This window comes from Eschscholzia californica, unplaced genomic scaffold, assembly GCF_041429995.1.
Source record: "Eschscholzia californica isolate CP2 unplaced genomic scaffold, dmEscCali1.0.p SCAF_1, whole genome shotgun sequence".
NCBI lineage: Eukaryota > Viridiplantae > Streptophyta > Magnoliopsida > Ranunculales > Papaveraceae > Eschscholzia > Eschscholzia californica.
The window spans coordinates 40,644,970-40,766,865 of NW_028238198.1; the positions used below are offsets into that span (position 1 = coordinate 40,644,970).

The 121,896-nt window shown below is 36.3% G+C and overlaps 7 protein-coding genes and 3 long non-coding RNA genes across 14 annotated transcripts; 7 read left to right on the forward strand and 3 right to left on the reverse strand.

Annotated features, from left to right (window-relative positions):
- Positions 1 to 18,884: 18,884 nt before the first annotated feature.
- Positions 18,885 to 21,271, reverse strand: LOC147566828 (10 kDa chaperonin-like). The gene is made up of 3 exons (XM_086668662.1): positions 21,121 to 21,271; positions 19,836 to 19,975; positions 18,885 to 19,152 (listed from the first exon to the last, which is right to left on the reverse strand). The coding sequence occupies exons 1-3, from the start codon at positions 21,223 to 21,225 to the stop codon at positions 19,104 to 19,106; spliced, it is 294 nt and encodes a 97-aa protein (XP_086524788.1). The 5' UTR covers positions 21,226 to 21,271; the 3' UTR covers positions 18,885 to 19,103.
- A 22,266-nt stretch (positions 21,272 to 43,537) lies between these two features.
- LOC147566829 (uncharacterized) lies at positions 43,538 to 44,381 on the forward strand. The gene is made up of 2 exons (XR_015237489.1): positions 43,538 to 43,642; positions 44,022 to 44,381. It is a non-coding gene; the product is annotated as an uncharacterized LOC147566829 (long non-coding RNA).
- Positions 44,382 to 55,083: 10,702 nt separating this feature from the next.
- On the forward strand, positions 55,084 to 64,079 carry LOC147566830 (bystin-like). 4 transcript variants are annotated; one of them, XM_086653407.1, is made up of 13 exons: positions 58,528 to 58,617; positions 59,067 to 59,543; positions 60,195 to 60,334; positions 60,423 to 60,629; positions 60,711 to 60,837; positions 60,959 to 61,010; positions 61,109 to 61,436; positions 61,508 to 61,587; positions 61,683 to 61,730; positions 62,545 to 62,691; positions 63,219 to 63,291; positions 63,388 to 63,460; positions 63,610 to 64,079. In XM_086653407.1, the coding sequence occupies exons 3-13, from the start codon at positions 60,218 to 60,220 to the stop codon at positions 63,684 to 63,686; spliced, it is 1,329 nt and encodes a 442-aa protein (XP_086509533.1). In that variant the 5' UTR covers positions 58,528 to 58,617; positions 59,067 to 59,543; positions 60,195 to 60,217; the 3' UTR covers positions 63,687 to 64,079. The 4 variants fall into 4 exon arrangements, with proteins under 4 accessions (XP_086509535.1, XP_086509533.1, XP_086509534.1 ...); XM_086653408.1 differs by having other exon boundaries at positions 58,529 to 58,617; positions 59,075 to 59,543; XM_086653409.1 differs by lacking the exons at positions 58,528 to 58,617; positions 59,067 to 59,543 and adding an exon at positions 55,084 to 55,226 and having other exon boundaries at positions 60,065 to 60,334.
- A 685-nt stretch (positions 64,080 to 64,764) lies between these two features.
- Positions 64,765 to 71,834, forward strand: LOC147566831 (uncharacterized). Its single transcript, XM_086655761.1, has 6 exons — positions 64,765 to 64,894; positions 69,730 to 70,007; positions 70,075 to 70,249; positions 70,348 to 70,646; positions 70,746 to 70,905; positions 71,717 to 71,834. Exons 1-4 carry the CDS (start codon positions 64,765 to 64,767, stop codon positions 70,545 to 70,547), a joined length of 783 nt encoding a protein of 260 aa, XP_086511887.1. The 3' UTR covers positions 70,548 to 70,646; positions 70,746 to 70,905; positions 71,717 to 71,834.
- On the forward strand, positions 71,100 to 72,379 carry LOC147566832 (uncharacterized). Its single transcript, XM_086655772.1, has 3 exons — positions 71,100 to 71,350; positions 71,723 to 71,834; positions 71,927 to 72,379. Exons 1-3 carry the CDS (start codon positions 71,124 to 71,126, stop codon positions 72,377 to 72,379), a joined length of 792 nt encoding a protein of 263 aa, XP_086511898.1. The 5' UTR covers positions 71,100 to 71,123.
- Positions 72,380 to 73,429: 1,050 nt separating this feature from the next.
- On the forward strand, positions 73,430 to 73,855 carry LOC147566833 (uncharacterized). The gene has a single exon (XM_086655785.1). The coding sequence runs from the start codon at positions 73,430 to 73,432 to the stop codon at positions 73,853 to 73,855; it is 426 nt and encodes a 141-aa protein (XP_086511911.1).
- A 2,717-nt stretch (positions 73,856 to 76,572) lies between these two features.
- LOC147566834 (uncharacterized) lies at positions 76,573 to 77,262 on the forward strand. The gene is made up of 3 exons (XR_015237490.1): positions 76,573 to 76,832; positions 76,935 to 77,086; positions 77,161 to 77,262. It is a non-coding gene; the product is annotated as an uncharacterized LOC147566834 (long non-coding RNA).
- A 16,606-nt stretch (positions 77,263 to 93,868) lies between these two features.
- On the forward strand, positions 93,869 to 97,191 carry LOC147566835 (uncharacterized). The gene is made up of 2 exons (XR_015230576.1): positions 93,869 to 94,274; positions 96,122 to 97,191. It is a non-coding gene; the product is annotated as an uncharacterized LOC147566835 (long non-coding RNA).
- On the reverse strand, positions 96,877 to 99,316 carry LOC147566836 (10 kDa chaperonin-like). 2 transcript variants are annotated; one of them, XM_086653384.1, is made up of 3 exons: positions 99,115 to 99,310; positions 97,830 to 97,969; positions 96,877 to 97,146 (listed from the first exon to the last, which is right to left on the reverse strand). In XM_086653384.1, exons 1-3 carry the CDS (start codon positions 99,217 to 99,219, stop codon positions 97,098 to 97,100), a joined length of 294 nt encoding a protein of 97 aa, XP_086509510.1. In that variant the 5' UTR covers positions 99,220 to 99,310; the 3' UTR covers positions 96,877 to 97,097. The 2 variants fall into 2 exon arrangements, with proteins under 2 accessions (XP_086509510.1, XP_086509511.1); XM_086653385.1 differs by lacking the exon at positions 96,877 to 97,146 and having other exon boundaries at positions 97,826 to 97,969; positions 99,115 to 99,316.
- A 4,340-nt stretch (positions 99,317 to 103,656) lies between these two features.
- LOC147566837 (uncharacterized) lies at positions 103,657 to 104,190 on the reverse strand. The gene has a single exon (XM_086655805.1). The coding sequence runs from the start codon at positions 104,188 to 104,190 to the stop codon at positions 103,657 to 103,659; it is 534 nt and encodes a 177-aa protein (XP_086511931.1).
- Between the last annotated feature and the right edge of the window lie 17,706 nt (positions 104,191 to 121,896).

Sequence of the window (121,896 nt, forward strand, 5' to 3'; positions counted from 1 at the left end):
ACATTGCTGATAACCCCGTCTTCCACGAACGTACAAAACACATTGAGATAGATTGCCACATCGTTCGTGAAAAGATTAAAGACAACGTCATTGCCACACGCTTCACCAGTACAGAAAATCAGTTAGCGGATATCTTCACAAAGCCACTTGGGGCAGAACCGTTCAAGAACATTATTGGCAAGTTAGGCGTTACTTCCATTCCCGCTCTAACTTGAGGGGGAGTGTTGGAAGGTCCACTCCACTCGGCCAAACCGAGTGGACTTGGTCCAAATAGGAATCCTACTACAACTAGGATTCCTTAGGTATTAGGATTGTAATTTAGATTAGTTTAGGATTAGTTTTAGATAAGTTTTGATAACCTTAAACTCTTCTCATGTAAACCTATATAAAGAGGTTCATATCATATGTAATGTACAAGTTGTAAGTGAATAATATAACCAAGGTATTTACCTAAACTATTATCTCTCATCACCATCAACCATTCTCCTTCTCGGGTCTTACACGAAGCTCTCTTCATCAACTCGATTATCCATTCAAGATCATCATCACTCTCTCTCGGTCTCTCGGCTAATCATCAACCGAGACATTGTCTTCTTCACTCGGTCATCAACCGAGCTTCACTACTCTCGGGTATCACCAAGAGTCCTCACATATCTCTCGGTTATAACCGAGACATAGTCTCTCTCTCGGTTATCAACCGAGAGCATCATCTTCTTCATCTCCACTCGTTACATTCGAGTGCGCTTTATTATTCAAAGGTGCAAACCTTTTCACACATTGCAAATGGATTTCGAAGAAAACTCTAAAAAGTCCTACATGGCACTCTAAAATTTAGAGTTTGAGTCTTGCATTGGAGATGCTCTAAGAATGATATTAGAATGTTTATTTTTTTGTCCGATTCATACGTCTTATTCCGAACGGTTGACTCATACTCATTTTAAGTCTATTAGATTTAGATACAAAATCAATCTAAATTAATAGCCATTATCAAAACTGCCCAAACGTGAGTGGGGGGTTTACGAGAGAAAGGGGGGAGGGAAAAAAACGCATTCCCTCTAAAAAGTCACAAATTGAGTATGCATATTATACATTAATCTTTTTTCCTTAGTGGCCACCTCATAGTGGGAGCTTATTCCTTTCAACATAATTTGAAATCCACATGCTTCAGACTGAGACTGTGATCATGAGAAAACTAACACCATCTTATTTGAGGGTTTTCTCTTATTTTAGTTTGTGTACTCATCTATATAAGGGTGACTTCCATAGAATAGAAATAAAAACTTGCTATACATACAAATTGCCCGTCAGAATAATGTTCATGAGATAAAAGTTGGTTTCGAAGATTATTATATACAAAATCAGGTATATGGATAATTTTGATCATGAAACTCAAATCTCTCTAACCAGCTCGATTAAATTTCATATCGATAATTGGTAGAAACCAATAAAGAACAATAAGAATGGTAAAACTGGGTGGTGCTACTACCAAACCCTTCACGTATGTTTATATTGAGTGTGTTTACAAAATAGAGAAGAATTTTTGGGTGTATGGCCCAAAAAAGTGGCCCTAATAGGACTTTTAGTCCTCCCTAATCCCATAAAGGGTATAAAAACCAAAATAATATTAGAAATAGATATCTAATCCTTTTGGTTCAATCTAGAGAGCAATCACAAATCCCTAGAATATTTATACTTTATTAATACCCAGACTAACCTTTAGTCCTATATCTAAACAGTTATAAGATCAAAATCCGTTAAGATATTTTCCATTTTTATCTCACTGTTTCTCTCTCCAATCACGTTTTATATTAAGCAACCGTGATCTTCATTAGCTTTCTATAACCGAAACCTTCTGGTTTTGTCTCTCTCTCTACATCTTAACCGAAACCTTCTAGTTTCTCTCTCTCTCTCTCTCTACATCTTAATCGAAAAATCCTCCATTAAATCAGAAACCTTGTTTCATATTCATGTTAAGTTGCTGAAATCATCTTCATCATTGTTAATCAGGTAAAACAAAAATCAATTTAAAAGTTTTCTGATCCTGTTTCAGTTTATTATAGTTGATTCTCTCTCTCTCTACATCTTAATCGATTGAAAATCTTCCATTAAAACAGAAAACTTGTTTCATATTCATTGGAGCTTCTGAAAATCATCTTCTTAATTGTTAATCAGGTAAACAAAATTCTTCTTTACTGATTCTGTTTCAAATCGAGTATGTTATTATTGTCTTTCTCTCTCTCTTAAAGTTTCATTAATGTTTTTGATATTGATGAGATAATCCTTCATTACTGATTCCTACAAATCGAGTATACTTATTGTTGCAATCAATCATCATATCAGATAACTTTAGATTTGCAATTTAAGCCTAATGATATTCACACTTTTCTTTAGATCTGGTTTTCAATCTGTACGGATTTATGAAACGTGCGTTTTTCGTACGGTTCCTAATAACAGAATTAACATTACATGTACTTTACCATAAATTATCATACTTTACAGTAAACTATGCAAACATCCCCCGTACGAGGTTTTTGAAAATGAGAACATGATATATGTATTTTCTAACAAATTATATATACTTTATCAGGAATATCATGAAACTTATATTATTGTCCATAAATTATGCGTAATTTATAGAACATTACGCATGTTTTAATCTCAAAACAGTACTCGTTTCATTATTAGAACAACTTCGCTTTATTTATGCAAATCTAGTGTACTTTGAAATAAATTATATATAATTTACATAAACGTTCATGTCATTTATTGTAAAAAATATGCTTTTCTATAAAATTTATATGTATTAATCTCTCTCCATTTGTTATCACAGATGGAGTTTCAAGTAGAATCATCAAATCAAAAAAAGCAAATCACACTGAAATCAGAGGGGTTGGATAAGATATTTACAGATGGAGTTTCAGGCAATATAGAATCAACACAGGGCATGATTTCAAATTCTTAAAAAATGATTTGAACCGTGTTACTGATGTGTGTCATGTTGAAGATAGCAAATGAAGCGTGCATGTGGGCACCATTGAAATGCGAATCCATGTTCATAACTGATTTTATTTCTTCGGTTACCGCATCTACTATGTACTTCCGGTTCTATTTTTGACAATCTAATGAATAAAATTTTATTATTTTTGATAAATGTATCATTATGTTTCGTAAAGTTTGCATAATTTATTCTAAATTAGTCAAGTGTTTTATTTTGTTTTCCCTTTCTTGGTGGCTGAGCTTGCTCCGACCTGTAATAAATATAAATGTTGCATAAAGCATAATCACTTAGATACAATATATATAACATTATACATAAATTATGCATTCTTTATCATAAATTACAAAAAGTAAGATTTTCAAATAAAACCCCAAACCCCAAAAATTACATTACATGTTTAATAAAGTTTGCGTACTTTGTTACTGAAATTTGTCTAAATCTCAAACAAAAGTAAGATTTTCAAATAAAAATTAGGTTTTTACCGATTATAAACCATTACCAAAACGATGAAATACATTGTTTTCTGATCTATTCAAATTCGATTATTTAGGGTTTCGGTTTTCAAAAGATTTGAATCTGGATTTTGATTCCGAAACAGTTGAGAAAAGAGAGAAATGATTGATTCAATACACAGATTTAATAAAAGATGGAGACAAAGGATAGTATTTCATCGTTTTGATTCGAATTCGATGTGCGTACGATTGTTTAGGGTTTCGGTTTTGAAAAGATTTGAATCTGGATTTTGATTCCGAAACGGTTGAGAAGAGAGAGAAAGTATTGATTCGTTGCTTTTATCAAATCCCATAAATCACGCTGGAAAAAGATGGAAAATACGCTTTAACCCCCGACTTCATTAACACCCGCGTGTTTTGAACGAGGGACATGGACGGTATGTATTTTGTAAAGTATGGATAATTTCGTCCATTAAGCAAAAGGACTAAATATCCATGTTTTGAGAAGATTGGATCATAAATCTTTTTAGAAGATTATTTTGGACCTTATACCCACGGACCCAATAGAGAATTACTTTACATATTTAATAGGTGAAAATATAGAAGGAATAAATATGAACAAGGGAAGAGAATATATGTCATAATCTTGAGACTTGAGGATCAAGTTAACCCGGCTCCACCGTTTCTGTGGGGTCATCGCAGTGCCGGGCCCAAGTAGTTGGGAGGCCTAAAGCAAAGAAAAATTTGGGGCCCTTTTAACACTAGCTATAAAAAAGTTTGTTTTTTCTCCTCATAAATAAATTATTATGAAAGCGCAACTAAAATTCATAAACCTGACTTACTTACTATATAAGAAGATTCAGTTTACATTGTTTCGAAAAAAATCTTCTTGCCTTTTGACATGTAAAATAACTAATCATGATTTCATTGTACAATTCTTCCGCTTCTTCCGCCACATCTTGTTCAACCTATAACATGGCTAATCCGTTACAAATATTAAAGAGTAAATGAGATCTCAAGAAAAGAAAATCGGCCTATTAGTGTTTGTTAAATGTAATTTTAAAAAGCAATAAAATCAACACTTATTCTTCGGTAATAAGATACAAATTAACTCTTTCCTAAAAAGAGATAACTCAAATATGATAAATTCAAAAAGTAGAAAAAAAAAGAGAATTACAAAAACTAGTCGTAAAAATAAAGGTAAAAAAGCGAGAACTATCACGTGGTAGTAGCTTCAACAAAAAAATCACGTGATAGTAAAGTTGGGAGGAACATTGTTGGACATTTTAGCACAATACAAGAAAAAACACAAAATTTCTTACAAAAAAGTAGTGGTGGCCAACGGGTTGTGTTGGCACGGAAACGGACCGGCACAACCCGTTTATAAGGCAACACGACACGGCACGGAACGTCGCGTGCCGTGTCGTGCCGACCTGTCACGGGTCAAGCGGGTCTGGGATTTTAAGCTCCCAGACCCGTCAACCACAGCACGTTTGGAACGGAAACACGACACGCCACGGCCCGTGGCGTTCCTAACCCGCCACGGCACGCTAACCCGTTAGAAACGGGTACTTAATTTACAAAACATTACTGTTATTTTGTTGAAAGTAGTTGTTAATTGATAAAATTAATAGTTAATAAAATTATTAATTAATAAAATAAACATAGATTCTACAATTTAAACAAAGATCACAACGTTTGACTTAAATTATTTAGTGTTTTCTTTTGTTACGTTTGGCAACAACTGGCCCATTAGTCACGACCCGGCACAAAAACGATTGGGACCGCCACAGAAACGGCACGACAACGGCTGGGTCGTTGCCATGGGGAGTTTCTGTGCCAAGACCTTGTAGTCTAGGCACGACACGGCACGGCTCAAAGCCGTGCCTAGCGTGGTTGTGGCGTGTCCAACACGCCACGGCTGTCAAACGGGCCGGTAGAAATAGAGAGTCAGGGTAGATTAGGTTTGTAAGTTTGCAACAAAAAGAATTAAGTTTTTAGTTTTTTTATTGTGGGCCCCCCAATATAATGGTTGTTATTAAGTGACCTTCCAAATAGGTAAAGTAACGAGCACCCATCCTCGGAGGGTTTTGAAAAGGCTTTAGTGGGCTTTTCTTATGAATGGGTTTGTATTTTGATTGGTCTTTGTTTTTTAAGCTTTGGCATGGAGGTGCTTTTAATTGATTGGAATTTTGAGGCCCTTTCACAAAGTGAGGCCCAAAGCAGCCGCTTTGGCTGCTTTGGGCCTGGGCCGCCCCTGGGTCATCGGGCTCACCGTTATTACCATCCCTCAAATTGAGCGGAGTGGTTGAACATAGATTCAATTTGGGACACAACTCCAAGAAACACCAAGAGGAGAGACTCTTCGTTAAGATATATGCAAGTTGAGATTGAGAAGGAACAAACTTAATAAGAAGTGACCCATCAACCACCTTTTCTGTGACAAAGTGGTAATCTAATGCAATATGCTTAGATCGCCCATGGAAGATAGTATTAGTTGTCATAAGGATGGTGCTCTTGTTGTCACAAAATATCTGGGCAGGTTCAGATAGATGAATACCAAGATCCTTCAATACAAACCCTACCCAAGTAAGATCTGCCACCGTAGTAGCAACAACTCTATATTCAACCTCACTGCTGGAGCGAGATACCGTGGGTTGTTTCTTCGCACTCCACGCAATTAAATTAGAACCCAAGAATATAGAATAACCTGTTGTAGAACGTCTAGTCTGGCCAACCAGCCCAGTCTACATCAAAGTAGGCAAGAAGAGACGTGTTCACCGAATCCTTATGAATTTGAAGCCCCAAACGAATCGTCCCCTTAATATACCGAAAAATTCGCTTAGCAACCTGAAAATGTTCTTGAGTACGAGAGTGCATAAATTGACATGCTACATTAACAGAATATGCAAGATCCAGACGAGTTAATGTTAAATACTGTAAAGACCCCACGATTTTCCGGTATAGTGTAGGGCCTCCAAACCTAACACCATCTGTCGAGAGGTGTTAACCAGGCACCATAGGGGTTGTTGATGGCTTGACCACCTCCATGTTTAGATACTGAAGAACATCGGATGCATACTTAGACTGTGTAAGAAGAAGACCCTTTTCATTTCTAGTTGCCTCAATACCAAGGAAATAATGAAGAGGCCCCATATTTTTCATATCAAATTCAGAGTCCAATGAGGAATCAATAGATTGAATATCTAAAGAGTTTTGTCCAGTTAAGATGATATCATCAACATACAATAAGAGATAAACATATCCCTTGTCAGTAGATAAGATAAATAAAGAAGTATCGGATTTGCTAGCAGTAAAACCAATGCTAAAGAGGAAATTACTGAACCAGTCATACTAAGCACGAGGGGCCTGTTTAAGGCCATATAACGCTTTCTGTAAACGACAAATAGAAGAAGGCTGGTGAGGATCCACAAAACCAGATAGCTGAGCCATATAAACTTCCTCCTGAAGGTCACCATGAAGAAACACATTCTTGACAACTAACTGAAACATAACCCAACCATGTGAGACTGCCAAAGAAAGTATAACACGAATTGTGGTTAGTTTAACTACCGGGCTAAAGGTTTCATCAAAATCGAGACCAGGTTTTTGATTGAAACCTTGAGCCACTAAACGTGCCTTATACCTGTCAATAGAACCATCAGATTTTAACTTTTGTTCGATATATCCACTTTCAACCCACCACATTCATATTACAAGTGCGAGGTACCAACCTCCAAGTTTCTTGCTTTCTAAGGGCAGTCATTTCTTCTTCCATGGCTCGTTGTCAATGAGGAGGCAGAGATGTGACCTTAACCCACGAGGATCATGAATCACAGACATTCCATCATAAAATTATGAACCTTGCTCGCCAAATGTATCAGGGTCCCGCCTAGGCAATGGATACCGAGACCCAACCTTTACAGACGGATAAGTGGAGTCGGTTATAGGTGAGGTCTCATCATATAGTTGCGAAAGCATTCTGAACCTTTGGCAAGGATTAGGCGGAGTGGACTCTCGTGTTGACATTTCTTCTGACTGTGACGGCATTGACATGGATCGAGAACCCGAGGCCGACTCAATAGGGGACGAGACCGATAAAAGACGTAAAGGGCCTGGAGTGGTTGAGGATGAAGGGTCAGGTAGATGGTTAGGCGAAATCGGACACGAGGAGGTTGCAGACATTGGGGGAGTGGTCTCAGGGTCAGGTAGTAGTTGATGATGATGAAGAGGTACCGGGGGACTAATAGGCTGAACTGGTTTTCAAATAGAACGGGTAAGGGTTGAGAGTCTGAATCCAACGAGGAGGGGCTCGCAGGAGAAACATGCGGGTAAGTATGTCTACATGGTACCGATGAATCATCAAGAAACTGATAGAGATCATTGGAGGGGGATGAAATATTACCCTCACGGAATGGAAAGATAGATTCATCGAAAACCACATAATGTGAGATATAGATGCGACCAGATGAGCGATCCAGACACTTAAATCCATTATGATGTGGACTGTATCCTATAAAGACACATGGTAAACTACGTGGAGAGAGTGTATTAGGTGCATAAAGTCGAAGATATGGAAAAAATAAGCAACCAAAACTACGTAACATAGAATAGGTGGGGGACTTACCAAAAAGAATGGAGAACGAGGAAGCATCCTAGAGAACCGTCGTTGGCATGAGGTTAATGAGATAAACTACAGTTTGAAAAGATTCAATCCAAAAGGAAGATGGCATACGACTAAAACAAAGAAGACTAAACCCTGTTTCTGTTATATGAAGATGTTTTCTTTCAACCCGAGCATTTTGTGCTGGAGTATAAGGACACGAAAGTCGTGGAGAAATACCAGATTTATTTAAAAGATCCAAAAATTGAGAGCTCTGAAATTCAATTCCACCATCTAACTGAAGGGATTTGATAGTGGTACCGAAGATTTCCTGCAAACGACTTAAAGGTGGTAAAGACCGAGTAAAAATCTGATTTAAGACGAAGAGGATAGAATCAACAAAAACGACTATAATCATCCACAAAAATAACATAATACTTAAATCCATTAGAATGCAAAATAGGGGATGGGCCCCATACATTGATATGAATAAGTTCTAAGGGAGCGGAAGCTCTTTTATTATTTAAAGGAAAAGCAAGTTCGTACTTTTACTCATATTACATGGAGTACAAGTCACTAACGAATTACTAGAAGAAAACTGAATTAAACTTTGTTTTTGTAGAGATTCTAAAACCCTGGACAAAACATGCCCTAATCTTAAGTGCCAAAATCCTAAGGTGCTTTAAAAGAAATGATAGTAGAGATAAATAACGAGGAATGAGAGGAAGCATCCAAAATGTATAAGTTCCCGCATCTACTACCGGTTCCCAGTATCTTTCCGGTCACCTGAAAGATGACAAAACAAGTTTTAGATAAGAGGACTAACTAATCCAAATCATCAGTTAAACGACTGTTGAAAGTAAATGTTTTGTAACTAACGGAACTAAAAGAGAATTGGGTAACGAAAGAGGGCCCTTAGATGTGGGAATAGGGAGAGTGCCTTTATGAGTGATTGGGAGCGGGTGACCATCACCAATTTGAATATTACCTAATCCATGATAAGGATGAATGGAAGAAAACATACAAGAAGTGCAGGTCATATGAGCGGAAGCGCCACTATCAACATACCAAGCTGGGTCAGTCGGGTCCAAAACAGTCAATGCAGTCAAAGCAGCAGCAATGTTCATCATGGTGAGTCTCAGCTAGCTTAGCATGATGGGTGGGAGCAGGTCGTTGAACAGTTTCCAGACCAGGTGCAAGAGACCGATTTTGTGTACAATTCTGATCTCGAGTCTGCTCACGAGGTGGACGACTCACTAGGTTATAACAACGATCTACGGTGTGACCAGTCCTACCACACCATTGACAGGAAAATGGTGGTTGGTTTCGAGAAACAATACGCTCCCCACGGTCCGGACGGGAAGGAGACCGAGACCGAGGAGGTGGTCGACGATCACGTGAAGCTGGTGGTGGTCGACGATCACTATCATTGGAACGTGATGCTTGAGTTTAAAAAGTACCTTTAAGAATTTGAGGAGTAGGGTGAAAGGTGGAGCGAAGTGCTTCTTGAGAGGTAATCATAAGAACTAGAGTCTGAAAAGATGACAATTTCTTCTTCGACATTATAGATTCAGCTAGGGTAGTATAAGAAGGACCCAAACCTTTCAAGAAATAAAACACTTTTGCCTCTTCACTTAAAGGTTTCCCTATAGAAGCCACAAACTCGAGCAATTCCCGGTACTTACGAATAAATTCACCAAGACTATAATCACCCTTCTTGATGTTTTGAATAGCTTCATGTAATTGAAGTGAGTGAGTAATACTAGGACTTACATAAGTTTGAGCTAACTGAGTCCAAAGCTCAGCTGCAATTGTGAGGCCTATAATTCCTCCCATAGCTTCAATAGATAATGTACTATAAATAATCGAGTAGACAAGTCGATCTATTTTCTTCCATGTTGTATAGTCAGAATTTAAGACCGTACCGTCCAAGGTTTGAATGGTATGAGATGGATGAGAAACATCCCGTTTAATAAAAGCTAATAGTTCCTAACTTTCAAGTAGTGAGAGAAGTTGCGGTTTCCATAGGAGATAATTGTCAGGGGTTAACTTCAGACTGATCATTGAACTTAAGTGAGGATAGGACACCATAGTAGATGAGGATGATGAACCAGTAGATCGGACAGATTCGCTTGGAGTAGTCATAACGATAACACACAATCAATAATAACAAGTAACCGATAGACAGAGTAGTCGATTAGACCAAGAAAATTATAAACTTTCGACTAAGAATACCAATCGAGATACCAAAATAGAATACCAAGATATAAAAACCAAACAATGAATCAAAAAACCACCACGAGACAACGACGACAACGATACGTCCGATATTATCGATTGGAAAAAAAATGATACCAAGACTGTTTAGAGAGATAATAACAATGGCTCTGATACCATGATAGAAACCAATAAAGAACAATAAGAATGGTAAAACTTTGGGTGGTGCTACTACCAAACCCTTCACATATATTTATATTGAGTGTGTTTACAAAATAGAGAATTGCTTTACATATTTAATAGGTGAAAATATAGAAGGAATAAATATGACCAAAGAAAGAGAATATATGCCTCTTGAGACTTGAGGATCACTTTTAACAAAAAAAAAAAAGAGACTTGAGGATCAAGTTAACCCGGCCCCAACGATTCCGTGGGGTCACCGGGCTCACAGTTATTAATAATATTCTAATTTATTTTTTTGTTCATAACGTATTCTAGACAACTGTAGTGTATCTTTCAGAACGTATTATTCGTTGTTCGTAGTTTACTATGAACTAAAAGCATAATCTTTCTTGAGAGAAAATTTTGATTTAGGATCTATAAATTTTGAGGGATGTCCAAGCCTATTATGCCAAAGAGCGGAAAGATATTTCGGATTGAGCTAAAGTATGCTTTCTGAGTTGGGTTCTCATTCATTTGAAAAGTTGTAGGATATAAATTGTTTGTAGTTGGTCCTTTTTGAGAATTTCGTTTTTCCATAGATCCCCTAATTTCATATCCTATAGGAGAGAACTGAAAAATGCAATTATTATCTTTTGTGACCTAGAAATTCAGTTCAGGAACTAACAATACATTCTGTAACTTGAAATTATGAGTGGGTGTTATAAGATTTGAGTTCCTGAAGCATTCATTACCTACACTTGTTAACCATATGTCCCCACCTTCGACAAATGCCACAAGGAATGCTAGTGAAATCGAAACCATTTGTTTCTCACCTAAGGCATTTGATTGCATTTGTTGGTTCACATTATTATTTTGAAATGAAGATGACTTAGATAATCTATTCTGATAATTTCTCATTTGATTGCCACACAGAATACTATAATTGAGCACAAAAGGCAGATTGCCATGCCATTTATTATTCATGAAATTGACATATAAGATTAAACAACATAAACGAGTTGTAATTTTATCCAAGCAAGAAGGGACGAACTATATAGTGTATATATGCCATGACGACAATGATCTCTAGGAGGATTAACGATGGATCTCTACCTATTGACCATATGACAACGAGAATCTAGTTTTTCTTCATGTATTTCTCAAAGTTGAGTTTAGCACCAGGCTGGTAACCCTCTTCAATACACATGTTTTCACAAGCTCCTTCACAATTTCCCGATACTTGTCTTTTACACTGAGGCAAACAGTTACTGTAGCAATGATCGTATTCAGCATTAGCGTCGACTATTTTTGTATTAGTGTTCATCGTTATCACGACCACGACCAACATCATCACCACTATCAACTTTTTGTTGTTGCACCCAATTGCCATTTTTTCGATGAAACTTTTTTTCTAGATTTATTCAAGTATTATTAACTAGAAGGAAAAATGATGGAATGTTTAATTGAAGAAGGAGAGTTGAAATTAATTTATAGGAGTTTGTAGTGGCCTCAAATGCCCATTTCTTGGGTATGGGTGGTCATGGTACATGGGTGATTAGAGGAAAATATGGATCAGGAAGAACTGGTCATTAATTGCTTGGTAAAATAAGATATAAATCGTTTGAGGTCTAACTAATATGTAAAAGATTTTCATGAGATAAGGCAAAATGCTAGGATCTGGATGTATCATTGCAAAAATTTACTGTTTTTTTTTGCTCTAAATGTCACAGATTAACGTTACTATCATTTAATCATTATCATGAAGATACATTATATCACGTCACATAAGGTCGGTATTGTAGGAAAATAAAGAAATTTTCTGAGGTATAAAGATTTGAGTGAAAACAAAAGGAAAATGTAATGTTTTGTTTCCCCCAAACACCAGCCACTCATTCTCAATGTTTTTTCATTTCTTCTGCCTCCATCTCTCCTTCCTACCACCACCGTCGAATCTGGTGACTTCCACCTCTAAATCTGGCAACGACTCTATTAACTCCAACCACACTTCTTCTTCTCTCTCCCTTTTTCTCTTTGTCTTCTCTTCTCTCCCTCCCTCTTTTTCTTCTTTCATCTTTTCTCTTTCTTCTATTCTCTGTCTACTATTCTCTCTTTCTTCTCTTCTCTCTCGCCCTCTTTTTTCCTCTATTTCGCTCTCTTTTTTTTTCTCATCTATGTTCCGACAAAAGAAAGGGGGTCTTTCGATGAAACCCTCGTCTGGTTGTTGGTAGAATCAGACTTCTTCGTCTGGATCAGGACTACAGATCAAGACGAAGGGTTCTGGCTAAGGGGCCTCCCCTTCGCCGGAACTTAGAAAAAGAAAGGAAGGGGTAGAGTTATGGAGAGAGAAAGAAAAGAGAGAGTGAGAGAGAAGATGGAGAGAGAAGATACAGAGAGAAGGTAGAGAGATATGAAGATGATTAATCTAGCGACAACTCCGACCGACGAGCACCCAACAACATAAAAGAAGTGTGCGTTTGGGAGAAAAAATTGGTTTCCCTCCCTATGATATTTTATTCTCCGAAATTTTTTTCTTATTTCCCCAAAACATGGACCGTCACATAATCATGATTAAACCATATGACATTTATAAATCAAAAAGATAAAATAAGCATATAGCTATCCTAAAACAATGAAGCTACAAGTAGGAGAGTGAGAGAGAAAGAGTGAATAGAAAAGAGAGAAATTTATATCCTTCACCTAAATCAATAAATGATGAATTAACTTTTACTGTAAACGTATTTGAGACCTCCGAGTTTTTGGAGTAGTAATTTTAGAAAAGTCGCGGCTTTGGGCCATAAAGAAATATTTACTCGATCAAACTTTGCCCCCTAATCTTCATTTCTCTCTGTTTCATTATCTCTTTGTCTCTCTCTCTCTCTCGACTCCTCATTGTTTCTATCTCACTAGCTCTCTTTTGTTTTCCTACTCTCTGCCAATCTCTTACTGTGTCTCTCTCAGTCTTCTAATGTTCCTCTTTCGATCGCTATCACTCTAATTGATCTCTTAGATGCTGTTACGTCCAAATTAGTAATTCAAAGAACAAACAAAACCAGATCCAGAGTAAATTTTACCAACAATAATACACATGAAGAAGAACTGAAATACAATAACTATTAGTAAATTGAAAGATTACCATTTTGGACAATTTCAAACTTGTTAGAACAAATTAAGAGTACCTATAAGAAACAAATCGATTGGAAAGGATAAAAACCCTAGTTTTTTTTAAAGGATATAACCCGAGTTTGTTTTTGTTAAAAAGGATAAAACCCTAGGTGATCGCTCGACAGAAGATAGAGATGAAAACCCCCAGAAATCGTCGAGTCCTATACTTGCAATTGCATCAGAACTCTCCTTCTCCCATTCGCTCTTTCTCTCTCTCTCTTAAAAATTTTGCCCAAAAACGAAATTGAGGGAAACAAAAAATTTAAACGAAACTCCTGGTAATCGATCTAGGGCCCGACCTATTGTAACGGCCCAAAACAACATAGCCGTTACAATGCTAGCTTCTTGTAACGGGAACCAGGTCGTTATACACGAACGTTCTGAGGATCGCATATTTGTAACAGCTGTATTTTTGTGGAGTCGTTACAAAGGACCCAAATCCAAATGTTAGGTGTCAACCTTGGGGCCAACTTAATTGGACGTGGTGGCAACTTAATTGGTCTTTTATCACGGCTTTCCTCTCGAAGAGCCGTTATAAATAGGTAAACGTTTATAACGGGCCCCTGTAGTCGTTACAACAAATTTAATTGTAACGGTCTCCTAGAAATCCGTTACAAATGGCCGTTACGAATAGTCTGTATCTTTGTAGTGACAGTACTTAACCATCCAGGCATCCATGGATGAAAATGCCAAAGAAAAACTATCTCCGTACTTCTCTAGTTGCGCCACATATGTATGTAAAAGAGCACTTACACACCTACAAGTTTGTACACGTATCTTTTTTTTCGGAAAGTGACTACGAAAGTCACTACAATGGCATTTGATACATCAAAGATGTGTTAAGCACGATAAGTGCCGAAATAAACGGGCCTAAAGCCCAACAAAATAAACGGCAGAAAGCACATCTGACTACATTATTTATACCTTTAATAATCCAAGTTTATAAACCATGGAATTTACCTCCTCTGCAAATCGAACCTGAGACCTCTAGGATTTTAGAGTTTATGTCAACACTATCAACCACTTAAACAACCACGTGTTAGCTATAGATAAATCAGATGGAACTAGAGGCCTGAAAAAAATTCATGATTATTTTGGCCAACTCTCTTATTTTAAGACATTTATTATTTTGGGAGATTTGTTGTTTGGACCTCCTTTCTTATAATTGACTTGCTGTTTGGACTCTCTTTTTTCAATGTTGCATTTTGGACTCCCTTTTTCGAAAAAAGTGTTAAATATAACTGTTGTAAAATACTTTAGACCATTTTACCTTTTTTCTCCTTCTCCTTCATGGTGTTAGTAATGGAGACCAACCCTTCCCACCTAGTCCCAACAAAGTATTCCCCGTGAAACATGAACAAATTCTAGAGAGAGAGTTGATTACCAAGCTTTGCATCCTTTGTTAGTAATTAGTCTATCCACCAAACAACCCTCAATTATCTCCAATAGGAACACAATGTTCAACACCATTAATCAATAAAGGACTAGCAATCACAACAGGAATTTAAATAAATCCAACAGGCATTTCACAACGTGGCCCTAAAACTAATTCATCATCAAACTCATTGCTTCACGGGAGCTTCCACCCGAGCAGCTCGAGCAGCTCGAGCTGCTGCCGGCCTAGCCTTGGCCGGCACTCCTCCTTCTCCTTCTTCTCTTTTTCTCTCTCTCTCTCAAGTTCTACTTAGTTATGAAGAACCCTAGCCTCTCCTCTTGTTCTCCCTTGTTGCTTGGTATTGTTAGAATGAAGAAGGAAGAAGATGAATAGTGTATTTGACTCAAACCCTAGACATAGTCAACCTTGACTTTGACTCAAACTTGAGTCCATTGGGTGCCTCCAAAATCTCTTCCTTCTTTCATCTTCTTTGGGCTTGGGTTTTAGACTTCACTTGGAAATCAAGAGGGTGCCTTTTAGAATTATAACCAAAGGAGGGTGCCTTCATAGAATCCTTGTTTTAAGACCGAACCTCGACTTCTTTCTTTCACAACTTCCCCGTCCGAACTCGGAATTGACTTCCGTTTTCACCGTTGGGCTCGTCTTTGACTCCTCTTCTCATATGATTTGCTTGAAGTCTTTTTCTCTCATTTTGGGCACATGAAATGATAGTGATAATTCGTCCCCTTTATTCCGAATTCCATGTTTAGCTCCAAATATGGTACCTAAACAAGAAAAACACATAAAATATTATTGATAACACTCGAAAATGACTAATTAGTCTAAGTTAGGCTCTCCAAATGTGACATTTTCGTGTCACATCACTCATCTAATTGTAATCCATCAAGAAATTTCTCATTGATTCTTTGTAAAGCTTCACTACCAAATGAAGCAGCTATTTTACAATCCCCAAGTTTAGATTCAAGAGAACATGATGAGGTCTTCCCATTCACAACCAATTCCATGATCACCAGTTTCATCACAATTATTGATTAGAAAATGATTAGGTATTAGATCGATCATCATTTTTTTAGGTTGTGAACATAGATCACCACCACCACTAACACAGAAACGTGAGGATCTACTTTGATAATCAAAGTTTCAATTTTTTTTAGGTTTAATTTGATCATCTTTTTAGGTATTGAACACATCACCACCACCACTAACACAGAAACGAAATCAGGTGATGAATGACTGAACGAAACCAACGCCCAAAGAGTCCAGAAGATAAGCAATGAAGTTGTGGGTGGTTCTATTCTACCAAATTTAGAGAGAAAGCCACCAAGAATGACAATTGCAACCAAGTTAGGGGTCTAAAATGCAATATTAATTACGGTAATGCTACTTTCCCAAGGAGGTCGACAAGGGGTAGAGTTGGAATATTTTCAAGTGTAACTTTAGAGACGGAATATTCTCGCAATATTCCGTCAAAAGTGAGTTCAAAGTGCAACACTGGAAAAAGAGAGTCCAAACAGCAACTCGATTATATCAAAGGGGGTCCAAACAGCAAATCTCTCTTTTATTTCTGTAGTAGCTTCTCATTTATTCTACCCTAATATTACTATATAAATGTAAAATCTCTTTTTTATAATAAAGATAAAGAACCTTACAATGTCACGTGTAATGCACCATTTTTAATTTACAGAGAAACAAAAAAAATCATAGAATTGGTTAATGAACAAAAAAGTTAATTCATCATTATTTTTACTTTTTTTGACATTGACAAAAAAAAACTTATTACAAGAAATGAATACATCATCAAAAAATGACAAAAAATAAATTGAGATTCATTAATAAATAAACACTATAACAATTTGACTTCATGATATCATAGGCCCTTAAAAATCATCCTAAGGGACCTAACGCCCATCTAATATACATTTACTTTATATCCAAATTCAAAAAATTCATCCATCTTCGCTTCTATGAGATGAAATGTAGGACTTCCGAATTGCAAAGTAGGCGTTCAATACTATACCGAAAAGTGATGGACAAATATAGTATTTAGTGTTTAGAAGTGAGATGACAAAATACAAATATTATGTCATACACATAAACCACATACAAAAATCTAGTTCTTGTTCATGTATTTCGACCAGTCGACATTAGAGACAGTACCAACATTGTCAAGGCACATTGTGCGACATGCAGCTCGGCAATCCCCTTTAACTTGCCTCTGGCACTGTGGTATACAATTGTTGACACAATGGTCAAATTCAGCATCAGCATTAACCAATACTAAACTATTAGTACTAATCATAATAACTGCCATGATCAACATCATCACCACCATCAATTTCTTACTGTTGCATACATTTGCCATTTTTGTGGAGAATTTGTATTTTGATTAACAAAGGGGGAAGTGAAAGTGATAGAATGTTTGATTGAAGAGACAGAGGAGAGTTAAGATTAATTTATAGGAGTTTTAATATAAGGTACATGAACATATGCCTTTACTTATTCCCTGAAAAAATGGGTTGTTGTGGTATTTAGTGGATAATATGGCCTATAACCATATTGACCTCCAATTACCTTTGGGTGACTAGTAGGGAGGGATGAATAGGTCAAACCCAAAATTCATTCACTTGGTCACCATTTTTTTTCTGGAAAAAAAAAAATTTAATCCCTGTCCGTCAACTAACAATATCGTCACACATCGAGAGTTGGGGCATTCCTATAACAAGAGTAAGGGTAGCAAAAGTTACTTCAGTCTCAAATGAGATATGTCCAAGACTTTTGATCGTATTGAATGGTCTTTCATTCTGGACATAATGATCAAACTAGGCTTCGTTACCCATTGGGTTAACCTAACTAAATCCTGCATATCCACCTCTTTCATGGTTGTTCTCATCAACGGTCATCCCTGACCCACTTTTATCCCCACTTGCTATTCGTCAAGGTGACCCTCTCTCCCCATTTCTATTTATCTTAGTTATACAAGGGCTGGGTCGCCTGGCAAAACCTACTATTAATCACTGCTCCTTGGAAGGTTTTCCCACACCCACCCCAAATCTAGTTATTAAGCATCTTTTTTTTTACGGACCTCTTTTGCCAGGCCTCAGGCCAAATAATCAACTATACCAAGTCAAATATCTTCTTTTCCAAGAACACTCATCCTGAATTCAAACGTATAAGGGTTAGGAATCTTAAAATCAAGAATGTTTCCCTTTTCAAGAAATATCTTGGTGCCCAACTCTTCATTAGCGCTAAGTTCGTTCTTAACTCTATCAGTGATAGAATTAACTCTAATAAATTATCATGTTGACAAAATAACTTTCTTTCTCAAGTTGTGGTCGCATAGTTGTTTCAACAATTGCCGCAGTCGTTCCCCGATACCAAATGCAATGCTTCATGATTCCCAAATACGTTTGCAGGAGCATCAAGGCCTCTCAGAAGTCCTTTTCGTGGGGAAAATCCGAAGGTATTACTAAATCTTGGGCCAAAATCAGTCTTCCCAAAAAATTTGGAACCTCAAAGTTCATGACCTCGAAAGCTTGAAGTCGAATGTTTTGAAACTTAAAAGTTCTAGAATATTGAAATTTCTAAAAAGTACTATCTAATCTAACGAGGTGGATTTCTAAAAAATATTATCCAAGTCTTAATTTAGTTTCGACAAAAATAAGTCTTAACCTAGGGTTTCTAATGTGTCTTTTAAGTAGTTAGATATTGAGATTCATTTACTCTATAAATGAGTTGTGACTTTATCTAAGAGAGACTCTCTTTGGAGTGACAACTGAATTTTCATCACCACCACTCTTCTTCTCCACCCTTCACCAGTTCCACCACCAATACCCCTCCAGCACTACCACACCACCACCACCATTTTAATGAGCTTCATGTTTGATGGAGCAAGACTTATAAACCTCATACTTTTAAATAAAAAAAAGTTCCTCCTCAATGTGGATCACTGTAATGGCTGATTATAATGTTCTTCGGAAATTAGTTCTTGTGTCAAGAACATCACAGAAACGTTTAGTCCAATCATGCAAACAACTAATCTATTCTACATTCTTAGAATTCCCTAAAACAGAAATTGACCATTCTTCGTCGTTTCTTGACATAAGGAGATAGAAATCAATCGTGCAATGTTCCCAAGATATCGTCATCTCTGTACAAATGGTACCTGAAATAGTTCCAGATGAGTAATCAATCAGTTTCTCTCTTCATTTTATGCTTGATATCAATCAATAGAATCTTACCACTGCAAAAACTCATTGCATGATTAACAACTAAATTATCATTAAAATGCATTACCCAAATAATAAAACAACATAACTTGGATAGTGTTTGTATTTTCTCATTGTTCGAGTCTGAAATTGACTTGTCTGGTTTGTCTAAATCTCAATCATCGAAATCTGGCTAGTTTTAGTAAATGGAACTAATATAGGTTTTTTCATATAACGGACTCTTAATTCCGACTTATTTTCTACCTGATTCAAATGCATATAAAATCAGCCGAAGGAATACTTTTAGACGAATTAGACAAAACAAACATTCTAAAACTTTACTGGCATCAATTCAGAGAATCGGGTCAGATTTCAGATATGGCAGAGAGAAGAAGCAAACACAACCACTGTGTAAGCAACATAATTATGAATCAGCTAACTTAGTTGTGAGCGTTGAGCTTAAAGAGATAAGCTAACAAGTAACAGCTCACTACTAGGACAATAATCAATTTAAAAAATGACACCAACTTCGGCACATATTAGTAGATTTTTTACATGTTCCAAAGCCAAGTAAGAATTTAACACCAATAATGTAAAGAACCAAAAAAAAATATAGATCAAAAAGTAGAGCTAAACTTACTCTTTCTCATCAAGCTTAACTTGAGTTCCTCCATATTCGGGTAAGAGAACAGTGTCTCCTTCTTTCACGCTCACAGGAATAAGTTTACCATCTCTGTCTCGAGATCCGGGACCGACAGCAATAACTTTTCCGGAGTTTAGCTAATACACCAAAAAAAAACGTTTTCACACAGTCATGATCAAAATAAGAGGATGAGAATTGAATGGCAGAGTACACTATCGCTTGGAATCAGTTGTATATTTTATGGTAATTTGCAGTAAGCCAAGATATAAAGAGGTCAACATAGACTACTAATTTTAAAGTAGAAAATTCGGCCAAAGACCTAATTTCCTTTTGATCACGGTTAATAAGACAAGTCAATGTTTTTTAGACCTTGTGTTCCTTTTGCAAACCATATTAATAACACTAAGGGAAAACTTGTGCAAACCAGAGCAAACTATGCATAACATAGGTATGAGTTTCAAAAAATTGAGTAAACCTCACTCTATGCAAATCCATGCAAATTTTACAAAAGGTACATAACGCCTATAAAAATTGATAAATCATTTTCAATAGAAAAAGTTGGTACATAGGGAATTTTCACCAATTTTTCCGTTTTATAAAGTACGAAGAGTAGTGAAGCTCACTTTAGCTGAGTTGTAACATGTCTGTCTCTGGGGAGATCAAAGTTCCAATCTTTACTATTTCTAGTAAAACATGGAAAGTACCAACCAAATATTTAGAGCTATTTACATCCTATTTGAGAGCTTTTTTTTTTAATATTCACTACAAAGGCATTGATGCATCGATAGGATGTGATAAGCACGATAACTGCCTAATTACTACTGGCCTAAAGCCCGACGAATTAAATGGCCTAAAGCCCGACGAGTTAAATGGCCTAAAGCCTACATAAACTACTTTATTTATACCCAAGTTCAATATTCCTGGATTTGCACTTCCATGGGATCGAACAGAATTGAAGAATTTTAGCAAATATTAACGGAATGAGCATATAACAAAGTATGCAAATTATGCATTCATAGTTCATATCAAATATCAAAGGAGGATACAAATATTGATGATTTGAATGTTCCACCATAAAAATTGTATTGAAACTCAATGGCACATAGATGAGTAGAAATAAGGGTAATTTTGTGTATTGAAGTTTACCAGTTCCACCAAAACTCAATCATGAAATCAGAAAATGGTATAGAAGTAAACTAAGATTAGCTTTTTATCCAATTATGAAACAATGGTACATAATGAGATCAAGGAGAAACAGATTGGTCACAGGGTAATCTTTTACCTTGCTGATCTTCTCTGGGAGTAAGATTCCGGCGTTGGTTTTTGATGGTGGAACGATTTTCTCCACCAAAATGCGATTCAGGCAAGGGATCAATCGCTTGGCCATTCTTCCCACAACCCTAGAGAGAAGAGAGTGAGCTTAAAATGATGATGAGTTCCTTCATGGGTAAGGGTTTAAGATGGTATTGAATGGGCTGGGCCAACTTTCTGGTCATCGGGCGGTGTGTGGCCCTTTGGTCCGACCCATTTAAAGGGTAGTCAAGCAAGCCCGCTTTAATTTTTTATTTCATCTTTATTTTTTAACATCCTATATTAGATACAGTTCAGAAAAAGAAACATCCTATATTAGGTATTTGTCTATGTACTAGTGTGCAAGTGACTCCTTTTGGTAGTTAATGATGCATAAAATAGTTACCAGTTGACTTTCGACAATAAGTCAAGAAAAGATCAAAAGTCCAACAGGTCAACCCGTACGAAGACAACATGATCGCTAAGCCCGAAGAGCTATGCCCCCCGTATGAAAGAAACGAGAAGAATAAGTTTTATCATGAGTTTAAATTCATAAACTTTTGGTTGTGGGAACAGAGATTAAGAAGTGAGACTTTTAAAGACTTATCTTAGCAGAAGTGGGACTTATCTTACCAGAAGCATTTAGAAGAGTCAACTCCAAATGTCTTCCTTAAAATACTTCAAAAATATTATTTAAAACAGTAACCTTAAAATGAAATAAAACCTAGATGAAAGCTATCATTAGAATAAAACTCAAAGTAAGAGTATTCAACAAATTGAAATGGAAGTTCTCTGAGCACCAACAACTTACTTGTATTCTTTGTAGTCGTAGCTTGGGTGAACTTAAAAGAGGTCATATCCCCAAACTTGTTCACAAAGACTGAGATTGATTTTTCAACCTTTTGGCACAAGATTGAGAGTGCCTCTTGAAACCAGTAGTACCACTAATGGGCTTGCGGTATCTGTTATCCTCACGCATCTTACATTTAGCCATTTTTTGTTTTTCTAGGATTATCAATATCAAAATAACTATGAAATCATAGTTAATTCAAACCTCAGAAGACCTCAACAACTTAATTATTCTTCTAGCCCTAGCTTGGCTAAACTGAAAAGAGGTCACTTACCCAAACATTCACAAAGACATCAAGTTGACTGAGATTGATTTTCAGCCTTTTGGCACAAGATTGAGAGTGCCTCTCGAAAGAAGTAGTACCACTAGTAGACTTGGGGCCTCTAATCCCCACACATCTTGCATTTACCTTTTTTTTCAAGATTATCGGAATCAGGAAAATATATGAAATCATAGTCAATCCAAACTACAGAAGCCCAATCTCTTTTGTGAGACTTTTTTTCCGCTTCAACTATGGGAGCAGGAGCAGGAGCAGGAGCAGCAGAAATATGGTTGAAGGTTCACCAGAATCTACAATCCCCACGTTAGTAGGAACAACAACATGTGCACAAAGGCATGAATCTATAACTTGAATCCAACCCATATGAAATATTAGTTTCAAGATGAAGTCCCGCCATCACAATGATCGGAGAGATAATAACTAACATCACTGGTTAAAGTCAACAAGTAAGGTTGATGGGTGCATACCCGCCTGATCGCCTACTATGCTAGTATGAACAGTTTTTTGGAATTGTCAATATAATGAAATGGTATGACTAGATCCGAAGAATCCTTCTGGCTTTCATGATTCCATCGAATTTCATTTTTTATTCAAAAATGATGTTGTAGAATTTGTAAATTTGAAATGGGATCAACAAGTAATCGACTTTTTTTCATAAAAATGTGGTTCAAGGTATGTGTCAAATCTCTTCAGCACATGATTCGATGAAATATCTTGGATCTATGTCCCGGTTTAAACAGAACAGAACACTTCCTTCAACTTGTTTTGAGAGTACAAAGAATCTAATGGAATCAAACAAGTAAGCATATATACAAACAAATGAGCATGGACATTAGGAATTTGCACGTTCTAGCTTTCATCTGTGTCATAGATTAATTACACAGTTAAAAAATAACAGTATCGTTCTAAATCCGCTTCCTAATAGAGATGGAAAATGTTTGTATCAAGATTATAACCTCAAAAATATTCAACTAACTAAACTCCCTCGATACCAAAATACATGAACCAACCATACATGATAAATGAAAGATAATCCTTAACAACCAATCTAGTTGTTCACATATATTTCTACATACAACAATATCAAAGTTAGATCAAACAGATTGCATGGTCAGATTTGTTTGATCAAATAGATGCATCGTCAGATCAACTTTAATCAAACAGACTGCATAGTCAGATCTGTTTGATTAAACAGATCACATGGTTCGATTTGTTTGATCAAACAACACCACCCATCGCCTTGACCAAAACCCCACGACTATGTCCATTACCACCTCCACTGTCACAATATCATTGTAATCATCACTAAAATGATGATTTAATTAAAATCACATACTTACATGAGAAAAGTAGAACTAGAAAAATGTTACTCAACTAACTTATAATTTTTGTATGTATAAGTAATTTCTTTTCCATAATCTATTATTTAAAACAGGTTGAAGAGTGTTCACTGGGACAACCAAATTGATAAACCGATAGACAAACATAGCAATAAATCTAGTCGACTATTTTGTTTGGTCTGAAAAGTTAACCTTTAGATCTCTTACCTTCCCATAGACTTATTTATTTATTCACCTTCTTTTAAAACCTACATTACATAGTAAGAGATTTTGTAGCCCAACGGGACAAATCTTGTCGTCTGAATTGCTACATCGGATGAGATTAATTAGGGTGGGAATCAGTCCAGACGGACGGGAAACGGACACTAACTCAACCGATCCTAGCGAATGGGTACAAGTCCTAGGTGTCCACTCGGAGATCCAGACAAAATGGGCGAACATTTCGGATTTTTCTCCAACAAAGTGTCCGTCCGTGACCGTTTTGGTAGTCGGACAAACCGGGTGTCGGTGGGTCGGGCACCGGTCATTAATGAACAAATAAAGAAATTTTTATTCGAAATTAAAACTGTTTCGGAGATGTATACAATTTTCTAAACTCCCAATTTACAATTCCAAAAAAGTAAATGAATACAAAATTAAAAGATAATCATCGAGAGTTCTCATGGATTACAATCGGTTCTATACTTCTTTTCATGGATTATCATCAGTGTATTGTGGATTCTTGGGTTATGAGATATTGAGATTTTGGAGGAGAGAGAGACTAGAGAAATAGAGAGAGAAATACAAGATTAAAAAAAGTGAATTCTAAGATCGGGAATTTGGCCAAAACTCCCTAAGAAATTATGACTTTGGTTAAAAAGGATTCATCAAAGTTTTTTAGGCTTCACCTCCCTAATGGCAATTATGTAATTATCAATTTCAGTAAAAAGACCAACCTAACCTTAGTCTAAGAAAATACCTTGCAAACACCTTGCACTGCCTTGCAAACACTTTGCACTGCCTTGCAAAGCCTTCCAAACACCTAGCATGGTTTTTGCAAACACCTTGGATAGCCTTGCAAATAAATTGCAGAGCCTTGCGAACACCTTGCAGAGCCTTGCAAACACCTTGCATGACTTTTGCAAATACCTTGCAAAACCTTGCAAAGCCTTGCAAAGCTTTGCAAATACCTTGTAGAGCCTTGCAAACACCTTGCAATGTCATGTAAATGGTTTGCAAATTAGTTTTTGAATTGATTTAACATGAAATTTGTTACAAATTATTATATATTGTCTAATAGAATGTTGTATCGAAAAACTAGCTAAAACCACTACAAATTCATAATAGTCATTTTATAAGCTCTAGCACCATCATTTTACATTTCTTCGAAAAACTTCCATAGCTTTCATTAGATTCTCAATTTGAACATAAATACCAATCATGATTGTCCAAGAAAAAATATTTCTCACAGGCATTTCATCTAACAACTTTATAGCTATTTCAACCAACCTAAGTCTTGTATAACCAACTAACGTTGCATTCCAAGCAACAACATCTCTTCCAAGCATTTTATCAAACACATTGCTTGCATCAACTATACTTTCACGACTACCATATAAATCCAACAAATAAGTTTGAACATAAACATTAAAACTAACAAATTGTCATCCATCATTCATAACTCAATAAAAATAAAGCAATGAAGAAGTTGGATTATACCTTGAAACACTATCAAATTCTCTTTCCATTGGAAGTATATAAAACTTTCTCTCTCTAGAATTTAGAATCAAAAACTAAATCAAACCCCTTAAAAGCCTCTTCAAACAACAAGCAAATAGATCAAATCACCAAAACCTAAAAACATCAACCTATCTTATAGCCAAAATCGATTCAAACCCCAGAAATTCTAATCGGCGTCGACAATCCAACTCGGTTCGTTCATGAGAAAAACTCAAGTTCCTGATTTATTAGTTAGATATTACTAGGTATTACTAATTGAATGAAGGGTATTTTTTACTCTTAAAAAGTTGGTGCTTTTAAAAATGTCCTTCAAGCCTATTTTTATAACTTACTTAGGGCCTAGCTAGTTAAAAAGATGGGTTGTCTTTTTAGCAAAAAAAATACAAAAGGCTTAAAATCAATCATATAGGCTGGCGGGTATAACGGTTAGGATAAATGGACAGGTTCGGCCGGGCGGACTATATAAGCGGGCGGACTCGATCGGATCACCGGGTAAGGACCTATGCCCGCGTCCGTCCACTTAAGCTCTGCCGGTCGGGCGGGGATCGATTCGGGCACCGGACGGTCACAGACCCTTTGGACTCAGACGGTCGTGGGCGAATTCCGGGTGTTTCGGGCCAAAATCCCACCCTAGGTGAGATCCCTTCTATCCTCATTAACTTTTCATGTGTATTAGTTTTCTCCTACTAAACTTTCTAGTAAATCTCACTACGTTTTCTAATTTATTTCTCCTTTTTCTCTCCATTTCTTTATCTTTGCCTCTTTCTTCCCTCATTAAAACTCTCCATGGCAGAATCTAACCCTAATGTTGAATGCTTAGCCTGTTACACCTTCATTCTTAGTTTGAACTTATAAACCAAAAATAAAGTTGTTAAGTGCATTTTACTTTCCTTCCAATTTCTTCTTTCTTTTCTTGTTCATCTTTTGTGATTTTCTTAATGGAGTGTTACAAGTTTGATTCGACCTTGATTTGTGTTGTACGTTGTTATTATTTCGAAATTATAATTGTTTCCAGGGTTTCTTTGAGTTTGATTTGTATTGCGGTTGTTCTTTGTTTTTAGGGTTTCCTTGTTAGATTTTTGATTGCCTAAGTAACTTCAACAGTCTCCTTCACGTTCTCTTGAATTTGAGGACTCTTACTTTTACCAATCATTTATTTTTCGGTTTAAATTTGTGTTGAGTTTGAATTTAATGACATGTCTTGCTAACATCTACAGGGGGAGAAGGAAAAGAGTATGTTTCATAAGGATTTACAAGCGTATGATTACATATTTAACATAGTCTTCAATCTTATTTTTCCACATATCGTATAAAGATTTACTTTTAGTGCGGTAAATATGGGGACTTTTACTTATTTCAACATTTACAACTTCGTGAATACGAACTGATCTTTGACTCTTAGAAAACATGATAAGTAGTCGTTTGAAGAAAATGAAATAAGATTGAAAGGTCAAGGGAGAAAGAAAATGGAAGAATCCGAACACTTCACATGGAAAGGTGGCTTTAAAGAGCCCGATGCCCGAGTTGTCACCTATGAGCACAAAGACATACCTTTAGAGTACAATGAGTATGTCGTTTATAATCCGAAGAAAGTACATCCTTTGCCCTTCTGTTTGCCTTTTTTACTTTCTTATCTTTAGGTTGATTGTTCAGAGTTCTGAATGGTTGATGTTTAATGGGCGATGCTTGGTATCTATGTAGGCAAAGTTGTGATGGACACATACAATAGGCGGAGCGAGTCGTGTCACTTTTGCCCTTTGTTTTCCCTTGAAGAGATTTATGTTTTGAGGTGTTCAAGGAAAGAATACCAGCTAGAGGAAAGAGGGGCTGCTACCATCTGATTTCAATGTGGAGTTACAGAGGAGATAGACAAAGATAGGGCAGGGGTTATCAGAATAGGAGTTAACAAATGATATAAATTATACTTCTGTTTTCTTATACTTACGTTGGGATCGCTATTATTCTTGGATCTCTTTAGATATGGGGTTGGGTTATAGCTTATGCTTTCTGTTTGAGAGTTTTGTTTATGTCTTGGTAGACCAGTGTGCTCTTGTGAACCCTTGTACTTTTGATGGGTTCTAGCACCTTTAATCATGCTGATATATGCAACAAAAGAAGACGGTGATAGTTGTATATGTTAACCATGTAATTCTTTGTTTTTTTATACCTGAAGAACAACACCTTCAAGTCTGTTTAATTTCTTTCCAATCTTAGTTTTATCTTTCTATGTGAATTGGTGTGGCATCTAGACAAAAATTAGATCAGATAAATTACATTATAATCAGATAAAACATAAACATCTATTACATCCCTCCGCCTCCAAAACAATTTAAACCCTATCAACACCATATGTGATGGCGGCCATCCCCTTAATGGGCCTTTCGGCCAAGAGATTAGTGGGCCTAACGGCCAGGTTACTACATTAGCGTAGTTTCCAGATTTTTAGTATTTAGGGTTTCTATGTTTTAGTGTCTTAGCAATCAAGGAAAGTATCCTTAGTAGTTATCTTCTTTCTTTATTCGAGTCTTTTTAGGAAAGTACAATCTCTATATAAGAGAAGTCCAGTCTGTCTTTGTTAATTAGATCAGAGAATATTATCAACCAAGTTTATTATTAATCAAGTTTACTGTTTATCGTTATTTTATCAGTTTTATTTCGTTAGTTTAGTTTATTAACAATGGTGGATTCCATTACTTTTACGCTTCCGCAACAATCTACATCAGCTGGTATTCAGAGCTTCAAGAATCTGGGAACAGATAAATTTTTTTTAGATACTTCTCATCTTGAGTGTTGGAAAAAATTTCCGCGTTTAGATTGGGATCCTTTTAGAGATGCACAACAACTCTATGTTGATCGAAAAGATCAAAACAAAATTAATGTCGTTTCCAAAATCCCTATGTTCGATTGTCAATATCATATAGATTTTTGGATTCAACAGATGGAAGATTGGTTTATAAACCAAGAGGTACATGTCGAAGATAAGGTTTTTGTCGTGGAACAACACATGACTGAGAGAGTCTATGAAAAATTTAACGAGATGCAATGGAGACTCGTTAATCAAGGAAGAAATTTCATAGATGATTGGGATCAATTGAAAAGTATTTTCAGGTATGTTTTTCTTCCCTTGAATGAATACTTATCCTGTGTAGAATCTCAAATTGAATCAGGCAAATCATTATCCGAAATTCCTTCAACCACCATGATCGATTTTGTTGAAGGGGAGGTTCTTGTTAACAAAATTACTAGCTTTTCAATGACAGAGGAGAAAAAGTTCAATGAGATGAATAAAGAAGAAAAAATTCAATTGAATAACACAAGCCCGAACAATTTATTTGATCCGTATATAATCCGGGGAGAAGAATTAGTTGTTTCAAATCATAAAATACTTCTTCGTCCATCTTTATCTTCATTGATTTTCAACTCCTGAAATTTGGATAAACCCTATAAATCTAGTTGAGAAGATTTTTAGGAATCTTGTTGGTGGGATCAGACATGAAGAAGGAGTAGGATTTGTTGACAAGAATGGTACACCATTATCTGATAGCAATTTTTTTTTCATCTTACCGAATAAAATTCAGGTTTATCTTGTGGGTCAGATTCCGGCAGTTACGAAGCTTATCGATGATAATGATGTTAATGTTGATGATGATGTCGATGATGATAAGTTCCCGGAGGGTTTACGTGTTTTATTTTTCGACGATGACCCTGTTTGTCTAAAAGTAATTGAGGGTTCTCTTCTTAGGTGTCATTACAAATTAACAACAACGAGAGAAGCCAAAATTGCTCTCCATCTAATGAGAGAGAAAAATAACAACTTCACGGGTCCAACTATTGGTTGTCCAAGAAAACCATGGCATGATATGCACTTTAAGATTGATGGTCGAGAGACATGTGATGTTCTAACCAACTTTGAGGAGGGTTGGATGAAGGCTCCAAAAGATCAACATGGGTGTCAAATATTTCAAAATAAACTTAAAGAAGGAACAGGGGAAGAAATCAATATGATTTTCGTGGAATTGCAAGTTCATGTAGCTCAACTAATGGCATATCAATTTGGGAATTCTTTTGTTCAAGAACTTTTAGCGGTTTGTGACGAACAAAAGATTACTGAAATTATTCACTTTGTTACTCGAGATCGATATGAACTTATTGATATTCGTTGTGATACCATGGAACAAGATGTGTACAGAAAATGTTAACTTATTTGAAGACACCAAAACAGATTTATCAATTTCTTTCGGCTTTGAGGGTGGGTGCTATGATGAATGATGATCGTATGAGTTTGAAGTCAGACTACGGAATTCGTCTCCATTAAATTAAAGAACGAAGGAAAGGAGGTCGAAGCGGAACACCTTAGGTTTGTATGCTTTACACACAGAATTGACAAGCATATTGATGTTGATGCATCAAATTACATAAGTTTGTTCATCGATGTCCCTAACGTGCTCGATAAAACGCTTCTTCGAAAGATAATTGAGATAGATATATTTGCTACGATATATTCTACAAAGGGAAACACTTCGCCCAATAATATTATTTATAGTACTATGTTGGTTTGGAAAGTAACTAATTTTCCACGTAATTACCGAGTTAGAGTCTATAAACTTCATGAAGATGAACGTGGGAAAGTAAATTTTGCGTGCCATATCTACACTACATGGTTCCATATCGATATCTTATTTCGCGTTGGTTATGCTTATACTTTTTCTATTGAGGAAGTATTTTGGAGATTCGTTACAATTACTCTTAATTCGCACTTGATCATGTTACTTCACGCCTTCTTGAAGATTGTTAAGTGGCAGATTTTACTATGGGAAGATGGCAAGATCAACATTGTTTATTCTTCACTCGTTGGTCGAAACCTCGATAGGATAGTTATAGTTGGTATTAAAGGAAAGGAGGTCTGGAACGTGATTGATTGGATGACAATTTTCATAGTTGATTTTTTTAGAGAGAATAATGTGGTGATTATGATCTTCTTCATTGAGTTACTAGATGACGGGAGATGTAGAAATTTGTTAGAAGGTTGTTTCCTACAATTGATTTCGCGGGATCTTTCGCATCATGGCTTTTGGATTTTAGTTGGTGATTTAATCCATAATTGTCTTCTTCAAATTTCCGGCACATCTCGCGCAAAGTGGGAACTAACGATTGCCTTCAAACTCGTCGCTGAAGTTACCTTCCACATCGCTGCTATATATCCGTATTACCTGGACGATCCGTTTTATGACAACACCAACTTGGGGGCAAGTTGTTCCGCAGCGGGGGAGTATGATGGCAGCCATCCCCTTAATGGGCCTTTCGGCCAAGAGATTAGTGGGCCTAACGGCCAGGTTACTACATTAGCGTAGTTTCCAGATTTTTAGTATTTAGGGTTTCTATGTTTTAGTGTCTTAGCAATCAAGGAAAGTATCCTTAGTAGTTATCTTCTTTCTTTATTCGAGTCTATCTAGGAAAGTACAATCTCTATATAAGAGAAGTCCAGTCTCTCTTTGTTAATTAGATCAGAGAATATTATCAACCAAGTTTATTATTAATCAAGTTTACTGTTTATCGTTATTTTATCAGTTTTATTTCGTTAGTTTAGTTTATTAACAATGGTGGATTCCATTACTTTTACGCTTTCGCAACAATCTACATCAGCATGTTTCTAAAGTTTCTTCATTATGTTCTCCTATTTATGGATCTTGCCAACAATCTATCATCCTGGATTTTCCATTAAATATTTTACGATGTATTTGATTTTGTCGTATTTTATTATATTTTGAAAATGGATTGCAACGTGCCGAAGGCACAGGCTATACCTGGTATCTTATTAAAGCAAAAAGACTTCTACTAAAAGTAAGATAACTTCTATTTTACTTGCTAAACGACACTTGAAGATTTTTATACATTAACTATTGAGTTATAGTATTTCATCAAAAAAAACTATTGAGTTACAATTTATTCAATTCACAATGTATCTTCACATTATCTATTCATAGTGTTATAATGGCTCCTCGAGTTCCATGTTAAAAAAAATTTGTTGTCTTCTATATGCCTCTTTTAAGTTTATATACATATATACCACCCCATGTCTCTTCAATTTGAGTAATCAAAGACATCATCATTTTGTCAAAGACAATTGAGGATTACCCACCATTCATTTCTTTTTACCTCTTTATGGGCCATTCTAAAATGTGCCATCATTTGTTTCAGCATAGGTTTCAATTGGAAGAGAAATATACTAATATTGTGCTTTCAACTCAAAAGATGCACAATAATTACCAAGTCATCTACAAAATATCTAAAATCATATTTTGAACTGTTTTGCAATTTCTCTTACTAGAAATATATAGTTGAAGATGCATAAATAACAAATGTCATTTTCTAGACATGGAATCCATAAGAATTTAAAAAACAATGAGATATATAAATCAAAATCCACCCTTTCGAGCTCGTGACTATTCTGGTATACCATTAATGGATCCCATCTGCCACATGATATTCTCCTTAAACCTAGCTGCATAACATTACCTACCAAGATTTTGAAAAACAAAGGGGCTAATCCTATTTTTCCCACTAAAGATAATAACTCACTAAATAGCTCTTTCAAGATAACCGACTTTCAAAATAGCCCTCTAAAACAAATTTCTCTCGAAATTATGATGGCATGTAATTCCGATTCCAGTTTTACTCTTTTAAAAATTCGGTCGGATTTTAAACTTTGTCTTCAATAGAAGAGAGAAATATTAGAGAGAAAAAAAGATAAATCCCGTCTTCATTTCCATTATTTCTTCTTCATCATCATCATCTTCCTTTCGGCCACCATCTCATCTTCATACATCCCCACATTCTCTCTATTTATTGGAATATGGTTTTGGAGAGAACTATCAAATTTATATAAGAAGTGAAATTCGAAACCTTAACTGCTTGAGGATGATGATGATGAGATGGTGGGAATGATTACGACGACGAAGAGATTTTAGAGATGAAAATGATAATGATGGCGATGATGAAGATGGAATCTCTAATACCTCTCGCTCTTCTATTGATGACAAATTATAAAATCTAACAAAAGTTTAGGGTGGTAAAATCAGAGTTGAGATTAAATATCATAAAATATGACAAAAGTGTGATTTTGCCATTTTGGGGACCATTTTGGAAGTTGGTAATATTAAGGAAGTCTTTATGGTGATTTAGTTATAAGGACCAAAATAGATTTAACTCCAAAACAAAAAGAGGAACCCATTGATCCACTAAAATTATACAAGTCAATAGATTTTTCTCTCCCTTTTTCCTCTTTCTAGATCTTGACCCATATACTCACAACAATAAAATATCCTACCTCCCTCCCCCCCTTCTCCCCCACCCCCCTAATTTCATGACTCTCTACCCATTAGAAGTAGAAATTATTTCCATAAACAAAACCATATCATATCTATATCTCTTCTTCCACTTTTTCATTTTTTTTGGGGGGGTTTAACAAGTTTCACAACTTCTTCTTGTTGTAGATTTCTCTCATTAAGTCAAATATTGGATTCTGAAATCAGAATCCAAAGAAGGTTCTAAAGACAATTTCTGCACCAAATTAAATTCTAAACCTAGCATCAAACCCTATGCATCATTTTTATTGACTCTATCTCTCTTCAATCTCTCTCATTGACCCAAAGAAAGAGTTAAACACCTTTCATCTTCATCAGATTCCAATGAAACCCCAAACAAACAAAACAAGACAAAACATCTCCCCAAAAGAAAAGGAATATAAAATTTGTTACCTTTTCACTTAGATTTGAGCTTCTCTAAACTTTCTATTTCTTCTTCTTCTACAACTTTTCTATTTGGAAGACCTTTTAAGGAAGAAAAAGTTCTGATAACATACTTTTTCTTTGACTTGTGTGATTTCATTGGGTTCTGAGATCATGAAGATTTCTGAAACTAGGGTTATGATGATTTTTACCAGAAGACAAATGGGTAGTATGAAAAAGAAATTTTCTTGTTTGTTTCTTGTTCTACTTTTGATAAGATCACAGTTTGAATCTTCATGTATTTCTAAAGTTGAAGCTACTTCAAGATTATTATTATCAGTCATAGATGATCATAATCAACAAGATTCTACAACTACTAGTTTTGATCAATCATCAAAGATGAATGAGTTTGATCTTGAAGGGAAGAGAATTAATGGAACTAGTAGTTTTAGTGAAGATGATAAGAGGAGAATCCATACAGGTCCTAACCCTCTTCATAATAAAAGATAAGTTGAGATCACACTAAATAACATAGATTTTGATTTTGGTTATATAGACTTTTTGTTTTATCTTTAATTTGTTTTCTTTTTTATTGTTTGAAGTTTTATATAAGATGTTAATTATCATATTTTTGATGGATTAATTAAGTGAATATTGTTTTAATCTTGCATTGTAAATGAAATTATCTTCCATCCTGATTTCAGAGTTCATAGATGATCTTTAATGGATCCTCTTCGACGACATAAATGATAGACTGTTTTGTTTATCTTAGGGTTTGAGCCCTCTCTCCGTGTACCCAACTCAATTTTCTTTTTTCACTTTGATTAGTTTTGATGATGATGATAAATTGGTAATGAGGAGAAATTATTTGTAAAATATATCAAGAAAAAAATATGTAGTATCAAGTAATTAATGACAACTAATAAAAAAAGTTATTAATGTAATATGATTGGTATTAATGGGTATTTTGTATTGATCATTAGTCATTTTTTTAATTGAGAGTCTTTCTATCTTGGGCCTTAAGTGGTAAATTATATTAAAGTTTAGTGTCGAAAAAATAGAAAAAGAATTTATATCTTAATACGTATTGGTAGAACAAATGATAAAAAATTATTTTATTTTATTTTATGTGACAGTTTTTGTAGTCTTTTGGAGGAAGTGATGTTGGTGTGGGGACTATTAATTACTCATAGGTTTGGTTAGTTGGTTTCTCTGATAAATCAGTTGTTCATTAACTCAACTGGACAAAACAGTATATGGTGAGTAATTGACTTTTTCTCTCATCTTTCCTTTGTCTTCTTTTAATTGATTTATAGTAACTTACTTCAAGAACTCATGGGCTCTAATTTCATTTACATGTAAAGTAATGTTGAAGAAGTTGGAAGTTATTACCTAAATATGGAGATACTAGGTGAAGCATAAAAATTGAGGTGCATAGGAAAAAACAAAACCCATATTATAGGTTGGAAAGAGGAGATGAATTTAAAAGAAAATATGTTTGAGAATAAAATTTAAGGGGATGGAGATTAGGCCCAAGCCCACACGGGTACGGGGTTTTGTTCTTCGCGAAGGCACCACAAGCCCACCCAAAAGGCCTCGGTACTTACTAAGCTTGAGCTTACACATATAGCCCAGTCTCTGGACACTCTTGTGACCAATGTGGGACTATTACAATCCCCCACCCTCAGCGAAGAGCCACCCTCAGCGAAGAGCCGTCCTCGGCTCTGATACCACTTTGTAACGCCCCAAGCCTTAGCAGTTGCCGATATTGTCCCCGCTTTAACCACCCAGGCCCAAGCCCACACGGGTACGGGGTTTTGTTCTTGGCGAAGGCACCACAAGCCCACCCAAAAAGCCTCGGTACTTACTAAGCTTGAGCTTACACATATAGCCCAGTCTCTGGACACTCTTGTGAGCAATGTGGGACTATTACACCAACTAATCTGTAGATATTTAACGTAAAGAATATTGGAACATATCGATTATGGCAAAGAACTTTGTAACACAACAAATACAAAAGAAATTATATCTTAAAATAAATTTCTACAGCTCCTATTCATAAAAGTAAAAAGACACATTTTCAAAAAAAAAAAAAAACTTTTACATCAAGATATATGATATATCTCTCCAAATATTTTTATCAAAAGATATAACTATTCAACATTAAATTCAAATATAAGAAAACTAATTTCTAATTATATATATATATATATATATATATATATATATGTCAGTGTACTGTGTATGTATATATAGTTGTGTACTTCTCTAAAAATTACCAAGTCTCTATGTGGTTTCATCAAAAAGAAAAGTCTCTATGTGAATCTTGGAAATCATGTGGCATTTAGTTATCATGGTTTTCAATTTCTATGGTATGACTCTTGTGGTTTTTGTAGTGATTTGTGTGTTTATACGTTCGAGTTATATAAAAAATTTGGTTTTACCCCATTTTATTTTGCAGTATAATGAAATTTCATGAAAATCCTACAGGATATGTACACTTTGTGAAGCTTTCTATTTTCATTTGATTACATATAGATAGAAAATGGAAAACTTCCCTCCTTTATCACAATAAAGTAATATGTGTGACGAAAAAAAGTGCTTGTATGCTTCACAAGAAAGAGTTATTATGAAAGTTTAGCCTCCAATCTGGTCCATAAGATGATGGTGATAAGAATTTTTTTTGGAAGGGTTTGTGTTTAGAATTTTATGAGAAGACATAAAGGTGATTTCTTATTTTTAATTCAGCATAAAGTGATTTAGGTAAAGTTTTGGTGAAAATAATGTCTAGTAATTAAGAGAATGCCTTTATAAAATACTAATATTTTGGTGAAATTTGACTTTGAGGCTGAGATAGCATTAGTTGGTTGGTAGAAATTAAGAAACCTCTAAAAATTTCATACTGTAATCTTCTTTCTACTAAAATCTTCTTTCTCAAGTAACTACTCTGCTCTCTAAAAATTTCCTGGTGTAAAAATATAACCGTCTCCTTCTTTTTAGCCGTACTTAGTTCTACGTCTCTTTCTTCCGGCGAAGGGTCCTCCCTTCGTCGGAACTATTTTATGTTTTTTGTAGTTTGTTCTCCATCAATAAATAGTTGTTAGGGTTGTTTTCCTTCTGAGATTGAGTTTATAGGGATTGTTTTCTAGACTCACCACAAATCGATTCTTTCAATTTGATAAAGGATTCGAAAGATTTAGTAACAGATTGATGGAGTGAGAGAGGAAGAAATGAAGAGAGATTTGGGATTTCTATTGTATTGAGATACGTGTGTAAACACGTGCTATAAGAGACGGATCAAGATGAAGAGATCCGACGATCAAGACTATTCCGAGATATTTGAAGATATGTGAAGATCCACAATATTTACTTTCATATGTTTGGAATATCTCTGTATATATCTAATATAAATAGGAGAGGGTTGTAGGGAATCAAATTCATCGAGTTATGTCTGACCAATGTAACCGATCAACTCCCACAATTAAATGTGGTGATTATTAATAAAGAATTATTTCTCCGTGGATGTAGGTCTTGAGTATTCGACCGAACCACGTTAAATTATCGCGTCTTTTATTTCATATTCATATCTCCGATTATTTATATAATCGTGAATTTAACATATTGTTCAACGGGAACTGAAACAACAACATTTGGTTGTTTGAAGCTTCTTGAACCTTTGCATCTATCAAGTAACAAGCCTAAACAGAAGGACTCAAAAACTTTGTTCTCTATTTACACTCATCGGCGGCGGCGGTTATCTCGGTTGGAGCAATTTTAGTATTAATTCTATATTTTTTGTCGACTTTTAGGGTTTTTTCATTCTCGATCTTCAAATCTTTTGTCAACCTTTAAGGGGCTTTTGTTGGAGTCTGTGTCTGGTCAATTTCTTTCCCTTCATGAGGCACTTTACATTCGAAAGTTCAATGAACTTATCGTATGTAACTCTCATGTAGTTCTCAAAGAAATAAAAATTATCGTCCATGTAACTTGTGATTGAATCACTTGTGAATGAAATATGGTTTCGCTTGGTTTCAAAAAAAAAACCTCCATTATCAAATCTAGTAATTTTGCTTAATCACTTCCACAAATTTTTTTGAACCTTCGAAATATTATCATTTCTGTCATGCTATGAACATATTGGAAGTCTTAAAAAAGAAGAATCATAAATGGTGTATTGTGTGTTCTAGGTAATTAAGGAAATTATATTAGTGAATTCACAATTTGATTTAGTTGAGTGGATCACTAGAAGGAGTAACAAAAAATTATTAAGTAAAAACAGAAAGAGCGTCTAGAAAAAATAAGACGAGAAAACTCCATATTATCAATTGTTTACCTTTAAGGATGATCCGAGTCTCAATAAAATCATATTGAGTTTAGCTTTTTCTCCTTTTGAAAGATGAAAATGTAGCTTCTTCAAGACTTCAACTACATACTTTTTTGTGTTTCGACCAAATTAAATTTAAGTGTCAAAAGTTTTATTATACTATTTTATACAAAGTAGTCCAAAGTGGTGTTTTTGTACGATCTAATTTTTACTCATGTTACTCAAACACACTTGACTAATATTGCTTCAATTGAGTCGAGAAGAAATACTCTCAAATCTAACTTGAATTATACTTCATATTTAGTTTGACTTCTTAAGTAAAGAGCAAATCCACCCATAAAAAGGAAATGTGTAACATTTTTCCAAAATGTATCACACATAGAGGATGTGAACAAAGTGCAAGATAATTTGACGTTACTATTGACGCATGTGACGGGCCTGCACCCTGTAGATATACTTTTTTTGTTGAGATCCTATAGATATATTTGGGATTAAGCTTCATAGCCCTTGCATTTTAAATAACTTATAACTTTTGCTTGAAGTGTTTATCCATTAAGAAGGCAAAGAATCGACTGCGTCATTGGTCTTAATGTGGTTGATGTTTTTTTTTTGGGTTTTTTAGAGAATTACCCTCATTTATTTAGCTATATTACGGGGACACCTCTAAAAACATTTTTGTTTAGGCGTTAACCCCCAAATCTCATTTTCCGTTCAAATAGCCGTGAAGTAGTGGTCGTGCGAATCACATGCTCGATCTCTGACCAAAATACCCCCGTCCTAATTTTTAGTATATGACCCCCATTTATTTTGCTATATTAGGACTACACCCCTAACCAAAATACTTTGTCCGTTCGAATAGTTTATCCCGAGCCAATACTTTCTCATCTCACGATCGGTTGAATCACCCTAGTTACATGTCAAACCACTAACTTCGAGGTTCACCCATAGACTGGGTCATGATCACCCCTAAATAGAGGCCAGAGCTAGATCCAATCCACGAGTGACTCCGGTAGGTTCACCCATGTTACATTCTCTGTCTCATAAGTCTTAGGTTCGGCTATAGACTGAGTCATACTCTCCCCGAGCTAGAGCCAATCAGCGAGTGACTCTGGCCGGGTGTCACTTGTACTCCGATGATAGGGTGGATCGTGTCTTTACCAGTCCGAGGTAGTTGTACCCAAAAATTACTTGTATGGGTCAAGTTCAAGCTATAATATCCACTAAACAGAACCCAACAAAGACTGGAAGAACAACTAGTAGTGTTTGTACCGAAAAATGGTGTAATTGGTTTCAAAAGTCTCTGTTTTATTATTGTTTCTCACAAAAATCTGATCTTGAATCTTTTAGTCATGTTTTAAGGAGTTAGTATCCATTTCTTAGAAATGGGTTTTGAAGAAAAGATGAAATCTTAGAAGATTTTGCTAGAGAAGAATTGAAATCTAGAATAGAAGTAGAAGAAATTGAAGAAGAAGGAGAAACAGTCAAAGAAAAAAAACCGAGGAAGAAATTCATCCATGTTAAATCGGTTTTCAGATTGTCCTTCAACAACTAACCAAGATTCAGAGCAAAAAACAGAACCCAAGTTGACAATAAAGCAAAAACAAGAAATTGGTGAACTCTAGATTGAAACCAGAACCTATTTGCTTAGATTCAACAGATCCACAAACTGAAGAAAAATCTGGATTTTATAGCTAAAATTTTAATATTTGAAGCATCACTTATTCTTTCGGAAGAAGAAGATACTACGGGTTGTGAAGTTGATGGTTGAGAGGAAGAAGATACTTGAGAAATAGGTGGTTGTGAAGCTCCAAGTGGTATTTTGGTTGGGGGTGTAGTCCTAATATAGCTAAATAAATGGGGGACATATACTAAAAATTAGAACGGGGGTATTTTGGTCAGTAGGCGAGCATGTGATTCGCACGACCACTACTTCACGGCTATTTGGACGGAAAATGAGCTTTGGGGGTTAACGCCTAAACGAAAATGTTTTTAGGGCTGTCCCCCTAATATAGCTAAATAAATGGGGGTCTTCGCCTAAATAACCCTTTTTTTTTCTGAAGAATGTGGTTGATGTTAAAGAAAGTTTTGTAAACATAAGTATATTGATATTTAGATATTAGGCGGATTCTATTAGGCTTAGGATACTTCAAACGAACACGAATGTGCACAAATGAAGTATGCTTTAACTATGGACAAAAATCACATAATTCCACAACCCATCTAATGATATTTAGATTATGAATGAGTTTTATGATATTAGCTGTTGGAGTAGGACTTCACTTTGAAATAAGAAAACCCCACAACCCTAAGAACCACAAGTGAGCAAATATGTGAAAAACAGGTCTCATTTATGTCACACATGACCCAATGGAGAACAATATTTAAAAATTACTCAAAGTCATTAAATACAACACAGTCTATCTAACAAACCCAAGAACCGACAATATTTTCTTATGCAATTAAAGTAGCTAGCTAGGTCTTCAATGCTTCAGTTATGAAATGTTATCAGTCTCATCATGTCTTTGTGCAAATATTTGTTTACCTACTCTTTCCGACCATACTAACTTCAAATAATGCATATACTAGTAGAACTATATAATATATAGTTTACTATTTTATGGTTCCTCGATCTATTCAAAATGGTCCCAGAGACCTTGGTCAAGATCACCAAAAAGAAAAAAAGAATGAAAAAAGATGAATGGACCAGGGGAAGGGTGTTTGATGAACAACATGCATGGATGAACTATGCAAACAAGTTTGTCAACAAAAAAAAAAGAGAGGGAATGAGCGTTGGGCCCAAAACTGGGCCCAAAACTAAAACCCAGACCACAATTGGTCAAAAATGTAAATGAGGTCCAATGGGTCAGAGAGCCACGCGAAATTACCGTCGCCCCCATCGATCTGCTTCAAATTTACGATAGATGCCACTGAAAATTTGGGCGCGAAAAAGTGAAATTTTCTGAAAAAGCGAGATTTCGAGGGGACGTGCGTCAGGCGAACTGACCTTTGTTTTATCAAATTTACGAAATATGCCACTGAAATTTGCCCGGGAACGCGAAATTTTCAGAAAAATTTGGAAGGTCCGTATTTTACTTTCTCTCTCTACTCCGAATTTTACTTTCTCTCTCTACTGTTTTACTTTCTCTCTCTAATTCTCTTTCCAGATTTATTTCTCTTTATTTATTTAACCAAATCCTACTTTCTCTCCTAATTTAACCAATTTCTAACTAATTTAGATTTTCTCTCTCTCTAATTCCTATTATCTCTCCAATCTCAACAAATTCCTCTCTTTTCAAAATTTTCTCTTCAATCTAAACAAATATTTCCAGATTGGTTCAAAATTCTTTCTTTTTTTTCTAGATTTGTTTCTTATCTCAAATTTCGAAGTTTTCAAGATTGGTTCAAATTTCGAATTTTTTTCTCTAACTTTCCAGATTTATTAATTTAACCAATTCCTAATTTCTCTCAAATTTTAACCAATTTCTAACTAATTTCGAATTTCTTTCTAACTAATTTCTCTCAATTTTTTTTCCAAATTGGTTCTTGTTTACGGAAAGTGTTTAATTTACCGAGGATTTCTTGTGTACTAGACACTTTTGTGTTGGGAAATTTTCTGGTTTACCAGAAACTGTTTAATTTACTGGGGATTTCTTGTGTACTAGACACTTTTGTGTTGGGAAATTTTCTGGTTTACCAAAACTGTTTAATTTACTGGGGATTTCTTGTGTACTAGACGCTTTAGTGTTGGAAAAATTTCTGGTTTACCGGAAACTGTTTAATTTACTGGGGATTTCTTGTGTACTAGACACTTTAGTGTTGGGAAATTTTCTGGTTTACCGGAAACTGTTTAATTTACTGGGATTTCTTGTGTACTAGACACTTTTGTGTTGGGAAATTTTCTGGTTTACCGGAAACTGTTTAATTTACGGAAAATTTTCTTGTGTACTAGACACTTTAGTGCCGGGAAATTTTCTGGTTTACCGGAAACTGTTTAATTTACTGAGGATTTCTTTTGTAATAGACACTTTTGTGTTGGAAAATTTTCTGGTTTACCGGAAACTGTTTAATTTACTGGGGATTTCTTGTGTAATAGACACTTTTGTGTTGGGAAATTTTCTGGTTTACCGGAAACTGTTTAATTTACGGAAAATTTTCTTGTGTACTAGACACTTTTGTATTGGAAAGTTTCTTGTTTACCGAGAATTGTTTTATTTACTAAGAATTTTCTTGTGTACTAGACACTTTTGTACTCGAAATTGACTTGTTCACAGGGAATTGTTTTATTTACTAGGAATTTTGTTGGGTTATGTAATAGACACCGAATTTGTCTCTAGATTTTTCCTATTTTCCCTCTCTCTAAATTTTATTCCTTTTTCATATTTTCTCTCCAGATTTTTCTCTTCCCATATTTCCTATTTTTATTCGTTTTATTTCTGTTTAAACATGTTTTCTCTCTCCAATCTTACTACTTTCCTTTTCTCACAAAGATAAAGATGATGGCAAGAATATAATCGATTTCGAAATATTTATATATAGATAGAAAATTTATATATCTTCTTCTGTTTCTCTAAAAAATTTAGAGAGAAAAAGAAAAAAATATTCCAGATTTCAAAAATCTTTCCAAAATCTGGGCGGGGGGCTTAATTACTTTAGATGAAATCTTTCAAAAATCTGGGCTGGAGTTTTAATTTTCACCAAAACTTAATCCCAAATTTTCAAAATTTGAACGAAATAAGAAAGAATCAGCGTTTTTGAGAAGGTTTTAGAGAGAGAAACAAAAAAAAATAGAGTATTTTCGGGATTTAGATATATTTAGAGAGAAAGATGTTGTTTTTCGATAATCTAGAGAGAGAAAGAGTCAGTTAAGAGAAGGTTTAGAGATATTTAGGTGAGATTTTGCGGGATTTAGAGAGATGTATAAATAGAACAAGAGGATAGAAGAAAGATAAAATCTTCCAAAAATCTGGGCGGGAGACTTAATTTTCGGCAAAAACTGCTCCAAAATTTCCAAATTTTGAATCTAAAAACTGGTTTTGAAAAGGTTTTAGAGAGAGAAACAAAAAAAGAGAAATTAAATGATCCCTCACCATTAGTCACTGAACGCGTCAGGAAGGAAACAGCAAGAACCAGCTTTCCATGGGAGGGGCAAAACAGGTATAAAAAATTAAAAAAACCTGAAAACTCTTAGCTGTCCTGACATTTGGACTTAAAACGCATTTCGGTCCTTGTTTGGGCTGTAAGCGTATTGAAGGCTGAAAATTTGGACCATTCCCTCATTTTTCTAAAAAAAAAACTATGCAGACAAGTCTTCTAACAACCACTTAAAGGAGAGTTAAGTGTAGGCACACCTAATTTAGGGGTGGGAATCGGGCGGGTTCGGACGGGCTCGGGTAACATATAACCGGGCTCGGGCGGATCGGGCTCTAATATATGGAGCCCGCTACCAATCCTCGGGCGGATCGGGCCGGGTAAATTGCAAATATCTTGTGCCCGCGGCCCGTTATTGTCCGCCAGCCCGATCGGGTTTTAGCGGACGCGGGCGGTCGGGTTACGGGCCAAGTAGTTAAATATTTTAATTAGTTCAATATATTTTAAACTTAGAAGGGAGAAACTATAAATTTAGCTTCAACTCTCAAGTGTTTAGTCCCATGGGTTGAACTTCGGAGGACAATGAGAGATATACTTAAGCAAATTGGTAAGAATGGATACAACTAGATCCTTTCACAAGTTCTATCCCTTTTGCCCCAACCATGTGAGACTAAAGAAATCTTCACTCGAACTACTTTCTCTTGTGTCTCAAAGATGTGGGACTAAACAATGACAACATTACACAAAAAACAAGCTCCCACTACTTAGTCCCACATAGAAAGATTATAGGTATTGAAGATATTTGAACTTCTATAAGTACCATCTAGGATCTCTATCATTCTCAATTTACTTATTGGATGGCATGGCATAAGCACAATGCCTCAACATTAAACCATTAAACCAAACAAAAGCTAATTCCTAGTCCCCATACTAAGAAGATAATAATAATGATAGTACAAACAAAATAATGATATTAGACTATTGGATTATAAATTAATACTTGTTATCGTACTAAATTTGGAACTCATTTATCACCACAATGGAATTTCAGCCAAATAGCCAATGTTGAATGCAAGAGGGCAAAAGAGGGTAGGTCTCTAAGGAGGAGGTCGAACATTTCCCGGTACCTTCAAGTGTGACAGTAAGGAGGAGAGCCGAAGTTGCTGCAGTGGAATTGAAGGATTCGGTAATTTTATCTCTTATTTCACTTGATTATTTCTATTACTGTGTACCTGATCAGTTTCATCCAGTATTCTAAAAACGACCGTGATAATGTCTGTAATAGCAGTTTACAACTGAACCCTTCCCCACTCTCGACCCCTTACACACAGGATGCCCCCCACATACACCTTGTTCATGTTATATGTACCCTTCTTTTGCCGTGTACCCATATGATTGTTACGTCGGTTGTTTTTTCTCAACAACCAGGTTTAATTGGTTATTAACAGTTAGTTATGTCATTAATCTACCACTACATTTTTACTGTTTCTTAGACATGAGTTGTCTCGGCCTTGTTATTTGATTTTGGATATCAAGTTTGCGATTGTTGATGACTTGTATCACAGGGGTATGCAACTTCAAAGGGCAGTATTTCGAGATCAAAGAGAGGAAGGTCTGGTAGTGATGATGGCATTGCAGCAAGGCAGAAGGTTGCTCGACATCAAGAGATGGATCACTTCAGCGAGGCTGAAGAAGAAGAAGACGACATCTTCCGTTTGATTCTTGCTGGCAAATGTAAAAAAAAACAAGGGGGAAGTTTTCTATTCTAATAAACCTAAAACTTGTACTTCACAGAGTGTTAAATGTTGTTTTATGGTTGGGGTCATACACCTTGAAATGCTTTAAAGCATGACAAAACTAGAACCATATTTCATTACAATTAGTTATGCTAAACCCCAATTTTAAGTACTCAAATTTTGTGTTAATTCATACGGAGATAGAAAATTGTTGTTATAACTGTAATAATTTTTAATTCTATCTGCAGCGAATACCTTATTATGTTTCCAGCTGGTTGGAAACATGCCATTTCTTTTTCGTATACCAATTATGATATTTTTGTGTCACCTTTTTTTTTGTTATAGCATTTGCTGGTAAAGTAACCGTTAGTTTTTTTCAAACAATAATAAGGAAGACATTTCACTGCCAATTGATTTTCTTTTATGTATATAAATACTTTGTCGATGTTTCAAGTTAATTTTTCAAGAGCATGGTAGTTATGTAAAAACATTAGATTTATCATCTATATATAAAGCTCATAATTCTCCTCAACTTTGTTCCCTTTCTATGTGGGACTAAACAAAAAGAATGAAAACTCATTGTTGACAAAAAGTATAGTACCACATTGCCCACTTGTGAAGAATTAAAGAACCTTAAGCTTCTATAAGTATGTTCATTTGTTCAACACTTCATCTACAACCAATCAAAGTCTCATATTGTGCCTTGTGATAATGGGCTCAAGCCTAGTGTAAGTTCCATCTCTCAAGTCCCTCAATATTGGGTCAAAGACATGGTAACAAGGCTCTTTAACGCCAAATGATTTTACCCCTTGGATCAATTTAAAGCATATATTCTTTATATGGTAGGTCAGGCGGTTTTAGTCGGGCGGATATCGGACTCGGATGTCGGGCTCGGGTGTCGGGCGGGTTTATCGGGCCGGGACTCGGAATTGAGTCCCTGTCCGAGTCCCGGCCCTATAAGCCCGAGCTATCGGGCCGGGTAAGCCCGGCTCGGGTAAACTTCGGTCGTCGGTCTCTCACGGTTCGGGCCGAACGGGCTGGATCGCGGGGTTTCGGACCGTTTTCCCAGCCCTACCTAATTAGGTGATAAAATTGCATGTAACAGATTTTGACTTTGAAATCCATTTGATGGAGAAGCATGGCTAAGAATTTGACGTTCCCTGTCAAATTTTATTTGGAGGCTCTAGGTGCTGTAAAACATAAAACTGTTGTGTTGGAATCAGAGTCAATTTTGGTTCGACCCTACTCGTCGAACTCAAAATTGGAACGCGCCATCGCGTTCGTCTCATTAAGTTCTTCAATTCAAAGCAGAAAATCACTCGAATCCGATTTCGGATGAATGATGAACTCAAGTTTCAAGTATGCACGGAGTGTGGTTAATCTAGGGGTTGAAAGGCAAACAAGACAAGTTAGTGTGAGGGGTGATTTAGGCAAGCGAGCACGTCCAGATCGAACGACTCGAATTTTGTCCGCGCAGGAGGCCTAAATCAAACGGGGGCGTGATGATCCCTTCAGGATCATGGTTGGACGCTTTTAGGAGCGTTAGATCCCCGAGGATCCAACAATTCGCGTCCCACCCGCTTCGCGCAGAAGGTCGGATCGCGTTAGATACCCATCTAATGGTCGGCGTTCCCTCTGTGTTTTTGAGCTATATCCAATGGCCCAGACTCTAGCCTAAAAAGATCAAAGGAAAGTTAAATGTAGGCGCACCTAATTAGGTGGTAAAATTGCATGTAACAGATTTATCATTTACATGCATTTCATGCAGTAGCGTGACTAAGAATTTGAGATTCTGTGTCATATTTTATTCAAGAAATTGGGCCGACGGTTCCATTTTCATGTTTTTTTAGTTAAAAAGACATCTCATCTTTTTAAAGAGCTAGACTCCAAATAACTTTTGAAAATGTTGTTGGAGGGCAATTTTGTAGGCACTCACATTTTCAATGTCAATAATACTCTTTGTCTGATGAAAAATACCAAAAAACAAGTTTCTAGTAAACTAGAAAGTTGTTTTCTACCGATAGAAAAGCCAAACGAGCGTGGAGAATTGGGCGATTTCGTTGAGCTGATTCTATAAGGTAGAAAACGATTTCCTGATTTTTGATCATCAATCTATTTTAGGTTTTTGTGATTGAATCTCTTTACTTGTTGTTTGAAGATGATTTTCAAGGTTTTGAGTTAGCTTTTTGTGAAGAATTCTAGAGAAAAAACTTGCAATTTCCAAGTTTTGAATCTTTAGGATTGAAATTAATTTTTGGCTATGGTAGTTTTGATGTTTATGTTCAAACTTATTTGTTGGATTTATATGGAAGTTGTGGAAGCATAGTTGATGCAAGGAATGTGTTTGATAAGTTGCTTGAAAGAGATGTTGTTGATTAGTATGCAATCTTAGTTGGTTGTACAAGGTTTGGGTTAGTTGAAATAGCTATAAAGTTGTTTGATGAAATGCCAGTGAGAAATGTTTCTTCTTGGACTATCATGATAAGTGCTTATGTGCATATTGAGAATTGCATGAAAGCTCTAGAAGTTTTTCGAAATAATGTAAAAAGATGATGCTAGAGCTCTGCAAGGTGTTCGCAAGGCTCTGCAAGGTGTTTGCAAGTCTATGCAAGGTGTTTGCAAGGCTCTGCAAGCAGGGTCGGCCCAGACAATTTAGTGGCCCGAAGCGAATGGTCAAAATGTGGCCCCTATACTTTTTATTTTATATACAACTATCAAATGGAGATAACTTTTTTTACGGTTTAATGGAGAGGATCTAGTGCTAAGTTTGAATGACGCCATCCTCATTATCATTTCGTTGGCCCTGACAATCTTAGATGGTTATACAGGATCTAGTTCTAACAATTTAGTGCTAATCTTGTAAGACATCGAAAATTGTGAGACTTGCTATCATCTTTTTCTTTCCTTTACTATTTAAGAGTATACAATTACACAAGTTGGTGGATTCATTTTGGGGTCCATACATAAATCCTCATGTTGTGAGATGTTGTTGTCTTGAACATCTAAGAAACAAGTGGTGATTTAATTTCACTAAAATTGACTTGTTTAATTTCTCTAGTCATGTTCACTAGAAAGAAGCTCAATGGTGAGTTATGTTGGGTAAGCTACATGAGACAAATTGTAGACGGTTGAGAAACTATTACTCATAAAATGTTTTGGCCAAAACTGGTGCCGTTAATTGTTGTTCATGTAAAGATATGGTTGATTGTATTAAGTCAATTTTGTATCTAGAGAAATATTTTATAATGTTGTTGTCATCTGGACAAATATTCTCTAATGTTTTCAGAGTTATCTAGAGAACTTATCTCTAAAGAAAAAGAAATGGGCTAAGGTCTGTGAATGAAGGTTGATCGCCTTTAATGGGAACCCAACTTATGTCTTGAAATAGATAGACAAAGTTCAACGGGTATTAACAAGTTAAAACTTTCGCGATTATGGAATATTAGCGTTTTATATTCTCCCATTTCTAAGCTAGTATTGGTATTTCTACAAGACAATGGATGAATGAAAATTCTTAATAAGTCCTAACTTTTAAGTGGTGTCTCGCAGAAACACCTCAAGTGGCCTTACCTATGTGAGTGTGGAAATCAGGCCATTTCCTAAGAAAATAAAACCGTTTTCTGAAGAAGACTCATGAAAGGGATATTGCACATGGCCATTAACGTGCGTATGAACACTCTGTCCTCTGAAACGAGTATGTGCGATGACTCCGGTTTTATCATTTAAGGATTCTTGGTTCAAGATACGTTCACCAAAGCATTCTGATAAAGCTTTGAGTTGTTTGCACTAAGTGAAGGTTCAAATCCATAAGATACTATCATTTATGTACAAGTTTCTACGATAGTGCCAAAATTGTCTTTTGTTCCAAAGTTGTTTTATTTTTTGTTTCTTTGATGTCTTGATTTTTGATACTCTGTTTCATATTTATTTCAAATTTTGAAAATAGTGGGGGAATTAATGTTGGAGATTTTCAACATTTAAATGTTGGGAGCCACGAACAGTAGCGACGGATGGGTATATACCCACTTAGATGGATGCAAACTACATCAAATGAATACATCCCATGTGAATGGATGTATATCCATTAGTTGGTGTCTCTTGATGTCATATATATGAGTGTCTCACCATTCAACAAAAGACATCAATAGACCAACGAATTTTCTCTCTCTTGCTTTCATTTTCTAGTATAAATAAACAGTGAAGGTTCTTGGAATTTCAATCAAGTTATTTTGTGAATTTGGAGTCGATTTCTTTGGCATTATCATTTATTAATACAGAGTGTTCTTGGTCTTGGTTAAAGCGTACATACTTTGAACCAAACAGTTGTTGAAGGGCTCCATCGTATCTTAAGGGCATAATTCTCGACCCGTTGTGTACTCGTGGTTTCATACCAGAAGGGGGCGAATTACTGTCTAAAAGAATCGATTTATCGAGCATTGAAGTCTAGTGATCAACATTATTTTATTCATCGATTTTCTTCGACCTTCCATTTCAATTAAACGATAATTTTTCCAACACCTAAAGAGTAGAAATGAGATGAGTTTGTGCCCACGTGGGTAGGAGAGAATGGAGGGAGAAAGATGGAAGTTTTCAATATAAGGGGCCCACTTAAAGATGAAAAGATAAACTAGTCCAATATTTACCTTAACTTTAAAGGGGTGGCCCATTGTTTATTTCCCTGATAAGGTACTGGGCCTTTATTTGAAATTGCATTAACATCTCTGTAGGCGCTCCTTCCACAAATGTGGCCCCAAAATTTGGTGGCCCAAAGCGAGGCTTTGCTCGCTTTGGGCGAGGGGCGGGCCTGTCTGCAAGGTGTGTATAAGGTGCCTGGAATGCTATGCGAGGTGTTTGCAAGACTCTGCAAGACTCTGCAAGGCTATGCAAGGTGTCTGCAAGGTTATGCAAGGTGTTTGCAAAAACCTTCTAAGCTCCAGCAAAGCTTTGGATATTTGTGTCAGGATTGATAAAAAATATGTAACTTTAGAATTTATTTAAAAATAATAATTAAATGAATAAAAATTACATTTTGAGATTTCGACATTTATATTGTAAATGTTGTTGACATTCATTATGTATATTCGGGGACGGAGGGCGGAGCCTCCGTTTTTTTTGAAGAAATTTAAAAATAATTCACACAAAAAAGTATGTAACTTTAGACGACATTGCAAGTACTATGCAAGCTCTAACAAAGTTTTGGAATTTTTTCTTAGGATTTATCAAAATCACTTGAAATAACCATGAATTCTATGCACATCATTTTCGTATTCTTTTACAGGGTTCGGGGTCGGAGCCCCCGTTTTTTTGAAGAAATTTATATGTAACTTTATATTGTAATTGTTGTTGACCTTCTATTTACGGAGGTTCGAGGGTGTCTGTGAAGTAATTTTCAAAGCAATTCATACAATAATATGTAACTTTAGAATTTATTCAAAAAATTAATTAAATGAATACAAATGTAATCTTAAGAATTCGACATTTATATTTTAAATATTGTCGACGTTCTTTTACGGAGGTTCGGGGGCGGAGCCCCCGTTTTTTAAAGAAATTTTCAAAAGAATTCATACTTTTTTAAGAAATTTTCAAAACAATTCATACAAAAAAATATGTAACTTTAGAAATCAGTACTCTGCAAGGTGTTTGCAAGACTCTGCAAGGTGTTTGCAAGGCACTACAATCACTTTGCGAGGCTCTGCAATCACTTTGCAAGGCTCTTCAAGGAGTTTGCAATCTATTCAAAGCACGTAAAAATAATATGAAAATAAGAATACACAAACATTGTTTAAAATGTAGTTATCATATCCAACCAATCAACAAAATATTAACAAAAGTATTCATTTATTCATCAAAATATTCATATCCAAGAGACAAATTCAAAAATTTTCTCCTTTTTTGACCAACAGTAATTCTCATCAGAAATTATGTCAACAACTAACTTTTCTTTAAGTTTTGTCATCTCAGATGTGTTGATCTGCATTCCTTAAATATCACCACCCTTTGTAATATTTGAAATAAACTGGCACACTTATGAAGCACAATTGACTCTGTAAAGAAAAGACAAGTCATTTAGTTGATAAATAACCAAAAACATTACTTGCTATAATAAAAAAATGATGATTTTATACTTACGAAGTTTCTAATTGTTGTGGACAGTTTACCTGCATTCTCGTTATTCGTGAAGGAAGTTTTGGCCGCGAATTATTGCTATTATGAGCATAAATAAGACATGCATCTACAACTTCTATCTGTAATATAAAACAAACAAGTACTTAGAGGGTGTTTGATTTTTTAGCACTTATAAGTGCTAGCACTTACTAAGTGATTATCACTTCGTAAGTGATATCACTTGTAAGTGTTATGACGTTTGTTTTCCATCATTTCTAAGTGTTTGATTTTTGTTTTTATGTTAATTTTAAATGTCATAAAAATGAGAAATCATCTATTTTGACCTGAAAGTAGTTACATTTTAGTATTTCATGCTAATTCATTATGCTCGCGAGTTTGGATACAAGATAATTACGATTTATAAATACTTTGTGTTGAAAATATCAACCTCAAATAATTAAGAATTATGAACGAGAAAAATCTTACGTTGCGTCATGGAGTTTGGGTGGTTCCGTGATTAATGAAGGAAGAGATGCGAAAAAAAATTAGGAGAAAAGCTTAGGTGAAGGATGAGTGAAGAAGGAAAAGAGTCGTCGCTAAAGTCATAAAAAGATTTGTTACTTATCAATTTTTATAAGATTTTCTTTTTAGTTATAATTATATTGGTAATTATTATATTCGGAGAAGGATACAAATGTCTTTTTTAGCACTTAGAAAGTAAGTGCAAAAAAGTAAGCTCCAAATTGGAGCTTACTTTTTTGCACTTACTTTGACCCTACTTACAAGTGATATTCACTTATTAAGTGAAAAATCAAACCGCCTAAAATAGCCGGCCCACACTTATTAAGTGAAAATCACTTAATAAGTTCGAAAATCAAACACCCTCTTAGTTTGCATGAAGTTTTCAAAGCTCTGCAAACACTCTGCAAGGCTCTGCATGGTCTTCGCAAGATAATGAGTGTACAACCTATTTAAAACTTATTGTAATGACAAACATGAAAAACAAAAAGAAGACAAACACCAAGGGTTGAAATTTACCACTCTCTTTGCATACGTGAAGAATTTGTCGATCTTTCTCTTAAGCTTCCATTGTATGACATCATGGAGTTCAAGTGATGCCATTTCCAAGGATCCATTGTCAATACCAAAAGAGACCAATGATAACCACTGATTTCATTCTTTGACTTCAGATGATTGATTGGGAATATTAACATTTTAGAGGAATCATCGAAGTTTGATAATTTTGATTGAAGTCTTTCGATTCTCTTCAGAAACTATTAAAAAAGATTAAAAGAAGCATGTAAGTATTCTGTCATTATTTTTCAACTCTATGAAATCAATTTAAAAACATCTTAAAATTGAGTTGTTTCTAGTGAAAGTTGTTTGCCGCTTAGACGCAAAGGCTCTACAAAGACTTTGCAAGACTCTGTAAGTACTTTGCAAGGCTCTGCAAGCACTTTGCAAGTTAATACATACATAACTTTTTAGTATACATAAGGAAAAATATTGAACCCTTCAATTCCGATATGTAGTTGCATAATCCATTTAAGCTTGACCGAATTGATAATTTTCTTTCTACCATCGCTTTAACATTTGATCCCTTTCGTTTTCTGTTTGTTTCTGCTTTACCCTTATTGTCAATCAAAAGAATTTTATGGTTAGTCAAGAGATTATAAACCTTACAAAGATATTATAAGATTGTCTAATTATAGAACATAAATTAATCTTAACAAGGTGTTTGCAAGTCAGTGCAAGGTGTCCGCAAGGCTTTCCAGGGTAGTGCAAGGTGTCTGCAAGGCTTTTGCAAGGCAATGCATGGTGTCTGCAAGGCTTTGCAAGGCAGTGCAAGCTCATTGAAACATTTCGTCGAGCAGGTCTTATACATCATTTAAACGACCCAATTTCACTAAAACCTACACAAAAGCCTTGTAAGATACCTTTAGGTGTTTAATACAAAACCTAATAGCATTATAAAATAGACTTATAGACCTAAATATTTCAAAATTCTTTTTGCAAATCCATCAGCAACAACAACAACAACAACAACTCAAATAACTTCACCAAAAGCACAATTTCTTCAGAAAAACTGTAATCATGCGTGGTTACCCATTTCCAAATTAACAAAAACAACTCAAATAACTTAATTTCAAACACATTTAAACCTTAAAATCAATAAAATAAAAATAGAACAACAACAAAACAAAACCTTAGATTTCCAAAATTAGGAATAAATTACAGTCAAATACTATTGAGATTGAAGAAGTGTACCTTGTAATTAGATTGAAGAAGTTGTGGTAAACCCTAAAGAGAGAGAGAAAGACTGTAATCGTCTGTGGGTTTAGACTGAATCGGCGTGAGTTTAGAGAGAGAGAGACTGTAACCGTATGTGGGTTTAGAGAAAGAGAGAGAGAAATTATAATTTCTTAGACTAGGGTTAGGTTGGTCTTTTCACTTAAACAAAAAATTACATAATTACCACCAGGGAGGTGAAGCCTAAAAAAGTTTGATGAATCTTTTTTAACCAAAGTCATAATTTATTAGGGAGTTTTGACCAAATTCCCCATGATATTTGGCATTTGATACATCATAGATGTGATGAGCTCGATAACCGCCCACTCAAACACTAACAAGACCGGGCAACAAGAAAATGGTCTGAAGCCCAAAACATTATTTATACCCTAATAATCCCAATTCAAATAACCAAAGATTCCACCTTCTCTACGATTCAAACCTGGGACCTCCAGGGCTTTCTGGAGTTTAAGCCAACACCTTTGAACCACTCGGGCTACCATCTGTTGTTTAAGCATTATATACTTAACAAAAATTTAAAATGATGGAAGTTAAAATTCAGAGGCAGAACTAGAATTTTATGTTAGAGTTATCTTACAGACTAAGTAAAAAAATCTACTTATAATGTCGATAAACTTCTAAGATATAGTGCATGAAAATCTCTCAAGTTAATATGACATCCTCTCATGTTATGATGCTCGCTTTTATATTAACACTCAAACTAAATAATAGATGGGATGTCGTTTGCTAAGATTTACAAGTTAATTAATAGAATGTTAGATAATTAGTTGCTTACATATTCATCACTTTTCTGTTGATGTTATGACAATAGCACAAATAATCCTAAAAAATCACTCACACACGCACGCGCACGCACACGCATTATATTGGAGATTTTTTTTTTAAGAAAAGACTGTAAACTTAAATGAGTAATTAAATTAGAAACACAAATTTTATAAACACTTAAAATTTAAAGTTACTGGATGAAGTACCCTCTCTTTTTTCTCACTTGTTTTTTGATGAGCAGTCACCAATAAACCCTTCTTTTTAGTGACTGTTCATCAGTTTGGCGTCTCAAGTTAATGAAGAGTTGGTCTAATTCTTCGACCACATCAAACTGGGGTGGTGAGCCAATAAAAGTAATAAAAGGTTGTTGTCTCCCTAACATTTTTCTCTTCATGTTGCCTTTGAGACTTTCTAAAGGCACCCCCTTTGGCTATTTGCGCCCAACTATAGTCATTTGTCTAGTGATTTTCATTTGACATGCACACTCTACATATAGTACCCTCTGATTGTACAATCTCAGAGAGTAATCATACTCTCGGATTGTCCAGTACCAAAAGTCTCAAAGTGTATAGTGTGAGAGTATGCTTACACTCTCGAACTTGACAAAGTGAGACTATATATGCTTACGCTCTTAGGTCAATTCAAGTCCATCACTACTTATAAATCACTCGAAATCAGCCAAAGCTGATGGTAGATATTTTTGAAAGTTTAATGACTTCGAAAACCTTTGAAAGATAAAATATTAAAATTTAGAATAGATCTTTAATATGAAATTGAGAGCTTTTGAAGTCTTTCTTCAAAGAACCAACTACACTTGATACCCCTAAAATAACACATAACAATCCAAAGTGCTTTGGCCAAAATTTCCGAAAAAAGATCAAAGCAAATATGGAGAAAGAGCAATTTTATTAAGATAGGATGCACCACCAAGAGAATGGAGGCTCAATAGCGGAAAGAGGGAGGCGGAGCGCCTTTGGAGGCATCCCTCCATATTTGGTGGGCCCAAAGCGCTTTGATCAGGGGCAGGCCCTTGTCATCATTCTCCGTTTTCGGCCCGTGATCGGTCCAGCTTAGGACGAAGAAGAAAAAGGAACACGATACTTTGGGCTGGCTGGAAGAAGACCATCAGAAAGGAATTAGATTTTGAGGAGTTCATCGATCTTTTAGATACAGGTACGAATCTGGTGTTTTCTCTCATTACTAAATCCTACGTGATCTTTTAGAAACATGGTTGTTAGGGCCGCCAAGAGCAATAAAGGGAGGCCCCTATAGAACAACACCCTACGTTTTAACTTTTTTTTTTCGAAAACTCGGACTACGATCTACGTTAGTCGTTACAAGACATTGATACATCATTAATATGTGATAAGCACCATAACCACGTAAATTAAACTTATAATGAAGAGACTAAAGTCTGACATAATTATTATACTATCTATATCGTGCAGAAAAGACGTAAACATTAGTGGTAGCCAACGGATCGAGACATTGCAGCACAACACGTTCTGTAGTCGTGGCATTCCGAACACGCCTTGGTAATGTAAGGCATGCCAATGGAGCGTCCCCTGCCGGTCCGTTCCTAGCTCAAAATATGCGAGACATAGCACGGGTATGCGTATGAGCACTGCCTACGTAAGACACGCCAACGGAGCGTTCACCACCAACCACTACATGGACGGAGGCACGGAGCCATATGAAGCTTTGTTACAACAGTAGGGAAAATTAGGGTTTTTTCACTTGCTTATTTTATTTTTTAATGTTTTATCGACGATAGAGGAGCCGAGCAAAGCAAGTCAAGTGAGCAAGTAGCACTACTGCCCTAGGGTTTATCTTTAAACTTTAATCTTCAGTCAAGTGAGCAAGTAGCACTACTGCCCTAGGGTCTAAATTTGTTTTATCGATAATTATTTAAAAAAAAAAATAAGAAGTGTAATTTAGTTTCTTTGCTCTTTAGTCAATTTTTTTCAAGTTATCCTAACTTATTGAAATTAAGAATGAACAACAAAATTGTAGAAATTAGATTGAAATAAAATAGAAAATTACATGAAAAAAGGTTGATAATTGGATCACTATAGATTAAGCACATCCCAACTAGGTTGGCACCCACTTAAACTATCAATCATTTCCAATTATCTTACATTAGAAAAAAATAAAAATAAAAATTCAAATTGGTAAAATAAGTAACTAATCATCTTCAACAATTACTTGATCTTCTTCTTGTTCTAAATCATCAAATTCTTTTTGAAGCTCCTCCATGTAAGTGGTTTGTCTAGTCTCAAAATCATCCCAATCTTTCACACATATAAGTGCTTCAAAAATATCGGAATTTAACCGACTTCTTCTATCACTTAAAACCCGTGAACATGCACTAAAAGCCGACTCCGATGCAACGGTTGATGCGGGGGAAGAAAGTATATCACGAGCCATTATTTGTAAAATTGGGAAACAAATCCCGTTGGTTCTCCACCATTGTAGAACATTGAAGTTTTCATCAAATATAGTTTTGCTATTGTCTAAAGCTCCACCATGTAAATAACTATTCAACTCATAATATCCAACATTACTTGTATTACATTAAGTTTCTCTTTGGCTACGACCAACTACTAAGTGTCTCCATGCACTAGTAGAGGTACTAGATGAAGCAACATTTTCATCATCTTCAACACTTTGAGTACCATACTTTTGTTGATAAGAATCATATAAATCTTTAAATAAATTGAATACATGTTGATCAATATCATAATTAGGCATAGTTTGAAGGTCATCATAAATTTTATGCAATAGGAAAGTGGTGTTTTTTACCTTTAATCTAGGATCCAAGCATGAAGCTAAAATGAATAATGAAGGAACTTCATGCCAATATTTTTTAAACTTAGACTCCATTATACTAATTATATTATCATATATTTGATAATCTTTACCCTTAACAAAAGCTTGAGTCATATCATAAAGTGAACTCAAAACTTCATTTGTAGTAGGATAATAAATACCGGATAATAAATTGGTAGCTTTATAAAATACCGTTAGAAAATCTAAAAATGAATCACATTTTTGAAAATCACGCATACTCAAATTAAATTGATTTTCAAATCCAATAGAGTCAATAATTACTTCTTCATAACCTTTATAAGACTTTAGCATTAAATATGTTGCATTCCAACGAGTAGGTTCGTCCATCATAAATTTTTTGGCTTTTAGGCCCCTCTCTACACACAATTTCGAGTATTGTTGCAATCTAGAATTTGAAGTAGAAATGTACACAATAGCATCGGAAATTTTTTCAATAAAATTAAGATCCGGATCACGTGCAATTGTTTTAATACCATCTTGAACAACTAAATTAATGATATGACATACGCATCTAACATGAGTAATTTTAGAACCAAAAAAGTCATTAACATGTCGAGCTTGAAATAAAGACATTGCACTTGTATTAGCACTAGCATTATCAAAAGTAATACTAATACACTTGCTCATAATATCATATTCTCTAAATATGTTATATATGCTTTGATATATTTGACTACCATCATGGGGGTAAGTACATAATCGAAGACCAATAATACGTTTACATAAAATCCAAGTCTCGGGATTAATATAATGTGCGGTTACAACTAGATAACCGAATTTGTTGATACCACTCCATATATCCGAAGTAAAAGAAATTCCACCTTTTACATTTTGTAGTTCATTTGTCACAAGAATTTTTTGATTTTTAAAAAGTTCCATGATGTCTCTCCTAGTTGTGTGTCTACTAGTTTTACGATATAGGGGTTGTATGGATTTTTTAATCCAACGTTCTAACTTTTCATCTTCGGCAAATCGTAAGGGTTGTTCACGACATGCTATATATAAAGCTAATTCTTCCCTCATTGTACGACTATTATATGTAAATAGTTGTTGGGTGGTAGTAGTACTTGGATTTATGGTTGTTTGTGTAGGAACACCTCCTTCGTGCTTAGGTCTACAAGTTTCTAAATGTCGTTTTAAAGTAGATGACCCTTTCGAAGGGTCTCCGACATAATCTCGTTTGCAATATTTATAAACGGCCCTCTTTTCTTTTTCCCCTTTGATCGTTCTTTCTTCTATCGTAAAATAGTTCCATACATCCGATTTCAACCTTTTGTTCTTAGATGTTTGTGTTACACTTGGGTTTTCACCCGGCGTAGGGATATTATCATCTCTCGTAGGACTACCAAAATCATAATCATTTACACTAATATTAACATCATCAAAGGTACTCATAACTAATGAGGGGGTAAGAGAAGAGAATTATTTCGAAAATATAAATAGCTAGATAAGAAAATAAATTACTTACTTGATATTAATAATTGAGCTTCACTTGATACTAATAAATAGATAGTTCACTTGTAGAGTTGTAGTAGTAGTCTTGGCTCTTGAATAATTGTGAAGAATAAAAGTTAAATGATAAAGACTAGAGAGCTTGAATATAAAATTTAGAGAGGAATTAATTGTAGTAGAAATGAGTAGAGAGCTTGAAGAATGTGAAAATGGAATTGATATAATGGATTATTTATAGATAAATAGAGGAAAAGGAGATTGATGAAATGACTTAGTTGTGGACTTGTGGTAGAAATGACAAATGAGTAAAAAGCTTGAGGAATGTAAAAATGAAGAGATATGATGAATCATTTATAGACAACACTCAAAAGAGGGGAGTAGAAGATTGAATAAATGACCTAATATACCCCCCCAACAACTAGTTGGAGGGTATTCTTGGTAAAAAGACTAAAGAAAGTAAAAAGTAAAATAGGTACATAGTACCTTTTGGCAATAGCCAATGAACTAAATGTGGTACTAGGTACCGTTTGGCACCAGCCAATTAGGGAAATGAGGTACTTCCCCAAACAGAACGGTCAAGAATTTAAATTAATTTGACCGTTGACGGGCCGGGCCGGATAGCCCGGCCCGTCACATAAGCCCGCCGGGCCGGGCTTAAACCCGGTCCTCTACGGTCCGGGCCGGGCCTGGACCGGCGGGTTGAAATCTCAGGCCCAGCCCGGGACCGGATCCTAACCCGGTTCTGCCTGGCCCGTTTTATGAACGGTCCGGGCCGGGCCGGGCCTGTACGGAACGGGCCGGGTTCGGGCCCAACCCGGGCCGGCCCGGCCTTTTGAGCACCACTACCTGAAACCCTAAATCAAGAACGAGGGAAATAGGGAAGGCTCGATGAAGGGATAATGAAGGCATCTCTCTCTCTCTAAAGGTGAATTAGCACAACCAGGTACTCTCTCTCTCTCACTCTCTCTCTCTCTCTCTCTCTCTCTCTCTCTCTCTCTCTCTCTTGTACTCCATTCCAACTACCCTTAACTCGAACTAGGGTTCCTTTCTGTTAAGAACAGCTAAGGTAATTACTGTCTTGCCTCTCTCTCTCCAATTACCCTTAACTCGAACTAGGGTTCTTGATTTTTAGCTTGATCACTGTCTAAAATTTGCATATCAGTAAATTACAGCCTAAAATTTCTTGATTTGTTTGAAAGGTTATAGCATATCAGTAAATTTAGCTTGATTTGTTTGAAAGGTTATAGCCTATCAGTAAATTTCTGTCTAAAATTTAGCTTGATTTTTCTGAAATTTGCTTTATTTGTCTGAAATTTCTTGATTTGTACTCCATTGATGATAAAATTAAAGCATATCAGTAAATTTAGCATTGAATTATACTCCATTTGATAGAATTTCAGACAAAGGTTATTGAGCTTTCATACGGCTTCCCGACGACGTTATGAGCTCGATACACATTTGATGAACTTGAAGAAGCCATTAAATAAATGCCAAGTTATAGTTGTTGATGGTAGGGGTGAAGTTTTTAGGGTGGTTTCATGGGTTTAAATTGAAAAAATAAGGCTCAAAAAGGAGCAAAAAACGGTCAAAAAATGGCCATAAAATGTAATCTGTTAGTAAATGTTGTGTAAAACGTAAGAGGGGCAAGAAAGTAATATTTAAAATAGTTTCGTTAAATCTAACTAAAGGTGGGGGTCAAGGAGTTTAGTAATTATTAAATAAAGGTGGGGATTTAGGTAAACAATATTTATAAACCCGGGGGTTTCAGTAATTCTCCCTAGCACTAACCGATCAAAACAGTAGAGAGAGAGAGAGGACAACACTTCAATAATCTTCTTCTTCCATTTGATGCCTTAATCGAACTTCAAGGTAAATACTTTTTTTGTTTTCATCATCTTCTAGAGTTCTACTTCTTATATTCACTTGTCTTACTTTCGTTTTCCTTTTCCCCTGTGGTTGGTCTCGGCCGAGACAGCCGAGAATCTCGGGTGTCATCTCGGTCTCGGACCTCTCCCGAGACGAGACTTGGCCGAGACCCCGAGTTAGGGTTTGGCCGAGATTCTCGGCGAAACTCGACCGAGACAACCCGAGACCAAGACAGTAATTTCTAAATATTTAGAACTTTTTTTTTTGAATTTAAATTAATTTGACCGTTGACGGGCCGGGCCGGATAGCCCGGCCCGTCGCATAAGCCCGCCGGGCCGGGCTTAAACCCGGTCCTCTACGGTCCGGGCCGGGCCTGGACCGGCGGGTTGAAATCTCAGGCCCAGCCCGGGACCGGATCCTAACCCGGTTCTGCCTGGCCCGTTTTATGAACGGTCCGGGCCGGGCCGGGCCTGTACGGAACGGGCCGGGTTCGGGCCCAACCCGGGCCGGCCCGGCCTTTTGAGCACCACTAGGTGAGGGTTTCAAGTTGAAGTTTCTCTCAAATCTTTCTCAAAAACAAAAGTCGACAACAATACAACATCAAGGAACTTAACAACTAGGGTTTTATCTTAAATCTTCACGTTCTCTCTCAAGGATTCCTCTTTGAAGCTTCATCAATGGCGAAGAGAAACAGAGCCCAGCAGCAACAGCAACGACAACCTTTCCTTACAGATGAACCCGCCGCATCAAAAAAACGTTCCAGAGCTCCTAAACAACATCAGGATGAAGAGAAGGTACTCTCTATCTCTCTCTCTCTCTAAAATCAACTCTCTTTCTCTCTCTAAAATCAGACACCCTTCATTAGATTGTTTGTTCTATCAGCTTATCTCAACAGGTATGAGCTCAAAAATATTGAAAGAAGCTTTACTTCAACAAAAGGAAATACAAGATGAATCCAAAAAGGAGGATCCTTTTTCTACAATCATTGAAGACCCAAATGTCATTTCTGATGACAGTGATGATAATGAAGACCTAGATGGAGCTGATGTTTACTCAGAAACTCAAAGCCAATACAATGAATGTGATGTGGTTAGTTTCTTTTCTAGTTATATTTTTTGATGGGTTTTTTTTTTCTGGTTTTAGGGCTTGAATTTCCTTTTCCAATTGTAGGAGAAAGTGGATGAGGAAGAATTAAGAATATTGGAGTCTTTCATGTCAAAAGATGCTGGTCCTCAACGCACTTTGGCTGATGTAATTATAAGTAAAATCAGAGAGAAAGATGAACAAGTTTCTACAGGTATAAAAGTTTGCCCTTTTCTTTATTACTTAATAGGTTTCTTCATATTGTATTAGATTTTGAACTTGTATGCTTGAAAATTTTGTCAAGTACTTATCTTTCTAATTGATCACTGGTGTAGAAGCGAGACCCGAACCCAAATTGGACAATGCCATCATTGAGTTATACAAAGGGTACTTGCCCAACTTCTCTTTCATGATCATCAATTTTTGTAATAGAGATTATTAGATATGTTGTTGGTCTTTATTAACTCGTATAATGTAATTCTCAGGGTTGGAAAATATTTTAGTAAATACACTACTGGTAAAATTCCGAAACCGTTCAAACACATACCGGCAATGCAACTTTGGGAGGATGTGCTTTATTTGACTGAACCCGAGAAATGGTCTGCCAATGCAATGTACCAAGCAACAAGAATTTTTGCGTCGAATTTGGGTACTAAAAAGGCACAGAGATTCTTCAACCTAGTCTTGCTTCCTCGGGTTAGAGACGACATCCGAAAGAATAAGAAGCTCCATTTTGCTCTCTTTCAGTCTTTGAAGAAGTCTCTTTATAAACCAGCAGCCTTTAATAAAGGAATTTTATTCCCGCTTTGTGAGGTATGAAGCCTTTAATATCCTTGAATTTCCAATTTATTGTTCCAAGCTAAGAATTTGTTATTGGTTCACAGTCAGGGACTTGCAATCTCAGAGAAGCTGTCATTGTAGGAAGCGTTATTCAGAAAGTCTCTATTCCAACACTTCATTCAAGGTAACGTAACTACCGGTTATTAAAATTGATATGTCGAAGCTCAAACTAAAATTGCATCAGTAGTTGTCTCACATAAATTTATGATGTTCATGTAGTGTTGCACTTTTAAAGCTCGCAGAGATGGAGTACTGCGGCACGACAAGGTAATCTCAACACAAATCAATCTTTTAATTTTTATCTGTGCAAGATTCTTTTTTATATATGAACATGGGATGTGTCCTGTATGTACATGGGATTAGCAAATCCTCCCTGAGTAATTTGTGGATCATCAAACCGGGGTTGGGGTAGACTGAGCGGATGTCATGCCACTCCACGAGTCAAGGAATATCCACTTAAGAAAGACACAACGGTTTTCACTCATTCTTGTTGACGAGAATTAAAGATAAGGAACAGTTGCTATAAAGCAGCAACACAGAAGTTTGTTTTACAATAGTTGCTGTAAATGCAGCAATTTACTGCTGCTGTACAACAGCTAATAATTTTTAGAGCAACTTTCCACCTATTGTTTGTATATGATGTATACTTAAGTATGTCTATAAAATATAAAGTATTCCGCTCGAAATCGGGATTGTTTCGTACACTCTCCTGAGTCGATCCCTGGCCCAACCACTCAATTGTACTCAGTAATCCCACATATTTATACGAGCTCATAAAGAATACTATTCTACCAACTCTAGTTTGAGCTTTTAGATATCTAACCCCCCTGAACATAGGATTATTAAAAAACACACCCTGAACATAAATTGGACTTAGTCGTTACTCGTATCCTAAATTTTTCGTATTCTACCAGTTCTATATTTATAATTGGAACCTTATCAGAGAGCAGAAGTTATTAATTAGTTATTTTTGAGTTACTCCATTATCTTTTCACTATGGAGTTTATTTAATCTAGTTAAATGATTCTAATACTATTTACTATGAGCTTCTTTGACATTCTTTAGCTGTTGAATCCTGCAGTTACTTCATAAAGCTTCTTCTTGACAAGAAGTATGCGCTTCCATACCGTGTTATTGATGCTGTTGTTGCTCACTTTATGAGATTTCATGATGATACAAGGGTTATGCCTGTAATATGGCACCAGTCACTTCTTTCATTCGTACAGAGGTTTGGATTTCACTTTTTACATTACCATGAATTGAATATAGATGTATTTCAATTGGCAATGCTCTTACTAATAACATGTGAACGGCGAGTTGTATCTCATTTTTCTTTCGATCATTAAGAATGCCTATGTGCTCCTCATTTTCCTGTGGATGTAAAGGATAACCTTTTCCAACTCAAACCTGAACATTGTTCTTTAATTTCATCTGGTTATAAAGTTGGTATATGGTCATTCTAATTGCATGAATAATGAATTATACACATCTCCTATATCCTGAAGATATTTCCTAGTGTTTGAGCAAAAAAAACTTAGAACAAAAACTGAAATGCAATTAGAATGACCGTATAGCTTAGATGAATTAGCCAAATTTCGTTAGTGGTGGCTGCTCAGACGTTCACTCTGGGGGTTTTTACATTCATGCCATCTTTAACACATTTCTTGTAGCATTATTAATTCTTTCGTATTTGTTTTCTCACTTTTCTTGTCTATTTATGGTTGCAATAATTTTCAATAAACGATTTCCATACAGGTATAAAAATGAACTAACGAGAGAACAAAAGGATAATCTGGAGTATCTAATTCAGTACCAGAAGCATTATATGGTAAAAACAACAATCCCTTGAGAATCACTACAACAATTTTTATAGTTTGTTAATATGACTTTATGCTGACATGAGATGCATCTTCCGTTACTTCAGGTTTCCCCTGAAATCAAGAGGGAGCTAAAGAATAGTCGTAATCGTGGTGAAAAAGAAGATCCTATGACTATCTGTATCCTTTGTTTTAATAAAGTATAGCTTTACATAGTACTTTTGTTAGTATATTTGATTTATGCACGATGTTGATTATCTGCTATTGCATCTTATTATATGCTACTGGAACATCATTCTCTTGTTTTTCTTAACGTTTTGTCTTATCAGCTCATACTTCTGTAGTTAATAAACCGATTGAAGAAGACAGATTCGATTTTCCAGATGTTCCCATGGAAGAGGATTGATGAAAATATCAACTGCTTTTGGTATATCTTACATAGCAAATCTGAATGTATTCGTTGGATGACAACGCTAGTGGTTGAAACCAATACTTCTGAAGGTTCGAGTCTTCAATGGTATATCGATTTCTCATCTGTTGTTGCTGAAATTCTTCTTTACATAAATCAATGTTTTCCGGTTGAATTTTATGAAACTAGGTCAGAAGAACTTCTCAGTTCCTCTATGCCTGAGATGTTAAGTAGTATCTTTAGTTTTTTTGCTGGTTAAGAATTGAAAGGGATTCTAGAAAGAGTTGAATTTATTTATTTTTTGTTATCAGATTTCGAAACATCAATGTTTTTGAATACTTATTAAGTCTTTTGAAAAGCAAAAGGATATTGGGATTTGGTTTTGGTTTATGGTTGGTTATTCCGGCTATTGTGCTGTATCGGTTAGAATAACCTAATGCTTCTTCTTAGGATATTTTCATCTCATATTGACTAGACTGTCATTAATTTTCTTAAAAATATCAGAGATTGATATAAAATCAACCAGACTAATTTGATTTCTGTTTTTTTTTACGTTGCTACCAAGTACCAACAGTCCTATTTCTGTCAACGGATCATCGGATATTAGTTAGGTGCACCAAATCCACTTTGAGCCCACGTCTTCTTCCCTAGCTCAGTTCCCACTTGCCAGTGTAAAGATTGAGTAACTACATGGGTCTTTAACTGCTTATAATGCTGGATAAAAGGTAGAGCCACGACCGATGACCACTTTACTAGAGCCAAGGTATAATGGAGTAGTGATGAGAATAATGACCAGAGGTAGCGATGGACGTATAACTCTGAAGCGCCACTATCAGCATACTGTGATGGCCATCGGTTGGATTAGTGATGGTAAACAAACTTAGGGCAGCAGCCGCAGCATCAACTACAGTAGTCTCGGTAGTGTGAGCATCAAGATTTGGCGATACCTGAGTGTCAAGGATGAACTCAGTCATTCCTTGTTGGTGAGGTAGACCGTCAGCAATGAGGAGATCCATCGCTGTCTCAGTAGCGACGATGTTGTGAGTCCCGATCGAAGAGGGCAGCTTTGCTCGTGATGGTCGTTTGGGTAAGGGAAAGCAATGATCCGTCATGTGGTTGGATTGCTTTTACCACTGCCAAATTCAAAACTCACCAGAAGGTCGCGAAGAACGCCGATGATTACGAGAAGCAGACTGAGAGTTGCTGTATTCTTTAGTGGACACGTAAGCTCTTTCACAAATAGGAGACACTCTATTACACCTTCCTGAGCCTTAAACAAGGAAGAATGGCGAAACATCGGCAATGGTGGTTTGGAGAAAATGGAGCCTGCCAAAGTTTGATCGCTAGGACAGTAGGACCAAGTCCATCAAGTTGTTTTCCTATGGTAGCTAGAGTTTCAAGCAAAACCCTATATTCACGAGCCTAATCGGCAATGGAAGAGTTACCTCGTCAAATAGTCTGAATCTGCTCCTCTAATTGAAGCGAGCGAGTAATACATGGACTCGCATAAGTCTGACTCAATTATGCCAAACCTCTGACACATGAGTGAAACCCATAATCTCTGTCATAGCTTCCTTAGGGAGAGAGAGAGTTGTAAAGGACAGGGAACAGTAAACGATCTGTTGCCAACCATGACTCATAGATTGTATTGATAGCCAAAGAGCTGTTGGTTGCTAGAAGCATTGGTTCACGTGGAGTAACGGAACAACCAACATGACGCATAAGTCGTCGACTTTCGATCAATGGCAAGACTTCCGGCTTCCAAAGAAGAAAGTTGTCCAAAGCAGTGGTAGAGGCGTAGAGCTAAGTTGAGGGAAGGAGGTCATGGTTGGCATTGGAGAAGAAAAAGTAACTCTAGAAATCGAAGAGCCAATTGGAGAACCCGATACCCAGATATAAAGGTTCGGTGTGTAGTAACCGAGAAGAAAAAAACCACAGCAAGAACAAAACACAATATAGCCGAAAAAGAAGACAAGAAAAGGTAATCAGAACAAAACATTCGTGGTTGGGGATAAAAAACTCAATGAGTTTACGGCTCGGGATACCATAAACAAATTTCGTTTTGCTTGAGGAAAACTTATACCTCCTTTGTATATGAAGAGTTCACATTACTGTAAATACAAGAAAATAGAAAGAATATGTACTCAAGAATATGTATTCAAATCAGTCGAAAATATATACACAACTAAGTAGAGCTAAACAATCACAGAGGACGGAAGGGGAGCCAATTAAGAACGGGTGACCGGTCACGCATATGCACGGTTGACCGGGTCAACTGTTCAACCCGCATGTGCAACACACGGAAATATGCAAGGATCGAGTAAACTGTATGTGTGTGCTTGTGCATAGGCAGTTGACCGAGGTCAACTGTACTCTATGTGCATGTGTATCGCACGGTTGACCGGTCAACTGCATCAAAACCTTGAATTATTATTTTTTTCAAAAAGTGAAAAATATATGTCTTTTTGCACTAATGTCCGCTAGCACGATTAAACTGGGCGTATAATTTTTACCCAACGCATAGATGTTGATCCAATAATTCTCACTATGGCAGAACATTTTGATGAATGTATTTTGTTAATAAATTCTCACAGCTCGTTAGCCACAAATCTACAACCGCCCGTCGGTAACCAAGAATATTCAAGAAAATTTGCAGAAGCGCCTGCTCAATATAATGTAGCATTATACATCTCCGAGTACCTCGGACAACTGAAAGCGACACTTCTCGCTACCACATCCCCACGAGGCACGTACCAAGTTACAAATGTAACAGGATCAAATTCTGAATCAATCTCTACGACTCCGAAAAAAACTACTCTCTAAGCCTCCGCACTCCGTCGACTTAGAGAGTGGGGGACAAATTGTATGGGCCAAAATACGTCACCAGGGCCCCCACCCCCGAAAATCCACGATTGATGGGCTTACGCGGTGACCAAGCCCATGAATTAATGACCAATGGGTCCGACCCGTTTATCTTTAGGCATCCCGAAGTAACGTTAAAGTACGGAAGTACATCCAGCTCTGGATAAAGAGGTCCGTCCTCACCAGCAAGCCAAAGTACGGAAGTACATCCAGCTCTGAATAAAAAGGTTCGTCCTCACTCCATCAGCAGACCAAAATACGGAAGTACATCCAGCTCTGGATAGAAGAGGGCTGCCCTCTCCTCCTCAGTTGACCTCTCTTCGTATATCCGTTGGGAAGGCGTTAGTGTCATTCAAAATGACAATATCCACAATATATCCGTTGGATGGGAGTTATGATATCCCCATTCATGGTAATAACTCTGTGCGTTAGCATACTCAAGGCAACAACTCACCACCAAGTGACGGTTGACCAAAACGGACAGTTGACCAGAAAACTCTATATAAGGGTAAGCTGGTAATCGACTAAATGATGGAACGAGGAATAACAACACCCGACATCCAAATTCACTCGCAATCAGTTAACCACGTATTTTCTCTCTCATATCAATCATCCAAACCTTTGGCAGGCAATCAACGACTGCTACTACCATCCTCTCTTCCCCCGTTCAAGGAAGACAGGTGGTCATTCTCTCTCCCGATGGTCACCTGCTTAAGGAAGACGAGTGATCCTTCTCTCTCCTAAATGACCACCTGCTCAAGGAATACGGGTGATCTTTCTCTGTCCTAACAACCTGACATCCAAGGAAGGACGACCAGACGACCGTTCATTTTTCTCTCCACACGACTAAGGGGTGCAAGTGCTTTATTTCACTCGACGACCTGAGAACTAGGCAGACATGCACTTGGTTGTATCACCTTTTCTCCCAACGACCGACTCGCTCAAGCAACATATCTAACTCCATAGCTCAAACTTTGGTTTACAGTTCCTATTTACTCTTTGCCAAGTTTACTGACTTGACCGTCGGAGCCCCCTTAGGTCGGCACCATCTCGTTGTCCTCTAAGATCTCACGGTCACGTGTGTTGTTGACTCTTTTGTCACAGACTATGCAGTCTGACTCGGCCGAGTCAGCCGAGTGACTCGGGACTCGGCTCGGACTCGACAGTAACCCGAGCCGAGTTCCACCGAGTTCCCGAGTCTAGGGTTAGCCCGAGTGACTCGGTCAGACTCGGTCGACTCGACTGACTCGGCTGAGATAATTTTTCTTTCATTATTGCAGTCTGATTTGTATGCCTATGGATGTTTTTATTCCTAGTTATTATCTAATTAGGAAGAATATTTAAGAAGATAAGTCTATTAATTATTTATGGAAACTTGTTTAACATCTTTTGGAATACCAAAAGATTGTTTAGAAACTAGAAATAAAAGTCTATTAATAGAGTTAGGAACCTAGAGTCTATTATTCTCTTATCTCTACAACTTTAACCATCAAAGTATTCACATCAAAAGGAAGAAGAAGCAGATTTTAGAGTGAGAAAGCTTGCAAAAGACTTGATTGGATTACTTCTTGTAGGTCAAGTACTAAAGCTTAGTTTATTTTTATTTATAATGAATGAATCTATTGTTTGTTTTTTCTGTTTTAGTATTTCTTGACTTTTATATTCAAAAATTTGTTCTTCAAGTCTTTTTTTTTAAAAAAAAAAATTTATAGTGATAGTAACTTAGTATTGATGTATTATGTATTATACTAATATAACATGTATGATGTATCATTCAATAAACAACTTTTACAACTTGTTTTTGTACATGTTTTTGCTTCTTGTCTGTTTTTTAAATTTATAGTGTTAGTATTGATGTATTATGTATTATACTAATATGTATCATTCAATATACAACTTTTACAACTTGTTTTTGTACAATGTTGCTGTTTTTTTCTTTTTCATAACTCAAAAGTATCGTTTTCAACTTGTTTTTCTATATGTTTTTGCTTATTCTAGTCTGTTTTTACGATCTATTATTCAAGTCTGTTTTTAACATCTATTATTCAAGTCTGTTTTAATTTTGTAGTGTTACTCAGTGGCGTGGCCGAGAATTCGGGGGCCCGGTGCGACAAAATATTGGGGGCCCTTTCTCCGATAATGATAAAAAAACAAATTTCTTTTCCAAATATAATGCATTTAGCAAAAATCCAAATAAATTAAGCTAGAATTTTTTTCTTATCTCAGATGAATCTAAGTTGTCTATTTCTTTTCTCCCTAAAATTTCTTTAAGCAAAAAATCGTACACATAGAACTAAATTTATTCAATGAAAAAAAATTAACAATAAGTATCATACTTCACAATTAGTCTTTAAACAAAACTAGTGATTTATCTATGATTAATAGTTGTTATTACTATTAATAGTTCGGGAGAATAATGCATTGAGATAATAAACAAAAAAAAATTGATAAGGGGGGAGTGTATCGACCTCGAGACATGCTTGTTATGCAAAATATTTACTAACTAAGCTACAATTCACTTTTTGAATCATTTTATATTTTCTTGTTATTAGACTTAATGAAGATTTAGGGGACTTCCAGTCTTTAAGAAAGGAGGAGCGTAAGAAAAAGAAAGATGACATGAAAGAGAGGAAAAAAAAATTTTAACATTATATATCTAGTTTTGTTCTTTTAATTTTACCGCCATCTAACGCATCTAAATAAACATGTTTATGAAATAATAATGACATGTCGTTAGAGTCATAGTTGAACCAACTTACCCCATATCTACCTAAAATATCTACGTGGGGGCTACAAAATACCCAAACCAAGTCTTGTTGCCCCATAAAACACAAAAACAAAGAAAAAGAACATAAATTGTAGTCCTAGGGACTCGAACACGGGACCTTCATAGCATGGGGCAAGGCACAAGCCATCTGAGCTAACTTGATAACATGTATTATAGTGGATTTTAATTTATATATTGGTTACTCAATTTGAATTTTCAGATATGGGGCCCTTGGGAAGAGGGGGGCCCGGTGCGACCGCACCGCTCGCACCCCCTCACCCACGCCCCTGGTGTTACTATTAATGTGTTAATGCAATATACTTCTAGGAATGGAGGAAGCTACAAATACTTCGGCCACTGCAATTTCTAAGGAGAAAGGTGATGTTGCTTGGTAATGGGTAACTTTGAAAGATCCCAACAATAAAAAGATAGTGATATGTAAGCTATGTAAGAAGGAAATGCATGGAGGGATAAATAGGTTGAAACACCATCTTATGCATAAAAGAGGAAACGTCGCACCTTGTTCAAAAGTTTCAATTGAGATAATGAAGCAACTAGAAGCTTATGAAGGGAAAAAAATAGATACACAAAAGAAGAAGCAAAAAGTTGATGAATTTTTGAGGATGAGAAAACAAGAGGAGATGAAGTGGAGGAAGAAGAAGACGAAGAAGAAGTTGAGCCATCCTCCGGTAAAAGGAAAAAGATGAAGAGGGCAAGCGATGTTAGAGATGCTTTAGATAAACACTTTAAGCCTGATTTGAAGAAATGAAACAAGCTACACTCGACAAAAACAATCCTATAAAAGAAGCAAAAAAGGAAGAGGCTTGGCAAGCAATTACGAGATGGATGTTAGAAGCGGAGATTCCATTCAATGTCGTACGTTATCCAAGTTTCCAAGAGATGATAACTAAAATCGGAGAGTATGGAAGAGGTAATAGTTATTTAGTAATTAAATTTGATATAGTTAATCCTTAATATATTCTTACTTATATTTAAATTTTAACTTCGACATGTTATTATTATACATAGGCATGCCAACACCATCTTATCGTCAATGTCGAACAAACTTATTTAGTTATCATCTTGAGAAGGCAAAGAATTTTGTCGGTTCGTTCAAGGAGCATTGGAAAAGATATGGATGTTCGATTATGTCTGATTTTTGGACACATGGTAAGGGACGATCATTGATAAATTTCTTAGTCAATTGTCCAAAGGGTATTATTTTTTAGAAGTCAGTTGATGCATCTGAACATATCAAAAGTTCTGCCTACATTGTCAATCAAGTTGATCAAGTAATTGCTGAAGTTGAAGCAGAAAATATAGTTCAGGTGATTTATCCCACTTTTTTTTTACTTAGTTAACATTTCCATTGATTTAGTGATTAATAACGAGGAAAAATTAAAATTGTCAAATGTTTTGTTTGACAGTTTGTTACAGACAACGGATCAAACTTCAAGGCTGTGGGTAGTTGTTTGGAAAGTAAATATCCTCAATTATATTGGACTCCTTATGCAGCTCATTGCATCAACCTTTTGCTTCAAGATTTGGGTGAAAAACTTAAAAAGATTAAGGATGCAATTGCTCAAGGTTAGAGACTTGTCACTTATATCTATAATCATGGGCGAGTTTTGAAAATGATGAGGTAGTTGACAGAAGGAAAAGAGTTGCACAGGTCTTGTGTAACAAGATTCGCAACATCTTTTTATACGCTTAAGAGCATTCATGCACATAGTGCTCCACTGCAAACATTGTTTGCATCGAAAAAATGGATGGAATCAAATTTTTCAAAGGACTAAGATGGAAAAATGATGATGACAATTGTAACCAAAACTGAATTTTGGAACAATGTGTTCTTTTCATGTCAAGTAATGGCTCCCTTAGTTGATGTTGTCCGACTTGTAAATCTAGAAGAAAAACCATGCATGGGTTATCTTTACGAAGCGATGGATATCGCTAAAGAAAAGATAGAAAGGAATTTAGAGAAAGATTCAAGTCGAGTAACAACTAAGATCTTTGAAATGATTAAGAAGAGGTGAAATGATCAATTCCATCAACACTCGCATGTTGCGGGATATTACTTAAATCCCTCCATATTTTACAAGATTTCCCCTCATGAGCTCGAAACTGATCCTGGGTATTTGGAGATTAACCAAGGATTGCATCACGTTATTAAAAAGATGGTAACTGATCCAGATGAGCAAGATCAAATTTATGCTGACTTGAGAAAATATACCGATAAAGTTGGTATATTAGGTTCAGAGACCGCTCAAAGAACCAAAGACAAAATCTTACCTCGTAAATATACTTATATCTACATTTTTGTAACATAATTAGTAGTAGTAACTGTAGTTCATACAAACTAACAGTTTATTGTTATTGTTTCATTCTTTGGCGATAGATGATGGTGGACTTCATATGGTGATGATGTTCCGATACTCAGAAAGTTCGCAATGAAAATCTTAGGCTTGACATGTAGTGCTTCGCCATGTGAGAGGAATTGGAGTGCATTTGACCACGTAAGTAAGATAAACTTATTATATTAGGAATAGTATAAGTTAAAGTTGAAATTAGATGAAATATAATACTAAAACATAACAATTTATTTCAGATTCACTCAAAGAAGAGAAACAATTATCATCAAAAGAAGTTGAATGATACGGTGTTCATCCAATACAACAAAAAATTAGAATGTAGGTACACTAACAAGCTTAGGTGTGATGTTGAAGGCGCAAACGACCCCATTTTCTTGGCGGAACGTGATGAAGAAGATGAATGGATCAAGCCAATGGAGGATGATTATGTTATGGAGGATGGTAGTTTAACTTGGACTCAAGTTCTTAATGCAATTGGACCTACTGAGTTTGACGGTCCAAGAACAAGAACTCACACGAGTCAATCACGTACCCCACCCTCGAGTTCGTATCAACTACTGGATGAAGAAGATGATGATGTGGATCTTGAATATGAGATGCCACAAGGTGGAGTACACATAGAAGAAATTCAAGAGGATAATGATGATGGTGATAGTGGTGAAGAGGATGGTGATGATATGGATGTTTAGGTTATTATAGTCTACTAGTTATATAGTTTTAGACTTTAGTTCTTGCCATAGAGTATTAGTCTAGTAAGTCTACTTTAGTTATTAGTATTAGAGTATGAGTCTACCGGAGTGATTATTTAGTTCTACTTGTTCCTAACACTACTAGTAATTTGATTTTTAAGTTCGAACTTGATTAGATTAAGTATTATCATGTTACTGTTTTATATACATATACTACTAACCATTTCATAAGGACTTAGAGTGACTCGGCTGACTCGACCGAGTGACTCGGACCTTGACTGGGACTCGGCCCTTGGCCGAGCCGAGTCCGAGTCCGAGTCCGAGTCGTACTACTTAGGTCACAGGTGAAGCCCAAAGACGTCGTCGGTGCCCGCAAAATTATTAACAGGTGGAGGTTCGAATTCCGGTCAACGACCCGGTCCAGCTGACTTCTTGACCCGCGATTTCTTACCCCCACAGTTATTCAATCAAGATTTTCAAGTTAAAGAGAAACAAACTTTACATATCACTAGGAAATTGGTATCTAAGGTTTCAAATCTCGTCCTTACCTGACTTTTTGATGTAGAAATTTGGAGAAAAATAGTTGACTCAATCGTTACCTAAATCGTCTAATCCGAGTCCCAAATCATTGATTGAAGATTGTTGCCTCTTGTTTGAAGATTGTTGCCTCTAGTTTGAAGATTGGGGTTCGATTTCATTTTTTGAAAACCTAGATATGATGGGGTTAAAGAGAGAAAGAGGGAGTCGTTGTTGGTTAGAGAGTGAGAGGGAAATATTATGAAAAGAATGAGTTTTTTAATTTTCTCTAACAAATAAGGTTATATTCGTCTTTTCCTTATATTTGATATTTACTAAAAAACCCCAGGGAGCTGAAGCCTATAAAAAGTTGATGATTCTTTTTTTAACCAAAGCTCTAATTTTTTAGGGAGTTCTGGTCAAATTTCTCGAAATCTGAAGATAATTGTAGTAAGGACGAATTTAACCAAAATTTTCATTTCAAGAGTAAAATTGTACTAGGTAGCTACATCAGCGGAGGGAAGTGATTTAAATATGTCAAATGAGAAGGATTGTTGGATCCCGCCGCCCCCAAACACGATCAAGGCCAACTTTGATGGAACCTTTAAGAATAATGGAGCTTCTGTTGGGGTGGTGATTAGAAACTCTAACGGAGAGATTGTTTTTCAAGAAGGAAGAAGAATCGAAGCACAATCGGCATTGATCAGTGAGGCTGAAGCTCTCCGGTTTGCTTGTCAAAAAATTTTGGAGTTAGGGTTTCAAAGAGTATTAATAGAAGGAGATAACCAGGTCGTCATTTCGGCAATATCGGACGGACAGGATTCGATCCCGTGGCGAATTCATTCGCTCATCTCGGAATCAAAACAGTTGGTGGATGGGTTGGCAACAGTTGGCTTCCAACGAGTTCCAAGGACGGCAAACGTGGCAGCGCATGAAGTCGCCCAGGCGGCACTTTATTAGTAATTCATTTTGCAGTCCGGTCCATAATTGTAACCATTATTTCGGTAATAGTCCCTGTTTTAACTTCAAGATGTAATTTCATCAATTTTCTATTTAATGAAGTTAATCCATTTCCAAAAAAAAAAAAAAAAAAAAAAAAAAAAAAAAAGAGTAAAATTGTACTTTCACGAATTTTTTTTTTTAAATATTGTTTAAGAATGGGATATTTGATTTCTTATTACCCCAAATTATGAGCTTTTAAATTGGGGCCCTTGATAATAGGTGTTTGTGTTTTTTTTTTGTTGAGAGAAAAGCTAAACAAAAACCACAGACACTAACTAAAATACGAAAGTAAAGATTCAGGAAGATCCGATAGAGCCCGCCATATCCAGGTACCCATATTCCTGCGACTCCATTTAGCTAAAATATCCGCTTTCGCATTTCCTTCCCTGTTGATGTGAGTATATATAATTGATGAAATTTTCTTCTAGCTGACGCACTTTGTCGATGAACTTGCCTGCTTGCCAACCAATATCTGCCTGTTCCTTGTGATTTTCTATATATATATATATCCATAAATTACACTTTCATAATGAATTAATGGTCAGTAGTACTATCTATATGCAATTGGAAAGTTGGGTTTGTCAATTCTTCAACAAATATCTTCATAAAAAAAAAAAAAAATTCTTCAACAAATAACCTCCTCCCTAGTTCCCCACATTGTAAAGTCAAAGATTCCATGAGACCCCCTTGTTTGCGTCTTCCCCACAAACTTTCTATTTTTAAGTGTGAAAGCATTTTGAGGCCAAGCTTTATTCCTTGTGAACCCATCCAACCCTACCACCTTGAATTAATGAATTTGTCCATGAAAAACGTTCAAACAGAATTATCATACAGTCAACTCCTTCAGGTTCATTGGCTTCATTGTCCCTAATATTATAATTGTAGTAGAAGATATGGTTTCCTTGAAAACAAATTTATGACTTTTTTTATACTATATGCTTACAACTAAAAAGATATGGAGTATTAGTTATATCTAACGATCTTTTTATCGAGTTACTGCCTCGATGTCGAGAAAAGAAATGTAAATATCGCGGTATATGATTATTACCTAGCTAGTTAGTATTCAGGCTCGAATAGGACATAATATTCAGACAAACGAATTTAAATATCTATCCAATATTTGATTAGGAGTGTGGTTTTACGATTCTCATTTCTAATGGGATTGTCCCTTAAGATCTCATGGTCACGTGTGTCACAAGTTAAGTCCAAAGACGTCGTCGGTGCCCGCTAAATTATTAACAGGTGGAGGTTCGAATTCCGATCAACGACTCGGTCCAGCTGACTTCTTGACCCACAATTTCTTACCCTCAGAGTTATTCAATCAAGATTTTCAGGTTAAAGAGAAACAAACTTTTACATATTACTAGGAAATTGGTATCTAAGGTTTCAAATCTCGTCCTCACCTGACTTTCTCTGATGTAGAAATTTGGGGAAAAATAGTTGACTCAATCGTTACCTAAATCGTCTAATCCAAATCCCAAATCGTTGATTGAAGATTGTTGCCTCTGGTTTGAAGATTGGGGTTATATTTCGTTTTTTGAAAACCTATATATGATGGGGTTAAAGAGGGAGTCGTTGTTGGTTAGAGAGTGAGAGGGAAATATTATGAAAAGAATGAATTTTTTTATTTTTTCTAACCAATAAGGCTATATTCGTCTTTTCTTTATATTTGATATTTACAAAAAAGCCCCAAGGAGCTGAAGCCTATAAAAAGTAGATGAATCATTTTTAACCAAAGCTCTAATTTTTTAGGGAGTTTTGGTTAAATTTCCCTAAATCTGAAGATAATTGTAGTGAAGACGAATTCAACCGAAATTTTCATTTCAGGAGTAAAATTGTAACTTCACGAAATGTTTTTTTTTAATTATTGTTTAAGAATGGGATATTTGATTTCTTATTACCCCAAATTATGAGCTTTTAAATTGAGGGCGCTTTTAAATTGAGGGCCCTTGATAATAGGTGTTTGTGTTTGTAACACACAATATTTGGCTCTTTGTTGTTTTTTTTTTTTTTTTTTTTTTTTTTTTTTATTTTTGGAAATGGATTAACTTCATTAAATAGAAAATTGATGAAATTACATCTTGAAGTTAAAACAGGGACTATTACCGAAACAATGGTTACAATTATGGACCGGACTGCAAAATGAATTACTAATAAAGTGCCGCGTGGGCGACTTCATGCGCTGCCACGTTTGCCGTCCTTGGAACTCGTTGGAAGCCAACTGTTGCCAACCCATCCACCAGCTGTTTTGATTCCGAGATGAGCGAATGAATTCGCCACGGGATCGAATCATGTCCGTCCGATATTGCCGAAATGACGACCTGGTTATCTCCTTCTATTAATACTCTTTGAAACCCTAACTCCAAAATTTTTTGACAAGCAAACTGGAGAGCTTCAGCCTCACTGATCAATGCCGATTGTGCTTCGATTCTTCTTCCTTCTTGAAAAACAATCTCTCCGTTAGAGTTTCTAATCACCACCCCAACAGAAGCTCCATTATTGTTAAAGGTTCCATCAAAGTTGGCCTTGATCGTGTTTGGGGGCGGCGGGATCCAACAATCCTTCTCATTTGACATATTTAAATCACTTCCCTCCGCTGATGTAGCTACCTTCTTGGCTAAACAGAGTATTCGATTGATATTTATATCCTCTCCATTGAAAATGAAGTTGTTCCTTTCTTTCCAGAGGAACCAAAGAAGGTAAACAACAAACCTCACTTTGAATCTGTCTTCTTTATAATTGACTATTAATTTTTTGATTAGTAACTCTGGATTATCTTCTTTGTTGCATTCCATGAATGATTGAGCCTTACTCCATAGTTCTGTGAAGATTGGACAAGAATTAAACAAATGCAAAGTGGTTTCCGGTTCATTTTGACAAAGTTTGCAAGTTGTCGAAATTTGGCCATTCCCCCTCGCAATATTTGATAACACAGGTAATCCTCCGTTCAGTAATCTCCATATAAATTGTAATACCCTTGGTTGGATGTCTGTTAACTTCCAAAATTTTGACCATGGAAATTCCGAATTAACTCTAGGATTTCTGTGGGTCGATGATATTTCCTTGAAGAATGACTTTGGGGTAAACGCACCAGACAACGTAGGCATCCAAATTAGCCTATCTATAACACACACTGTCGATAATGGAATATTCAAAATTGCTTCGACAGTACTATTCTCAAACCATGTTGTAAGTGTATCCAATTTCCAAGTGAATGTTTCTTGATTAATAAGATCTGATACTCTTGTAATATTTGATGGCAGGGGCTCTTTGCAAATTGGTTTGAAGTTGGGAAGTTCCGGAATCCATGGGTCAGAGGCAATGATGATCGATGAGCCATCACCCACTTTCCAACAACACTGGTTCTTTAGGACATCTCTGATCTCAATCATGGCATTCCATAGAGGGGTAGCACTTGCTTTTTTTTCTTCATTCCAGAAAGAATTAGACTTGTAATACTTAGCAATAATGATTTGAGCCCAAGTAGAATTAGGTTGGGTAATAAGTCTCCAGGCCTGTTTGGCCACCAGAGACTTATTAACCTTCTCCAAAGGCCTGATGCCCAGACCCCCAAGTTCTTTCGGACCTTGAATTATTGGCCAAGGGAGGAAGTGAATTTTCCGTTCATCTTCCTCATGATTCCACCAAAAATTCCTCTGTATTTGCTCCAGTCTACTGATTATCCCCTTTGGTAAAAGAGAGAGACTCATAAAATACGTACTGATGGGGCTGAGAGCCGACTTAATCAAGGTTGTTCTTCCAGCCTGAGATATGAATTTACGTTTCCACGCCGCCAACTTTTTTTTGAATTTATCGACCAGGAACTGGAATGTTTGGATTCTTGATTTTGGTTTAAGGATTAGGTCTCCCAGATATTTATCCGACTCCCTCATGTAAGGTGCTTGGAGTTCATTAACGAAAAAATTCCTTAGGTCCATTGGGACCCCTGAACTAAATAGGATTGAAGATTTTGAAAAATTTACCTTTTGACCCGAGAAAGCCATATAATGATCCATCAACACTTGTAAGCTCCTTAGATTTTTCAGCGATGCCTCCCCCATAATGATCAAATCATCTGCGAATAGTAAATGTGAGACCTTTGGTGCCTTTCGGTTGATTCTGTATCCTTCAAAGAGTACTTCTCTTTCAAATTTTCCAATTAATAGGGACAGAGCTTGAGAGATGAGTATGAATAGATAAGGTGACAACGGACAACCTTGTCTCAGACCTCTTGTAGAAGCGAAAGATCCATATTGTTTGCCGTTTACTAGAACACTGAAAGTTGGGGTTGAGACACAATGCATGATAAGGTCGAGAAGTGTACCTGAAATACCAATTGCACTTAGTACCTGTTTGAGAAAATTCCACTCTACTCGATCGTAGGCTTTAGCCATATCTAATTTCAGTAGGAAAGCCCCGACTTTAGCCTTTGACCGTTTCATAGAATGAATTGATTCCTGTACAATTACTATATTATCCACTATTTGCCTGTTTGGCACAAACGCATTTTGGTTCCAACTAATGCAATCTTCCAAGAAAGGCCTCAATCGTACAAAGGTTGTGTTGTTTACTATACAGTATACATAATTTATGATAAATCACATACTTTATAACAAAAAACATGATTTCAGATTTACATTTCCTAACAAGTTACTATAATTTATGGTACATAATGGATAATCTAAGTATTCAATGGTACATAATGGATTCAATGGTACATTTCCTAACATGACATAAAAACAAGTAATTTATGTCAGAAAATAATCTAAGTATTCAATGGTACATAATGGATGACACACATGCATATGATAAATTACGTTGTATACATGACAAATGATGGTTTCCTCGTCATCAATAACACATAATTTACGAACTTGTTTCATAATTTGTATTCGATGTGTGTTTATGTATGAGTAAAAAATGAAAGTTAAGTGAGAGAAAGTTGATATATATGTTTTGAATATTAACCCCCAAATCACGCTAATTGATCTCAGAAAATATACTCTTTCCAAATCTGAAAATTAAGTGAGAGAAAGTGATATATAGATTTGGTTTCCAAATCTGAAAGGATGAGAGAGAAAATCTGTTTTGGAAAATATCCGTTTTCCAAATCTGTTTTGGAAAATCTGTTTTGGAAAATATCCTTGATCCGTTACTTCCTATTAAATCTTTTCAGTTTGTAACCTAAATATCTCCCCCAAATCACGCCCCCTGGTTTGGGAAACTTTCCGGATTCATTCTGAAATTTAACAACCCCGGATTTTTTAGACGAGGGACATGGAGGGTATTTATCAATAAAGTATGAGTTATTTATGCCCTTATTGTAAAAGGACTAAATGTCCATATTTTGGGAAGATTGGTCTATATACCTATTATGAAAATGATTTTGGTCTATATACCCATGGACTCTTCTTATAATTGACTTGCTGTTTGGACTCTCTTTTTTCAATGTTGCATTTTGGACTTCCTTTTTCGAAAAAAGTGTTAAATATAACTGTTGTAAAATACTTTAGACCATTTTACCTTTCTTCTCCTTCTCCTTCATGGTGTTAGTAATGGAGACCAACCCTTCCCACCTAGTCCCAACAAAGTATTCCCCGTAAAACATGAACAAATTATTGTTCAACCTAGAGAGAGTTGATTACCAAGCTTTGCATCCTCTGTTAGTAATTAGTCTATCCACCAAACAACCCTCAATTATCGCCAATAGGAACACAATGTTCAACACCATTAATCAATAAAGGACTAGCAATCACAACAGGAATTTAAATAAATCCAACAGGCATTTCACAACGTGGCCCTAAAACTAATTCATCATCAAACTCATCTAATTGTAATCCATCAAGAAATTTCTCATTGATTCTTTGTAAAGCTTCACTACCAAATGAAGTAGCTATTTTACAATCCCCAAGTTTAGATTCAAGAGAACATGATGAGGTCTTCCCATTCACAACCAATTCCATGATCACCAGTTTCATCACAATTATTGATTAGAAAATGATAACCAATTCCATGATCACCAGTTTCATCACAATTATTGATTAGAAAATGATTAGGTATTAGATCGATCATCATTTTTTTAGGTTGTGAACATAGATCACCACCACCACTAACACAGAAACGTGAGGATCTACTTTGATGATCAAAGTTTCAGTTTTTTTAGGTTTAATTTGATCATCTTTATAGGTTGTGAACACATCACCACCACCACTAACACAGAAACAAAATCAGGTGATGAATGACTGAACGAAACCAACGCCCAAAGAGTCCAGAAGATAAGCAATGAAGTTGTGGGTGGTTCTATCCTACCAAATTTAGAGAGAAAGCCACCAAGAATGACAATTGCAACCAAGTTAGGGGTCTAAAATGCAATATTAATTACGGTAATGCTACTTTCCCAAGGAGGTCGACAAGGGGTAGAGTTGGAATATTTTTAAGTGTAACTTTAGAGACGGAATATTCCCGAAATATTCCGTCAAAAGTGAGTTCAAAGTGCAACACTGAAAAAAGAGAGTCCAAACAGCAACTCGATTATCTCAAAGGGGGTCCAAACAGCAAATCTCTCTTTTATTTTTGTAGTAGCTTCTCATTTATTCTACCCTAATATTACTATATAAATGTAAAATCTCTTTTTTACAATAAAAATAAAGAACACTTACAATGTCACGTGTAATGCACCATTTTTAATTTACAGAGAAACAAAAAAAATCATAAAATTGGTTAATGAACAAAAAAGTTAATTTATCATTATTTTTATTTTTTTTTGACATTGACAAAAAAAAACTTATTACAAGAAATTAATACATCATCAAAAAATGACACAAAAAATGACGTCAGCCCTCCCCCTTTCCACTTCTCTCAAACTCATCTCTCTGAAAAACCCTAATCTCCCCCCAACAGCAACCCCCGTTAGCTTGCAAATCCATCAAAGATATTGCCTTGAATCTCCCCTCAGCTAAACATTAATTGTTGATAGAAGCTAATCACTCCATCAGTCGAGTGATTAGCTCTCTCCCCAATCGAACGGAGAGCAACTTCTACCCACCTTCATCATTCATGCATGCAGATTTGTAAACTTCCAGAAGGAAGTTAGGCCGTTGGTGGGGTGTCATCTCGAAGGTAGTCACTACTCAGACGAGCAGCAACCCCGAGAGAAGTTGGATCACGCCTGAGCTTGCATTTAAGGTACGTCCTCTCGATCTGCTGCTAGTCCCTTGGTCTTCTCGGCCTTAATTGTTCTCTCTCTCCTTTCTCGCTTGTCTGATTAGTGGATCTTTTGTCGTTTGGTTTTCCAAAGTTGGTTTGCGCCTCCTCTCTTTTCTTTTTGGTTGGTTTTGAGTCTTTTGATTTGATGTTCGTCTTGTCCGACGAGTAGAGTGGACGGGTGGTTGGCTCCCACCAATACTTGAGCATGCAAAGTGATCATTGCATGGCTTGTTTCAGCAGAACTCCCCTCGTCCTCAACCTTATAAACCCCATCCTTGGTCCTCCTCAACTCATCAGCTTCCTCATCTTCATTCTCTCTGTTACCACAAACCCTAACAGACTCTCCTCCTTCACCTCTCCAATCTTCTTCATCCTCTCCCCTTCCAGTACCCCTTACATACCCATCGTGTTGCTTTCCTGTCCTTTACTCATGGCCACCCACTTTGCTATATCCCCGAGAGGTCATCTCTCCCTACGCTACCAGAAACCCTCCGTTAACCATGAACTTCAGGAGACTTCGGAAGGATGGGTGGCACGATGGTGCTGCCCGGAAGAGGCCTCCTTAGCTCAGCTCAGACGTATGTTGTATCCCCTCTCTGTTTTCTTCAGAGACTGCTTTTACTCGAGTGTCGAAGGTCCGGTGAATACTTTTCTTATTAAACCCAAAAGCCTCTTTGTGCTCAACACCCTAAACGCCGGTCGACCATGGATTATGAGAGGTCGACTCCTTGTGCTCAAACAGGTGGAGCTCCCACTAAACGAGGAGGTGGATGATCTGTTCTTCGAGCCCATGTGGTGCACCCTTTACAAACTCCCTCTCTCAATCCAAAACAAAGAAGACTTGGACGTGATCTTCGAGAAAATGGGGAAGATCATTGAAATCAAACCTAGAAGTTTAGGTTTCATCAACAACAAAGTCATAAAAGTACATTTCCTCTATGATGTACGTACACCACTCCTTGCTGTCATCAATCTCCTTTTTGCCGATAGAGAATGCTCCATTAACATCAGCTACCAAAAATTCCCGGGAGATATATGTCAATCCTGTCGTATTATCGAACATCCTCTCGGTCACTGCCCGGAACCAGAACCTATTCCCCACTCCGACGATGACGATGACTCCAGCTATGAGCCGATGGAGGACATCGAGGAAGACAACCAAACCTTCAGGCCAGAAGAACCAATTCTAAGGGCACTCCCACCTTCTCCAGTGAGGGCCCTTAACCAAGTTCCCCTTAGGATCAACACCACCGGAAAACATGTTCGAACCAGATCCTCACCCCTCTCTATCAGCTCCTCCGAGGAATCCCCACCTTCAACTCGTATGCATGCTCGATTGGTGGATGACTCGGAAGCCAGGCAACTGCTCGAAGAATCCAATGTTCTCTACCAGAGTCTGGAGATGATCACTGCTCAAGCGGCGGAGGGGGCCTCTATACCACCCGTCTAGTCCAGTTGGCTTTGTGTTTAGGTCGTGTTTCTGTTTTGGTTGTTCTGTTTAGTTTTCTGTTTTTTGTTTTTCGTTGGTTTTGTTGGGCAGTTGTTTGTGGTTTCTCCTGGTTCAGGTGCAAGAGTTAGGTCCCCTCTCGGGTGATAGTGTGGTGGCTCGGTCCCCACCTTTTGTGGCTCTTGCGGTTGAACCAGGACAGTAGTGTTGTTTAGGTGCCCCTCAGGGGTGCCTTTAGTTTGTTTGGTGGCTTTAGTCGTTTAAACTTTTGTTTTTGTTTTATTCCTGTGGTGCCTTTAGTTCTTTTCTGTACTTGATAGTAGGGCATTTTATTTTGTTCTTGCGGTCCTGATCCGGCGGGTGTCCCTGGGCCTTAGAACCGTTTGGGATGGCCTCAGCCAGTCTGACCCTTGTGCGAGACCCGGTTTCCACCCTTCATACCCACCCTAACCCGAGCCCTTTAACCATTTTGGCCTGGAACGTCCGGGGGTGTGGAAGCTTTCTAAATCGGAAACACCTTTGGATGTTACTCAAAGAGCACAATCCAGATCTTATCTTCCTTTCCGAGACTAAATGCATGAACATGAATCTTGACAAATTGCTCAACCTTCACAAAAGCTACAAAAAAGTTACAGTTGAGCCAATTAACAAAGCGGGTGGTCTGGTTCTTTTCTGGAAAACGGATATTGACCTCACGATTCTACAAACCACTCAAAACATGATCCATGTGTCTTTGTATTTTGAAGATCAAAATAAAAATCTTCTGCTCACTGGATTTTATGGTTGCCCATACAACAAAGACAAACTCAAACCCTGGGAAGCTCTTCAGAATGTCTCCACATCCCAAACCACACCTTGGTTAGTCATCGGCGACCTGAATACCATCATGTATCCTTCCGATAAAAGTGGCCCCCCGAAACCTATCCCTCTCATGGCAAGGAAAATTGTGTCCACTATTCACGATATGGGTCTGCATGACTTAGGTTTCAGTGGTCCGCAATTCACTTGGTCCAATCGGCAGTTCCATGGTACATTGATTCAAGAGCGTCTTGACAGAGCGCTTGCTAATATGGACTGGCTCTCTACCTTCCCGTCTTCCAGCATCACACACCTCCCGGGGGTGGGATCTGATCACTTACCTATTTTACTCACCACCCACTCCCCATCATATCTGAGTGCCAAACCCTTCAAATTTCTTAGAACCTGGATGTCCCACCCAGACTGTCAAGCTTTTATCCTTGAAAACTGGACCATGAACAACTACTTGATTCAGCAAAAGCTCAACCAGCTAGCCATCAAACTGTCTCAGTGGAATAGAAATGTCTTTGGTCACATTGAGAAAAAAATCAAACACCTCACTACCCTTATTCAGTCTACGACTAATCAAGTGGGTTTACTTCACTTCACATCTCAGCTGGAGGAGGCTTACAACCTGCAGGAGAGTATATGGAAGGAAAAATCCAGAGTAGCACACGTTCAGCTGGGTGATAGAAATACCAAATTTTTCCACGCCAAAGCAATTACCAGGAATCGGAAAAATCACATATCATCCATCAAAAAAGATGACAACTCGTGGTGCTCGGATACCCAGGAGATATCCAATCTCTTCACGACAAACATTAAAAATATTTCCACCACCTCCCCTAACCCCACTAGTACGATCAGATCCCTGTTAACCACCCAGATTTCCGCCTTGCAAAACACTTTCCTCACTCAAGCTCCCAACGAGGAAAAAATCAGAGCATCCATTTTCTCCCTGAAACCTGAGGCTGCGCCAGGACCGGATGGTTTTCCACCCTTCTTCTATCAATCCAATTGGGAAACAGTTAAAACAGACGTCCTCCAGATGGTCCAAGCTTTTTTCAATACAGCCACTCTCCCTCCATACACTAACCACACCCACATCTGCCTCATCACCAAAAACAAAGCCCCCCAAACCACATCCGACTTCAGACCCATTAGCCTTCTCAACACCACATATAAAATCATCACCAAAATGCTGGCTAATCGCCTGAAAACTACTCTCCCGGACATCATCTCTCCCTTTCAAGCAGCTTATGTCCCGGGACGCCAAATCACAGATAACGTAATCATCAGCCAGGAAATATCTCACTCCTTCAAGAATAAACGTGGGTCGAAAGGCTTCTTTGGCTTAAAATTGGATATGTCCAAAGCCTTCGATCGGGTTGAATGGCATTATCTTGAGGACATTATGGTTAACCTGGGGTATGACACACAGTGGATCAAAATGATACACGCCTGCATTTCTTCATCCTCGATGGCGGTTCTTATAAATGGTAGACAAGGCCCGTCTTTTAATGTGTCTAGAGGCTTAAGGCAAGGAGACCCACTTTCGCCTTTCCTGTTCGCTTTAGCCATGGAAGGCCTGAGTCGTCTACTTGACTCCCCTGATAGCCCTCACAAATTTATCGGTTTCTCTACCCCTAGATCCACTTTTACAATCAATCACCTGCTGTTTGCAGACGACTGCATCATTTTTGGTAGGAATACTCTTGACAACATCTCCAATCTCATCTCCATCCTTTCCTTGTTTGGGTCGGAATCGGGTCAAATCATCAACTACAACAAATCCACCATCTTCTTCTCTAAAAATACCCACCCCAAATTCAAAAGGTTAATCACCAAATCACTCAAAGTGCATCAAGCTTCGAATTTAGACAAGTACCTGGGAACACAGCTGTTCATAGGGGCCCAAAAACAACAGACTTTTAAACCGTTGCTGGCGCAGATTCAGAATAAACTTTCGAAGTGGCAAACAAATCTCCTCTCTCAAGCAGGCCGCACAGTAGTCATCTCGTCTATTACCGCGGCGGTTCCCCGATATCAGATGCAATGCTTTGCCATTCCCAAAGGCATAAGCAAACGCATAGAGACCATTCAAAGGTCATTCTGGTGGGGAAAAACAAAATCCATTCATACTATCAACTGGGCAGCAATCTGTCGTCCTCGTAAACTCGGAGGTCTGGGACTCAGATTGCCTGCCATTGACAATACAGCTTTTTTATGTAAACTGGGATGGCGCCTTCTCAAAGTTCCTAAAGCGCCCTGGGCTCAACTCCTAAAAGCCAAATATTACCCAAAAACGGAAAAACCAACCTCTCCAAAACAGAATCATTCGTGGATCTGGAAATCGTTGGCGGAACCTATCGGCAAACTCTCTAAACTTATCTTTTGGGATGTAAACAAAGGTACCAAAATCAATATTTGGCAAGACTTTTGGATTCCAAATCAGGAACCGCCGCTACACAACCAAAATAATTGCCCGTTGAACACGGTGGACCAACTGATCGACAATAATTCTTGGAAGACGGACCTACTCCAGAGATACTTTGATGCGGAAACTTGCAATGCGATACTTAGCATAAATCTTCACCCGTCGGCAGAGGATGAAATGGTATGGACTCTCACAAATTCTGGCCAATTCACAATAAAATCAATGTACAGGTTTCTGAGTAATGGCACAAGAGAACCAGAAACGATGGAATGGGCGTTCATATGGAACATTAGAACTATACCCAGAATCAAACTTTTTCTATGGAAGTGTTGCACCAATAGTCTCCCGGTCAAAGACAAAATCGGTAGTTACATTGGCAACGATCACAACTGCACCTTCTGCGACGAACGGGAAACCACAACCCATGTCCTTCTTCACTGCAACTTTGCCCGAGCAATTTGGTTCCACTACAACATAAGAACGGATGGGATTGGCTCAGTGCTTGAGTGGATCACGAACTGGGCTTCTTTGGAGGATGTTACAACGGAGTATCTTGCTAAAATCATGTGGTTTATTTGGAAAGCTAGATGCGAGAAATGTTTCGGTAAGAAAGCAATCAGTCCTATGTAGCTTATTCGGCAGATTCAAAGCTACGCTACAAACCTTCCTAGGCAAAAAATGGCTAAAAGTAACGCAGTCCCGCCCAAGTGGCAGCCACCTCCACCACCTTTTCTCAAAATAAACGTGGATGCCTCTTTCAAAACCCACACTGTCCCGGCAGGAATCGGAAACATCATCCACGATGCAAACGGTGATTTCATGATAGCTAGAGTAGCAAGCATCAGGGGACAGACGGCGGAAGAATGTGAAAGTATAGCTATCCTGAACGCAGTCAAATGGGCGGAGGAGCTTCATCCTAACCACATAATAATCGAAAGCGACAACAACAATTTGATAATGAACATTCGGGACAGAAACAAAGCAATCAACTGGCAATCTCTACATAACATCGAACAGATCAGGGCCCGCATAACCCATTTCGAGCAAATTCACTTTCAGTTCAGCCCGAGGACAACAAATGGCCTGGCAGACGCCCTAGCAAAGTGGGGAAGGAAACATAGGGTCAACAGAACGTGGCACTCTATGGACAACTTGAAGTGGGATCTTAATATGTAATTTGTTTTGGCTTCCTTTCAACAAAAAAAAAAAAAAAAATTTGACTTCATGACATCATAGGCCCTTAAAAATCATCCTAAGGGACCTAACGCACATCTAATATACATTTACTTTATTTATATCCAAATTCAAAAAATTCATCCATCTTCGCTTCTATGAGATGAAATGTAGGACTTCCGAATTGCAAAGTAGGTGTTCAATACTATACCGAAAAGTGATGGACAAATATAGTATTAAGTGTTTACAAGTGAGATGACAAAATACAAATATTATGTCATACACATAAACCACGTACAAAAATCTAGTTCTTGTTCATGTATTTCGACCAGTCCACATTAGAGACAGTACCAACATTGTCAAGGCACATTGTTCGACATGCAGTTCGGCAATCCCCTTTAACTTGCCTCTGGCACTGTGGTATACAATTGTTGACACAATGGTCAAATTCAGCATCAGCATTAACCAATACTAAACTATTAGTACTAATCATAATAACTGCCATGATCAACATCATCACCACCATCAATTTCTTACTGTTGCATACATTTGCCATTTTTGTGGAGAATTTGTATTTTGATTAACAAAGGGGGAAGTGAAAGTGATAGAATGTTTTATTGAAGAGACAGAGGAGAGTTAAGATTAATTTATAGGAGTTTTAATCTAAGGTACATGAACATATGCCTTTACTTATTCCCTGAAAAAAATGGGTTGTTGTTGTTATAAATATTAGATTTATGGTGGATGACCACCACCAATTGTAACTCCCACCACCATAGGTTTTCCACCATTACTTTGTATTCAAGCTCCATTATTGTGTGTCTATTGGATGTGTAACTCATCTAGCTAAATGCCTATATAAAGAGGTTACTTGCTAATGAAGAAGATGGATCAAACCAATGTATCATAGTACTCAATATATCAATGTACCAAAGTAGAGAAATTCTCTACAAACATATGAATATAACTCTAGTTCTACTTGTCTCTATATCTTTTTGTCTATATTTCTATTGTTTTTCTTCTTCCCTCCTTTATTTTTCACAACACGTTATCAGCACGAATTGCTCTATCATCAATGATCAAATGGAAGAAGAAATTTTCCACTTATTGATCAAGATACAAACAAATGAAACATGGGTAAGTTTGGTCAATTGTAATTGGTAAATCAAAAGGTATTTGCACATTTCTTTGTTGAATTTTTAAGCTTGTTATTCTTATTTATCTCTAACCATTGATTTTGTGATTGTTGAGGCATAGTGAATCATATCAAAAGGATATTAGAGTTACATAGCTGATAATGGAAAATGGTTGGTATTTCAAACTAATATGAATGTAGTGCAATCTATTCTATGGTAAGGTCAAGGTAAGTTATGCTTCAAAAAAAAAAATGGTATTAGTCTCATAACTAATGTTTATTTTTGTATGAATACATCAAAAGTGCATATTTTGATTTGTTCAAGAAGATTTCTCCAAAGAGGAAACTTAACCACCAGAATTTGATTAAGATCAAATTGAAGCATATATTGTATATGAGATAATCAAACCTGAAGTTTGGTGTGTCTGAAACAAGTCTTCAAATCTCAAAATTTCTACAAGAGTTTGAAGTATAAAATTTCTACGAGGTGATAAAAATCAAATCTCTAAAGGGTGAAATTATATACCACTATAAGTTGGTTAATTATCACAAAAAAAAAAAGATAAACCCTTGCAAAACAAAATTTGTTTGCTCATTCCTGAAGAATGGGAAATATTAATGTTTTAGTATTAAAAATATACATTGATTCTTAAGAGATTACAACTGAATTTGTGGTAAAAAAAATACTACAGAAATTCAGAATATCTATTCAAGTGGTGATAATATCTTCTTTCAGGTGATGAATTCTAAATTCTTGAAAAAATAGAATTTGTTCAATATCCGCTTTCATATTACACCTGAAGTTGTAATAACCAAAGAGAAAGAGATGATGGATTTAATAAATAAAATAAAATAAAATCACATGAAGATGATATATCTCACATGTAATTAATCACACCCGAAGTTGTGATATTATAACAAATTGCTCACACCTGAAGCTGTGATCAGATAGTAATTTTTGTCTAACGGAAAATATGATATGAAAATAAAAATCAAATTTGCCTAAAGCAATTGATTTTTCCTTCGTCTTGTCACATCCTTGAAGTATGTGCTCATAAATAAGACGGAAATCTATCGACATTAGGGGGAGGAAGTCTTATATTAAATGTCGTCAAATACTTGATATTGATCGAGACCCCTCATTTGGAATCAATATACGGAGATTTTTACCTCCAAATTTTAATATTTTCCAAAGCTTAATATTCTGATACACGGATGGATAAAGGTCATGGAAAATGATCAAAGCTAGTCAAAGTGGCATATACTCCTGGAGGAACCTGAAGAGGCTATAAAATTAGAAATGAATGTGATTTATATTCCTAATAAAATCTCCTGAAGAGGATATGTGTAAAAAGAGACACCGACCTTTTACAAAGGCACATATATGAGATCACTGAACTATGTATGCTGTGAAAAATTGAAAAATCAAATAAATCATTTCAGACGATGTATTTCTGAATATAGTAGCTACTATGAGCATATTGATCCGGAATTACTCTAAGTAATATTGGTCAACTTTTGACGAGATACTTCATTACTTGTGGATTTTCTTACAAAATAATTAAGTCTTCAGACATGAAGTCGAAGCACCAATTAAGAATTACCCCGAAGGTAATAAAGTTGACATGTGTAAGAAATGTCCTTTAGTCTATAAAGGATTTAACGTCCACTTATAAAATTTCAATATGAATTACAAATCTCCGAATTATATTATGAAGTATTTATAAATCCTATTGTGACTCCTGAAGAGTTTATCAAAGTTTGACAGTAGAGTATTGAAAAAGATTATTCGAGTAAAGAAAATCTTGAAAATGAACATATTCTAAATACTAAACGGCTATAAGCTTCAAAGTAACTCATATTGTCTTAACTTATCATATGTCATGAAAATTCAGGTCTTGAAGTACCTAATATAGTACAGACAATACATTATGTGTGTTGTAATGTGGTTTTAGAAAACAACCATCATTCATATATAAAATGTCAATCGCGTTGTACTCTTTTTCCTTCATCAAGGTTTTGTCCCATCGAGTTTTCCTTGTCAAGGTTTTAATGAGACAACTATGCGTATTGAAAATTGTTATAATTTGTTTAAAAGTTGTAGTCTTTTTCCTTCGTTCAGGTTTTGTCCCGTTGGATTTCCTGACAAGGTTTTGGTGAGACAACTAGTCATCGAATGATGAGTTTAACACCTATTATGTGTGTGAGGTGGATTGTGCATGAAATTTATAATGCACATTGAAATGTGATTAGTACATTGATTTCACAAAATATTATAATTATCTTATCGATGTATATGACAAATATGAATCACTAGAAAGTGAGTTCAACTGAAATCCCTGAAGGATTTAACAAGCTTCAATCTAAAGTATACATAAACTTTAAAGCATTATATGAATGCAACTTGAAATATCAAATGCTACTTATTATATTTATGTGTTTATATACCAAAAGGAAGATGACCATAACAAGTTGAACAATGCCCTCAACTTTCATGAGGGGGACCAAGTTTATGAAAACACTGCATACTATGTTTTCACACTGTACTCTTTTTCCTTCGTTAAGATTTTTTTCCCCACGGGGTTTTTCTTAACAAGGTTTTAATGAGGCAGATTATGTGTACATAAAAGATGTACATGAACAAAGAATTTGTACTCTTTTTCCTTCACTATGGTTTTGTCCCATTGGATTTTCCTAGTAAGGTTTTAATGAGACAATTTCTGATGTGGTGGACATCCAGGGAGAGTGTTATAAATATTAGATTTATGGTGGATGACCACCACCAATTGTAACTCCCACCACCATAGGTTTTCCACCATTACTTTGTATTCAAGCTCCATTATTGTGTGTCTATTGGATGTGTAACTCATCTAGCTAAATGCCTATATAAAGAGGTTACTTGTTAATGAAGAAGATGGATCAAACCAATGTATCATAGTACTCAATATATCAATGTACCGAAGTAGAGAAATTCTCTACAAACATATGAATACAACTCTAGTTCTACTTGTCTCTATATCTTTTTGTCTATATTTCTATTGTTTTTCTTCTTCCCTCCTTTATTTTTCACAACAGTTGTGGTATTTAGTGGATAATATGGACTATAACCATATTGACCTCCAATTACCTTTGGGTGACTAGTAGGAAGAGAAGAATAGGTCAAACCCAAAATTCATTCTTTCGGTCACCATTTTTTTTCTCGAAAAAAATTTTAATCCCTGTCCCACTGTCCGTCAACTAACAATATCGTCACACATCGAGAGTTGGGGCATTCCTATAAGAAGAAGGCCGCGGCTTTGGGGAATAAAGAAAATTCTCCGGGGAATAAATTCTCGAGGGAATCCAGATTTTTTTGAAAATTCTCCGGGGAATAAATTTTTATGGGGAATACATAATACATTTTTTTGAAAGTTCTCCTCCACCTCATCTGTTCTCTCTGCCACTTCATCTTCTCGACACCTCATCATCTTCCCCGGCGAAAGTCGCCGACCGGTCAATTTTCCGGCCGACGACCTTCAAACATCAATTTTTAAAAAAAAAAAAAAATTCTCTCTCCTCTCTCTCTCTCATTTTTTTTCTTTTATCTCTCTCTCTAGAACAGATCTAGAGAGAGAGAAGGTCTGTTCTCACGAACAGACCTTCAATGGTTATCTTCAACTAAACCATGGTAATCTCCGTCAAAAAAATTGGAAAGAAGTTGCCGATGCCGTCAATGCCCATCAAGATAGTTCTGGTAAACCTCCTAGAACTGATATTCAATGCAAGAATCGAATTGATACTATCAAGAAAAAAAATACAAACTCGAGAAATCAAAACCATTTCCTTCACAATGGCCTTTCTATTCACGTTTAGATTACCTCATCGGAACCACCACCACCACCAAAATTAATACTACTCCTACTACTTCCAAACATTTCAAAACCACTCTGATTTCTTCTCTTCTTCATAAACCCTCTCCTCCTCCTCCCGCCGTTAAACTATATAGCCCTAATAATCCTAATCGTTACCCTCTTCCTATCACTGCTATTTATTCCGGTGGATCTTCATCTAGATCTAGGTTGAATAACTCTGCTGGAACGACCGAAAGCTCTGGTGGCGGTGGTGGTGGTGGCGGGGAGGACTATGATGACTACGATGATGAGGATGATGAAGATGGTGATGATCAAGAAGATGAAGAAGAAGAAGAAGAAGAAGAAGAAGAAGAAGAAGAGGTGTTGTTTGATACAAGAAGTAGAAAGCGTAAGATCGATGGTGATTCTTTTTCTGGTGGTGGATCATCGTCGTCTTTCAGGGAGTTAGAGCTGTTACCAAGTTTGGAGAGATGTATGAGAGAATTGAGAACTCGAAGCAGCAGCAGATCATGGATATGGAAAGACAATGGATGGATTTCACTAAAGAAATCGAATTAAAGAGGACTCAAATGTTTATGGAAATTCAGCTTGAGATTCAGAAGATGAAACGCCCTAAATATTCATCTAGCACTACTACTGGTCAGTCTCTCTCTAGAAAATCACTTCTACCTTCAACATTGTTCTTTTGGTATCTTGGTTTTGTGCAAAAACCCTAATTTTTTGATTGTTACATGCTTGAGAGTTGTGGGAATTTCACTTTATCAATTGTTTGCTGGAACACCCATTGATACATTGAATGATTGGGTACTGTGGTTTTACATTGTTGGTTTCTCCTTTTGATCAAAATATGATGCATTGAAGTTCTGGTTGTCAATTTCGTAACATAAAGTGTAGAATTGCTTTCTTGATTAATGGAAGCGTAGTTTGTGAGTCGGACCTAACCGGGAATGTGTTTTAGGTTCTATTTGATGAGCTTTTTGTAATTTCAGATGCTGGATTTGTATTTTGTCCTCATATAGGTCATAATGTTGGTTCATGAGAACAGACCTTCTCCCACTTTCTAGATCTGTTCTAGAGAGAGATTGAAAAGAAAAAAAAAATTTAGAGAGAGAGAGAGAGAGGAGAGAAAATAAAAAAAAAATTTCTTTTTATGTTTGAAGGTCGCCGGCCGGAAAATTGGCCGGCCGGCGACTTTCGCCGGAGAAGATGATGAGGTGTCGAGAAGATGAAGTGGCAGAGAGAGGTGATGAGATGGAGGAGCCTTTTTTATAGCATCTTCTAAAATTAGAAGCCCCTCAGCAATAAAAAGAAACATAAAAAGTCAATCTTATTTGACTAGTTTTAAGAAAAGTCTTTATTCCCCGGAGAATTTTCTTTATTCCCCAAAGCCGCGGCCTAAGAAGAATAAGGGTGGCAAAAGTTACTTCAGTCTCAAATTAGATATGTCCAAGGCTTTTGATCGTATTGAATGGTCTTTCATTCTGGACTAAATCCTGCATATCCACCTCTTTCATGGTTGTCCTCATTAACGGTCGTCCCTGACCCACTTTTATCCCCACTTGCGATTCGTCAAGGTGACCTTCTCTCCACATTTCTATTTACCTTAGTTATACAAGGGCTGGGTCGCCTGGCAAAACCTACTATTAATCACTGCTCCTTGGAAGGTTTCCCACACCCGCCCCAAATCTAGTTATTAAGCATCTTTTTTTTTTTACGGACCTCTTTTGTCAGGCCTCGGGCCAAATAATCAACTATACCAAGTCAAATATCTTCTTTTCCAAGAACACTCATCCTGAATTCAAAAGTATAAGCGTTAGGAATCTTAAAATCAAGAATGCTTCCCTTTCCAAGAAATATCTTGGTGCCCAACTCTTCATTAGCGCTAAGTTCGTTTTTAACTCTATCAGTGATTGTAACACCCCTATTTTCTATATATATCAAATTAGGTGGAAATAACAAAACTCTAGGTCAATTTGGGGTTGGGCCTAATATGAAGAGTAAGTTAGTGTGGGCTTGAGCACCATAAAATAGAAATGGGTTAGAAGGAAAACTAGGGCTGCTTGAGTTAATTATATAAAAAGGGGTCTAGAGCTCTTTTTGTAGATCTAGAACAAAACTTAGAGAGAGAAAGAGAAATGGTATTCTTTAGAGAAGATTTTGATGAATAAGTTGAAGAAATCTATGTATTGTTTATGTTATGGTTAGTATATCTTCAACAAGTCACTCTTAGTGAATGAAGAATGGATAAAGAAGAAAAGAGGTAGAGATGGAGTTCTCTAGAGAGAGAAAGAGGCATGATTGTGGTCTTGATGTCATCTAAGGCAAAAGAGGTAGATTTCTTATCTCCTAATTCTTTTGTAGGCTTTTTCAATTTATTCCATGATAGGTTTAATATTGTTAATCACATAAGTTCTATAAAGAATGATTGAATGATTTAGATATTAGTTCTATCTTGAATTCCATAAAATATCTATATAGGACAATGTTTTGATCTAACTTCAAAATTAGATCTGGATTTATTGGTAACGAATCTCGGTGTGTATCTTATATGGTTGGAAAGCTCTGTTTGTCTACTTTCTAGTGGTTCAAACGGTGAGTTAATTGGAGTTCCGAGCGAGGAGTTATAGTAGTTTTCGTATGAGGTGTCACAGCAGTCCCTACTGTAATTTGGTCTACATTAAAATTAGATCTGGATTTATTGGTAATGAATCTCGGTGTGTATCTTATATAGTTGGAAAGGTCTGTTTGTCTACTTTCTAGTGGTTCAAACGGTTAGTTAATTGGAGTTTCGAGCGAGGAGTTATAATAGTTTTCGTACGAGGTGTCACAGCAGTCCCTACTGTATTTTGGTCTAGATTAAAATTAGATCTGGCATTGATTGGTATTGAATCTCGGTGTGTATCTTATATGGTTGGAAAGGTCTATTGGTCTACTTTCCATTGGTTCAAACGGTGAGTTAATTGAAGTTCCGAGTGAGGAGATACAATAGTTTTTGTACTAGGTGTCGATACAATCTCCAATGGGCGAATTGATTGAGATAATTCACATGGTTTCTATTCTTTAAGCAATGTATTTCCTAGGTATATGATACACTATATTGGTGAGTCTACATTTGTTAACTATTATTGTTATTTGTTTGTTTGAGGTTGTGATCCGCGTGAGGATCTATCATGAGCATCATCCATTTTGACTTGCCATTTGTTGTTGGCTTGAATGATTTGGTGAACTTGTTTGTAATTCTTTATTAAAGCCAATGTTTGTGGTGTGATGCTATTATGATTGTATGATGCTATTATGTGTGTGATGCGATGGATGTGATGGAAGGTTGAATGAGTTTATGTGGTTGGTTCGACCCTCTCTACCGGAGATGATGTAGGTATGGAGCGTATGGGGTCGGCGCTAACACAATGGATGACCTTGTGGGCCACACTCTCATTCGACTCATGTTTGTTGTATGATGTTATTACGTGTGTGATGTGATGCAGGGTTGTTTGAGTTTATGTGGTTGGTTCGACCCTCTCTACCGGTGGCGATGTAGGTATGGAGCGTATGGGGTCGGCGCTAACACAATGGATGACCTTGTGGGCCACACTCTCATTCAACTTATGTATGTTGTATGATGCTACTATGTGTGTGTTGATGAAAGGTTGTATGAGATTATGTGGTTGGTTCGGCCCTCTCTACCGGATGTGATCGAGGTATGGAGCGTATGGGGTCGGCGCTAACACAATGGATGACCTTGTGGACCACACTCTCATACAACTTGGACACTAACTTGTCATATCATTCGACGAGAGTTGGATGATTGTGTCTTTTGGCATAATGTTTTGTCGACTTAATTGCTAAGTTAGGGTTCTATAATGGTCTATCTTGGTGAATGGTGTGATCTTTTTATATCTATTGAAAAAGAGAAAGATTTATTATCCCGAGAGTTAATATTGGATTAGAATAAGAGGACGTTGAAAGCCTAATAACCAAGAACATAAATTACTAATTTCTACATGTGTGTGGTAAATCTCGTTGTATTATGTTAGTTGTCACGTTAAATTTCAGATAACGCCAATAATGAATATGAATGAAATACTTCCTTGATTGGGGATTGAGCTTGCCTACCCGAGACTTAGGTTTGAGGAAATCTACTGCAGTTGGGTTTTAACCCAGCTATTTCATTTTTCAGGTATTGATTGTGCACTCATGGTAGGCATCGCTCGTGGATCCAGTTTGAAGGTCTCAAATCTTCGATTTCAAGGTGGCTTGAGATTTGGGATTTGGGGCGTTACAGTGATAGAATTAACTCTAATAAGTTATGATGTTCACAAAATAACTTTCTTTCTCAAGTTGTGGCTGCATAGTTGTTCTTTCAACAATTGCCGCAGCCATTCCCCGATACCAAATGCAATGCTTCGTGATTCCCAAATACGTTTGCAGGAGCATCAAGGCCTCTTAGAAGTCCTTTTCGTGGGGAAATCCGAAGGTATTACTAAATCTTGGGCCAAAATCAGTCTTCCCAAAAAATTTGGAACCAATATGCAAAAAAAAATTTGGAACCTCAAAATTCATGATCTTGAAAGCTTGAAGACGAATGTTCTGAAACTTAAAAGTTCTAGAATACTGAAATTTCTGAAAAGTACTATCTAATCTAACGAGGTGGATTTAAAAAATATTATCCAAGTCTTAATTTAGTTTTGACAAAAATAAGTCTTAACATAGGGTTTCTAATGTGTCTTTTAAGTAGTTAGATATTGAGATTCAGTTACTCTATAAGTGAGTTGTGACTTTTATCTAAGAGAGACTCTCTTTGGAGTGACAACTGAATTTTCATCACCACCACTCTTCTTCTCCACCCTTCACCAGTTCCACCACCAATACCCCTCCAGCAGTACCACACCACCACCACCATTTTAATGAGCTTCATGTTTGATGGAGCAAGACTTATAAACCTCATACTTTTTTGAAAAAAAAAAAGTTCCTCCTCAATGTGGATCACTGTAATGGCTAATTATAATGTTCTTCGGAAATTAGTTCTTGTGTCAAGAACATCACAGAAACGGTTAGTCCAATCATGCAAACAACTAATCTATTCTACATTCTTAGAATTCCCTAAAACAGAAATTGACCATTCTTCGTCGTTTCTTGACATAAGGAGATAGAAATCAATCGTGCAATGTTCCCAAGATATCGTCATCTCTGTACAAATGGTACCTGAAATAGTTCCAGATGAGTAATCAATCAGTTTCTCTCTTCATTTTATGCTTGATATCAATCAATAGAATCTTACCACTGCAAAAACTCATTGCATGATTAACAACTAAATTATCATTAAAATGCATTACCCAAATAATAAAACAACATAACTTGGATAGTGTTTGTATTTTCTCATTGTTCGAGTCTGAAATTGACTTGTCTGGTTTGTCTAAATCTCAATCATCGAAATCTGGCTAGTTTTAGTAAATGGAACTAATATAGGTTTTTTCATATAACGGACTCTTAATTCCGACTTATTTTCTACCTGATTCAAATGCATATAAAATCAGCCGAAGGAATACTTTTAGACGAATTAGACAAAACAAACATTCTAAAACTTTACTGGCATCAATTCAGAGAATCGGGTCAGATTTCAGATATGGCAGAGAGAAGAAGCAAACACAACCACTGTGTAAGCAACATAATTATGAATCAGCTAACTTAGTTGTGAGCGTTGAGCTTAAAGAGATAAGCTAACAAGTAACAGCTCACTACTAGGACAATAATCAATTTAAAAAATGACACCAACTTCGGCATATATTAGTAGATTTTTTACATGTTCCAAAGCCAAGTAAGAATTTAACACCAATAATGTAAAGAACCAAAAAAAAATATAGATCAAAAAGTAGAGCTAAACTTACTCTTTCTCATCAAGCTTAACTTGAGTTCCTCCATATTCGGGTAAGAGAACAGTGTCTCCTTCTTTCACGCTCACAGGAATAAGTTTACCATCTCTGTCTCGAGATCCGGGACCGACAGCAATAACTTTTCCGGAGTTTAGCTAATACACCAAAAAAAAACGTTTTCACACAGTCATGATCAAAATAAGAGGATGAGAATTGAATGGCAGAGTACACTATCGCTTGGAATCAGTTGTATATTTTATGGTAATTTGCAGTAAGCCAAGATATAAAGAGGTCAACATAGACTACTAATTTTAAAGTAGAAAATTCGGCCAAAGACCTAATTTCCTTTTGATCACGGTTAATAAGACAAGTCAATGTTTTTTAGACCTTGTGTTCCTTTTGCAAACCATATTAATAACACTAAGGGAAAACTTGTGCAAACCAGAGCAAACTATGCATAACATAGGTATGAGTTTCAAAAAATTGAGTAAACCTCACTCTATGCAAATCCATGCAAATTTTACAAAAGGTACATAACGCCTATAAAAATTGATAAATCATTTTCAATAGAAAAAGTTGGTACATAGGGAATTTTCACCAATTTTTCCGTTTTATAAAGTACGAAGAGTAGTGAAGCTCACTTTAGCTGAGTTGTAACATGTCTGTCTCTGGGGAGATCAAAGTTCCAATCTTTACTATTTCTAGTAAAACATGGAAAGTACCAACCAAATATTTAGAGCTATTTACATCCTATTTGAGAGCTTTTTTTTTTAATATTCACTACAAAGGCATTGATGCATCGATAGGATGTGATAAGCACGATAACTGCCTAATTACTACTGGCCTAAAGCCCGACGAATTAAATGGCCTAAAGCCCGACGAGTTAAATGGCCTAAAGCCTACATAAACTACTTTATTTATACCCAAGTTCGATATTCCTGGATTTGCACTTCCATGGGATCGAACAGAATTGAAGAATTTTAGCAAATATTAACGGAATGAGCATATAACAAAGTATGCAAATTATGCATTCATAGTTCATATCAAATATCAAAGGAGGATACAAATATTGATGATTTGAATGTTCCACCATAAAAATTGTATTGAAACTCAATGGCACATAGATGAGTAGAAATAAGGGTAATTTTGTGTATTGAAGTTTACCAGTTCCACCAAAACTCAATCATGAAATCAGAAAATGGTATAGAAGTAAACTAAGATTAGCTTTTTATCCAATTATGAAACAATGGTACATAATGAGATCAAGGAGAAACAGATTGGTCACAGTGTAATCTCTTACCTTGCTGATCTTCTCTGGAAGTAAGATTCCGGCGTTGGTTTTTGATGGTGGAACGATTTTCTCCACCAAAATGCGATTCAGGCAAGGGATCAATCGTTTAGCCATTCCTTCAACAACCCCAGAGAGAAGAGTGAGAGAGAGAGAGAGAGAGAGAGAGAGAGAGGGACACAGTGAGAGTAAAACGATGAGGAGTTCCTCCATGGGTAAGGCCGTAAGGGTTCAAGATGGTGTTGAATGGGCCGGGCCGCCCAAGCCCGTAAAGTATTTTGAGGCTGGCCCGACGCTGTGACGGGCCAGGCATGTCCGTGTTTGTCCAGACTGGGCCAACTTTCTGGTCATCGGGCCATGTGTGGCCCTTTTGTCCGACCCATTTAAAGGGTAGTCAAACAAGTCTCTTGAATTTTTGTTTCATTTTTATTTTTTTAACATACTATATTGGATATTTGTCTAAGTACTAGTGCGCAAATGACTCCTTTTGGTAGTTGATGATACATAAAATGGTCACCAGTTGACTATATCGGCAATAAGTCAAGAAAAGATCAAAAGTTCAACAGGTCAATCCGTACGAAGACAACATGATCGCTAAGCCCGAAGAGCTATGTCGCACGTATGAAAGAAACGAGAAGAATAAGTTTTATCATGAGTTTAAATTCATAAACTTGTTGTTGTGGGAACAGAGGTTAAGAAGTGAGACTTCAAAGACTTATCTTAGCAGAAGTGGGACTTATCTTACCAGAAGCATTTAGAAGAGTCAACTCCAAATGTCTTCCTTAAAATACTTCAAAATATTATTTAAAACAGTAACCTTAAAATGAAATAAAACCTAAACGAAAGCTATCATTAAAATAAAACTCAAAGTGAGAGTCTTCAACAAATTGAAATGGAAGTTCTCTCAGCACCAACAACTTACTTGTATTCTTTGTAGTCGTAGCTTGGGTAAACTGAAAAGAGGTCATATCCCCAAACTTGTTCACAAAGACTGAGATTGATTTTTCAACCTTTTGGCACAAGATTGAGAGTGCCTCTTGAAACCAGTAGTACCACTAGTGGGCTTGCGGTATCTGTTATTGTCACACATCTTACATTTAGCCATTTTTTGTTTTTATAGGATTATCAGTATCAAAATAACTAGAAAATCATAGTTAATCCAAACCTCAGAAGACCTCAACAACTTAATTATTCTTCTAGCCCTAGCTTGGCTAAACTGAAAAGAGGTCACATCCCCAAACATTCACGAAGACATCAAGTTGACTGAGATTGATTTTCAGCCTTTTGGCACAAGATTGAGAGTGCCTCTCGAAAGAAGTAGTACCACTAATAGACTTGGGGCCTCTAATATCCCCACACATCTTGCATTTACCTTTTTTTCAAGATTATCAGAATCAGGAAAATATATGAAATCATAGTTAATCCAAACTTCAGAAGCCCAACCTCTTTTGTGAGACTTTTTTCCGCTTCAACTACAGGAGCAGGAGCATTTGCAGCAGAAATATGGTTGAAGGTTCACCAGAATCTACAGTCCCCACGTTAGTAGGAACAACAACATGTGCACAAAGGCATGAATCTATAACTTGAATCCAAACCATAAGAAATATTAGTTTCAAGATGAAGTCCCGCCATCACAATGATCAGAGAGATAATAACTAACATCACTAGTTAAAGTCAACAAGTAAGGTTGATGGGTGCATACCTGCCTGATCGCCTACTATGCTAGTATGAACAGTTTTTTGGAATTGTCAATATAATGAAATGGTATGACTAGATCCGAAGAATCCTTCTGGCTTTCATGATTCCATCGAATTTCGTTTTTTATTCAAAAATGATGTTGTAGAATCTGTAAATCTGAAAAGGGGTCAACAAGTAATCGACTTTTTTTTCATAAAAATGTGGTTCAAGGTATGTGTCAAATCTCTTCATCACATGATTCGATGAAATATCTAGGATCTATGTCCCGGTTTAAACAGAACAGAACAATTCCTTCAACTTGTTTTAAGAGTACAAAGAATCTAATGGAATCAAACAAGTACGCATATGAAGTTAGTAACGTGGAGAAAAGATAGAGAGATAGAAAAACCCCAACATGTGCACAAAGGCCCCTCCGTTTTTGTTAAAAGGCCTCCCCGCTAAAAGCGCCCCTCATTATAACAAATTTGGTTATAGGGGCCCCTCTACAAAAAAGCACCTCCTTCATCTATATTTGACCTAACGGCAAAGTTAACGCCGTTAGGTCAAACTTAACCTAAGACCAGACCCTACATTGACCTTCCCTAACACATTTCATCCCTCAGTTCTTGCAATTTCAAACTGAGAAAAGTCTCTCTCTCTCTCTCTCTCTATCGCCCTCTCTCTCTCTCAAATCACCAAACACTACGTTAATCACTCGGTTGCATCTCTCTCGGTTAGTACCTCTCTCTATCTCTCTCCTTGTATATCTCTCTATCCCTGTATCTCTTAGTACCTAAATCAAACCAAGAAAAACCCTAGTTTATGTTTTCCCTAGTTTATGTTTTGTTTGATTTTTGAAATTAATGACTTAATAACTTCAATTGATTGATTTGCAACAAAAGCTAACAAGTTTCAGACCTAATTTGTAGTTCATTGCGTCTGGTTGTGGGAGAAAAGAGGGAGAGATAGAAAACCCCCAAATTTTAGAGGAAAACCATTAAATTTAACCTTTATATGATTTTATTTAGTTGTTTTTGATTTGATGATCTGTGTTGTTATGATATTCATGATTTTTGTTCAATTTAGTTTGAGTTAGTAATTTTATTGGTTAAAAATCATAATACGGTTGCACCAGACCGTAGGGTTCCATTTACTTGTTTCTATGCAATATTTCGGGCGCACCAGACCGATTTTTTGCCATTACACGGCTCGTGGCCACCGAAATATTACACACCAAGATTTGACCTACTGTGCAAAATTACGGTGGGCACGAGCCGTGAAATGGCAAATAATCGGTTCGTGCCCACCGAAAATATGCACAATAGCTATTGTGCAATATTACGGTGGGCTCGAACCGTTTTTTTTTGCCATTTCACGGCTCGAGCCCGCCGTAATATTGCACAGTAGGTATTGTGCATATTTTCGGTGGGCACGAACCGATTTTTTGCCATTTCACGGCTCGTACCCACCGTAATTTTGCACAGTAGGTCAAATCTTGGTGTGACTTTATTTATGCTTCCTAATGCCATTTTTTCCAAGTTGTTTGACTTTATTTATATATCTTATTTCACCTTTAGTCATGTCTGAACGTGTCGCACAAGCTGTAAGTGCGAGAAAGAGGAAGGATGATGCTAGGAAGCAGATTGTCGACGATTCGACGAGTGAAGCAGGTGCGGATCCTTTTCCAGGAGGGCCGACGGACCGAAGTGTTCTCAAGAACTATGAGAACCATATTGCATACCAGATTTGGAATGGCAAGGTACGTGTATGTGTTTCTGTTTTTCGCACTTATCAATGTTTAATATAATGATATATTGTTAACTTTCAATAAACGTAACTTTTATGTTTGTTTACGTAGGATCGTTCTGTTTTGAAAGTACATAATCACGCAAGTGGTGTGCTAGTAGGGGCCCTTGAAAGTAAAAGTATACGAGATTCAAAGAAGGAACATGTTTGGGACCTAGGACTCGAGTGTAAAGTAGTTCGTGAGAAGGTGCAAGCATTAGGACTTCTGCAAATCGCTAAGTACTCTTACTAGAAACTTGACCGGGTTCTTATCACGGCTTTCACAGGGAGGTGGCATGAAGACACTAACACCTTTCACATGCCATTTGGAGAAATGACGATCACACTAGAGGATGTGCATCGTATTACAAGACTTTAGATTACATGTCACTTGGTTCATCTTGATAATGATCATGTAAATGAATGTGCACTTCTGGTGAAAGGTTTAGGGGTGACACCTGAGGTTGCGGAAGCAGAATTAAAGGTGACTAAGTGCAAGAGTGTCCAAATGTTGTGGTTGAGGCAAATCTATTCGGGTAGCTTAGACAAAGATGACGCACGGAAGAAAGACAATTGCGTCAGAGGGTACCTTCTCCATCTTATGGGCTCGACTCTTTTCTGTGACAAGAGTGGTCCGAAGGTGCCTGTTTGCTACCTTACATATTTGATGGACTTGACGAAGGTCCCTAAATATTCATGGGGCACGGCTGTGCTTTCTTACCTTTATAGGCAGCTCGGTCATGCTTCCACTAAGGGTGGACAAATGGCGGGTTATCTGCCCCTCCTTCAGGTATTTCTCACATTATTATAAGTTGATTAATTTAGGAGTCTATCTTCTTGGTAGTAATAATTGTTTTCTTGTATAGGCATGGATTGACGAGCATTTTAAGCTTGGTCTGTCGGATTTGAAAAAGGATTTCGACATTAGCTCGGATTTGCCTCTGACGGGTAGATGGACGGAGCATGATGCACATGGAAATCTAGATGACAGACTGGTTAACCTCCGAGAGATGATCGACGATTTGGAGGATCGAGAGGTAAAATTCTATATACTATGGTATTTTGCATGTTAATTTGACATTGAATGAGCATCTAGTATAATAATTGTGTTATATAGGTTATTTGGGACCAATATACACCCAACAATCGGTCATAAAAAGACCCAAACATGGCTTTGTATAACTCTGGACGTGTTTCGAGTTCATTAAGAACACCTTTCCGGATCTCAATCCAACCTACCTCTGAAGGATACCCGAGACCAAGAGCGACGGCTCTAAAACCACAATGACCGTCTCCTGGCACGTTTGTAATAGTACTGATAAACGGATAAATCACCTCAAGCATTAGACGTAAAAATGAATCACCACTACCGCGAGATCTCCTACTGGCTTTCCGTGCACTTTTAACCGATGGAACCGATGTTTCCGGAATACATTGTGCATACTCCCAATGAGAAGGATCTCTCTTAGTAGATATGGTTGCTTCCTTCTCTTTTCTGTTCCTTTGTTTCTTTGGGGCTCCTCGGGTTTTCGATTTTGCCAAAGGTTCTGTCATGGATGTCATTGAAGGACAAACAATACTCCTCAACCTTTCTAATATGGCTTTTCTCTCAAGACCGGTCGACATATCCCACATGGAGTACAACAATCCTAATTCCTAAGAACTCTGAAGTTCGTTATATACTTCAGGAGTAGGAATAATTGAGAGTTTAGTCCATTGTGGGTCAATGAGTGACAAAAATATCACCTCACCGCGTCTCATAATGATTTCCATCTTGTGAGCACAAGGGAGACCATACACAGACCTATACACACATCCATACAAATTTGAATCAATTCCTATAGTTTTAGCCCGCTCCACCTCATCTACCAATAGGTCAAGTGCATTGTGTGAGACATAACCCCTGAGTTCCCTAATGGCGTTGATTTGATGAGACATCTTCACTGATGTACGACTTTTCTCGAATGTAGCTTTAATCGCAACAATCTCTGTCTCAGTCATTGAATGTATAGATTCCCAACATGTGACGAAGTTACCCTCGGATGTATCCAAGTTTCTTTTCAGCTTCGCATGTGCACCTTCAACCCTATTCGTTGTAGTATTACCCAAATGCATCACATTATCGGTCCATGCCGTTACAAAATATTCCCTAAGTGGCAACCAAGTCTTCTGAACATAAATAACATCAATGGCATTACTCTTCGACCACGTTGTGACGAAATCTTCAACAGTGCGATTATAATCCGCCTCGGTTTCCGCAAACATGATTAGTCGAAACATTGACATGAACTTTCGGAATGGTTTGTTTTTAAAGTGTGGTTTAACCTTTCCAACCACACACTTATCTATATGGAAAGTACATAATAAACGATCTGCATGTGGGGAGACTTCACCTATTGCATTGATTAATGCTTGTTCCCGATCAGTCAAAAATACCTTCGGCATAGAGTTAGGAGGAAATAATGTCCTCAAACGATTCAAAGCCCAAGTGTATAGATGTTCTGCCTCTTCATCCATAAAAACCATGGTCGCGGTGAATGATTTCATAGTAGAAGTCATCCCAACAATCTCAAGCAATGGTTTCCCGTATCGGTTTGTTTTGTATGTACAATCAAGCATTAACACCGTGTGGAAGCACTTCAGCAATTGGATAGATTTCGGGTGTGCCCAAAATAAGTTAGTAATCTCCCCTGTTTCATTCTTCATTGAATGCCAATAAACATAATTGTGTTGCACTAACAACTTCATCAATTGTTGCATAGGAGTTCTACCTTCTTGTTGACTATGCCGGATTCGTATCCTTTCGTTGTATATGGTACGCATTGTCGAGGTATTATCGTTGAATTTTTTCTTTATTTGAGAAAGAATTTGTCGTGGTTTTGTACCAATCTGATATAGTTCTTCAACAAAAGTCTTTTCTTCATTATTCAATCTATTGGCATATGCATGCCCAATTAAGGTCACTGCAAGTTGATGATTATGGATCCCACACACAACTTCCACCTTCCACTTGTCTCCGTCTATCGGTATTCCTTTTAACTTGAAAGGGCAATTGCATTTCTTAGTACTCGTTTTTCTCTTTTTGGTGGACGGTTCTTTTGTTTTAGGAATTATTTCTGCCTTAAGATGAGAACGATACTCTCCACTTCTTTCACATCGTAAATCCATCTTCGGTTTTTTACCACCTTTCCGTGCAGCAGACTTACCAATCATAACAACCATCTTGTTTTTTATACCAATTTCCTTTGCCCATTTAACTAACTCGTCTCTCGTTTCAAACACTTGTTCAGTTCGAAAATACTCACTAACATCAATGCTGACAAAACCTGCATATGGTCTATTTTCTTCTTGATTTTCTTCTTTCTTATCTGGAACTTCAAGGTTGGGTTCTTCTTCTCCACATTCACGATTTCCAAGTTTAAGACATCCAAATTCCGATGATGCTTCGTTTTCTTCGGCTGCATCATGCCACCTTTCTTGTGTATTAGGACCTCCAAAATCCCAAGTGTTTGTAGTAATTTGAGATGGAATTTGAGAAGTAGCTACAGCAGCAAAGTCCTATAGGAAAAAAAGAGAATTTTAGTCAAAACGGCCCGAGACCACCGTTTTCTTTGCCATTTTCGGCCCGTGGCCACCGAAAATATGCACAGTAGCTACTGTGCAATATTACGGTGGGCTAAAACCGAATTTATGCCATTTCACGGCTCGAGCTCACCGAAATATTGCACAGTAAGTCAAATATTGTTGTGCAATATTTCGGTGGTACCAGACCGAAAATACCCTCCGTGTTCAACAACCAAAAAATTTTCATACAACCAACGAATATATCATATAACTTGAAAAAAAGTGTTAGGATATGTTCATCTACCTCTTGGTAGACTGAATCTTGTCCAGAAATTGATGATTTAGGATCCTTTGATATTTCTTCAAAACTTTTGAAACTTGGTTTATCCATGGTGGTTTAAGAGTTTAGAATGGGATAGAGAAGTGGTTTAGGAGTGCAACAACAATGTGAGATTGTTGCACAACTCCGATGAACTTTCCCCGTTGATGATGGTCGCCGGTGATGTTGACAATTCCGGTGGAAGAAGAGGGAAGAAGAATATAAGAGAGGAATTTCTAGGGATTTGGGTTTTAGGAAGTTTTATAATTGTAACAACTAAAATCCTAATGTGGGTGAAATACACCTTTAAAAGGGGTTTTTTCACCCATTCAAAGAGGGGTGCCCTTTAACCAAGCTAAGTCAAAGGTCTTTTACTAAGTCAACGAAACCATGGGGAGGCCTTTTAACAAAAACGGGGGGGCCTTTTAAAATCTCCCTACAAACAAATGAGCATGGACATTAAGAATTTGCACGTTCTAGCTTTCATCTGTGTCATAGATTAACTACACTGTTAAAAAATAACAGTACCATTCTAAATCCGCTTCCTAATAGAGATGGAAAATTTTCGTATCAAGATTATAACCTCAAAAATATTCAACTAACTAAATTCCCTCGATACCAAAATACATGAACCAACCATACATGATAAATGAAAGATAATCCTTAACAACCAATCTAGTTGTTCACATATATTTCTACATAGAACAATATCAAAGTTAGATCAAACAGATTGCATGGTCGGATTTGTTTGATCTAATAGATGCATCGTCAGATCAACTTTATTCAAACAGACTGCATAGTCAGATCTGTTTGATTAAACAGACCGCATGGTTCGATTTGTTTGATCAAACAACACCACCCATCGCCTTGACCACAACCCCACGACTATGTCCATAACCACCTCCACTGCCACAATATCATTGTAATCATCACCAAAATGATGATTTAATTAAAATCACATACTTACATGAGAAAAGTAGAACTACAAAAATGTTACCCAACTAACTTATAATTTTTTTTATGTATAAGTAATTTTTTTTTTTGTTTTTTTTTTGTTGAGAAATATAAGTAATTTCTTTTCCATAATCTATTATATAAAACAGATTGAAGATTTTTCACTAGGACAACCAAATTGACAAACCGATAGACAAACATAGAGATAAATCTAGTCGACTATTTTGTTTGGTCTGAAAAGTTAACCTTTAGAGCTCTTACCTTCCCATAAATTTGTATATTTATTTATTCACCCTCTTTTAAAACCTACATACAGAGTAAGAGATTTTGTAGCCCAACGGGACAAATCTTGTCGTCTGAATTGCTACATCGGATGAGATTAGGGTGGGAATCAGTCCGGACGGACAGAAAACGGACACTAACTCAACCGGTCCGGGCGAATGGACACAAGTCCTAGGTGTCCACTCGGAGATCCAGACAAAATGGGCGAACATTTCGGATTTTTCTCCAACAAAGTGCCCCCGTCCGTGACCGTTTTGGTAGTCGGACAAACCGGGTGTCGGTGGGTCGGGCACCGGTCACTAATGAACAAATAAAGAAATTTTTATTCGAAATTAAAACTGTTTCGGAGATGTATACAATTTTCTAAACTCCCAATTTACAATTCCAAAAAAGTAAATGGATACAAAATTAAAAGATAATCATCGAGATTTCTCATGGATTACGGTCGGTTCTATACTTCTTTTCATGGATTACGATCGGTGTATTGTGGATTCTTGGGTTATGAGATATTGAGATTTTGGAGGAGAGAGAGACTAGAGAAATAAAGAGACAAAGACAAGATTAAGAAAAGTGATTTCCAGGATTATATATTTTTACTCTTAAAATCTAACGGTTGTAGCTAACCTTACAAATCTAAAGGCTTAAAATCAATCATATAGGCGGGCGGGTATAACGGTTAGGATAAATGGACGGGTTCGGTCGGGCGGACTATATAAGAGGGCGGACTCGATCGGATCACCGGGTAAGGACCTATGCCCGCGTCCGTCCACTTAAGCTCTCTGTCGGTCGGGCGGGGACCGATTCGAGCACCGGACGGTCACAGACCCTTCGGACTCAGACGGTCGTGGGCGGGTTCTGGGTTTTTCGGACCAAATTCCCACCCTAGGTGAGATCCCTTCTATCCTTATTAACTTTTCATGTTTCTTAGTTTTCTCCTACTAAACATTCTAGTAAATCTCACTACGTTTTCTAATTTATTTCTCATTTTTCTCTCCATTTCTTTATCTTTGCCTCTTTCTTCCCTCATTAAAACTCTCCATGGCAGAATCTAACCCTAATGTTGAACGCTTAAACTGTTACACATTCATTCTTAGTTTGAACTTATAAACCAAAAATAAAGTTGTTAAGTGCATTTTACTTTCCTTCCAATTTCTTCTTTCTTTTCTTATTCATCTTTTGTGATTTTCTTAATGGAGTGTTACAAGTTTGATTCGGCCTTGATTTGTGTTGTACTTTGTTATTATTTCAAAATTATAATTGTTTCTAGGGTTTCTTTGAGTTTGATTTGTATTGCGGTTGTTCTTATTGTTTTTAGGGTTTCCTTGTTAGATTTTTGACTACCTAATTTACTTCAACAGTCTCCTTCACGTTCTCTTGAATTTGAGGACTCTTACTTTTACCAATCATTTATTTTTCGGTTTAAATTTGTGTTGAGTTTGAATTTAATGACATGTCTTGATAACATCTACAGGGGGGAGGAAAAGAGTATGTTTCATAAGGATTTACAAGAGTATGATTACATATTTAACATAGTCTTCAATCTTATTTTTCCACATATCGTATAAAGATTTACTTTTAGTGCGGTAAATATGGGGAATTTTACTTATTTCAACATTACAACTTCGTGAATACCAACTGATCTTTGACTCTTAAAAAACATGATAAGTAGAAAATGAAATAAGATTGAAAGGTCAAGGGAGAACGAAAATGGAAGAATTCGAACACTTCACATGGAAAGGTGGCTTTAAAGAGCCCGATGCCCGAGTTGTCACCTATGATCCCAAAGACATACCTTTAGGGTATAATGAGTATGTCGTTTATGATCCGAAGAAAGTACATCCTTTGCCCTTCTGTTTGCCTTTTTACTTTCTTATCTTTAGGTTGATTGTTCTGAACGTTGATGTTTAATGGGCGATGCTTGGTATCTATGTAGGCAAAGTTGTGATGGACACATACAAGTAGGCGGAGCGAATCGTGTCACTTTTGCCCTTTGTTTTCCCTTGAAGAGATTTGTGTTTTGAGATGTTCAAGGAAAGAATACCAGCTAGAGGAAAGAGGGGCTGCTACAATGGCTGCTACAATCTGATTTCAATGTGGAGTTGCAGAGGAGATAGACAAAGATAGGGCAGGGGTTATCAGAATAGGAGTTAACAAATGATATAAATTATGCTTCTGTTTTCTTATACTTACGTTGGGATCGCTATTATTCTTGGATCTCTTTAGATATGGGGTTGGGTTATAGCTTATGCTTTCTGTTTTGAGAGTTTTGTTTATGTCTTGGTAGACCAGTGTGCTCTTGTGAACCCTTGTACTTTTGATGGGTTCTAGCACATGCTGATATATGCAACAAAAGAAGACGGTGATAGTTTTATATGTTAACCATGTAATTCTCTGTTTTTTTATACTGAAGAACAACACCTTCAAGTCTGTTTAATTTCTTTCCAATCTCAGTTTTATCTTTCTATGTGAATTGGTGTGGCATCTAGACAAAAATTAGATCAGATAAATTACATTATAATCAGATAAAACATAAACATCTATTACATCCCTCCGCCTCCAAAACAATTTAAACCCTATCAACACCATATGTTTTTAAAGTTTCTTCATTATGTTCTCCTATTTATGGATCTTGCCAACAACCTATCATCCTGGATTTTCCATTAAATATTTTACGATGTATTTGATTTCGTCGTATTTTATTATATTTTGAAAATGGATTGCAACCTGCCGAAGGCACAGGCTACACCTAGTATCTTATTAAAGCAAAAAGACTTCTACTAAAAGTAGGATAACTTCTATTTTACTTGCCAACCGACACTTGAAGATTTTTATACATTAACTATTGAGTTATAGTATTTCATCAAAAAAAAAACTATTGAGTTACAATTTATTCAATTCATGATGTATCTTCACATTATCTATTCATAGTGTTATAATGGCTCCTAGAGTTCCATGTTAAAAAAAAATTGTTGTCTTCTACATGCCTCTTTTAAGTTTATATACATATATACCACCCCATATCTCTTCAATTTGAGTAATCAAAGGACATCATCATTTTGTCAAAGACAATTGAGGATTACCCACCATTCATTTCTTTTAACCTCTTTATGGGCCATTCTAAAATGGGCCATCATTTGTTTCAGCATAAGTTTCAATTGGAAGAGAAATATACTAATATTGTGCTTTCAACTCAAAAGATGCACAAAAGTTACCAAGTTATCTACAAAATATCTAAAATCATATTCTGAACTGTTTTGCAATCTCTCTTACTAGAAATATATAGTTGAAAGTGCATAAATAACAAATGTCATTTTCTAGACATGGAATCCATAAGAATTTAAAAAACAATGAGATATATAAATCAAAATCCACCCTTTCGAGCTCGTGACTATTCTGGTATACCATTAATGGATCCCATCTGCCACATGATATTCTCCTTAAACCTAGCTGCATAACATTACCTACCAAGATTTTGAAAAACAAAGGGGCTAATCCTATTTTTCCCACGAAAGATAATAACTCACTAAATAGCCCTTTCAAGATAACCGACTTTCAAAATAGCCCTCTAAAACAAATTTCTCTCGAAATTATGATGGCATGTAATTCCGATTCCAGTTTTACTCTTTTAAGAATTTGGTCGGATTTTAAACTTTGTCTTCAATAGAAGAGAGAAATATTAGAGAGAGAAAAAGATAGATCCCGTCTTCATTTTCACTATATCTTCTCCATCATCATCTTCCTTTCGGCCACCGTCTCATCTTCATACATCCCCACATTCTCTCTATTTATTGGAATATGGTTTTGGAGAGAACTATCAAATTTATATAAGAAGTGAAATCCGAAACCTTAACTGCTTGAGGATGATGATGATGACATGGTGGGAATGATTACGACGACGAAGAGATTTTAGAGATGAAAATGATAATGATGGCGATGATGAAGATGGAATCTCTAATACCTCTCGCTCTTCTATTGATGACAAATTTATAAAATCTAACAAAAGTTTAGGGTGGTAAAATTGGAGTTGAGATTAAATATCATAAAATATGACAAAAGTGTGATTTTGCCATTTTGGGGACCATTTTGGAAGTTGGTAATATTAAGGAAGTCTTTATGGTGAGTTGGTTATAAGGACCAAAATAGATTTAACTCCAAAACAAAAAGAGGAACCCATTGATCCACTAAAATTATATAAGTCAATAGATTTTTCTCTCCCTTTTTCCTCTTTCTAGATCTTGACCCATATACTCACAACAATAAAATATCCTACCTCCCTCCCTTCCCCCCTTCTCCCCCACCCCCTAATTTCATGACTCTCTACCCATTAGAAGTAGAAATTATTTCCATAAACAAAACCATATCATATCTATATCTCTTCTTCCACTTTTTCATTTTTTTTGGGGGGGTTTAACAAGTTTCACAACTTCTTCTTGTTGTAGATTTCTCTCATTAAGTCAAATATTGGATTCTGAAATCAGAATCCAAAGAAGGTTCTAAAGACAATTTCTGCACCAAATTAAATTCTAAACCTAGCATCAAACCCTATGCATCATTTTTATTGACTCTATCTCTCTTCAATCTCTCTCATTGACCCAAAGAAAGAGTTAAACACCTTTCATCTTCATCAGATTCCAATGAAACCCCTAACAAACAAACAAAACAAGACAAAACATCTCCCCAAAAGAAAACGAATATAAAATTTGTTTCCTTTTCACTTAGACTTGAGCTTCTCTGAACTTTCTATTTCTTCTTCTTCTACAACTTTTCTATTTGGAAGACCTTTTAAGGAAGAAAAAGTTCTGATAATATACTTTTTCTTTGACTTGTGTGATTTCATTGGGTTCTGATCAGTTCATGAAGATTTCTGAAACTAGGGTTATGATGATTTTTACCAGAAGACAAATGGGTAGTATGAAAAAGAAATTTTCTTGTTTGTTTCTTGTTCTACTTTTGATAAGATTACAGTTTGAATCTTCATGTATTTCTAAAGTTGAAGCTACTTCAAGATTATTATTATCAGTCATAGATGATCAATCATCAAAGATGAATGAGTTTGATCTTGAAGGGAAGAGAATTAATGGAACTAGTAGTTTTAGTGAAGATGATAAGAGGAGAATCCATACAGGTCCTAATCCTCTTCATAATAAAAGATAAGTTGAGATCACACTAAATAACATAGATTTTGATTTTGGTTATATAGACTTTTTGTTTTCTTTTTTATTGTTTGAAGTTTTATATAAGATGTTAATTATCATATTTTTGATGGATTAATTAAGTGAATATTGTTTTAATCTTGCATTGTAAATGAAATTATCTTCCATCCTGATTTCAGAGTTCATAGGTGATCTTTAATGGATCCTCTTCGACAACATAAATGATAGACTGTTTTGTTTATCTTAGGGTTTGAGCCCTCTCTCAGTGTACCCAACTCAATTTTCTTTTTTCACTTTGATTAGTTTTGATGATGATGATGATGATGATGATGATAAATTGGTAATGAGGAGAAATCATTTGTAAAATATATCAAGAAAAAAATATGTAGTATCAAGTAATTAATGACAACTAAAAAAAAAAGTTATTAATGTAATATGATTGGTATTAATGGGTATTTTGTATTGATCATTGGTCATTTTTTTAATTGACGAGTCTTTCTATCTTGGGCCTTAAGCGGTAAATTATATTAAAGTTTAGTGTCGAAAAAATAGAAAAAGAATCTATATCTGACTACGTATTCGTAGAACAAATGATAAAAAACGATAAAAAAATATTTTATTTTATTTTATTTTATGTGACAGTTTTTGTAGTCTTTTGGAGGAAGTGATGTTGGTGTGGGGACTATTAATTACTCATAGGTTTGGTTAGTTGGTTTCTCTGATAAATCAGTTGTTCATTAACTCAACTGGACAAAACAGTATATGGTGAGTAATTGATTTTTGAGTTAATTCCTATATGGCCCCCTACTTTGTGACCAGCTTCCTTTATGGCCCCTAAATTTCTGTAAATTCAAATATGGTCCCTTATTTTCATGGAAATGTCATAACTACCCTTCACATTAATATATTTTCAAAATAAAATTAAAAACAAAAACCTAAATTCCACCTCACTTCCCTCTCCACCACTCATCTCTCTCCACGTCACCTCTCTCCAACTCACCTCTCCAAGTCAGCACTCAAACTTAAAAAAAAAAAAAAAAAAAAATTTTCACTCACCTCTCTCTCTCTCTCTCTCCAATCAGCACTCTCATGAAGGTCGCCGGCCGGAAAATTTTCCGGCCGGCGACCTTCAAACTTAAAAAAAAAAAAAAATTTTTTTTTTTTTTCACTCACCTCTCTCTCTCTCTCCAATCAGCACTCTCATGAAGGTCGCCGGCCGGAAAATTTTCCGGCCAGCGACCTTCATACTTAAAAAAAAAAAAAAAAAATTTTTTTTTTTCACTAATTTCTCTCTCTCTCTAAAAATCCGGCGAAGGGGATCGGTCTGTTCACGGCCGACCAGACCTTTGAAGGTCTGCCATGAACAGACCAGATCGGTCTGTTCACGGCTTCCGGCGAAGGGAAACCCCCTTCGCCGGATTTTTAGAGAGAGAGAGATGAGAGAAAATTTTTTTTTTTTTTTTTTTTGGGAAGTCGCCGGCCGGCGACTTCAATCGGAGAAGATGAAGGTGAGTTGGAGAGAGAGAGGGGTGAGTTGGAGAGAGAGAGAGGTGAGTTGGAGAGAGAGAGAGGGGTGAGTTGTAGAGAGAGATGAGGTGGAGAGAGAGAGAGGGGTGAGGTGGAAATAAGTTTTTTAAAATGTTTTAAATTTAGAATTAAGAAGGGTAGTTAGGACAATTACATCAAAAAAGGGGGCCATATTTGAATTTACGAAAAAAAGGGGACCATAAAGGAAGCTGGTCACAAAGTAGGGGGCCATATAGGAATTAACTCTTGATTTTTTCTCTCATCTTTCCTTTGTCTTCTTTAAATTCTTTTCTAGTAACTTACTTCCATGAACTCATGGGCTCTAATTTCATTTACATGTAAAGTAATGTTGAAGAAGTTGGAAGTTATTACCTAAATATGGAGAGACTAGGTGAAGCATAAAAATTGAGGTGCATAGGAAAAAACAAAACCCATATTATAGGTTGGAAAGAGGAGATGAATTTAAAAGAAAATATGTTTGAGAATAAAATTTAAGGGGACGGAGATTAGAGACAGAAATTATGTATGAGAATTTTTACGGTTACTAGATAAATTGTTACCTGAGATACTTTTCCAAGTTATCGTGAAATTACACCAACTAATTTGTAGATATTTCACGTAAGGAATATTGGAACATATCGATTATGGCAAAGAACTTTCTAACACAACAAATAGAAAAGAAATTATATCTTAAAATAAATTTCTACAACTCTTATTCATAAAAGTAAAAAAGACACATTTAAAAAAAAAAAAAAAAACTTTTACATCAAGATATATGATATATCTCTCCAAATATTTTTATCAAAAGATATAAATATTCAACATTAAATTCAAATTCAAATATAAGAAAATTAATTTCTAATTTTATATATATGTCAGTGTACTGTGTATGTATATATAGTTGTGTACTATCTTATGACTCTTGTTGTGCTTGTAGTGATTTGTGTATTTATACGTTCGAGTTATATAAAAAATTTGGTTTTACTTCATTTTATTTTGCAGTATAACGAAATTTCATGAAAATCCTACAGGATATGTAAACTTTGTGAAGCTTTCTATTTTCGTTTGATTCCATATATATAGAAAATGGAAAACTTCCCTCCTTTTATCACAATAAAGTAATATGTGTGACTAAAAAAAGTGCTTGTATGCTTCACAAGAAAGAGTTATTATGAAAGTTTAGCCTCCAATCTGGTCCATAAGATGATTGTGATTAGAATTATTTTGGAAGGTTTTGTGTTTAGAATTTTATGAAAAGACATAAAGGAGATTTCTTATTTTTAATTCAGCATAAAGTGATTTAGGTAAAGTTTTGGTGAAAATAATGTCTAGTAATTAAGAGACTGCCTTTATAAAATACTAATATTTTGGTGAAATTTGACTTTGAGGCTGAGATAGCATTAGTTGGTTGGTAGAAATTAAGAAACCTCTAAAAAATTTCGTACTCTAATCTTCTTTCTACTAAAATCTTCCTTCTCAAGTAACTACTCTACTCTCTTAAAATTTCTACGTCTGTTTCTTCTGGTAAAGGGTCCTACCTTCGCCGAAACCCTTTTATGTTTCTTTTGTAGTTTGTTCTCCATCAATAAATAATTGCTAGGATTGTTTTCCTCCTGAGATTGAGTTTATAGGGATTGTTTTCTGAACTCACCACACATCGATTCTTGTAATTTGTTAAAGGATCCGAAAGATTTAGTAACAGATTGATGGAGTGAGAGAGGAAGAAATGAAGAGAGATTTGGGATTTCTATTGTTCAACAGAAATTGAAATAACAACATTTGGTTGTTTGAAGCTTCTTGAATCTTTGGATCTATCAAGTAACAAGCCTAAACAGAAGGACTCAAAGACTTTGTTCGGCAGTGATGGTGGTGGTTGGCATTGCGGTTTACACTCATCGGTCGCGGCGGTTCTCTCAGTTAGAGCAATTGTAGTATTAATCCTATATTTTTTGTCGACCTTTAGGGTCTTTTCATTCTCGATCATCAGGATCTTTTGTCAACCTTTAGGGTCTTTTGTTGGAATCTGTGTCTCGTCAATTTCTTTCCCTTCACGAGACACTTTACATTCGAAAGCTCAATGAACTTATCGTATGTAACTGTCATGTAGTTCTCAAAGAAATAAAATTATCATCCGTGTAACTTGTGATTGAATCACTTATGAATGAAATATGATTTTGCTTGGTTTCAGAAAAAAAAAAAAAACCTCCATTATCAAATCTAGTAATTTTGCTTAATCATTTCCACAACTTTTTTTGAACCTTTGGAAATATTATCATTTCTGTCATGCTATGAACATATTGGAAGTTTAAAAAAAAAAGAATCATATATGGTGTAGGGAAGTGCTAGAATCACAAAAGATTTTGACAAAAAATGTTACAGATGTGGCGGTTGTGATATTAATCTCTTAACGGTCTAGAATTAGTCAAACTTTCAAACAACAACGGCCACATCAGCTGGGTAACTTTTTTTGTCAAAATCTTTTGTGATTTTAACATTTTCCTATGGTGTATTGTGTGTACTAGGTAATTAAGGAAATTATATTAGTGAATTTACAATTTGATTTAGTTGAGTGGATCACTTAGAAGTTAGAAGGAGTAACAAAAAATTATTAAGTAAAAACAGAAAGAGCTTCTAGAAAAAATAAGAGGAGAAAACTCTATATTATCAATTGTTTACTTTTAAGGATGATCTAAGTCTCGATAAAATCATATTGAGTTTAGCATTTTCTCCCTTTGAAAGATGAAAAAATGAAGCTTCTTCAAGACTTCAACTATATACTTTTTGGTGTTTGGACCAAAATTTAAGTGTCAAAAGTTTTATTATGCTATTTTATACAAAGTAGTCTAAAGTGGTGTTTTTGTAAGATCTAATTTTTACTCATGTTACTCAAACACACTTGACTAATATTGGTTCAATCAAGTCGAGATACTCTCAAATCTAACTTGAATTATACTTCATATTTTGTTTGACTTCTTAAGTAAAGAGCAAGATAATTTGACGTTACTATTGACGCATGTGACGGGCCACACCCTGTAGATATACTTTTTTTGTTGAGATCCTATGGATATATTTGGGATAAGCTTCATAGCCCTTGCATTTTAAATAACTTATAACTTTTGCTTGAAGTGTTTATCCATTAAGAAGGCGAAGAATCGACTGCGTCATTGGTCTTAATGTGGTTGATGTTTTTTTTTGTTGAAGAATGTGGTTGATGTTAAGAAAGTTTTGTAAACATAAGTATATTGATATTTAGATATTAGGCGGATTCTAGGGCTTAGAATACTTCAAAAGAACACGAATGTGCACAAATGAAGTATGCTTTAACTATGGACAAAAATCACATAATTCCACAACCCATCTAATGATATTTAGATTACGAATGAGTTTTATGATATTAGCTGTTGGAGTAGGACTTCATTTTGAAATAAGAAAATCCCACAACCCTAAGAACCACATGTGAGCAAATATGTGAAAAAACAGGTCTCATTTATGTCACACATGACCCAATGGAGAACAATATTTAAAAATTACTCAAAGTCATTAAATACAGCACAGTCTATCTAACAAACCCAAGAACCGACAATATTTTCTTATGCAATTAAAGTAGCTAGCTAGGTATTCAATGCTTCAGTTATGAAATGTTATCAGTCTCATCATGTCTTTGTGCAAATATTTGTTTACCTACTATTTCCGACCATACTAACTTCAAATAATGCATATACTAGTAGAAATATATATTATATAGTTTACTATTTTATGGTTCCTCGATCTATTCAAAATGGTCCCAGAGACCTTGGTCAAGATCACTAAAAAGAAAAAAAAGAATGAAAAAAGATGAATGGACTAGGGGAAGGGTGTTTGATGAATAACATGCATGGATGAACTATGCAGACAAGTTTGTCAACAAAAAAAAAACTATGCAGACAAGTCTTCTAACAACCACTTAAAGGAGAGTTAAGTGTAGGCGCACCAAATTAGGTGATAAAATTGCATGTAACAGATTTTGACGTTGAAATCCATTTGATGGAGAAGCATGGCTAAGATTTTGAAGTTCCCTGTCAAATTTTATTTGGAGGCTCTAGGTGATGTAAAGCATAAAACTGTTGTGTTGGAATCAGAGTCAATTTTGGCTCTACCCTACTCGTCGAACTCAAAATTGAACGCGCCATCGCGTTCGTCTCATCAAACTCTTCAATTCAAAGCAGAAAATCACTCGAATCCGATTTCGGATGAATGATGAAATCAAGTTCGAAGTATGCACGGAGTGCGGTTAATCTAGGGGTTGAAAGGCAAACAAGACAAGCTAGTGTGAGGGGTGATTTAGGCAAGCGAGCACGTCCTGATCGAATTTTGTCCGCGCAGAAGGCCTAAATCAAACGGGCGCGTGATGATCCCTTCAGGATCATGGTTGGACGCTTTTAGGAGCGTTAGATCCGCGAGGATCCAACCATTCGCGTTAGATACTCATCCAACGACTGAATTCCCATCTATTGGGCGTCATTCAACTTTCATCCAATGGTCGGCGTTCCCTCCGTGTTTTTGAGCTATATCCAATGGCCCAGACTCTACCCTAAAAAGATCAAAGGAAAGTTAAATGTAGGCACACCTAATTAGGTGGTAAAATTGCATGTAACAGATTTAACATTTACATGCATTTCATGCAGTAGTGTGTTTAAGAATTTGAGATTCTGTGTCATATTTTATTCAGGAAATTGGGTCGAAGGCTCAATTTTCATGTTTTTTTAGTTAAAAAGACATCTCATCTTTTTAAAGAGCTAGACTCCAAATAACTTTTGAAAATGTTGTTGGAGGACAATTTTGTAGGCACTCACATTTTCAATGTCAATAATATCCCTTGTCTGATGAAAAATACCAAAAAACAAGTTTCTAATAAACTAGGAAGTTGTTTTCTACCGATAGAAAAGCCAAACGAGCGTGGAGAATTGGGCGATTTCGTTGAGCTGATTCTATAAGGCCGAAAACGATTTCCTGATTTTTTGATCATCAATCTATTTTAGGTTTTTGTGATTGAATCTCTTTACTTGTTGTTTGAAGATGATTTTGAAGGTTTTGAGTTAGCTTTTTGTGGAGAATTCTAGAGAGAAAAACTTGCAATTTCCAAGTTTTGAATCTTTAGGATTGAAATAAATTTTTGGCTATGTTAGTTTTGATGTTTATGTTCAAACTTATTTGTTGGATTTATATGGAAGTTGTGGAAGCATAGTTGATGCAAGGAATGTGTTTGATAAGTTCCTTGAAAGAGATGTTGTTGATTGGAATGCAATCTTAGTTGGTTATACAAGATTTGGGTTAGTTGAAATAGCTATAAAGTTGTTTGATGAAATGCCAGTGAGAAATGTTTCTTCTTGGACTATCATGATAAGTGCTTGTGTGCATATTGAGAATTGCATGAAAGCTCTAGAAGTTTTTCGAAATAATAAGATGATGCTAGAGCTCTGCAAGGTGTTTGCAAGGCTCTGCAAGGTGTTTGCAAGTCTATGCAAGGTGTTTGCAAGGCTCTGCAAGCAGGCGGCCCTGACAATTTAGTGGCCCGAAGCGAATGGTCAAAATGTGGCCCTATACTTTTTATTTTAAGTATTACGCTAACTCACATATACAACTATCAAATGGAGAGAACTTTTTTTACGGTTTAATGGAGAGGATCTAGTGCTAAGTTTGAATGACACCATCCTCATTATCATTTCGTTGGCCCTGATCATTTCGTTGGCCCTGACGATCTTAGTTGGTTATACATGATCTAGTTCTAACAATTTAGTGATAATCTTGTAAGACATCGAAAACTTGCTATCGTCTTTTTCTTTCTTTTACTTAAAATATAGTTAGGAGTACAAATTTATTTGGCAAACTTGAGATAAACTTGTCTATCTAAACTCATGATGGAAGTCATTCTCGTTCAGTTTTCAGTTATTAGAATCGAATTAACCTCCCCTGCATACGATGTGAGAACAAAGTCTCATCTTACACTATTTTTTTTAAAAGTGACTTACAATTTATAAAGCCATTACAATGACATAGATACATGAATAATGTGTCATCTTACACTACTTTCTTTTGTTGCAACATCTTACACTAGTTATCAAGTGGTATTTTGGGAAAAATTATTAAAGGGGAATTTGTTTCCATCTGACCTCCTTACGTGTGTAAATAATTAGGTTAATTCATCATAACTATATGCATATCTTAACAATATGCATATCTTTATAGATGTAAATAATTAGGTTTGGTTTAGGCACTTTAAACATGTAATCATTAACTATATGTATATCTTTATAGGTGGTTCTATTGAAGGCGTTGGGCCGTTGGGGTATATAGATATGTCAACAAGCTTTGAAAGAAAACTGTTAGAAAAATAGGGCATGTTTCAAAAAAAAAAAAAACAGGGCCATAGATGTCGAAATAGGAATATGGAGAGGAAGTGACGTCTTCCATGGGAGAACCTAGTGTTGGAGATTTTCTACATTTAAATGTTGGGAGCCACCAACAGTAGCGACAGATGGGTTTATACCCACTTTGATGGATGCAAACTACATCAAATGGATACATCCCATGTGAATGGATGTATATCCATTAGTTGGTGTCTCTTGATGCCATACAAATGAGTGTCTTACCATTCAACCAAAGACATCAATAGACCAACGAATTTTCTCTCTCTTGCTCTCATTTTCTAGTATAAATAAACAGTGAAGGTTCTTGGAATTTCAATAAGTTATTTTGTGAATTTGGAGTCGATTTCTTTGGCATTATCATTTATTAATACAGAGTGTTCTTGGTCTTGGTTAAAGTGTACATACTTTGGACCAAACAGTTGTTGAAGGGCTTCATCGTATCCTGAAAGCATAATTCTCGACCCGTTGTGTACTCGTGGTTTCATACCAGAAGGGGACGAATTACTGTAAAAACGAATCGATTTATCGAGCTTTGAAGTCTAGTGATCAACATTATTTTATTCATCGATTTTCTTCGACCTTCCATTTCAATTAAACGATAATTTTTCCAACAATTTTTAGACAATAAATTTGTAGTTGAAATGGAAGTCATTTCAATTAACCTCTCGCCATATGATCACGCGAACCCAGTGAGTAAAATAAGCAGAACGTCTGTAAGTATTTCAGTTAAATTTGATGCATGATTTTATGTGATAAAATGGATTAGTTTGATACCCTGCGATGTTTCAAGTGAGTCATCTCGTGCTAGCATATGAGAATTTTTATTATACAAGAACACAGGCATGCGTGTGCACGATGTTTTCGATACATACATATTGCATGGTATTATATATAGTTTGTTCTTTTAACATATTCAGGCATGCCTAACATCATCAACTTGTTCACTTATAAATGATAAGATGAATAGTGAAACGTTATTAATTATTTAGTTGTGTCTTTGTAGGGATTTATACCCTTCTACTAGTGTTTATAGCGGAAATATGACATCTAATGTCTACACTAGTATTCCCAGGATCACATGCAAAACTAGTAATTAATCTAATGGAGATAGTAGATTACCTTAATC

Bases quoted from the DNA above. Each gene is read 5' to 3' on its own strand.
- LOC147566828 (XM_086668662.1), bottom strand. From the start codon at position 21,225: ATGGCCAAGCGATTGATCCCTTGCCTGAATCGCATTTTGGTGGAGAAA. The intron at 19,976-21,120 runs GTAAAAGATTAC...TTGGTGTATTAG, and splicing joins TCCCAGAGAAGATCAGCAAG to CTAAACTCCGGAAAAGTTAT. The intron at 19,153-19,835 runs GTAAGTTTAGCT...GAACTATTTCAG, and splicing joins GTTAAGCTTGATGAGAAAGA to GTACCATTTGTACAGAGATG.
- LOC147566830 (XM_086653409.1), top strand. From the start codon at position 60,218: ATGGCGAAGAGAAACAGAGCCCAGCAGCAACAGCAACGACAACCTTTC. The intron at 62,692-63,218 runs GTTTGGATTTCA...ATTTCCATACAG, and splicing joins CTTCTTTCATTCGTACAGAG to GTATAAAAATGAACTAACGA. The intron at 63,461-63,609 runs GTATCCTTTGTT...TTGTCTTATCAG, and splicing joins AGAAGATCCTATGACTATCT to CTCATACTTCTGTAGTTAAT.
- LOC147566831 (XM_086655761.1), top strand. From the start codon at position 64,765: ATGGTCGTTTGGGTAAGGGAAAGCAATGATCCGTCATGTGGTTGGATT. The intron at 64,895-69,729 runs GTATTCTTTAGT...TAACTTTGAAAG, and splicing joins GAAGCAGACTGAGAGTTGCT to ATCCCAACAATAAAAAGATA. The intron at 70,250-70,347 runs GTAATAGTTATT...TATTATACATAG, and splicing joins AATCGGAGAGTATGGAAGAG to GCATGCCAACACCATCTTAT.
- LOC147566832 (XM_086655772.1), top strand. From the start codon at position 71,124: ATGATGATGACAATTGTAACCAAAACTGAATTTTGGAACAATGTGTTC. The intron at 71,351-71,722 runs GTGAAATGATCA...CGATAGATGATG, and splicing joins TTTGAAATGATTAAGAAGAG to GTGGACTTCATATGGTGATG. The intron at 71,835-71,926 runs GTAAGTAAGATA...AATTTATTTCAG, and splicing joins ATTGGAGTGCATTTGACCAC to ATTCACTCAAAGAAGAGAAA.
- LOC147566833 (XM_086655785.1), top strand. From the start codon at position 73,430: ATGTCAAATGAGAAGGATTGTTGGATCCCGCCGCCCCCAAACACGATC.
- LOC147566836 (XM_086653385.1), bottom strand. From the start codon at position 99,315: ATGGAGGAACTCCTCATCGTTTTACTCTCACTGTGTCCCTCTCTCTCT. The intron at 97,970-99,114 runs GTAAGAGATTAC...TTGGTGTATTAG, and splicing joins TTCCAGAGAAGATCAGCAAG to CTAAACTCCGGAAAAGTTAT.
- LOC147566837 (XM_086655805.1), bottom strand. From the start codon at position 104,190: ATGTCGACCGGTCTTGAGAGAAAAGCCATATTAGAAAGGTTGAGGAGT.